The sequence below is a fragment of the Ranitomeya imitator genome, chromosome 4 (genome assembly GCF_032444005.1).
Source record: "Ranitomeya imitator isolate aRanImi1 chromosome 4, aRanImi1.pri, whole genome shotgun sequence".
NCBI lineage: Eukaryota > Metazoa > Chordata > Amphibia > Anura > Dendrobatidae > Ranitomeya > Ranitomeya imitator.
The window spans coordinates 478,508,222-478,652,400 of record NC_091285.1 but is presented as its reverse complement, the minus strand read 5'-3'; the positions used below and the strand labels follow the sequence as shown (position 1 = coordinate 478,652,400).

Below are 144,179 nucleotides of genomic sequence, written 5' to 3'. Positions count from 1 at the left end.
CGATGGTTAGCTGAATTTGGTACTTACATTTTTCTGTGCCTCTCGGTGGTTAGTTGAGCTTGGTACTTATATTTGCTTGTTACTCTGCGTCCCATTCCCTCTGCGTGGTTTTAACGCACTGTATTCGTTAGTTTTTTATCTGTCATTATTTACACTAGCAGCAGTTTTACTTCTCTGCACGGTGGACCCCGGGTTGCGATTGCACTTAATATTAACTCTAACAGTTGATTTCTGTATTTCCGTGGTCCATTGTCAAGTTTATGGTGGAATGAAAGGTAGCGAATCTTACTTGGAATTCTATAAGTTCTTCTTCAGACTCAGTCCAGATTATTACGATCAATCAATGTAATGGAAATAAGCCAAAGGTTTAATATAGTAGAATGATAAAAAGTCATTTTCCAGGTTAGTCATGAAAAGGCTGGCATACTTGGGTGTTATTTTGCTGTCCATAGCAGTTCCGGTGCTTTGTAGTTATAGCTGCTCACTAGTGATGAGCGAGTGTGCCTGGCATTGCTTGATATTCGATTAAGCATCAGAGTGCCTGGGCATGCTCGGTACTTGATCGAGTATCCTAGGTGCTTGAGCACAATTCTAGAGTCCCCACCCCACATGTTTCGCATCTGTATTTCAGACAAAATACGTGCAGGGATTGCCTGCCAATTACAGTAATGCTGTAATCAGGTTGGCTACTAACATTACCATGATTGGTTGGCCGCATCACATCATTGGATCTATATAAAATCCAGTGACGCGATGCTCGCCACACTGTACCCCAGAAACAGAGTACGGATAGCTGATGAAGAAGGGAAAGCTTGCATTACAGAACTATAGTCAGTGTTTATATTGCCTTAAGGCCCCTTCACATTAAGCGACGCTGCAGCGATACCGACAACGATCCGGATCGCTGCAGCGTCGCTGTTTGGTCGCTGGAGAGCTGTCACACAGACCGCTCTCCAGCGACCAACGATGCCGGTAACCAGGGTAAACATCGGGTAACTAAGCGCAGGGCCGCGCTTAGTAACCCGATGTTTACTCTGGTTACCATCCTAAAAGTAAAAAAAACAAACACTACATACTTACCTAACGCTGTCTGTCCCCGGCGCTCTGCTTCTCTGCACTCCTCCTGTACTGGCTGTGAGCACAGCGGCCGGAAAGCAGAGCGGTGACGTCACCGCTCTGCTTTCCGGCTGACCGACGCTCACAGCCAGTACAGGAGGAGAGCAGAGCACAGCGCTGGAGGACAGACGGCTGTAGGTAAGTATGTAGTGTTTGTTTTTTTTACTTTTAGGATGGTAACAGGGTAAACATCGGGTTACTAAGCGCGGCCCTGCGCTTAGTTACCCGAAGTTTACCTTGGTTACCAGTGAAGACATCGCTGAATCGGTGTCACACACGCCGATTCAGCGATGTCTGCGGGGAGTCCAGCGACGAAATAAAGTTCTGGACTTTCTTCCCCGACCAGCGATCTCCCAGCAGGGGCCTGATCGCTGCTGCCTGTCACACTGGACGATATCGCTAGCGAGGACGCTGCAACGTCACGGATCGCTAGCGATATCGTCTAGTGTGACGGTACCTTTACAGTCCTTCCTGCTTAAACCTATATCCAAATAGTCCATTTCAGGGCTCCATATATTCTATTCAATATAAATACAGCTGTTAGCTGTAGTGTAGGGATTGATGCTGGAGAAGGGAAAGTGTGCACTGCTGGCCTATAGTCATTGGTTATATCGCCTTACAGTCATTCCTGCTGAAACCTATAATGAAATAGTTTTCTTCAGGGCTCCATGTATTCTATTCAATATAAATACTACTGTTAGCTGTAGTGTATGGATAGCTGCTGGAGATATTGAAAGTTTGCATTACAGGCCTATAGTCAGGGTTTACATTGCCTTATAGGCCTTTCTTCTGAAACCTACAACCAAAAGTCCTTATCAGGGCTACATCTATTCTATTCACTATAAGTACTTCTATTAGATGTATTTACTGTAGGAATAGCTGCTGGAGAAGGGAAAGTTTGCATTGCAAGCCTATAGTCAGGGTTATATTGTCTTGCAGTCCTTCCTCCTAAAACCTGTAACCAAATAGTCCTTTTCAGAGTTCTATCTATTCTATACTGTATTAATATCGCTGTTAGCTGTATTTAGTGTAGGTATAGCTGCTAGAGAACAGTGCCTTACAGGCCTATTGTCAGGGTTTATAGGCTTACTGTCCTTGTTGCTGAAACCTTAAACCAAAACTCCTTATCAGGGCTATAACTGTTCTATTCTAGTCCCTATTAATACAATTATGAGCTGCAAACCTAATTTAATATGCTCAATGCGTGAGGTAAGTGACGAGGAAGTGGATGTGCTGCTGATGATGTACGCAAAGACCAAGGCCATGGGCCAGGTAATACTATGCCTGCTGCAGGAGCATAACAAACATGCTTATCCACAAGACTTAGCTTCCTCTCCCACTTTGCAGGGGAACACGGGACACCACTCTTGAAGCCAGAGCAGTGCAAACTGGTGGTCGGTTGGAAGGAAGATAATGCTTCCAGTATGTTTCCCAGCACCACCCTGTCTTCCACACAGTCCAGACTCACTAGCCAAGAGTCTAGACGACATAATCCTCACCCTGATCTTCCTTCCTCTCACCATGCCATCTCCCAGGAGACAAGTGATCCCTCTTTTGGACACTCCGAGAAGCTCTTTACGTGTCCATTTATTGATTTTGGCCTCTCATCATGCACATTTCAAGAGGGACATGAGGATCTTGTGTGTAGTGATGCCTAAATATTTGAGCACCCACAGTCAATAGAAGACATCTATGGAGAACGGCAATCAGTGTCTCATGATGTAGATGATGATGAGACACAGTTGCAAACAAGTGATGTTGTTAAGTCAACAAGTCAGGTGGATCAGAGTGTGGAAGTGGAAGATGAGGTGGTGGACAATGAAGCCACTGACCTGATCTAGGAAAGGGCTATGCAGAAAAAAAACAGCTGCTCAGAGTGAGAGGGATCCACAGCACCTGGCAGGAAGAGGCAGTGGGGTGGCCAGAGGGAGAAGGGGGAAACTGTTCCCCAGAGCACTCACAAGCGTGAAGTTCTCAATCCAAGGGTTAGGTGTTCCCCAGGCTGGTGCTTTTTTAAAGAAAGTGCAGTGACAAACTAATGGTCATTTACAACCTGTGCTGTACTAAAATCAGAGGGGCCTGATTACTACCAGCCTGACCACCATCAGAATGCTCAAGCATGTCATTCAAGCACCCTATTAGGTGGGCTGAACAACTGGGTCCACAATCTGGGGGTGACACCACTGCCTCTTCTCCTCTGCTATGTACTTGTCAATCCGTTATAAAGGATGCAGGGACATATGCCTCTCACTCTGCATCTGTTGTTGCACAATTGCAACCACCATCAGCTACAACATCCTCTGCATTGTCCCAATGAAGTGTTCAGCTGTCTCTATCCCAGGCCTTGGAACGCAAGTACAAAATATGAAGCCACCAACCCAAAGGCAAAAACACTAAATGGACACAGTTCCAGACTGTTTGCCCTGGAAATGATGCCTTTTAGGCTTGTGGACACTGAGGCTGTCCACATCCTCATAGTGGTGGCCGTCCCTCGGTACTCGGTCCCCAGCCTTCACTCTTTCTCTCTGTGTGCCGTCTCTGCTTTACACAAGCACATGTCCCATAACATCATCCGTGCCATGGTAAGTTATGTAGATACTGGTAAGGTCCACTTAACCACCGACATGTCAGTAAGTGCTTATGGCCAGGGATGTTTCATTTCCCTGATGGCACACTGGGTAAACCTTGTGGAGGCCAAGACCAAGTCAGACCCTGGGATGGCACATATACTACCAACACCTAGAATTGTGGGCCCTAGTTTCATCAGGGTTCCACCATCTACTACCCCAGTTCCTACATCCCCACAACACCAGATTCTCATCTACTCGGCGTGGATGGCCTGAAGATGAGGAGCAGGAGGTGGTGAGGAGGTGGAGGAGATGGAGAATGGTCCTACTGGTGAGGACAGGGAATGTTATGGCGGGCAATCAGGCAACACAGCGTGCAGTAATCAGCGCACATACAGAGATCTGGCAAAAACCAAAAACAATAGGACGAGCTCTGAGACGTGGAATCTCTGTAGACTGCAGTACCTGATCTATCCTCACACAACTATAAGCAGCAGTGGATTGCGCCTATCACTACCTATGCAACTCGGCACTGCCTGAGGAGCTGACTAGCCTGAAGATAGAAATACAAGCCTGACTTACCTCAGAGAAATACCCCAAAGGAATAGGCAGCCCCCCACATATAATGACTGTTAGCAAGATGAAAAGACAAACGTAGGAATGAAATAGATTCAGCAAAGTGAGGCCCGATATTCTAGACAGAGTGAGGATAGCAAAGAGAACTATGCAGTCTACAAAAAACCCTAAAACGAAAACCACGCAAAGGGGCAAAAAGACCCACCGTGCCGAACTAACAGCACGGCGGTGCACTCCTTTGCTTCTCAGAGCTTCCAGCAAAAGTTAATAGCAAGCTGGACAGAAAAAACAGAAAACAAACTAGAAGCACTTATCTAGCAGAGCAGCAGGCCCAAGGAAAGATGCAGTAGCTCAGATCCAACACTGGAACATTGACAAGGAGCAAGGAAGACAGACTCAGGTGGAGCTAAATAGCAAGGCAGCCAACGAGCTCACCAAAACACCTGAGGGAGGAAGCCCAGAGACTGCAATACCACTTGTGACCACAGAAGTGAATTCAGCCACAGAATTCACAACAGTACCCCCCCCTTGAGGAGGGGTCACCGAACCCTCACCAGAACCCCCAGGCCGACCAGGATGAGCCACATGAAAGGCACGAACAAGATCTGGGGCATGGACATCAGAGGCAAAAACCCAGGAATTATCTTCCTGAGCATAACCCTTCCATTTGACCAGATACTGGAGTTTCCGTCTAGAGACACGAGAATCCAAAATCTTCTCCACAATATACTCCAATTCCCCCTCCACCAAAACAGGGGCAGGAGGCTCCACAGATGGAACCATAGGTGCCACGTATCTCCTCAACAACGACCTATGGAATACATTATGTATGGAAAAGGAGTCTGGGAGGATCAGACGAAAAGACACCGGATTGAGAATCTCAGAAATCCTATACGGACCAATAAAACGAGGTTTAAATTTAGGAGAGGAAACCTTCATAGGAATATGATGAGAAGATAACCAAACCAGATCCCCAACACGAAGTCGGGGTCCCACACGGCGTCTGCGATTAGCGAAAAGCTGAGCCTTCTCCTGGGACAAGGTCAAATTGTCCACTACCTGAGTCCAGATCTGCTGCAACCTGTCCACCACAGAATCCACACCAGGACAGTCCGAAGACTCAACCTGTCCTGAAGAGAAACGAGGATGGAACCCAGAATTGCAGAAAAATGGAGAGACCAAGGTAGCCGAGCTGGCCCGATTATTAAGGGCGAACTCAGCCAACGGCAAAAATGACACCCAATCATCCTGGTCAGCGGAAACAAAACATCTCAGATATGTTTCCAAGGTCTGATTGGTTCGTTCGGTCTGGCCATTAGTCTGAGGATGGAAGGCCGAGGAGAAAGATAGGTCAATGCCCATCCTACCACAAAAGGCTCGCCAGAACCTCGAGACAAACTGGGAACCTCTGTCAGAAACAATATTCTCAGGAATGCCATGTAAACGAACCACATGCTGGAAGAACAAAGGCACCAAATCAGAGGAGGAAGGCAATTTAACCAAGGGCACCAGATGGACCATTTTAGAAAAGCGATCACAGACCACCCAAATGACCGACATTTTTTGAGAAACGGGAAGGTCAGAAATGAAATCCATCGAAATATGTGTCCAAGGCCTCTTCGGGACAGGCAAGGGCAAAAGCAACCCACTGGCACGTGAACAGCAGGGCTTAGCCCTAGCACAAATTCCACAGGACTGCACAAAAGCACGCACATCCCGCGACAGAGATGGCCACCAGAAGGATCTAGCAACCAACTCCCTGGTACCAAAGATTCCTGGATGACCGGCCAGCACCGAACAATGAAGTTCAGAGATAACTTTACTAGTCCACCTATCAGGGACGAACAGTTTCTCGGCCGGACAACGATCAGGTTTATTAGCCTGAAATTTCTGCAACACTCTCCGCAAATCAGGGGAGATGGCAGACACAATGACTCCTTCCTTGAGGATACTCGCCGGCTCAGATAACCCCGGAGAGTCGGGCACAAAACTCCTAGACAGAGCATCCGCCTTCACATTTTTAGAGCCCGGAAGGTATGAAATCACAAAATCAAAATGAGCAAAAAATAACGACCAACGGGCCTGTCTAGGATTCAAGCGCTTGGCAGACTCAAGATAAGTAAGGTTCTTATGATCAGTCAAAACCACCACGCGATGCTTAGCACCCTCAAGCCAATGACGCCACTCCTCGAATGCCCACTTCATGGCCAGCAACTCTCGGTTGCCCACATCATAATTACGCTCAGCAGCAGAAAATTTCCTGGAAAAGAAAGCACATGGTTTGAACACTGAGCAACCAGAACCTCTCTGTGACAAAACCGCCCCTGCACCAATCTCAGAAGCATCAACCTCGACCTGGAACGGAAGAGAAACATCAGGTTGACACAACACAGGGGCACAGCAAAAACGACGCCTCAACTCCTGAAAAGCTTCCACGGCAGCAGAAGACCAAAATGTCATCCAAGTAAACAATCAAGAATTTATCCAGATACTCACGGAAAATGTCATGCATAAAAGACTGAAAAACAGATGGAGCATTGGCAAGTCCGAACGGCATCACCAGATACTCAAAATGACCCTCGGGCGTATTAAATGCCGTTTTCCATTCATCTCCCTGCCTGATTCTCACCAGATTATACGCACCACGAAGATCAATCTTAGTAAACCAACTAGCCCCCTTAATCCGAGCAAACAAGTCAGAAATCAATGGCAAGGGATACTGAAACTTAACAGTGATCTTATTAAGAAGGCGGTAATCAATACACGGTCTTAGCGAACCATCCTTCTTGGCTACAAAAAAGAACCCTGCTCCCAATGGTGACGACGATGGGTGAATATGTCCCTTCTCCAGGGACTCCTTCACATAACTGCGCATAGCGGTGTGTTCAGGTACGGACAAATTAAATAAACGACCCTTAGGGAATTTACTACCAGGAATCAAATCGATAGCACAATCACAATTCCTATGCGGAGGTAGGGCATCAGACTTGGACTCTTCAAATACATCCTGAAAGTCCGACAAGAACTCTGGGATGTCAGAAGGAATGGATGACGAAATAGACAAAAATGGAACATCACCATGTACTCCCTGACAACCCCAGCTGGTTACCGACATAGAGTTCCAATCCAATACTGGATTATGGGTTTGTTGCCATGGCAACCCCAACACGACCACATCATGCAAATTATGCAGTACCAGAAAGCGAATAACTTCCTGATGTGCAGGAGCAATGCACATGGTCAGCTGGGCCCAGTACTGAGGCTTATTCTTGGCCAAAGGTGTAGCATCAATTCCTCTCAACGGAATAGGACACCGCAAAGGCTCCAAGAAAAATCCACAACGTTTAGCATAATCCAAATCCATCAGATTCAGGGCAGCGCCTGAATCCACAAACGCCATGACAGAATACGATGACAAAGAGCACATTAAGGTAATGGACAAAAGGAATTTGGACTGTACAGTACCAATAACGGCAGAGCTATCGAACCGCCTAGTGCGTTTAGGACAATTAGAAATAGCATGAGTAGAATCACCACAATAGAAACACAGTCTGTTCAGACGTCTGTGTTCTTGCCGTTCTACTTTAGTCATAGTCCTGTCGCACTGCATAGGCTCAGGTTTACTCTCAGACAATACCGCCAGATGGTGCACAGATTTACGCTCGCGCAAGCGACGACCGATCTGAATGGCCAAGGACATAGACTCATTCAAACCAGCAGGCATAGGAAATCCCACCATTACATCCTTAAGAGCTTCAGAGAGACCCTTTCTGAACAAAGCCGCTAGTGCAGATTCATTCCACAGAGTGAGTACTGACCACTTCCTAAATTTCTGACAATATACTTCTACATCATCCTGACCCTGGCATAAAGCCAGCAGATTTTTCTCAGCCTGATCCACTGAATTAGGCTCATCGTAAAGCAATCCCAGCGCCTGGAAAAATGCATCAACATTACTCAATGCAGAATCTCCTGGTGCAAGAGAAAACGCCCAGTCCTGTGGGTCGCCGCGCAAAAAAGAAATAATAATCAAAACCTGTTGAATAGGATTACCAGAAGAATGAGGTTTCAAGGCCAAAAATAGCTTACAATTATTTCTGAAGCTCAGGAACTTAGTTCTGTCACCAAAAAACAAATCAGGAATCGGAATTCTTGGTTCTAGCATCGATTTCTGATCAATTGTATCTTGAATCTTTTGTACATTTACAACGAGATTATCCATTGAGGAGCACAGAGCCTGAATATCCATGTCCACAGCTGTGTCCTGAAGCACTCTAATGTCTAGGGGAAAAAAAAGACTGAAGACAGAGCTAAGAAAAAAAAATGCTGTCAGGATTTCTTTTTTCCCTCTATTGGGAATCATTGGTGTGGCTCCTTGTACTGTTATGGCTGGCAATCAGGCAACACAGCGTGCAGTAATCAGCGCACATACAGAGATCTGGCAAAAACCAAAAACAATAGGACGAGCTCTGAGACGTGGAATCTCTGTAGACTGCAGTACCTGATCTATCCTCACACAACTATAAGCAGCAGTGGATTGCGCCTATCACTACCTATGCAACTCGGCACTGCCTGAGGAGCTGACTAGCCTGAAGATAGAAATACAAGCCTGACTTACCTCAGAGAAATACCCCAAAGGAATAGGCAGCCCCCCACATATAATGACTGTTAGCAAGATGAAAAGACAAACGTAGGAATGAAATAGATTCAGCAAAGTGAGGCCCGATATTCTAGACAGAGCGAGGATAGCAAAGAGAACTATGCAGTCTACAAAAAACCCTAAAACGAAAACCACGCAAAGGGGCAAAAAGACCCACCGTGCCGAACTAACAGCACGGCGGTGCACTCCTTTGCTTCTCAGAGCTTCCAGCAAAAGTTAATAGCAAGCTGGACAGAAAAAACAGAAAACAAACTAGAAGCACTTATCTAGCAGAGCAGCAGGCCCAAGGAAAGATGCAGTAGCTCAGATCCAACACTGGAACATTGACAAGGAGCAAGGAAGACAGACTCAGGTGGAGCTAAATAGCAAGGCAGCCAACGAGCTCACCAAAACACCTGAGGGAGGAAGCCCAGAGACTGCAATACCACTTGTGACCACAGAAGTGAATTCAGCCACAGAATTCACAACAAGGGAAGTCTTGCTTGTTGGGAGTCTGGAAAACATTTTTTCACTTTAGGTACTGCTTTATTGTTAGGCTTTATTAGTGTAGGGCTGGCTGCTGGATAAGGGATAGTTTAGCATTAGAGGCATATACGTAGAGTTCATTGCCTTACAGTCCTTGCTACTGTAAGCTAAAACCAAAAGTCATTTTTCGGGCTACATCTATACTGCTGTTACCTGCATTGATTGTAGGGAGAGTTGCTTGAGGAAGGATAGAATAGTATTAGAGTCATATAGGTAGTCTGATTTTTTAAAATTGTTAAAAAAATTCTAAGGCCCTCTTTCTACATTTTTTCAAGGGTGTATTGCAATCCCGCCATTAAATGTTTGTTAGGCATTGCATTATGTCCATAGGCTTAAGCAGTGTAGGAGTCCCACTCATCTTAAAATTCTCTCTCAGGACATAAGGCTCTGAGAACATGGCCATGGACAGTGACTCGCCACACACTTCCTCCTCATCAGGGACCAGTCCGGTGACACGCTGCCAGTCACTCTCTTCAACTGAACTGCTCTGACCCTGTGCTCTTCACTAGTTAGAGTGAATGCGACCTTCTCCATCCCATCGTTATTTTGGTGTGTTTCTTCAATTTTTAATATGGAATGTGACACTGAGTCATTTCTCACAGCCAAGCTGTGAGATGGGAGAGTCAAGGAGTCCAAGACCAGAAGCCAGGAGCATACATCATAAACAGAAGGAAGAGACAAAGGCTTCATCAGGTAACATTCCGAGGTCAGAATACCAGGAGGATAGCGGATCAAAGCAGAAGAAGTTAAACAGACCAATGGTTAGAACAAGGTCCAAGGTCAGGCAATGAAATATCTAGAAACAGAACACATGACTCAGAGAGACAAACCATATAGTAGCTGAATGCATTTCTGGCAGATGTCTGGGAGAAACACCCCAATTAAGTAGCCTGGAAATCGCCTTGGAAATTGAAAAGATGGAGACAGCCTCCCAGTCTCAGATTGGACTGCCAAACTGTCAGTCAACACACTGAGAGTTCAGCACGCCACGCATCCAGGCTGAACGACTGAGCTGTAAATCAAAGTACTGACAGCTTCAGCACACCCCCTGTACTAGATAGTACTGCTGAGCTGTCAGTAACTGCATCCCAGACACACTGAGGGGTGGAACCGTGACACAGCACTGGTGGTAGGATCTTCATTTTCCACATAGTCTTCACTCAGCATGTCGACAGCTCTAGATTTATTCAAGTCATAGTCCAAAACATGATAGCTTCTTTCCATGAATTCATTGAAAATTTCTCTTTGTACAATCTTTTCAAAATTCTAACAAAATTTATTCTGAGGCTATACTCTATGTGTCTTCCAGAGTGTTTTGCAATCCCTCCATTAAATTTTTGCTAGGCCTTGCACTTAGTGCATAGGCTTTACCAGTCTTGCAGTCCCACTCCTTTATAATAGGAAAAAAAGTTTTTGAGACCCTCCTCTACGTGTTTTACAGGGTGTATTGGAGTCCCTCCTTCAAATATTTGGCAGCCTCGCACTTAGTTCATAGGTTTTATGAGTCTAGGAGTCCCACTACCTAATAATTTTAACAGTATATTGGAGTCCCTCTTCCTCTAATTTTGTTAGTTCTTGCGTTGTCTGCATAGGCTATGTGAGTTACAGAGTCCCTCCTTCATAAATTAAACAGGATGTGACTGACCATATCACACACGCTGCATGCCAAGAAAAGGTACTAAAAAGCTAAAATTACATTTACTGGTGAATGGTTTCTTAACCATTGAAAGCAATGAGAAAGTACAAAAACAATACGTGTAAGCATAGCCTAGGGGGTTGATGAGGCTTTTCTTTTTTCTCTTTTTAATTTTGCCTTATATACTAGTCATTACACAGGAAAGAATGTTTCCTAACATTTTTTTCTTGTAAAATCCATTTTATCTTTGGTTTTGGATGTTTTTATATCACACCATAAAAGTGACGTAATACTGTGACAACCTTGTTACCAGCAGCGACCTGGGAGTCAGAGATGTCTTCCCCATGCTGTTCCTATTCCATTTGAGTGCCATTTCCATCCATTTCAGAGATTTTCCTGCTCGCCCCCAGACCTTCTGAGAGGGTCTGCCGGAAAAATGCTTGAGTTTCCCATTAACTTCAACTATATTTGTTACTTAAGTCGAGAAAGGCCAAGAGTCTGACCTGCTTGTCTTTTTGAGTATAGAACACTTGAGCATTTTAGTGCTCGTTCTACACTACTCCTCACCGAAACAGAAAAAAATTAGGCGTGAGGATAAATCTTGTGAGTTTTAATACAGATTCAGAAGGAATCTTAATAGCTTTCACAAACATTTAGCAGTTGGTTAGTCCATCTTCATGTGGGATGTTAAAATACAGGGATTCCGCATCCATGGTGGCTATGATGGCACCCTTAAGGGAGGGACGTATTGTAGATTCCTTTTTCAAAAGGTCTGTGGGGTCATGTAAGTAGCTGGCTGTTTTTATTACCAGTGGTTTAAGAACATTTTTTATCCATCGAGAGATGTTTTCAGTGAGTGTTCTCAGTCCTAAGATGATTGGCCTCCTTGGGTTTCCTTGGGTTTCCTGGCTTATGAATCTTGGGAAGCATATAGAAAATTCTTATCCTAGGATTCTCAGGTACAAAGTCCAAAAGGTTTTCTTCAACTCTCTCATATATTTTGGAGTTGGGTCATCAACCAGTTTGGTGTAGTACTCTCTGTCTGTCTGTCCATTTATTATGTCATGTCTCTACTCTTTTTGTGTATATGTTTGTTTCTTCAGATACTTTGTCAAACCATGCAACCATGAAGAGAGTAGTCTCAAAAGCTTGCTTTGTAAAAAAAAAAAATATTTTTAAAAGGTATCATAACTACAAAATTATTATTTTATTTCTCTCACTGAGAACAATCAATCTTTTTTCAACTGGCTAACAGAGTACCGAACTTTTTTTTCTTTTATTTTTCCACATTAATATACCTGAAAATTATTTTAGTATTATTTAATGTCTACATCTAATTACTCTTCTTGGCATCTTTCTTGTTTAATTATAGAAAGTAGAATTTTATTTCATAAACTTTAAGTATTCATTTCCTACTTTCAGTTATGTAAACCGTAGTGCAGAATTCATACTTGTTTTACTTAGTGAATTATCTTTAATTTAGGGTCAGAACTAGCAATAATGTTGAACATTAGATTGCTTTTCTGTGGTTGACATTCACATAATAATGGTATAAATCCCCCCTTCCACCTGCAAGCATTTAGAAATGTAAACATAGTTTTCTGGCACTTTGCAGTAAGAGCTACATAAAATCCTATAGTAGACTTTGCCAAATTGGTCTAACCAAACAGCTGACTGTCAAGTGTTCCCCCTTTTACTCTTTTAGTGACTGTGGGAATTTAAGATGTTTCCATTTACAACTAACGCTTTTTGTTGGATGCTGCAATATTCTCATTACAAATTTAAGTCAAGTTATGTAATAAATTAATCTTAATCAGTGAATAGTAATAACACTGATATGACAATATAAAGCACAAAATGGTGTAGTCTATAAAGCTAGCAAAGCTCAAGCCACAAAAATCTCCATTTTCCTTTACCAATACAACTCATTTAATTTAAAGGGTGTTCCAGTTTTTCCACTCTTATTAAGTGTCCTCTCCAATAATGTGTAGCTAGCACTGTCTGCTACATGTTCTTCTCTCTTATTATGTAAAGCGCCATTTCTAATTAAATAGTGTCTTTCCATATTATTTATAGCACTTTACCTATTTTCATATTGTTCTTTCTTTTTTTTATTTTTATTTATAGTGCTGTAACTTATTATATATATTATATAGTGTCCTCTCTTATCTATATCATCTTCTAGTGTATAGTATCCTCTTTTAATATGAATAGCTCCTATTATTGCATAGTATTCTCCATTAACCCCTTCGCGCCATGCGCCGTACTAGTACTGCGCTGCCGGCACTGCATTAGTGCCAGCAGCAGTACTAGTACGGCGCATCGATCACCGCGGTCTCGCGCTGAGCGCCGCGGTGATCGGGTGCGGGTGTCAGCTGTATATGACAGCTGACACCCCGCAGCAATGCCCACGATCGGCGCTATCGCCGATCGCGGGCATTTAACCCCTCTGATGCCGCTGTCAGTAGTGACAGCGGCATAGAGGGGGATCGCGCAGGGACGGGGGCTCCCTGCGCTCTCCCACCGAAGCAACGCAATGAGATCGCGTTGCTCCGGTGACCCGGAAGGAATCCCCGGATCCAAGATGGCCGCCGGACTCCTTCCGGGTCATGAAGTGACCTGGCTAGCCGGCGCCTGCTGAGAGCAGGCGCTGGAAGCCAGCTAAGCTGCCTGTCAGATCGTTGATCTGACAGTGTGCTATGCACAGTGTCAGATCAACGATCTGATCTAATACAGAGATGTCCCACCCTGGGACAATGTTAGAAAGTAAAAAAAAAAAAAAATAGAATGTGTAAAAAAAAATAAAAAAAAATCCCCAAATAAAAAAAAAAAAACATTTCCCAATAAATCCATTTATTTATGTAAAAAAAAAAAAACCAATAAATGTACACATATTTGGTATCGCCGCGTCCGTAACGACCCGCTCTATAAAACTATCCCACTAGTTAACCCCTTCAGTGAACACCGCAAAAAAAAAAAAAAAAAACAAGGCAAAAAACAACGCTTTATTATCATACAGGCGAACAAAAAGTGGAATAACACGCGATCAAAACGACGGATATAAATAACCATGGTACCGCTGAAAACGTCATCTTGTCCCGCAAAAAAAAAGCCGCCATACAGCATCATCAGCAGAAAAATAAAAAAGTTATAGCTCTCAGAATAATGCGATGCAAAAAACAATTATTTTTTTATATAAAATAGTTTTTATTGTGTAAAAGCGCCAAAACATAAAAAAAATTACATAAATGAGGTATCGCTGTAATCGTACTGACCCGAAGAATAAAACTGCTTTATCCATTTTACCACACGTGGAACGGTATAAACGCCCCCCCTAAAAGAAATTCAGGAATTGCTGGTTTTTGTTCATTCCGCCTCCCAAAAATCGGAATAAAAAGCGATCAAAAAATGTCATCTGCCTGAAAATGTTACCAATAAAAACGTCAACTCATCCCGCAAAAAACAAGATCTCACATGACTCTGTGGGCCAAAATATGGATAAATTATAGCTCTCAAAATGTGGTGATGCAAAAACTATTTTTTGCAATAAAAAGCGTCTTTTAGTGTGTGACGGCTGCCAATCATAAAAATCCGCCAAAAAAACGCTATAAAAGTAAATCAAACCCCCCTTCATCACCCCCTTAGTTAGGGAAAAATAATAAAATGTAAAAAAATGTATTTATTTCCATTTTCCCATTAGTGCTAGGGTTAGTGCTAGGGTTAGTGCTAGGGTTAGGGCTAGGGTTAGGGTTAGGGCTAGGGTTAGGGCTAGGGTTAGGGCTAGGGCTAGGGTTAGGGTTAGGGTTGGGGTTAGGGTTTCAGTTATAATTGGGGGTTTCCACTGTTTAGGCACATCAGGGGCTCTCCAAACGCGACATGGCGTCCGATCTCAATTCCAGCCAATTCTGCTTTGAAAAAGTAAAACAGGGCTCCTTCCCTTCCGAGTTCTCCTGTGTGCCCAAACAGTGGTTCCCCCCAACATATGGGGTATCAGCGTTCTCAGGACAAGTTGGACAACAACTTTTGGGGTCCAATTTGTCCTGTTACCCTTGGGAAAATAAAAACATAGGGGATAAAATATCATTTTCGTGGAAAAAAAAATATTTTTTATTTTCACGGCTCTGCGTTATAAACTGTAGTGAAACACTTGTTGGTTCGAAGCTCTCACAACACATCTAGATAAGTTCCTTTGGGGGTCTAGTTTCCAATATGGGGTCACTTGTGGGGGGTTTCTACTGTTTAGGTACATCAGGGGCTCTGCAAATGCAACATGACGCCTGCAGACCAATCCATCTAAGTCTGCATTTCAAATGGCGCTCCTTCCCTTTCGAGCTCTGCCGTGCACCCAAACAGTGGTTCCCCCCAACATATGGGGTATCAGCGTTCTCAGGACAAGTTGGACAACAACTTTTGGGGTCCAATTTGTCCTGTTACCCTTGGGAAAATAAAAACATAGGGGATAAAATATCATTTTCGTGGAAAAAAAAATATTTTTTATTTTCACGGCTCTGCGTTATAAACTGTAGTGAAGCACTTGTTGGTTCAAAGCTCTCACAACACATCTAGATAAGTTCCTTGGGGGGTCTAGTTTCCAATATGGGGTTACTTGTGGTGGGTTTCTACTGTTTAGGTACATCAGGGGCTCTGCAAATGCAACATGACAACTGCAGTCCATTCCATCTAAGTCTGCATTTCAAACGGTGCTCCTTCCCTTCCGAGCTCTGCCATGCACTCAAACGGTGGTTCCCCCCCACATGTGGGGTATCATCGTACTCAGGACAAATTGGACAATAACATTTGTGGTCCAATTTCTCCTGTTACCCTTGGGAAAAAAAAAATTGCGGGCTAAAACATCATTTTGTGGAAAGAAAAAATGATTTTTTAATTTTCACAATGCTACATTCTAAACTTTAGTGAAACAATTGGGGGTTAAAAGTGCTCACCACACATCTAGATACGTTCATTAGGGGGTCTTCTTTCCAAAATGGGGTCACTTGTGGGGGGTTTCCACTGTTAAGGCACGTCAGGGGCTCTCCAAATGCGACATGGCGTCCGATCTCAATTCCAGCCAATTTTGCATTGAAAAGTCAAATGGCACTCCTTCCCTTCCGAGCTCTGCCATGCGCTCAAACAGTGGTTTATCCCCATATATGAAGTATCGACGTACTCAGGACAAATTGCACAACAACTTTTGGGGTACAATTTATCCTTTTACCCTTGGGAAAATAAAAAATTTGGGGCAAAAAGATCATTTTTTGTGAAAATTACAAAAAAATTTTTTTTTACGGCTCTACATTATAAACTTCTGTGAAGCACTTGGAGGTTCAAAGTGCTCACCACACATCTAGATTAGTTCCTTAGGGGGTCTACTTTCCAAAATGGTGTCACCTGTGGGGGTTTCCACTGTTTAGGCACATCAGGGGCTCTCCAATCGTGACATGGGCTCCGATCTCAATTCCAGCAAATCTTGCATTGAAAAGTCAAATAGCGCTCCTTCCCTTCCGAGCTCTGCCATGTACCCAAACAGTGGTTTACCCCCACATATGGGGTATAGGCGTACTCAGGACAAATTGTACAACGACTTTTGTGGTCCAATTTCTCCTGTTACCCTTGGTAAAATGAAACAAATTGGACCTGAAGTAAAAATTTTGTGAAAAAAAAGTTAAATGTTCAATTTTTTTAAACATTCAAAAAATTCCTGTGAAGCACCTGAAGGGTTAATAAACTTTTTGAATGTGGTTTTGAGTACCTTGAGGGGTGCAGTTTTTAGAATGGTGTCACTTTTGGGCATTTTCTGTCATATAGACCCCTCAAAGTCACTTCAAGTGTGAGGTGGTCCGTAAAAAAATGGTTTTGCAAATTTTGTTGCAAAAATGAGAAATCGCTGGTCAACTTTTAACCCTTATAACGTCCTAACAAAAAAAAATTATGTTTCCAAAATTGTGCTGATGTAAAGCAGACATGTGGGAAATGTTGTTTATTAACTATATTATGTGATATAACTCTCTAATTTAAGGGCATAAAAACTAAGAGTTTGAAAATTGCTAAATTTTCATAATTTCCGACAAATTTTTGTTTTTTTCACAAATAAATGCAAGTCATATCGAAGAAGTTTTACCACTATCATGAAGTACAATATGTCACGAGAAAACAATGTCAGAATCACCAGGATCCGTTGAAGCGTTTCAGAGTTATAACCTCATAAAGTGACAGTGGTCAGAATTGTAAAAATTGGCCCTGTCACTTAGGTGAAAACAGGCTTTGGGGTGAAGGGGTTAAAGTATTAATATCATGTTCTATTAAAAATTTAATTATGCTCCTTATATCATTGTTTATTAAATGTGCTCTAGAGAGTCTGTATGTTTATCACATGCATAAGCGGAGCCCAACAAAAAATTAAGCGACATTTTGGTACTTAAGTCACATTATTGCAAATAAATTCAATCATAATGTCACAAATACTGGACAAATGTAGAGGCCAATCATCTATTTCACATGGAATATATAGCTAAAGGACAAAGGATGATCAACAGGCCAATGTAGATAAAGAATACAAAAACCTTTATTGGAATACAGTACATGCAACTAAACAGGTGGACAGGTGGATATAACCACAGTGCATACAAACAATTTAACCAAAACAGGACATGGGGAACCTGGCTAGTAGAATCATGGGGGTATTGGAATAAATGGATGGTAAAATCATAGATGGAAAATCATACTGATGGCCCCAAGATAGAAGAATGGGAACACTGGCCAAGGGCTAAATGCACAATATCACATGAAGTAATCATTTAACAAAATATAGCATACCCAAAATACGGATCCAGTGAATCACCAAAATTGATCAGAGGGGGCACACCAGGAAGCCAGGGATGTGGTGATCACTAGCCAGGTTCCCTATGTCCCATTTTGGTTAAATTGTTTGTATGCACTGTGGTTATATCCACCTGTCTACCTGTTTAGTTGCATGTACTGAATTCCAATAAAGGTTTTTGTATTTTTATATCTACACTAGATGGTGGCCCGATTCTAACGCATCAGGTATTCTAAAATATGCATGTCCACGTAGTATATTGCCCAGTCACGTAGTATTTTGCCCAGTCACGTATTATAATGCTCCATGCAGTTATGGCCCCATAGAGGCCGGCTGGCCTCAACCAATCAGCAAGGCGCGATTTCCGAGACAGACAGACAATTAGACCCTTAGACAACACAACAGCGGCACTTGACAGCAGTGGAGGACAATGATGATTCCAGAATTCGCGTCAGACTGTGCCCGTCGCTGATTGGTAAATTTCAATGAATAAATCTTTGAAAACTAGTAACTTTTGTAATTTAAGTCATGGTAAGATTCCATACCATTTATTCTGTACTGCAACTTAGGGTTCTATTTATATACCCACTTACTATGATGATTCGTTTGAGATAATGAGGTAATCAAATAAATTGTCTTCTGCTGACTGAAACTGCTATCACTCCTCTTTCCGACTTTAAACAAAGCGTCGGGGGGGTTGGAACATCCACGACACTCCCCTGCTTCATTGTCGCCCAGAAATGAAGTGTCATCGGTGACCCTCATTTCAAGGGCTAGTCCCTGCTCCCTTGTGCAGTGTCTCCCTTGTGCGCAGTCTCCCCTTGTGCCCTGTGCGATGAGTGCAGCATCCGGTCTGCTGTCTGCTTAGATGAATAGTAATGAGCCGGCAGCAGAACGCTGTCAATATGCCCGATAGAGACCAATGTCGTCACCTGCGGTGCGGCACTAGTACTCCTGCAAACCTGCTGCAGGCTTATTACTGTTGATCTAAGCAAACTGGATGCTGCACTCATTGCACAGGGCACTGGGGGACACTGCTCAGGCGGAGACCCTGCACAAGGGACAGACAGGGACCAGATCCTGAAACGAGTGTCATTGATGACGCTCATTTCAGGATGGCAAATAAAGCAAGGGGAGTGTCGAGATGTCACAACCCATCCCCCCAATGACATTCCATTTAAGGGAGGAAAAGGCTGATCTGATCAGCTGACATGTGCCTGGAACAGCGGTGGGTTGAATCACGATTCACCCGCAGCTGTTAACATGTTAAATGCCACTGTCAAATGCTGACAGTGACATTTAACATGCACGCGCAGGAAGCGCGTCATTACCTCCTCCCACCCGTGTCACATGACCATGGGTCGCCAATGGCTTGGCATGACAACCCGGGGTCAGCAGGAGACCTCTGTGGTTGTTATTGCTGGTTTGCTATTAGCGCAGCCTGGTGGTCAGCGCTCATAGCAAGTGAGCATATCTGCTACATAGAGCAAGGCTGCAGCCCTGCTCTATGTAGCAGAGACAGTCGGACAACTGCAGTTTCTAGCCTCTCATGGAGACTATTGAAGCAAGTAGAAAGTAAAAAAAAAGTTCAAATCACCCCCCTTTCACCCCATTCAAAATAAAACAATAAAAAAATCAAATATACACATATTTGGTATCGCTGCATTCAGAATCGCCCGATCTATCAATATATAAAAAGAATTAATCTAAATGGTAAATGGCGTAGCGAGAAAAAAAATCAAAATGCCAGAATTACGTTTTTTTGGTGGCTGCAACTTTGCAGATAAAAAAAAACCTAGACATGTTTTATATGAACTCGTAATGACCTGGAGAATCATAGTGGCAGGTTATTTATAGCATTCAGTGAACCTAGTAAAAAAGCCAAACAAAAATATGTGTGGGATTGCACTTTTTTTTGCAATTTCACCGCACTTGAAATTTTTTTCCCAATTTCTATTACACGACATTGGAAAGCATAACTTGTCCCGCAAAGAACAAGCCCTCACATGGCCATTTTGACCAAAAAAATAAAAAAGTTATGGCTTTGGGAAGAAAGAGAGCAAAAAATGAAAATGCAAAACCGAAAAATACCCCTGGTCGTTAAGGGGTTAATTACCCACAGGCAATTCATTGTATATATAATAATGTTTCAGCCAGTAATTTGGCCTTCATCCGAACAGATTACAGCCCATTGTGACAAGTGATGGAAAAAAATTCAAATGTTGCAGTGCTGACCTTATCTTATCTGTTAAAGGGAACCTGTCACCTGAATTTGGCGGGACTGGTTTTGGGTCATATGGGCGGAGTTTTTGGGTGTTTGATTCACCCTTTCCTTACCCGCTGGCTGCATGCTGGCTGCAATATTGGATTGAAGTTCATTCTCTGTCCTCCATAGTACACGCCTGCACAAGGCAAGATTGCTTTGTGCAGGCGTGTACTATGGAGGACAGAGAATGAACTTCAATCCAATATTGCAGCCAGCATGCAGCCAGCGGGTAAGGAAAGGGTGAATCAAACACCTGAAAACTCCGCCCATATGACCCAAAACCAGTCCCGCCAAATTCAGGTGACAGAGTCCCTTTAAGTGCTGCAAGCATTTGAATCTTCCTTTTATCACTTGTCACACTGTGTGGCAATCTGTTCTGATGAAGGCCAAATAACTGGCTGAAAAGTCATTGTATATACAATGAATTACCTGTGTTTAATTAAATAAACTTTCTTTGTATTTCCACATCATCCCCTGGAGTGCTAAATCTATAACTTTCACTAATTAACTTCATAGGTGCAGAAAATCTGCAACATCACATACTCATCATGGGAAGATAGCATTAGAATGGTAAAATTGACTACATGCACAGTTTTTTGTGGAAGTTTTACAAAGATGCAGCATTCTCCAGTTATGGCATTATTATGTATTTTTCTTCACATACTTCTTCAAAAAACCTAAAACTTACTTTCAAAAGAAGTGCAAAATGAAACAAAACTTGACTAATGAAAAATAACTTATGAAGAAGTCTTAAAGGGATTTTCCACTTTTAGAAAAGTGGACTTCAATGTTTATTGTCATAAACCAAACCAAATAATTCTCACCTACCCTGGGTCCAAACCCCATTTCAACCACTGCTATGGCCTAAAGGTACTGTCACACTAGACGATATCGCTAGCGATCCGTGACGTTGCAGCGTCCTCGCTAGCGATATCGTCCAGTGTGACAGGCAGCAGCGATCAGGCCCCTGCTGTGCTGTCACTGGTCGGGGATGAAAGTCCAGAACTTTATTTCGTCGCTGGACTCCCCGTAGACATCGCTGAATCGGCGTGTGTGACACCGATTCAGCGATGTCTTCACTGGTAACCAGGGTAAACATCGGGTAACTAAGCGCAGGGCCGCGCTTAGTAACCCGATGTTTACCCTGGTTACCATCCTAAAAGTAAAAAAAAACAAACACTACATACTTACCTACAGCCGTCTGTCCTCCAGCGCTGTGCTCTGCACTCCTCCTGTACTGGCTGTGAGCGTCGGTCAGCCGGAAAGCAGAGCGGTGACGTCACCGCTCTGCTTTCCGGCCGCTGTGCTCACACAGACAGTACAGGAGGAGTGCAGAGCACAGCGCTGGAGGACAGACGGCTGTAGGTAAGTATGTAGTGTTTGTTTTTTTTTACTTTTAGGATGGTAACCAGGGTAAACATCGGGTTACTAAGCGCGGCCCTGCGCTTAGTTACCCGATGTTTACCCTGGTTACCGGCATTGTTGGTCGCTGGAGAGCGGTCTGTGTGACAGCTCTCCAGCGACCAAACAGCGACGCTGCAGCGATCCAGATCGTTGTCGGTATCGCTGCAGCGTCGCTAAGTGTGACGGTACCTTTAGTGTTTTGGCTGTGTCAGTGTCCAATCAACAGCTCTCATTATTGTACCACCGAATCACTGAGCACAGCAGCTTAGTAGACATGAGCTATTGATGTGATGTCAGGTATGTGTGTCTAATCATTCTTACATATTGTTTATTTATACAATAAGAACCATGTGTACTGTTACATTTCTGCATTTTTGACTGTCGTTTTAATTTTTACGTCATAAATTAATAGTGCACATAGAAATAAACAGCTTTGAAATATATCTTATCAAAGAAATCTGCTTGTTTCTTGGTCAGGACTGATCACTTATTTTCAGAATTCACATTCCCTGTAAAATCTAAAGACATACGCTCTCATTACTGAGATATGAAATGACAGTTGCTACTGATTAAAATCTATGTAGAGGGAGTGGTGGTGGAAAAGGGAGGAGCAACAGGTAGAACTACTCCCTCCTCTTCACAGTCATCTATACACAGAAACTTATCTGTCATAACTGTCATCGCCTTTCTCATTAATGTAAAAATCTGTCTTCATTAAATACCGAATTTTACCTATAAATTGAGAATTTTGAACATGATTGATAGTCCTACAAAGAAAGAAGAACATTTCTCTGATAAGATATATTACAAAGATGCTTATTTTGATGTGCTTTATTGGTTTATTGAATAAAAATTACAATGATTACTCTTTAACCCCTTAATCCCATTTGACATACTGTCCCGTCAAGGTGACCTGGGACTTAATTCCCAGGGACAGGATAGTACGTCATAGCAATCGGCCGCGCTCACGGGGGGAGCGCGGCCGATCACGACCGGGTGTCAGCTGACTATCGCAGCTGACATTCCGGCACTATGTGCCAGGAGCGGTCACGGACCGCCCCCGGCACATTAACCCCCGGCACACTGCGATCAAACATGATCGCAGTGTTCTGGCGGTATAGGGAAGCATCGCGCAGGGAGGGGGCTCCCTGCGTGCTTCCCTGAGACCCTCGGAGCAACGCGATGTGATCGCATTGTTCTGAGGATCTACTACCTTCTTCTCCCTGCAGGCCCCGGATCCAAAATGGCCACGGGGCTGCATCCGGGTCCTGCAGGGAGGTGTCTTACTAAGCGCCTGCTCAGAGCAGGCGCTGGTAAGCCAGGAGCAGTGCACGTCAGATCGCTGATCTGACACAGTGCTCTGCAAAGTGTCAGATCAGCGATCTGACCTTATAACATGATGCCCCCCGGGGCAATGTTATAAAGTAAAAAAAAAATATTTGTGTAAAAAAAGAAAAAAAAATTCCTAAATAAAGAAAAAAAATATTATTCCCATAAATACATTTCTTTATCTAAATAAAAAAACAATAAAAGTACACAAATTTAGTATCGCCGGGTCCGTAAAGACCCAAACTATAAAACTGTCCCACTAGTTAACCCCTCAGTGAACACCGTAAAAAAAAAACGAGGCAAAAAACAAGCTTTATTACGTGGTATATCTCGATTTTTCCAAAGCGTTTGATACCGTGCCGCACAAGAGGTTGGTACACAAAATGAGAATGCTTGGTCTGGGGGAACATGTGTGTAAATGGGTTAGTAACTGGCTTAGTGATAGAAAGCAGAGGGTGGTTATAAATGGTATAGTCTCTAACTGGGTCGCTGTGACCAGTGGGGTACCGCAGGGGTCAGTATTGGGACCTGTTCTCTTCAACATATTCATTAATGATCTGGTAAAAGGTTTACACAGTAAAATATCGATATTTGCAGATGATACAAAACTATGTAAAGCAGTTAATACAAGAGAAGATAGTATTCTGCTACAGATGGATCTGGATAAGTTGGAAACTTGGGCTGAAAGGTGGCAGATGAGGTTTAACAATGATAAATGTAAGGTTATACACATGGGAAGAGGGAATCAATATCACCATTACACACTGAACGGGAAACCACTGGGTAAATCTGACAGGGAGAAGGACTTGGGGATCCTAGTTAATGATAAACTTACCTGGAGCAGCCAGTGCCAGGCAGCAGCTGCCAAGGCAAACAGGATCATGGGGTGCATTAAAAGAGGTCTGGATACACATGATGAGAGCATTATACTGCCTCTGTACAAATCCCTAGTTAGACCGCACATGGAGTACTGTGTCCAGTTTTGGGCACCGGTGCTCAGGAAGGATATAATGGAACTTGAGAGAGTACAAAGGAGGGCAACAAAATTAATAAAGGGGATGGGAGAACTACAATACCCAGATAGATTAGCGAAATTAGGATTATTTAGTCTAGAAAAAAGACGACTGAGGGGCGATCTAATAACCATGTATAAGTATATAAGGGGACAATACAAATATCTCGCTGAGGATCTGTTTATACCAAGGAAGGTGACGGGCACAAGGGGGCATTCTTTGCGTCTGGAGGAGAGAAGGTTTTTCCACCAACATAGAAGAGGATTCTTTACTGTTAGGGCAGTGAGAATCTGGAATTGCTTGCCTGAGGAGGTGGTGATGGCGAACTCAGTCGAGGGGTTCAAGAGAGGCCTGGATGTCTTCCTGGAGCAGAACAATATTGTATCATACAATTATTAGGTTCTGTAGAAGGACGTAGATCTGGGTATTTATTATGATGGAATATAGGCTGAACTGGATGGACAAATGTCTTTTTTCGGCCTTACTAACTATGTTACTATGTTACTATGTTACTATTATCATACAACTGAACAAAAAGTGTAATAGCACACGATCAAAAAGACAGATATAAATAACCATGGTACCACTGAAAACGTCATCTTGTCCCACAAAAAACAAGCCACAACACAGCATCATCGGCGAAAAAATAAAAAAGTTATAGTCCTCAGAATAAAGCAATGCAAAAATAATTATTTTTTCTATAAAAGTTTTTATTGCATAAAAGCGCCAATGCATAAAAAAAGATATAAATGAGGTATCACTGTAATCGTACTGACCTGAAGAATAAAACTGCTTTATCCATTTTACCAAATGCGAAACGGTATAAACGCTCTCCCAAAAAGAAATTCATGAATAGCTGGTTTTTGGTTATACTGCCTCACAAAAATTGGAATAAAAAGCGATAAAAAAAGTCACGTGCCCGAGAATGTTACCAATAAAAATGTCAACTTGTCCCGCAAAAAGCAAGACCTCACATGACTCTGTGGACCAAAATATGGAAAACTGAAAGCTCTCAAAATATTTTTTGCAATAAAAAGCGTCTTTTAGTGTGTGAGTGCTGCCAGTCATAAAATCCGCTAAAAAACCCGCTATAAAAGTAAATCAAACCCCCCTTCATCACCCCCTTAGTTAGAGAAAGATAAAAAAATTAAAAAAAAGTATTTATTTCCATTTTCCCATTAGGGTTAGGGCTAGGGCTAGGGTTAGGGCTAGGGCTAGGGTTAGGGTTAGGGCTAGGGTTAGGGCTAGGGCTAAGGTTAGAGATAGGGTTAGGGCTAAGGTTAGAGTTAGGGCTAGGGCTAGAGCTAGGGTTAGGGTTTGGATTACATTTATGGTTGGGATTAGGCTTAGGGGTGTATCAGGGTTAGGGGTGTCGTTAAGGTTATGGTTGGGATTAGGGTTAGGGGTGTGCTGGAGTTGGCATTAGGGGTGTGGTTGGGATTAAGGTTAGGGGTGTGTTTGGGTTAGGGTTTCAGTTAGAATTGGGGGTTTCCACTGTTTAGGCACATCAGGGCTCTCCAAACGCGACATGGCGTCTGATCTCAATTCCAGCCAATTCTGCGTTGAAAAAGTAAAACAGTGCTCCTTCCCTTCCGAGCTCTCCCGTGCGCCCAAACAGGGGTTTACCCCAATGTATGGGGTACCAGCGAACTCAGGACAAACTGGAAAACAACTTCTCGGGTCCAATCTCTCTTGCAGTTACCCTTGGGAAAATAAAAATTTTGGGGCTAAAAAACCATTTTTGTAGGAAAAAAATGATTTTTTATTTTCATGGCTCTGCGTTATATACTGTAGTGAAATACGTGGGGGTTCAAAGTTCTTATAACACATCTAGATAAGTTCCTTGGGGGGTCTAGTTTCCAACATGGGGTCACTTGCGGGGGGTTTCTACTGTTTAGGTACATCAGGGGCTCTACAAATGCAACGTGACGCCTGCAGACCAATCCATCTAAGTCTGCATTCCAAATGGCGCTCCTTCTCTCAGCTCTGCCATGTGCCCAAACGGTGGTTCCCCTCGCATATGGGGTATCAGCATACTCAGGACAAATTGCACAACAACTTCTAGGGTCCAATTTCTCTAGTTACCCTTGGGAAAATAAAAATTTTGGGGGCTAAAAAAACATTTTTCTAGGAAAAAAATATTTTTTTATTTTCACGGCTCTGCATTATAAAGTGTAGTGAAATACTTGGGGGTTCAAAGTTCTCACAACATATTTAGATAAGTTCATTGGGGGGTCTAGGTTCCAATATGGGGTCACTTGTGGGAGGTTTCTACTGTTTAGGCACATCGGGGGCTCTGCAAATGCAACGTGACGCCTGCAGACCAATCCATCTAAGTCTGCATTCCAAATGGCGCTCCTTCCCTTCTGAGCTCTGCCATGCACCCAAACAGTGGTTCCCCCCACATATGAGGTATTGGAATACTCAGGACAAATTGGACAACAACTTTTGAGGACCAATTTCTCCTGTTACCCTTGGAAAAATACAAAACTGAGTGTTAAAGGTAATTTTTGTGGAAAAAAATGATTTCTTATTTTCACAACTCTGTGTTATTAACTGTAGTGAAACACTTGGGGGTTCAAAGTTCTCACAACACATCTAGATAATTTCTTTGGGGGGGTCTAGTTTCCAATATGGGGTCACTTGTGGGGGGTTTCTATTGTTTAGGTACATTAGAGGCCCTGCAAACACAATGTGGCGCCTGCAGACCATTCCATCTAAGTCTGCATTCCAAATGGTGCTCCTTCCCTTCCGAGCTCTGCCATGTGCCCAAACAGTGGTTACCCCCCACAAATGGGGTATCAGCGTACTCAGGACAAATTGCACAACAACTGTTGGGGTCGGATTTCTCCTGTTACCCTTGGGAAAATACAAAACTGGGTGCTAAAATATAATTTTTGCAGAAATTTTTTTTTTTTTTTTTTCATGGCTCTGCGTCATAAATTGTAGTGAAACACTTGGGGGTTCAAAGCACTCACAAAACATCTAGATAAGATCCTCTTAGGGGGTCTACTTTTCAAAATGGTGTCACTTGTGGGGGGTTTCAATGTTTAGGCACATCAGGGGCTCTCCAAATTCAACATGGCATCCCATCTTAAAGGGAAGGTGCCATAAAAAAAAAAAAATTAAGAAATTGTAAAAATGTAAAGAATTAATGATTACATTTTCTTAAAAAATATTATCATTTGTTTATAATTTAGTAAAATATGAAAAATAATTTGAAAAGATTTGAAATTTCCACTTTTAAACACTAGGTGGAGCAGCTGCTGAAATTTCAGAAAAACCTAGTGTACAAATAGCTCACATTACAGCACTGCAGTAATTATGGGCGGAGTCTGCTGACGTGTGTGATGTCTCCTCTCCTCCCCTTCTGGGTGTTTGCTAAGGGATTAGAGAGGATGATATTCAGGAACCCAGTGAGCAGCCATTTTGTTGGTGACTGCAGAGTATGGCTGCCGTCACACTATCAGTATTTGGTCAGTATTTTACATCAGTATTTGTAAGACAAAACCAGGAGTGGAACAATTAGAGGAAAAGTATAATAGAAACATATGCACCACTTCTGTATATATCACTCGCTCCTGGTTTTGGCTTACAAATACTGAGGTAAAATACTGACCAAATACTGATAGTGTGAAGGCAGCCTTATACTGACAAGTAGACAGTCACAGAGGATGGCAGGCAGCAAGGATTCTGGGAGATATGTGGTGGAGGGAGCAGGGTGACAGCAGCACAGAGTATTTCAGGAGAGCAGTGTGCTGGTCTATGGGGGCCCCCTGTTCGGTGTGCGGAGCAGCCAGGGATTGTACATAGAGCGCTGTCTTTTATACACATGGATGGACCATCTGCTTGTCTGCTCCACAGAAATCCAGGAAACATTTCTGCGGATTGATGGCCTGGTCTGATCCAGACTTTGCATACAGAACCCATTCCCCTCCTCAGCTCCTGTCCTGGCAATGTGTGATAGCGAGGCGACAGGCGCAGTCTGGGGTGACGCTGGGAAGGAAATGTAGCCATATAGTAACGATAAAAATGAGACCCCTCTCTTCAGCTACCTCACCAGCCTTCCCCTGACTACACCTAACTGGAGGTCATGCTGCCGCCTTTATTACCCCAGACCCGCGTGCAGGTGCTCAGCCAGAACCACCATAGAATGGGTCCGCTTTCTGAAGATAATACTGCCATAGTGTTCTCACATAATACCGCCATATAGATCACACACAATACTATCAAATAGATCACACAATACTGTCATACAGTTCTCACATAATACCACCATATAGATCACACATAATACCGCCAGTGTTCTCACATACCGCCATATAGCCATATACCGTCGGATCCTTCAGACGGAACCTGAAAACTCATCTCTTCAGCCTACAGCCTGCACTGACACCGCTGCCGCCTCATCACTATCGAAGCTACCGCCTCACCAACACCGGAGCACCTGCAACCCCCAACCTACTGTCTCCTTCCCCATAATCCTTGTTATGACCTGGTGGTTAGGACAATAATGGACCAGGTGGTAAAGAGCACACGGAAAGACCTGATAGTTAATAATAATACAGGACAAGCTCTAGGACGTGGAAACTCTGCTGACCGCAATCCCTAATCCTATCACACACACTAGAAATAGCCATGGATTGCTCCTAAGGCTCCCTATGCAACTCGTCACAGCCTAAGGAACTAGCTAGCCCTAAAGATAGAAAAATAAACCTTCCTTGCCTCAGAGAAATTCCCCAAAGGAAAAGGCAGCCCCCCACATATAATGACTGTGAGTTAAGATGAAAATCACAAACACAGAGATGAAATAGATTTAGCAAAGAGAGGCCCGACTTACTGAACAGACAGAGGATAGGAAAGGTGACTTTGCGGTCAGCACAAAAACTACAAAAAAACCACGCAGAGGGCGCAAAAGACCCTCCGCACCGACTCACGGTGCGGAGGCGCTCCCTCTGCGTCCCAGAGCTTCCAGCAAGCAAGACAAAAATCAAAATAGCAAGCTGGACAGAAAATAGCAAGCAAGAGAAAAACAAGCAGGAACTTAGCTTCTGCTGGAGAAGACAGGTCACAAGAACGATCCAGGAGCGAACAGACCAATACTGGAACATTGACAGGTGGCATGGAGCAATGATCTAAGTGGAGTTAAATAGAGCAGCCAGCTAACGAATTAACCTCGTCACCTGTGGAAGGAAACTCAGAAGCCGCAGCCCCACTCACAACCACCAGAGGAAGCCCATGGACAGAACCAGCCGAAGTACCATTCATGACCACAGGAGGGAGCTTGACAACAGAATTCACAACAGTACCCCCCCCCTTGAGGAGGGGTCACCGAACCCTCACCAGAGCCCCCAGGCCGACCAGGATGAGCCAAATGAAAGGCACGAACCAGATCGGCAGCATGAACATCAGAGGCAAAAACCCAGGAATTATCTTCCTGACCATAACCCTTCCACTTGACCAGGTACTGAAGTTTCCGTCTCGAAACACGAGAATCCAAAATCTTCTCCACCACATACTCCAATTCCCCCTCAACCAACACCGGGGCAGGAGGATCAACGGATGGAACCACAGGCGCCACGTATCTCCGCAATAACGACCTATGGAACACATTATGGATGGCAAAAGAAGCAGGAAGGGCCAAACGAAATGACACAGGATTGATAACCTCAGAAATCTTATAAGGACCAATGAAACGAGGCTTAAACTTAGGAGAGGAAACCTTCATAGGAACATAACGAGACGACAACCAAACCAAATCCCCAACACGAAGTCAGGGACCCACACAGCGCCGGCGGTTAGCGAAACGTTGAGCCTTCTCCTGGGACAATGTCAAATTGTCCACCACATGAGTCCAAATCTGCTGCAACCTATCCACCACAGTATCTACACCAGGACAGTCTGAAGACTCAACCTGCCCTGAAGAGAAACGAGGATGGAAACCAGAATTGCAGAAAAACGGCGAAACCAAAGTAGCCGAGCTGGCCCGATTATTAAGGGCGAACTCAGCCAACGGCAAAAAGGACACCCAATCATCCGAAATGACCAAAATATCATCCAAATACACAATCAGGAATTTATCCAGATACTCTCGGAAGATGTCATGCATAAAGGACTGAAATACTGATGGAGCATTGGAAAGCCCGAATGGCATAACCAGGTACTCAAAATGGCCCTCGGGCGTATTAAATCCTGTTTTCCTTTCATCGCCTTGTTTAATACGCACAAGATTATACGCCCATCGAAGATCTATCTTGGTGAACCAACTGTTAGGAGTCGAGTTTCCTCTGCTGCACAGGAGGAATCTTGATGCGTGTCTGCTGCGGTCTCCCATTCTGCATCGGCCGCAGTGGGGTCTGCTCAGCGGAGGCGTCGCTCCCAGCGTCTTGCTGGGACTGATTCTGTGCAGAGGGTTACTACTGCCTTTTCTGGCTCTCCTGTTGTACCCTGCACTGATCTGCGGCGAGCAGGCTTCTCTGAGACTAAGTCCTTATTTTCACACACTGAGCATGCCCAGGGCAAGATCTCCCGTTGGAGATTGAGGGTCACATGCTCAGGTACTGCAGCACATTCCATTGGTCCTCCAGGAAGGTCCTGAAAGGGCAAAACTTCGGTAGCAGCTTCCTGTGCTGCAACTATATAAACTGCGCATGACCGCACGGCCATGCGCTAGTATTGTCTTGCAAATATGTGTGTGTGTTGTGAGTGAAAGTCGCTCTTTAAATAACCCTCCCTATTGGATGACTGTTCGTGGAAGGTGTATGTTTGCTATCTAGCGCCCGACTTATCCAACAGCACGTAACACACATTACAGCTACCAGTTGCTGTGTCCTCCAGTACGGCGCCGTGCGCTTGCTCTGCGCTTTCCTGACCCGAGCCTGGGTGGTTAGTGGCGTCCGTCAGTGCGGCACCGCACGCACTCTTGTGCCTTTATATTATTATTTATGTTCCTCTGACACCCCAGTTGCGGTGTCGAGTGCATGGGGTCTTCTGAACTCAAATCCTCTGTCTCGGGTTTGAGATTAGTGACTCCTTGCTTGCGCTCTATGTGCGGTACTGCGGTCCTGTGACGCAACAGGGTCGCTTCCTTCACACAGGGTGAAGTTAACCCATGTGTGTATTCTTATAGTACCACCATATAGTCCGTCTTTACTAGCAGCAGGGTTTTTACCTGCACGGTGGACCTCGGACTGCGAACGCACCTAGTTCCATTTCATCTTGTGCTTGGTGCGTTCCGCCAGTCCTTAACATAATACTAGCGCCAAGGTCTGGCTAATAAATGGCGGACATTCAGCAATCTTTGCGGTGTATCCAGCAGCTGGAGGGTAGGTTGGCGGCTCTCGAGAGCTCAACTTCAGCTGTGGATGCTACCGCAGTTGCTGTACAGGCTGCTAGCGTGGCTGCAGCAACCTTGTCCACTGTCACCCCTGTTCCGACATTATCTCGCCTCCCGTTGCCAGAAAAATTTTCTGGAGATTGCAAAACTTGTAGGGGATTCGTGAGTCAGTGCTCTATCCATCTCGAGCTCCTGGCTGCACGTTTTCCTACAGAGCGGGCTAAGGTGGGATTTGTTGTCTCTCTCTTGTCGGACAGGGCGTTGGAGTGGGCTACGCCGCTGTGGGAGCGAGGTGATCATGTGGTGCAGAGTGCTCCGTTGTTCCTGAGCACTCTGAAAAAGGTCTTTTTAGGACCTCAAGTCACCCATGACACAGCGCTCCAACTACTGGCATTAACTCAGGGTGAGTCCTTGGTCAGCCATTTTTCCGTCCGCTTCCGTACATTAGCTTCCGAGCTGGAGTGGTCGGATAAAGCCCTTATCCCCATATTTTGGAGGGGCCTGGCTGCAGAGGCGTAGCTAGAGCTTTTGCCGCCCGGGGCTGGTCCCGAGCTTGGCGCCCCACCCCCCCAGCAGGAATAAGACCTCAGATGTAGAACTTTAAGTGTTTCGCCGGTGAATGTTACCATCACATGATCGGGACTGCAAAAAAAAAACAAGTTCTGCTTACCTGACCGCGCTCCTGCTCTCTCCACGCAGCTGAAACGTGCACTCGCCGGCGACTGACAATGATGTCAGACGCCGGCGACATGCACACTGGGACTGACGTCAGCTGCCAGCCTCAGATTGGCTGGCGGCTGTTAACTATTGACGTGCGGGCGCGGGCCCACACGTCAATAGCGTTAAACAGCTGCAGCGCCGGCTGCGGCCCGGTGACCCACCCCCAGGGCCGGCTCCAGGTTTTTGAGGGCCTCGGGCAAAAGAGTCTCAGTGGGTCCCCCCTTTAACACATACCACAATTCATGATGCCCAGATACGGCAGAGAAATCTAGGTATAGTACAATGCCAGATTTCACTTCTTACATGAGTGATAGCTATTGCAAATTCTACAGTATATATATACAGGATAGGAGAGGTACTGTACAGTGTATATATACAGGAGGAGTGGTACTGTGCGGTGTATATATACAGGGCAGTGGTACAGTGCAGTGTATATATACAGGGCAGTGGTACTGAGCAGTGTATATATACAGGGCAGTGGTACTGTGCAGTGTATATATACAGGGCAGTGGTACAGTGCAGTGTATATATACAGGGCAGTGGTACTGTGCAGTGTATATATACAGGAGGAGTGGTACTGTGGAGTATATATATACAGGAGGAGTGGTACTGTGCAGTGTATATATACAGGGCAGTGGTACTGTGCAGTGTATATATACAGGGCAGTGGTACGGTGCAGTGTATATATACAGGGCAGTGGTACTGTGCAGTGTATATATACAGGGCAGTGGTACGGTGCAGTGTATATATACAGGGCAGTGTTACTGTGCAGTGTATATATACAGGGCAGTGGTACTGTGCAGTGTATATATATACAGGGCAGTGGTACTGTGCAGTGTATATATACAGGGCAGTGGTACTGTGCAGTGTATATATACAGGGCAGTGGTACTGTGCAGTGTATATATACAGGGCAGTGTTACTGTGCAGTGTATATATACAGGGCAGTGGTACTGTGCAGTGTATATATATACAGGGCAGTGGTACTGTGAAGTGTATATATACAGGGCAGTGGTACTGTGCAGTGTATATATACAGGGCAGTGGTACTGTGCAGTGTATATATTTCAGCAGTCGCCCAGGCCCCCAGCACTTGTCCTGTATATATATTATATATACTGTCATGCAGGCTGTATAGATACAGTATATACATATACAGGACAGGTGCTGGGGACCTGGGTGGCTGCTGAAGTATATAATATACAGTATATCAGCTGTGGCCGCCCCAGGTCACCCAGACTGTCAGAATACCTCAGGGCGGCAAGGAGCTCCTCCGGAATCTGCCTGTCCTGATGTAAGTTCAGCAGTCAGCGAGGGGCGGGCGGGAGAGCAGAGCAGGAGAACTCTCCGCCCACAAACAATGTCACGCTGGCTGCCTTGTTAACCCCGATGTGCCTGCACTGCCCTTCCCTGCACTGACTGAAAAGATGCTTGTGCCAGCAGGGCTAGATGCCCGCCCCCCGCATTGTGCCGCCCGGGGCGGAACACCCCCACCCCCGCACCCCCCTTCCTACGCCACTGCCTGGCTGATCACGTTAAGGACGCTCTGGCCACTAGGGAGATTCCTGCCACACTGGAGGAATTAATAACTGTCTCTACTCGTATTGATCTCCGTTTTAACGAGCGGAGGTTAGAGCGAGCCCAGTGTAGGCAGAGGTTTCGGCTGGCTCCCACCTTCGCCAAACCTTTGGAATCTCCAGTCCAGGCATTCGAGTCACATGAGGCCTTAGAGGTGACACGAGCGGGATCCAAATCTCAGTCCGCCCGTGCACATAAGGTCCGCCATGTTTGCCAGCAGTCAGGACATCTTGCCTCCAAGGGTCCTCAGCGGTCGGGGAAACGTCAGCGTCTAGTGGCAGGTGGAGGAGGTACACTAGACACGGCGACGTTTGCCTCAAAATTGTCCTTCAAGGGGACAATTACCATAGGCCCATCCACTCTTATGGTCGAACTATGCGTGGAGTCTGGGGCAGAGGGTAACTTTATGTCTTCCGCTTTTGCCCAGCGTCACGCAATACCCTTGGTGATGCTCACCAAGCCAGTAACCGTTCGAGTGGTAAATGGGTCAACACTACCCTCACAGATTACCCACCAAACCATTCCTTTCACGCTTTCTGTGTCTCCATCACATCAGGAGATAATCTCCCTATTAGTCATTCCTGAGGGAATTGATGAGGTTCTGTTGGGGATACCATGGCTTCGCTACCATTCTCCTCATATTGAGTGGTCCTCAGGGAGAATTTTGGGATGGAGTAAATCCTGCGAGGGTAGATGTCAGAGGGAGTGCGTTCAGGTTGCTACAACACAGGTACCCGCAGATCTTTCCTCTCTCCCCAAGCACTATTGGCCCTATGCTGACATGTTCTTCAAAAGAGCTGCGGAGACCCTTCCGCCTCACCGCCACTATGACTGTCCTATTGACCTCTTGCCTGGTGCTGAGCCTCCCCGGGGTCGAGTCTATCCGTTTTCTTTCCCGGAGACAGAGGCAATGTCTCAGTACATCCAAGAAAATCTGGCAAGAGGATTCATTAGGAAGTCAGTGTCACCGGCAGGGGCTGGGTTCTTCTTCGCACAGAAGACGACTGGAGACTTACGTCCATGCATAGACTACAGGGGTCTTAACGCCATCACCGTTAAGAACAAGTACCCTTTACCCCTGATATCTGAGCTGTTTGATAGGCTACGGGGAGCGAGGGTATTTACAAAGTTAGATCTGCGGGGTGCTTACAACCTGATTCGCATCCGTGAGGGGGATGAATGGAAGACGGCTTTTAACACCAGGAATGGGCACTATGAATATCTGGTGATGCCCTTCGGGCTCTGTAATGCCCCAGCCGCTTTCCAAGACTTTGTGAACGACATCTTCCGGGATATGCTCACCACCTCGGTCGTAGTCTATCTGGATGATATTCTCATCTTTTCTCCAGATATTGACTCCCATCGGAGAGATGTTCGCAAAGTCTTCGACCTCTTACGGGCAAACTCCCTCTACGCCAAGTTGGAGAAGTGTGTGTTTGAGCAGGAGTCCTTGCCCTTCCTTGGTTATATCATCTCTGCCCAGGGATTGGCTATGGATCCTGCCAAGCTACAGGCTGTAATGGACTGGCAGGAACCCCATTCTCTTAAAGCGGTGCAGCGCTTTATGGGGTTCATTAATTACTATCGCCAGTTCATTCCACACTTCTCAACTTTGGTAGCTCCCTTGGTTGCCCTCACCAAAAAGGGAGCAAATCCCAAGTTGTGGTCAGAGGAGGTCTCCAAAGCCTTTCTCTCGATCAAGTCTCATTTCGCTACATCGCCCCGTTGTTGATAAACCATTTATCTTGGAGGTGGATGCCTCATCTGTTGGTGCTGGAGTAGTCCTTTTCCAAAAGGATGCTCAAGGTCGGAAGCATCCTTGCTTCTTCTTCTCCAAGACCTTCACACCAGCGGAGAGGAATTATTCCATCAGGGACAGGGAGTTGCTAGCCATGAAGTTGGCTTTTTCAGAGTGGAGACATCTCTTGGAGGGAGCTCGCTTTCCCTTCCAAGTCTTCACTGACCACAAGAACTTGGTATATCTACAAACGGCCCAGCGGCTGAATTCTTGCCAGGCTAGATGGTCCCTGTTCTTCTCCCGGTTCCATTTTACTCTCCATTTTCTCTCCAGGAAGAAGAACGTTCGTGCCGACGCTCTCTCCCGCTCCATAGTGTCATCTGAGGAGGAGGAGGAGCCTCGGCTTATTGTCCCTTCTGAGAGCCTGAGAACTGTAGCTCCGGTTTCGCTAGAGTCTGTGCCCCGGGCAAGACTTTCGTGCCAGCTAACTTGCGACCGGAGGTTCTCTCTTGGGCTCACTCCTCCAGAGTGGGTGGGCATTTTGGGACCAAGAGGACATCTGAGCTTTTGGCGAGAACATACTGGTTGGTGGCCGCATATGGCCCGAGATGTCAGGGACTATATTCAGGCGTGTGTTTCTTGCGCCCAGAATCGGTCTCCTCGGCAACGGCCTGCTGGGTTGCTTTACCCTCTACCGGTGGCAGACAGGCCCTGGGAGATGGTCGGGATGGACTTTGTGGTGGGCTTACCCAAGTCGCGTGGCTGCTCCATTATTTGGGTTGTCACCGACCATTTCTCTAAGATGGTGCATTTGGTGCCGCTTCCTCGGTTACCTTCAGCACGGGCCTTGGCGATGTTGTTCATTAAGCATGTTTTCCGATTGCATGGTATGCCTGATAAGATTGTCAGCGATCGGGGTCCCCAGTTCGCGTCTTGGTTTTGGAGAGAGCTCTGCCGTTTACTCAGCATAGAGTTAAACCTCTCCTCTGCATACCATCCCGAGACGAATGGGTTGGTGGAGAGAACCAACCAGACTCTGGTGACATATTTGCGTCATTTCGTCTCTGCTAGGCAGGACGACTGGGCATCTTTGCTACCTTGGGCGGAATTTGCCTTGAACAACGCCGTAGCCGATTCCACTGGTCAGACTCCTTTTCTCCTTAATTACGGCCAGCATCCGCGTGTCCCTGTGCCCATGCCCGTTTCATCCACCGATTCTAGGGTGGCAGACTGGGCGGTGGAGGCACGTGACATCTGGGACCGCACACAGGATGCCATCCGGGCCTCCAAGGAGAGAATGAGGGTTTCGGCTGATACACACCGGCGCCCCGCTCCGGTCTTTGCTCCTGGCGACTTAGTGTGGCTCTCCACCCGTAACATCAGGCTGCGACTTGAGTCCACTAAGTTTGCTCCTCGCTACATTGGCCCATTTAAGGTTCTGGAACAGGTCAACCCTGTGGTCTACCGTTTGGCTATTCCTCCACGCCTTGGTATCACCGATACTTTTCACTTTTCCCTCTTAAAGCCCGTTCGTTTGTCCCGGTTTGCTGAGTCATCTGCTGGGACATCGGGTTCATCCACGGATGAGTTTGAGGTGAATGCTATTGTGGGGTGCAAGGTGGTACGTGGCAAGAAATTTTATCTGGTGGACTGGAAGGGTCACGGCCCAGAGAATAGAACCTGGGAGCCTGTGGAGCACATTCGGGCTCCGCTGCTTATTGCAGCTTTTGAGCGTAGTGAGGCTCAAGGAGGGGGGGCCTTAGGAGGGGGGGTAATGTTAGGAGTCGAGTTTCCTCTGCTGCACAGGAGGAATCTCGATCCGTGTCTGCTTCGGTCTCCCATTCTGCATCGGCCACAGTGGGGTCTGCTCAGCGGAGGCGTCGCTCCCAGCGTCTTGCTGGGACTGATTCTGTGCAGAGGGTTACTACTGCCTTTTCTGGCTCTCCTGTTGTACCCTGCACTGATCTGCAGCGAGCAGGCTTCTCTGGGACTAGGTCCTTATTTTCACACACTGAGCATGCCAAGGGCAAGATCTCCCATTGGAGATCGAGGGTCACATGCTCAGGTACTGCAGCACATTCCATTGGTCCTCCAGGAAGGTCCTGAAAGGGCAAAACTTCGGTAGCAGCTTCCTGTGCTGCAACTATATAAACTGCGCATGACCGCACGGCCATGCGCTAGTATTGTCTTGTAAATATGTGTGTGTGCTGTGAGTGAAAGTCGCTCTTTAAATAACCCTCCCTATTGGATGACTGTTCACGGAAGGTGTATGTTTGCTATCTAGCGCCCGAATTATCCAACAGCACGTAACACACATTACAGCTACCAGTTGATGTGTCCGCCAGTACGGCGCCGTGCGCTTGCTCTGCGCTTTCCTGACCCAAGCCTGGGTGGTTAGTGGCATCCGTCAGTGCGGCACCGCACGCACTCTTGTGCCTTTATATTATTATTTATTTTCCTCTGACACCCCAGTTGCGGTGTTGAGCGCATGGGGTCTTCTGAACTCAAATCCTCAGTCTCGGGTTTGAGATTAGTGACTCCTTGCTTGCGCTCTATGTGCAGTATCGCGGTCCTGTGACGCAACAGGGTCGCTTCCTTCACACAGGGTGAAGTTAACCCATGTGTGTATTCTTATAGTACCGCCATATAGTCCGTCTTTACTAGCAGCAGGGTTTTTACCTGCACAGTGGACCTCGGACTGCGAACGCACCTAGTTCCATTTCATCTTGTACTTGGTGCGTTCCGCCAGTCCTTAACACCAACTAGCCCCTTTAATACAAGCAAACAAATCAGACAGCAATGGCAAAGGATACTGAAATTTGACTGTAATTTTATTAAGAAGGCGGTAATCAATACAAGGTCTCAAAGAACCATCCTTCTTGGCCACAAAAAAGAACCCTGCTCCTAACGGTGATGACGACGGGCAAATATGGCCTTTCTCCAAGGATTCCTTTATATAACTCAGCATAGCGGCGTGTTCTGGCACAGATAAATTGAACAATTGGCCCTTAGGAAACTTACTACCAGGAATCAAATTAATTGCACAATCGCAATCCCTATGAGGAGGTAGGGCACTGGCTTTGGGCTCATCAAATACATCCCGATAATCCGACAAAAACTCAGGAACTTCAGAAGGAGTAGAAGACGAAATAGACAAAAATGGAACATCACCATGTACCCCCTGGCAACCCCAGCTGGACACAGACATAGATTTCCAGTCCAATACTGGATTATGAACCTGTAGCCATGGCAACCCGAAAACAACCACATCATGCAGATTATGCAACACCAGAAAGCGAATATCCTCCCATGCACATGGTCAATTGGGTCCAGTACTGAGGCTTATTCTTGGCCAAAGGCGTAGCATCAATTCCTCTCAATGGAATAGGATACTGCAAGGGCTCCAAGAAAAAACGACAGCGCCTAGCATACTCCAAGTCCATCAAATTCAGGGCAGCGCCTGAATCCACAAATGCCATAACATAATAGGATGACAAAAAGCAAATCAGAGTAACAGACAATAGAAATTTAGACTGTACCGTACCAATGGTGGCAGACCTAGCGAACCGCTTAGTGCGCTTAGGACAATCGGAGATAGCATGAGTGGAATCACCACAGTAAAAACACAGCCCATTCCGACGTCTGTGTTCTTGCTGTTCAGCTCTGGTCAAAGTCCTATCACATTGCATAGGCTCAGGCCCATGCTCAGATAGTACCGCCAAATGGTGCACAGCTTTACGCTCACGCAAGCGTCGATCGATCTGAATGGCCAAGGACGTAGACTCATTCAGACCAGCAGGCATGGGAAACCTCACCATGACATCCTTAAGGGCTTCAGAGAGACCCTTTCTGAAGATTGCTGCCAGGGCACATTCATTCCACTGAGTGAGCACAGACCACTTTCTAAACTTCTGACAATATATCTCCGCTTCATCCTGACCCTGACACAGAGCCAGCAAGATTTTCTCTGCCTGATCCACTGAATTAGGTTCGTCATAAAGCAATCCAAGCGCCAGGAAAAATGCATCAACATCACGCAATGCCGGATCTCCTGGCGCAAGAGAAAATGCCCAGTCTTGAGGGTCCCCACGTAACAAAGAAATAATGATCTTTACTTGTTGAACAGGGTCACCTGAGGAGCGAGGTTTCAAGGCAAGAAACAATCTACAATTATTTTTGAAATTCAAGAACTTAGATCTATCACCAAAAAACAAATCAGGAATAGGAATCCTAGGCTCTGACATCAGATTCTGAACCACAAAATCTTGAATGTTTTGTATCCTTGTAGTGAGATTATCCATCCAAGAGGACAGACCTTGAATGTCCATGTTTACACCAGTGTCCTGAACCACCCAGAGGTAAAGGGGAAAATTGAGACAAAACACACTGGAAAGAAAAAAAAATGGTCTCAGAACTTCTCTTATCCCTCTATTGAGATGCATTAGTACTTTGGGCCACCTGTACTGTTATGACCTGGTGGTCAGGACAATAATGGACCTGGTGGTTAAGAGCACACGGAATGACCTGATAGTTACTGATAATAAAGGACGAGCTCTGGGACGTGGGAACTCTGCTGACCGCAATCCCTAAACCTATCAACCACACTAAAAATAGCCGTGGATTGCGCCTAACGCTCCCTATGCAACTCGGCACAGCCTAACAAACTAGCTAGCCCTGAAGATAGAAAAATAAAGCCTACCTTGCCTCAGAGAAATTCCCCAAAGGAAAAGGCAGCCCCCCACATATAATGACTGTGAGTAAAGATGAAAATACAAACACAGAGATGAAATAGATTAAGCAAAGTGAGGTCCGACTTACTGAACAGACCGAGGATAGGAAAGGTTACTTTGTGGTCAGCACAAAAACCTACAAAAAGACCACGCAGAGGGCGCAAAAAGACCCTCCGCACCGACTCACGGTGCGGAGGCGCTCCCTCTGCGTCCCAGAGCTTCCAGCAAGCAAGAAAACAAAATAAATAGCAAGCTGGACAGAAAAATAGCAAACCAAAGAAATACAAGCTGGAACGTAGCTTCTGATGGGAAGACAGGTCACAAGAACGATCCAGGAGTGAACTAGACCAATACTGGAACATTGACAGGTGGCCTGGAGCAAAGATCTAAGTGGAGTTAAATAGAGCAGCAGCTAACGAATTAACCTCGTCACCTGTGAAAGGAAACTCAGAAACACCCACCAGAGGAAGTCCATGGCAGAACCAGCCGAAGTACCATTCATGACCACAGGAGGGAGCCCGACAACAGAATTCACAACATAGTAACATAGTAACATAGTAACATAGTTAGTAAGGCCGAAAAAAGACATTTGTCCATCCAGTTCAGCCTATATTCCATCATAATAAATCCCCCCATAGTACATTTACTTTTGTATTAAAAATAATTGATTATATAATCAATAATTATTAATACAAAAACTAAAATCACGGCACCCTCTCTTTAATTCCAGCCAATTTTGCATTGAAAAGTCAAACGGCCCTCCTTCCCTTCCGAGCTCTTCCATGCACCCAAACAGTGGTTTACCCCCACATATGGGGTATCAGCGTACTCAGGACAAATTGGACAACAACTTTTGCGGTACAATTTCTTCTGGTACCCTTGGAAAAATAATAAATTGGGGGAGAAAATTTCATTTTTGTGAAAAAATATTATATTTTATTTTTACGGCTCTACATTATAAACTTCTGTGAAGCATTGGTGGGTCAAAGTGCTCACCACACATCTAGATAAGTTCCTTAGGGGGTCTACTTTCCAAAATGGTGTCACTTGTGGGGGGTTTCAATGTTTAGGCACATCAGGGGCTCTCCAAACACAACATGGCGTGTTTGCATTGAAAAGTCAAATGGCGCTACTTCCCTTCTGAGCTCTGCCATGCGCCTAATCGGTGGTTTACCCCTACATATGGGGTATCGTGGTACTCAGGACAAACTGTACAACAACTTTTGGGTTCCATTTTCTCCTGTTACTCTTGGAAAAATAAAACAAATTGGAGCTGAAGTCAATTTTTTGTGAAAAAAAATTAAATGTTCATTTTTGTTTTAAACATTCCAAAAATTCATGTGAAGCACCAGGAGGGTTAATAAACTTCTTTAATGTGGTTTTGAGCACCTTGAGGGGTGCAGTTTTTAGAATGGTGTCACACTTGGTAATTTTCTATCATGTAGAGCCCTCAAAATTACTTCAAATGTGATGTGGTCCCTAAAAAAAATGGTGTTGTAAAAAAGAGAAATTGCTGGTCAACTTTTAATCCTTATAACTCCCTAACAAAAAAAAATTTGTTTCCAAAATTGTGCTGATGTAAAGTAGACATGTTGAAAATGTTACTTTTTAAGTATTTTGTGTGACATAACTCTGTGATTTAAGGGCATAAAATTCAAAGTTGGAAAATTGCAAAATTTTCAAAATTTTCACCAAATTTCCATATTTTTGACAAATATATGCAGGTAATATCAAAGAAATTTTACCACTATCATGAAGTACAAAATGTCTCGAGAAAACATTGTTAGAATCACCGGGATCCGTTGAATCATTCCAGAGTTATAACCTCATAAAAAGACAGTGGTCAGAATTGTAAATATTGGCCCGGTCATTAACGTGCAAACCACCCTCGGGGCTTAAGGGGTTAAAGGAACACGAAAACGGACAAAGACGGCATCACTACAGTATATACAGGGCATCTCTACCATAAGCCAAGGAGGTATTTATGTTGGTATTTATTTTAATTTAGTTTGTGTTTTATATTTTGTACATTGTATAACAATTTTTTTGTCTTCCCAAGAAATTTTACAACTTTGTCTGAATTCCCATGACCGCACGTGACCATTTGTTAGAGACCGTTTCTTATCCGTTTCAATACCAAGACACTGTCATGCTTTACACTATTTCTCCAGGTCATCAGCTGCTAATTACTTTGAAGTATTATTATTTTCTTTGTGTTTTTTATGTTTTCTTTTGTGTATCGTGTTATATAATTAATATGGTTTAATTGTTTGTTTTCAACATGCTCTTTGCAGACTCTTGGCCACAGGAAAGAATTATGCACCACTAGACATGCAGTAAAATCAGTTTTCAAACGATGCACAGTCCGACCCCGGAGATTTGTTTGCAGATGGCAGCAGGCATTTGAATCTGTGGCCAATTTCTCCAACTGTATAGGTCCTGTAAATACTAAGTACCTACATGTGCATTAGCCATTGTAATCAGGATCACATTTCTTTAATTACAAATTGAAATTGCAAATGCTGTTTACAAGTTTGTAGCAATCAAAGTCAGTGCCTATAATAGTACTGGAGTCTCCAGTGCACTACTAACATCATAAGTTGGTCACAATGTACTGTTAGGCATGTGTCCTGTCCCTTATGTCATGGTAGGAGATGAAGCTTTCCCATTTTTGCCTAACCTTATGCACCCATACCCACAAATAGATGCTCGAAAAAGAGCAATTAACCAATGCCTCAGTTGGACACGTATCTTTGTGGAAGCAATAGTAGACTTAGTCATCAAAGCTGCTTTTGTTCTCCACAATTATGTTTGTGGTTATGAGAACCCTCCCCTGGAAATGTAGAAACAAGGTGGCTTTGATGATCACCATTTCTATTGGGGCACAGTCTACCCATCCATGTTTGCTGTACAAGTGGGAGATGCCTTCACTGACTTCATCATGAGTCCTGAAAGTGCTTTGCCAGACCACTGTGAAGAGAAATTATTCAGAGCAGTCACCCATTTCACTGACTCATGCAAATGGTAAACTGGAGGGACAAAAAATGGTTGCTGCAGGACCACCAATGAAATAAGATGCAATAAATGAGGAGTACAGTAGTTCAGAGCCCGCACTGCCCAAGGTTCAAAGGTATGATCACACACAAAGGTGAAGCATGAATATGGTTTATGTCAATGCGTTTCAAGGTTTTCAAGCTTCCTCATCAGGACCAAACCACAATGGACATCATACTCCTCATTTATTGCACCATTCACATTCTGCACATCAGTATGATTGCAGCAATACCAAACATTTACAGTTTTTTTTTTTATTATTTTAGTGATGAAAAAAATCAGAAGTTTTCAAAAACAATTTTGGGGTTATGTCACCATTTTTGGATACCTGTAACATTTTTATTTTTCGGTCGATGGATCTGTGTGAGTCACCCACATCAGGAAAGGGGCTGGCACGCTGGAAGACTGCTGCCATGGATATAACATTTGAAATGAAAATGTCTTGCAATCATTGTGTTGGCATCAGTTGGCAGGGTTATGCCAAGAGTGATCCAAAACGGTCATAGTAGTCATCTTCCCTCCAGAAAGAGAACAGGGCTTCATCTTGAAGCTTTTGGGTATCCATTTCTAGGAGGTTACTGCAATAGTGCCGACAACAGTAAAGCTTGGTTGCGCTAGGTGCAATGTGTCAGTGTGTATGGGTGGCCAGTGTAGAAGCAGTCCCAGATGGAGGTTATTGATGGTGAACCTGAAACTGATACCAAAGTGGATGGTGGCACTGGCCTGGCCATCCACAAAACTACTACATGCTCTTCATGTGCTGACCCCTCAGCTTCAAGAGTAAGACTACTTAGTGGAGTGGCATTACTTTCCCTCGGCTGTAGTTTACCCAGCTTGAAAGGGGAGACTCTAAAATTATCAGATAATCTGGAAAGAAGTTCCATGTTTAATTAACTTTGACATATGGAAAAGTTACCAACACATTCCTCTAGACTCTAGCCTTTTATACTTTTCGCAGATATTCCAAAAATACTGTACAACACGTTGTTTAAAGTCACTCTCTAGAGTCTAGAGAGTGACTTTAAACAACGTGTTGTACAGTATTTTTGGAATATCTGCGAAAAGTATAAAAGGCTAACATGTCAATTAAGCTATGCATGACTGTAAACAGAAAGTTAATTACTTATGCACTCTGGCCACAGCTGGGCAGAACAAACTTCATCTGTTCAAAATTTTTGATGCGCCAAGGAGGGAGAGGCATCACTTCAATGGTAATTCTGCATCTGCTTCTTGAAGCAGTCCTGCACTGACTCCCTACGTATTCTGATGTCCAAGTCCATATAAAATGTAAAGAAATACCCAAGAATTATTCAAGCATACACACAAGTCTTGGCAAAACACCGTTTTTATCAAAATAAACAATTGGATGGCCAAACAAATGAAATCATTCTACAGATCCAGATAATTTGTTGATAGTAGATCAAACAAAATATGTCCATCTTTCCTAATATGGTGTTTGCTTGATTTGTATGGAAAAGCAAAGGCTGTAAAATTAGAAAGGTCTTTTGTCTCCAAATTAAAAACAAACAATAAAACAATGGGACAAACAAGTTAATAATAACATATCAATAACCCATTGCTGATGTTTGGTACCCACACCACACGAGCTACAGTACCTGACACACTGCTGTCCACCCTTCATCACTTCGGGTCTGGTCACTGTACCAGGTTTGGGTCGGCATGGACCTGAAGTGTCAAGAACAAAATAAAATGAAGCTTGGATTTTCTTGAACATGTAGTTTACAACATACATATGTTACACTTGGGACATAGTATTTTATGGCCTCAAACAAGACACTCTATTTTATCAAAAAAGAAAACAGTTCAGTTTTTGTTGAAGGCAATAAAAAAATGGACAATATCATGCTGAATAATATAAAGGGATCAAATAATAAATGTAAAATAGTCTTTTGCTTTGCAAAAGAAAAAGGCATGAGGCTACAGTGCATTAAAAAAGTGTACAGATAATCTGGTAGCTTTGGCCAAGATAGATATTTCACCTAAATAGCAGCAGCCAAAATAGATACTATTCAGACAGCACATTTCTCTTTCAAATTTGCAAAATGCACAGTATCAAGCAAACTAATATATTTCATATAATAATGAAATTCTAAATGTACGTCTTAAAAACTTGAACATCTTTCTGAAGCGGAGATTGAACAGAAACTTTCCAAATTCTCTTAAAAGTTGTAGAACTCCTCAAAAACTTGGCATTCTCCACTCCAGAAACAAAGCAAAACAGTTGTGTGTACATATCCCTAGGGAATGTGTGGCATCATTTAAATGCCTGTGCAGCTGCCAAGTTTTCTATGGTGAACATCGGAGGTCTTTTTCCTGAGGTGGCTTCGCGACCACCGACTTTCACTCTACACTGCTAAACACTACAGATAAAAGAAGTGAGATAAGACGGACAGTGATCTGTCACTCTTAAAGTATACTTAATCATATGTAGTGTGAGCATGATAAAATGAAAAGTTGCACACAAGCACCAGAAATTAAATGAAAGGAAGAAAAAAAAAACAATTCAGTTGCATGCAAGGAAATAGATTTTAAAGCTTAGAGGAATAAAACAGATGAAGAGAAGCAAAACATTCCATTTGGACCCGAAATATAAGTTGCCATGGTAGTCTGATAAAAACATAAAATGTTACTTGAGTTAAGAATGTAATGTATCAGCTGCTAACAGAACAAGTCTGCGGAAACCAGAGAAAAACATAGGGAGTAACAGAAGAAAGATTAAAGTGATGCAATGTAATACTCTTTGGCATTGACGTGGTTATGTGATTGTTTGCTCTATGGGGATAAGAGCCATAGGATGATTTGCCATCTCTTTAGCTCTTTGTGATTTAACCTCTGCTTGATCTAGCTGAAATACTAAAACTTCACCAAGAAACACTAAACAACTCACGTAAAATGATCCAAGCGCTGAAAAGAATATTTGTTAAAGAACGTCCCTGCTGGAACTCTATATCCCATTTTATTAGATTAAAGTTCCTCAATTGAGTATTAAAACAATTGTTGTTGAGTGTAATTAATGCTAAGCGCTGATTTTTTACACAATAATATTATAGGGTGGAAATTACTATGCCTTGGAAAGCTCTCCAGATCTGGTTCTTTTTATTTTTCTAGTATAAGATTAATAAAAACAGTAAAATACAGCTCAAATTCTCAGTCTGTTTTTAGTGTTTTGCTTGCACTTAATTTCCGTTGCCGGTGGCTTTTACATGTCAGTATAAGCCTATAAGTAGCCAAGTTTTCGTGATGTACAGTATGCAGATGCATAACTGACACATAACATATCTCGATGGTTTCCTATGAAAAAGGAACTTGCCATGTCTCATGTTATCGCTTATTCATCACACTGAGTTGTTTATGTATTCAAAACAGTTATCCAGTCCACTTTAGGAAAATAGACTTGATCAGCAGAATAAATGAAATATATGATCTGTTCCATTCATTTATGAAAATCTACACTGGCTCATCTCATCATATCTACACTCTTCATTAATGAAATTGCAACACCATGAATGAAAAGTCACGGAATAATGAAAAGTCACGGAATTATGAAAATCACAAGATCAATATAGACATGTTAAAGATATGCAAATGATGAACAAATGGAAACAATATTTTCAAAACATCTCGAATTGTTAAGCATTGTTCCCAGAAACACATGTTAAATGTCTTGGCAATGCTATTAGTGAGGTTATCAATGGTTGTCAGAGGAATGTTCTGCTGTGCTGAATGCAGTTCGGAGTGCAAATCATCAAGGTCCACTCCTGGCAGCTACCTTTGCAATTGCCGACCAATGTGCTCAATGGGATATAATTACAGAGATGATGCACGCCATGACAGCACATTAATGCCACACCAGATGTTCAATAGCATGAGCAATATGCATTCAGTTGTTATGCTGAAAAACATTTATGTTCTCTTGTACATGCCCCTTCATGGCTTTGTCCACATAATTTCTTGACTGATTTCATGCTACAATTTTGTCCTAAACAAAATTGGGACATGACCTCCAAAATGGGAAAGACCTCCATGCAGCCTCCTTTGGCATTTTTCTCTGCAAAATGATAACCTTTGTGAGCTATGATGTATGTTCAATGCAACAAATGTTTCTAGACATCTGACTCATTGCCTAATGTTGTGTAAACACCTTCTATTGGTTTGTATAGACCCTGTTTGATGCTTCTCACCTAGTGTGTGACATCTAATTTCACTTACAGTACAAAATGGATCAGTACATGACATTCTTCAATCTGACAAGACCAATGCCATATCTCCTCTGCTGTATACAGTGGGGAAAGAAGTATTTAGTCAGCCACCAATTGTGCAAGCTGTCCCACTTCAAAAGATGAGAGAAGCCTGTAATTGACATCATTGGTAGACCACAACTATGAGAGTCAAAATGAGAAAACAAATACAGAAAATCACCCTGTCTGATTTGGCAAGATTTATTTTGCAAATTATGGTGGAAAATAAGTATTTGGACACCTACAAACATCCAAAATTTCTGGATCACACAGACCTGTAACTTCTTTTTTAAGAGGCTCCTCTGTCCTCCACTCATTACCTGTGGTAATGGCACCTGTTTGAACTTGTTATCAGTATAAAATACACCTGTCTACAACCTCAAACAGTCACACTCCAAACTCCACTATGGTGAAGACCAAAGAGCTGTCAAAGGACACCAGAAACAAAATTGTAACCCAGCACCAGGCTGGGAAGATGAAATCAACTGTGGGAGCAATAATAAGAAAATAGAAGACATACAAGACCACTGATAATCTCTCTCGATCTGGGGCTCAATGCAGGATCTCACCCTGTGCGGTCAAAATGATCACAAGAACAGTGAGCAAAAATCCCAGAACCACATGGGGGACCTAGTGAATGGACTGCATAGAGCTGGGACCACCGTAACAAAGGCTACCATCAGTAACACACTACGCCACCAGGGACTCAGATCCTACAGTGCCAGTTATGTCCCCCTGCTTAAGCTGGTATATGTCCGGGCCCATGTGAAGTTTGCTAGAGAGCATTTGGATTATCCAGAAGGGTATTAGGAGAATGTCATATGGTCTGATGAAACCAAAGTAGAACTGTTTGGTAGAAACAAAACTCGTCGTGTTTTAGAATTGCATCCAAAGAGCACAATACCTACTGTGAAGCATGGGGGTGGCAACATCATGCTTTGGGGCTGTTTCTCTGCAAAGGGACCAGGATGACTGATCCATGTACATGAATCAATGAGTGGGGCCATGCATGGTGAGATTTTGAGAGAAAACCTCCTTCAATCAGCAAGGGCATTGGAGATGAAACATGGATGGGTCTTTCATCATGATAATGGTCCCAAGCACACCACCAGGGCAATGAAGGAGTGGCTTCATTAGAAGCATATGAAGGTCCTGGAGTGGCGTAGCCAGTCTCCAGATCTCAACCCCATAGAAAACGTTTGAAGGGAGTTGAAAGTCCGGGTTGCCCAGTGACAGGTCCAAAACATCACTGCTCTACAGGAGATCTGCATGAAGGAATGGGCCAACATACCACCAACAGTGTGTGCCAACCTTGTGAAGACTTACAGAAAACGTTTGCCCACTGTCATTGCCAACAAAGGATATATAACAAAATATTGAGATTAACTTTTGTTAATGACCAAATACTTATTTTCTACCATATACCGCTTTGAAAACCCATCTCTTCAAACAAGCCTACCACATCAACTACTCAGTAAACTAATTTTGCCCTGTTCCCTCCTTCCAAATATTACTCTGAATCTGCACCCTACTCTGTCTCCACACCCTCCTTACACATGATATCTGAACTTGATACTTGACTATTGCACTTAAACACACGGGCTGATGACCGGATCATGCAGCTTTGTATGAAAATCCCTATTTATTATAATTGCCAGACCTGAAATAACAATCACTTTTCACCCATTGTGTCCCCCCATTTCAATGTAGATTGTAAGCTTGCAAGCAGGGACCTCACTCCTAATGTCACTGTTTAAATTGTCTTAACTCGTACTGAATTTATTGTTTGTACGTGTCCGCGCTTAATTGTAAAGTGCTGCAGAATATGTTGGCGCTATATAAATACAAATTATTATTATTATTATTATTAATATTACCATAATTTGCAAAATAAATGTGATTTTCTGGATTTGTTTCCTCATTTTGACTCTCATAGTTGTGGTCTACCTACAATGTCAATTACAAGCCTCGCTCATCTTTTTAAGTGGGAGAACTTGCACAACTGGTGGCTGACTAAATACTTTTTTTTCCCATTGTAAATCAATGGGCTTGATAGAAGTGACTGGTATGTTAAGAGTTAACCCTCCTCCTGGAATGTAACTACTGTGCACTCTTGGCTAGAGGCTGGGCTGTACACAATAACAGAGAAAATCTCTCATGACAGTAGAATAACAGTAGATAGAAAAAGCCAGTCTATTGCTAATTTATTTATTTTCATGCTCTCTAGCTAATTAAAACAATTTAACAACTTGAGAGCACCCCTATAATAATCGAATTGATAGCATTCCCAGGCAGGTAAGTTTATATCTCAGTGCATGGAGCTTATGCTCAATACTGAATAAATAGATTTTTAGGATTGTGTCCATTTATTTTTTTTAGCAGTTGCATAACTCCATGACTTTTCTGTCTTGTTGTTGCAATTTCAATGTTGAGGAGTGAAAATATTATTCATACTTATGTAACTAATGGGAGAAATGTCTGCTTTAATGGTTGTTCACTTAAAATACCTGCAGCTAAAGATAATTTTCATTGTTATTGCAGCATATGCATGAAATTCTGTGAATCTAACTTAAATTAAAATGATCCGAACAGTCTTCGATGTGCCGAAATTTTAACCCCTTCCCGACCTGTGATGCCATGTAGGCATCATGAAAGTCAGTGCCAATCCGACCTGTGACGCCTATGTGGCGTCATGGAGAGATTGTGTCCCTGCAGATCGGGTGAAAGGGTTAACTCTAATTTCACCTGATCTGCAGGGACAGGGGGAGTGGTACTTTAGCCCAGGAGGGTGGCATTGCCCCCACGTGGCTACGATCGCTCTGAATGGCCGTTGAAAGTGCAACAGCCAATCAGAGCAATTTGTAATATTTCACCTATGAAATTTGGTGAAATATTACAATCCAGCCATGGCAGATGCTGCAATATCAACGGCCATGGCTGGAGACCGTGATCTGACCCCCCCCCACCAACTGACAGTGGCGATCTGCCGCCGCTGTCAGTCTTTCCTCCCCTCCGTTTTGTGCTCCGCTGCCCTCCGCTGCTTTCCTCTCCCCTCCAGTGCCCCCCGCTGTCCGATCCCACCCCCCGTACTGCTGGAGTCCCGGGGACCCTCCCGGTATCCATCCGGCATCTTCGATGGGCGCCGCCATCTTCCAAAATGGCGGGCGCATGCGCAGTGCGCCCACCAAATCTGCCGGCCGGCAGATTGGTTACAGGTACATTTTGATCACTCTGATGGGTTATAACAAAGTGATCAAAATAAAAAAAATAGTAAATGAAGCACTCCCTTATCACCCCCATGGGTAGGGAAAATAATGAAATAAATAAAATATATTTATTTTTATTTACCACTAGGGTTAGAGTTAGAACTAGGGTTAGGGCTAGTGTTTAGGCTAAGGTTACGGTTAGGGTTACGGCTAAGGTTGCAATTAGGGTTAGAATTAGGCTATGCGCACACGGTGCGGATTTGGCTGCGGATCCGCAGCGGATTGGCCGCTGAGGAATAGTGGCAGTTTTCCATCACGTTTACAGTACCATGTAAACCTATAGAAAACCAAATCTGCTGTGCCCATGGTGCGGAAAATACTGCATGGAAACGCTGCGTTGTACTTTCTGCAACATGTCAATTCTTTGTGCGGATTCTGCAACGTTTTACACCTGTTCCTCAGTAGGAATCCGCAGGTGAAATCCGCACAAAAAACACTGGAAATCCGCAGTAAATCCACAAGTAAAATGCAGTGTTTTACCTGTGGATTTTTCAAAAACGGTGCGGAAAAATCCGCACACGAATCTGCAACGTGGGCACGTAGCCTTAGGGTTAGGGCTGGAACTAGAGTTAGGGTTGGAATTAGGGTTAGGGTTGGAATTAGGGTTAAGATTAAGGTTAGGGGTCTGTTGAGGTTAGAGTTAGGCTTGTGGTTAGGATTATGGTTAGGGTTGGGATTAGGGTTGGTTGTGTGTTGGGGTTAGGGTTGGGATTAGGGTTGGGATTAGGGTTAGGGGTGTGTTGGGGTTAGGGTTGTGGTTAGAGGTGTGTTAGGGTTAGGGTTGTGATTACGGTTATGGTTAGAGTTGGGATTAGAGTTAGGGGTGTGTTGGGGTTAGTTTTGGAGTCAGAATTGAGGGGTTTCCATTGTTTAGGCACATCAGGGGGTCTCCAATCACGACATGGCGCCACCATTGATTCCAGCCAATCTTGCCTTCAAAAAGTCAAATGGTGCTCCCTTCCGAGCCCCGACGTGTGTCCAAACAGTGGTTTACCCAAACATATGGGGCAGAAGCATACTCTGGAAAAATTGTACAACAATTTTGGGGGTCTAATTTCTCCTGTTACCCTTGGAAAAAATATGGGGGCTAAATAATCATTTTTGAGGAAAAAAAATGATTTCTTATTTTCATGGCTCTGCGTTATAAACTTTTGTGAAGCACTTGGGGGTTCAAAGTGCTCACCACACATCTATATGAGTTCCTTGGGGGGTCTCATTTCCAAAATGGGGTCACTTGTGGGGGGTTTCTACTGTTTAGGTACATCAGGGGCTCTGCAAATGCAACATGACGCCCGCAGACCATTCCATCAAGATCTGCATTTCAAAACATCACTACTTCCTTTCCGAGCCCCGACGTGTGCCCAAACAGTGGTTTACCCCCACATATTGGGCATTAGTGTACTCAGGACAAACTGGGCAACAACTATTGGGGTTCAGTTTCTCATGCTGCCCTTGTGAAAATAAAAAATTGTGGGCTAAAAAAATCATTTTTGAGTTAAAAAATTATTTTTTATTTTCACTGCTCTGCGTTGTAAACTTTTGTGAAGCACTTGGGGGTTCTAAGTGCTCACCATACATCTAGATAAGTTCTTTGGGGCGGTCTAGTTTCCAAAATGTGGTCACTTGTGGGGGGTTTCTACTGTTTAGGCACATCAGGGGCTCTGCAAACATAACATGACACCCACAGACCATTCCATCAAAGTCTGCATTTCAAAAAGTCACTACTTCCCTTCCGAGCTCTGCCATGCACTCAAGCAGTGGTTTACCCCTACATATGGGGTATGAGCGTACTCAAGACAAACTGGACAACAACTTTTGGGGTCCAATTTCTTCTGTTACGCTTGTGAAAATAAAAAATTGTGGGCTAAAAAAATAATTTTTGAGGAAAGAAAAAGGATTTTTTTATTTTCATGGCTCTGCGTTATAAACTTCTGTGAAGCACTTGGGGGTTCAAAGTGCTCATCACACATCTAGATGAGTTCCTTGGGGGGTCTAGTTTCCAAAATGGTGTCACTTGTGGGGGAGTTCAAATGTTTAGGCACACAGGGGCTCTCCAAACGTGACATGGTGACAGCTAATGATTGGAGCTAATTTTTCATTCAAAAAGTCAAATGGCGCTCCTTCCCTTCTGAGCTTTGTCGTGTGTCCAAACAGTGGTTTACCCCCACATGTAGGTATCGGTGTACTCAGGAGAAATTGCTCAACACATTTTAAGATCCATTTTATCCTGTAGCCCATGATAAAATGAAAAAAATTGAAGCTAAAGCTAAAGTACTTTTTCATTTTTATGGATCAATTTGTGAAGCACTTGGGGGATGAAAGTGCTCACTATGCATCTAGATAAGTTCCTTGGGGGGTCTAGTTTTCAAAATGGGGTCACTTGTGGGGGAGCTCTAATCTTTAGGCACACAGGGGCTCTCAAAACGTGACATGGTGTCTGCTAAAGATTTGAGCCAATTTTTAATTCAAAAAGTAAAATGGCGCTCCTTCCCTTCCGAGCCCAAACAGTGATTCCCCCCACATATGGGGTATCAGCATACTCAGAACAAATTGTACAACAACTTTCAGGGTCTAGTTTATCCTTTTACCCTTGAGAAAATAAAAAAATTGTTGCTAAATATTCATTTTTGTGACTAAAAAGTTAAATGTTAATTGTTTCCTTCCATGTTGCTTCTGCTGCTGTGAAGCACCTGAAGGGTTAATAAACTTCTTGAATGTGGTTTTGAGCACCTTGAGGGGTGCAGTTTTTAGAATGGTATCACTTTTGGGTATTTTCAGCCATATAGACCCCTCAATGTGACTTCAAATGTGAGGTGGTCCCTAAAAAAATGGTTTTGTAAATTTTGTTGTAAAAATGAGAAATTGCTGGTCAAATTTTAACCCTTATAACTTCCTAGCAAAAAAAAAAAATTGTTTCCAATATTATGCTGATGTAAAGCAGACATGTGCAAAATGTTATTTATTAACTATTTGTGTCACATAACTCTCTGGTTTAACAGAATAAAAATTCAAAATTTGAAAATTGCAAAATTTTCACAATTTTCGCCAAATTTAAATTTTTTTCACAAATAAACGCAAAAATTATCGACCTAAATTTATCACTATCATAAAGCTCTATATGTCACGAAAAAACAATCTCAGAGTCGCTAGGATCCGATGAAGCGTCCTTGAGTTATTACCTCATAAAGGGACACTGGTCAGAATTGCAAAAAATGGCCAGGTCATTAAGGTCAAAGTAGGCTGGGTCATGAAGGGGTAAACACAATTGAAAACTACCCAGCATTTACAGCAAACTTGGTGAGTTGTAAAGGGATAGGGAACCTGTCATACAAAAAAAATGCTGTTAACCTGTAGATATTGGGTTAATCTGCAGGTTAATAGTGTTCTGAAGATGCTAGCCGCTGCACTGAAAGCCCTTCTTTTGGGAGGAAATTAACTGTATTAATGCCGGCAGCCTCTGGCTTTCAGTCATAGGGGTAGACTTCACTCACTGCTCAGTACATAGTGACTGACAGCCAGTCGGCTGTCCCCCTCATCTTTACCTGGTTGGGTTCATACGACCAGTGCCTGATGTTGTCCATGGATTGGGCAGCATGCATCAGGTGTCAGGTTCCCTTTAACTTTCACATTTTGCAAGTATTAGGCCAGGATCACACATACGCGAGATACGGCCGAGTCTCGCGGGTGAAAACCCAGCTCTGGCCCCCGCACTCCGGAGCAGAGTGTGCGGCTCCATGTATTGCTGTGCAGCTGCACGCTCCGCTCCGGAGTGCTGGTGCCAAAAGGTTGGCTTTAACATGCAAGACTTGGCCATATCTCGCGTATGTGTGATCCCGGCCTTATTGATTTTAGAATACAACATATTTTTTGAAAGACCAAAAATTCAGTTGATTTCACATGCAAGTATGTATGGACCATAACAGATGCTGAAATCACAAGATCTTTTACCCAAAGCATGGTTCTAATAAATTAAACCATGTCTGTAATGACAATATATTCAATAATAACAATCTTTATTTTTATATAGCGCTAACATTTTCCTCAGCGCTTTGAATTTTGCACATATCATCACTGTCCCTGATGGGGCTCACAATCTAAATTCCCTATCAGTATGTCTTTGGAATGTGGGAGGAAACCGGAGTGCCCGGAGGAAACCCACGCAAACACGGAGAGAACATACAAACTCTTTGCAGATGTTGTCCTTTGTGGGGTGATACATTATAGACCAAATACAATATTAGTTTGCAAGACCCTCTACAAAGATTCATTAATTTGTTATAAAATGCAAATTTTTTTTTTTTTTTTTGGGGGGGGGGGGCAAAATAATAGATATGTTTCCCCAATAAGCCATAGAGGCCAAAGTAAAGTAAAAAGTCTCACAACAACAAGAGACTCAAATACTTCAAAACACATTCAAAATAGGAAAAGGTCACATCTAGACGTAACATGGAAAGAAAATCTGCCATTAAAGTGGTTTTCTTTTAAGGTTAAACAAACATTTTAACAATGTGCTGAATATACTTTATGCCACCACTAATTTCCTGGAAACAGTTCATAACTAAAATATTTATTATGAAATGCTCAATATCTAAAGATGAAAAATGCTTTTAGTGGCACAGGAAATATTTTTTTTCTGTAGAAGAAACCCATCTAATGGTGCAACTAGTGCCAGCACTAAGCATACTTAACTTCATAACGTACTTTGTTAATGGTTCCAATTGCCGAACGAGTTTTGGTGCAAAATTAATAATCATATTGTACTTCCTCTATTTGCATAGCTAGGCCACCCATTAACTTTGTCTTATTGTGTTCGAGCTATTCAAACAGCGTAGTGCATCATGGCATACAACAAATGTTTGTTTAGTACAGGCTATGTGATTCTTTCCTTTTTAATATGTGCAACTATATGATCATCACTCAAACGGTATTTGAAGAAAGTTGACTTAATTAAGCAAATAAAAAGAAACACTCTTGAACTCTTAAGGTACCTTCACACATAACGATATTGTTAACGATATCGTTGCTTTTTGTGACATAGCAACGATATCGTTAATGAAATCGTTATGTGTGACAGCGACCAACGATCAGGCCCCTGCTGGGAGATCGTTGGTCGCTGAATAAAGTCCAGAACTTTATTTCGTCGCTGGACTCCTGCTGACATCGCTGGATCGGCGTGTGACACCGATCCAGCGATGTCTTCACTGGTAACCAGGGTAAACATCGGGTAACTAAGCGCAGGGCCGCGCTTAGTAACCCGATGTTTACCCTGGTTACCATCCTAAAAGTAAAAAAAAACAAACAGTACATACTTACCTAACGCTGTCTGTCCCCGGCGCTGTGCTCTGCACTCCTCCTGTACTGGCTGTGAGCATCGGTCAGCCGGAAAGCAGAGCGGGACGTCACCGCTCTGCTTTCCGGCCGCTGTGCTCACAGCCAGTACAGGAGGAGTGCAGAGCACAGCGCTGGAGGACAGACAGCGTTAGGTAAGTATGTACTGTTTGTTTTTTTTTACTTTTAGGATGGTAACCAGGGTAAACATCAGGTTACTAAGCGCGGCCCTGCGCTTAGTTACCCGATGTTTACCCTGGTTACCGGCATCGTTGGTCGCTGGAGAGCTGTCTGTATGACAGCTCTCCAGCGACCAAACAGCGACGCTGCAGCGATCCGGATCGTTGTCGGTATCGCTGCAGCGTCGCTTAATGTGAAGGTACCTTTAGAGTGAGGCCACAGAGTTGGGCTAAAACTTTGCTCACCCATCTGAATGATCATAAAAAAAAAAAATTCAGCCATCGACGCCCTTTAAAATACAATCAGGAGCACCAGTGTGGAGAAACCTAATTATAAGGGGTATCTATTGAAACAAAATGACTGCCCAAACCAAGCACAGGCACATTTGGCATGGCCAAAGAGTTCAGTACACTTTCCCACTTACTTGTCTCTCATCCGTCTCTACCCTAATCTTTCTCCTGGGAATATGCACTGAATTGTTTGCTCACGCCAAGGGTGCGCTAAACCACTGCTTGGTTTGAAAGTTTTTTTGTGCTGGCAACGAGAATCACCTTATCATGGCTGCCAGGTACACATTAATTGGCCAATTTATGCTCTAAGGACTCAATTTTTCATATTTCTAGTGCAGTAATGCAATTCAATTTTCATATTTCATTTTTACAGCTATAGCGCTACAGAGTGCTGCTTTGTTTGATTGTACCATCGCAACTGGCCGTTCCCAGGACACCAGACGTAGAGCTGCACCTACAGGGGATCGTCAGTAAGGTAAGTATGAAAAATGTTTTTTTTTTTTTTACTTTATAAGATTTATTAAATGGGTTAGGGGGACTGCAAATGATGAAATGAAGGCAGAGGGAACTGCAAATGATGAAGTGAGGGGAACTGCATATTATGAATTAAGGCTAGTTTCACACTAGCGTTCAGCAGGGCTGCGGACTTCCTCCATGAAGCCCCACCCACTGCCATGCCTCTTCATTTAGCTCTGCCTATGGCTGCATGCGTACCCTATCTTTAACATTGGGTCGTTTTGACGGTGCGATGACCGCACAAAATTGCAACTTGTTGCATTTGGCACAATGAACGCCAGTATGAATCTAGCCTAAGGTGGAAATAGGACTGGAAATGAAGTGAGGGGGCGGACTGCAAATGATGAAGTGGGGAAGCTGAAAATTATGAAGTGAGCGGAAGGGGACTGCAGATTATGATGTGAGGGGGAGGGGAACTGCAAATGAAGAAAGGGGGATGAAGCACTGCAAATGATGAATTGAGGGTGGAGGACAGCTACAGTAATTGAATTGACGGTGGGGAGAGCAAATGATGAATTGAAGGTGGGGTGGAGAAAGCAAATGATGAATTGAAGTTGGGGAGAGCAAATGACTTGTGGGGGGTTAGGAGAGAGTAAATGAAGAATTTTGAGGGTAGGGGAGTAAATGATGTATTGAGACTGGGGATGAGGGACAGTAAATGATGGTGAATTGAGGGTGTGGTACAGTAAATGATTTATTAAACGTGGGAAAGTGCAGTTAATTTATTGAGGGTCGGGTTGGGAGAGAGAAGACATGACAATTAGGGTTGAGCGACTTTTACTTTTATAGGATCGGGTCGGGTTTCACGAAACCCAACTTTCTCAAAAGTCGGGTTGAGTGAAATCGGCCGATCCTATAGAAAAGTTGGGGTCGGGGTAGGCCGAAACACGAAACCCAATGTAGTGCAATGGGATACTATGGTTCCCAGGGTCTGTAGAAGAGGAAACTCTCCTTCAGGCCCTGGGATCCATATTTAAGTGTAAAATAAAGAATTAAAATAAAAAATATTGCTATACTTACCCTCTGACGTGCCCTGGTACTAACCGGCAGCCTTCCTTCCTTAGAATCAGCGCGTGAAGGACCTTAGATGACGTTGCAGATATTCCTATTAGGTATATACTCACCCTCGGACGCGCCCTGCTTCTTTCCGGCAGCCTTCCTTCCTAAGAATCAGCGCTTTAATGACCTTCAGTGACGTCGCGGCTTGTGATTGGTCGCGTGAGCGGTCACATGGGCGGTCGCGCGACCAATCACAAGCCGCGACGTCATCTAAGGACCTTTACGCGCTGATTCTAAGGAAGGAAGGCTGCCGGTTAGTACCAGGGCGCGTCAGAGGGTAAGAATAGCAATATTTTTTATTTTAATTCTTTATTTTACACCTAAATATGGATTCCGATACCGATTTCCGATATTGCAAACATATTGGAATTCGGTATCTGAATTCTGATACCAGATTCAGAAGATCACCGACCTCATGGCCGACCCCACACAGGGGTCGGGTCGGGTTTCATGAAACCCGACTTTGCCAAAAGTCGGCGACTTCTGAAAATGGCCAACCTGTTTCGCTCAACCCTAATGACAATGAATTAAGGTGGAAGGGGCATGTGAATCGGGGGATTGGGAGGTACATAGTGGGGGATGTTGAGTAAGCAGAAGTGCAACTGGTATTGAATTGGGGGAAGTACGGGTGCTAATTTATACATTTATTAGATGGGGAAAGCTGCTATTTATAGTTGGTGGAGACAGTGGTGGGTTACAATTTAGGTTTGGAATGGTGGGTTGCATTATAACTAATTATATATTAATGGTGGTGCACATCTGTATTCAGCTGTGTAGTGTAGAAGAAATTAAAAAATGATGGAATGTGCTCTGGAAGTGGAGCTCCAGATAGCTATATGTCATTGTACGCAGAGACGAGTCCTGGCTGAATGTGATGGCGGTCTGCGCTGGATGAAAAAGAAAAGCCAAGATGAAAGCCTTCAACTACAGAAGTCACTGGTGAGTCAGTGTGTTACCTGGAGACTTATACTATACTCTGTATACTGTGTATAGAGCTCCTGTGTATGATATCACTGGTGATCACTATTACTTGTACACTGAAAATATATACAGAGCCCCTGTGTATAATGGCACTTTATATTGTGGGTTTTTTTAAATTAATGATCAGTATTGAAGTGTTTGGACACTATGTGGTGCAAATATGTGGTCTGGTCTTGGTGTGGTGGTATTTGTTCCTTGTATGTGGTGTTATTCAGTTGCTATCTGGTGGTAATATGTGGTTTGGTCATGGTGTGGCAGTATTCGTTCCTTTGCATATGGTTTTGTTTGGTTATTATGTGATGGAAATATGTGGTCCGGTCATGTTGTAGTATTTGTTCCTTGTATGTGGTATTATTCAGCCACTATGTAGTGGGAGTATATGGTCCAGCCATGGTGTGACTGTATTTGTCCCTTGTATGTGGCATCAGTGGTCATTTAAAAAAAATCTGCACATTCCCTTAAATAAAAATAAGTCAAAGAATATTGGATATTAAGAAAATTTTAATAGAGTAGAGTAGAACTCTGCCAAAAGAGTCTACCTTTTCGTGGTGGCAGTTTAAAAAAAAAAAAATATTTTGGCCAAAACAAAAGCTGATGACCATGTATGTGGTATGATGTTTAACTGGAACTGTTAATGTGTGATTGGGGACAACATGGTGCAGAAGTGGAGTTTTTCCAAGAGTAGTTGGTGGGACTGTGGAATGTTTGAGAGGAGGTGGAGCTGGGGTGGAGCCTGGGAGGAGTCTCAAAGGGGGGCCCAAAAAATTTGCCAATATCGGGCCCTGAAATTCCTGATAGCAGCCCAGGTCATATGGACCAAAGTATGTAGATATCCCTTCTTATGGAGTCTCAGTTTTGCAGCCATATCCATTATAAAATAGGTTCATAAAGAAAATTGCTAGTAGTAGGAGGCTCAATGCCACTTTTGCTACAAGTCCATTAAGAAGAAAAATGTACCTTTCTTGAATTTGCCTTTTCTAAGAATAACTTCGGGGATGGGGATCTTAGAAAGACCATAGTGCAGCATCAGCTTACTCCGTGAGCATAAACAATAAATCTTTATGAACAGAGGTGGGACATTGCCATCCGGAAGTGGAAAACCAGTATGCATGTATTATAGATATGTGTACCACAGCACCATCTCAAAATTTTGATTTTAAAAGTAGAGGTTCTCAAAAATAGTTTTTTTTTTATTAAGGCTGAGATTACACTGCATTTGTGAAGGGGAAAAGAAAGAGAAAGACAACAGAGTACAGTGGCTCAGTGCTTCTGCGAACAGCTCCTTAATGGTTTGGTTTTAAGGGTGAAACTACCATTCCCTGCAAAACTGTGGCTGATCGAACAGAAGCTTCCTGCAAAATTAAATAACGGTTTAAGAAGCAGTTAAATACTGCAGTGGGCCAACGCAGTTGTAATTTCTGTCTGCTTTGAGGATGTAGCCTAAACACACATTTGGATCCATTCCCATCTGTGTCTCCTTGGTCTATGTATTAAAGTGGAAATACTTTCTGAAACTTAGTGGGGGTCTTTTTTTCTTCCTCACCATTACATGCATTACCCATCTTATTGAATAAATTCAACAATTTCCTTTCTCAAAGTTAAAAAAACAAAACAAAAAAAAAAACATGATCATTAATCTCAAAGTAAGAAATTTCTGACCCAGTGGATTGTTTGATAGTGCTTTTATTGTATAGTGAAAGCGCTTAACAGCTCTAACATGATGTTTGGCAAAACGCAAAGTCATGGTTCGAGGCTCCCTATTTGTATGAAGGCCATAATAGGAGAAATAGGAGATGAGAAATGTTGCACCCAGTGTTATAGAATTGAAGCTTGAACACAATATGTCACTTTACTCCAGTTTGAATAAAACCAGCACAGGCATTTTCCATCTAGAATGAATCATTGGAAGTATAATATGCAAATTGCCTCTTCAGAGAAAAAGAGGACTTGAACTCTATAGCGCCACCTGTTGGAAGTAGTGATCCTACAAGTCACAATCAACCCTTTAACGAGTCTTGCAATAGGACTTAGGATAAGAGTCAAATCAGTATCTCAATTCGCAGACACGGTGTTTCGGCCTGTTGGCCCTCGTCTGTGTGAAGCATGAAAACTGATGAGAGGCTCTGGACTGAGGTCTAAGAGGTATAGTTTCTCCTTATGGAGAGTGACATACCAGCTCTGGCTTGTCAAGGTAAGGAAGCTTATTCGCCGTGAAATGCTCCTCTGGGAAATTTAATATGTACATTGCCTCTTCAGAGAAAAAGAGGACTTGAACTCTATAGCTCATTTGAAGTATGAATTTAGGAGGGACTTTGCTTTTGAATTTTTTTTGTTAGCTGAACAAGACTTTTTTTTTTAAAGTATTTATACAAAAAAATGGAAATTTGGTGATTTCACAATTTTCAAACTTATATTTCTGATTTAAGGGCAGAAGAATTAAATGTCACAAATAGTTCATAAATGACATTTCCCACATGTCTCCTTTACATCAGTACAATTTTGGGCACACAACAGTGCTCGAAAGGAAAGGAGCGTCATTTGACTTTTTGAATGTAAAATTTGCTTTAATAATTAGCTGATGCCATGTCGTGTTTGGAGAGCCCATGATGTGCCTAAGTTGGAGAAACTCACCACAAGTGACCCCATTTTGGAAACCACACCCCACAACAATTTTATCCAGGGGTATATAGTGAGCATTTTGAACCCATAGGTACGAAAAAATTTGCTAACATTAGGTTGTCATATTGAATATCTCGTCATTAGTGTTGAGCGCAAGTGCTTGCTACTCCAGTTTGCCAAATATCGCGGGTGCTCGAGTGACATGCTCCGTGCATACCCACGCCCCCTTTGCAAACTTCAGTAGGGAGCACTTGTGCTCAACACTAGCTGTCATATTGTGTTTTTTTTTTTTTTTATTACTACTCCTGATTTCGTTCCGACCCAAACCCTAACTGCAACTGCAAAGAATGAACAGCACCAGAAAAAATACCTTAACACTAGAAGTCCCAGAAATTTCGAGCTCCAAAGGTTTCAAAGATAGAAATGTTAAATGACCCCTCTCTGGGACTTCTAGTGTTAAAGCCTGCACGCTTCCCTGACCAGCATTCCAAAAGAAACAGCACAAAATGATGTTTAAAAAAAAAAGAAAAAAAAAAAGAAAGACTTTAATGACCTGTGGCGTGGCAACGTTTTGAATAAAACAAATCCTCTCTCAAACATTGCCATGACACAGGGCATTAAAGTCCTATTTTTTTTTTTACATCTTTTTGTGCAATTTCTATATATATATATATATATATATATATATATATATATATATATATATATATATATACACACACACACACACATCTGGGGGTGACAAAGCAGGGATTTATGTACAATTTTTTTTATTTTGATCAGGAAGAGGACAGATCAGGAGGGATGGGGGGGGTTGGCGAAAGTACCAGGGGGCATTATTTCTCTCTGACATGTAAATCATTTCAAAAGACCGTGCGAAATCATTGAAACAGCCGGCCAACCTTTTTTCCTTTTTTATGATCACCATATCCACTAAATAACGGCGATCATGTGATCGGACGCTGGAGAATCCAGCTGCCCTGATCACGTTCTCCGGTTTCCCAGCTACCCCCAGTAGCTGATACCCTGGATATTTTCCGAATCTGGGGGGCGCTACCGCCTTATTCTACAGCAATGAGGGAATAAGTACCCTTACCGGTCGCCAATTTTAATGCGTATTGATGGTCATTAAGAGGTCAACAAACCCTTTTGGAGGTGTATATCTGGGTTCTTCCAGTAACATATTTCAAGAAGATTCTTAACAATGGCAATGGTTTCTAGTAGGGTTGAGCGACTTTTTTCAGGATCGGGTCGGGTTTCACGAAACCCGACTTTCTCAAAAGTCGGGTCGAGTGAAATCGGCTGATCCTATAGAAAATTTGGGGTTGGGGTCGGCTGAAACACGAAACCCAATGCAGTGCAATGGGATACTAATGGTTCCCAAGGTCTGAAGGAGAGGAAACTCTCCTTCAGGCCTTGGGATCCATATTAATGTGTAAAATAAAGAATAAAAAATAGGGATATACTCACCCTCAGACGCGCCCTGGTTCTAACCGGCAGCCTTCCTTCCTAAGAATGAGCGCGTGAAGGACCTTAGATGACGTCGCGGCTTGTGATTGGTCGCTTGACCACCCATGTGACCGCTCACGCGACCAATCACAAGCCGCGACGTCAAAGGTCCTTCACTTGCTCATTTTTAGGAACGCAGGCTGCCGTTTAGAACCAGGGCGAGTCCGAGGGTGAGTATATCAATATTTTTTATTCTTTATTTTACACTTAAATATGGATTTTGATTCCCGATATCGCAAACATATCGGAACTCGGTATCGGAATTCCGATACCAGATCAGAAGATTGCCGACCTCATGGCCGACCCCACACAGGGGTCGGGTCGGGTTTCATGAAACCCGACTTTGCCAAAAGTCGGCGACTTCTGAAAATGGCAGACCCATTTCGTTCAACCCTAGTTTCTAGTATCCATATTTTCCTGCATATTTGTAAATTGCATCATCTTTTTTGGACACCAATTATACAATGTCCATGTTTTCCGCCTATGTCGCCAGTAGATTTTCCACAATGATGCAGTAAAAATTCCAGGTTATGAGAGTTTAATTTGGAAAGAAGAAATATAAGCCAGCTCACCCATGATGCATAAACCAAACTTCAGGAGCACGGACCCGCTGTGTCCAGGCGTATAAAGTCCAAAACAAGAAGAGAATGTCCAGCTTCACTGAATCCGTAAAAAAGAGTTTTCTTTATTCACAAACTTTAAACAGAGGATACAGACTTCAGCACGAACCATATGGGTAAGAATCTCAACGCGTTTCTGGAGACTAAGCTCCCTTAATCATGACATTAATCATTTTACGGATTCAGTGAAGCTGGACATTCTCTTCTTGTATGAGAGTTTAATCCCACACCCAAGTAGTGAACTTCTATTATCGGATATTAAATAGGATATTTTAACCACTTGGAAAAAGACTCAAACAAATGTTTTCGTTAAAATTTTAATGAAAACAAACAAAATAAAATACAAAATATTCAATTCCTTTACAGTTGAAACAGTTGTATATACATGAGTCCTAAAACATGCAATTGATATTTTGAATCACACACCGGTGCTGTGTGGCACTTATTTTATTAAGATTCATTTAAATCATTAAGCCATGTTGTGGCCTCCATGTACACATTAAAACAATGTATGGTGGACAAACATGAACTAATCTTCTAAAAAGCTCAGGCTCTGTGGCACTGGTCAATAGAATAGCAATTTCCATTACAGCAGAAAGGAAAGAAAAATCCTCCATCTCTGGTTACAATTGTGGGGGCTATTAGAGTTACTATAATAATGTGGTATGGCTGGTCAGAGAAAAAGACCAGTTTTAATCGGCCAGCCATTTGCGTCAAAGAAAGGCACAAAGAAACAGGACAGAAGCCAACTAATGGCAGAAAGCTGTCAATCTATCATGTTGGAATTTGTTCAGTTATGTGCTGTAGTTGAATACTCAGTCATGTCAAACTGAACATCTGCATGCCAACAATGCAAGACAAGACTAGCTATAGCTGACAATATTTTGTTGTCAATTTAAGTTAAGTTATGGCATGGTTACCAAAGAAGATAACCTTCCAAAACGAACGACGAACAGGTCATTCAAATACTGCCATCTTAAATCCCAAATGTTTGGACAGCTTTGCTTTGTGGAATTATTAAAAGAGATGAATATCTTTTTTTACCAGGGAATGGCAAAAGGCCATGAAGGATTTAAAGGGAATCCGTTATTAGGATCAACCCTCCTAAGCAGTCTATATGGGCATATAGGTCATAGAAAGTTGAATAAGCTGAAACCTTGGTATCTGCAATCTCATGTCCTTTTCCAGAGAAAGTTTTTCTTAATATGTAAAATAGCTGTACAGATCTATGGGCCAGACATGGATATTAATATGCCTCTTGAGGTTGTTTTAAATAAAACGGGGGTGCAACCATTGTGAGACATGTAGTGACCGACAGTCTGCTCTCCTGAGTTACATGTCTCACACTGGTAAGGACATTTAATTTAAAATAAAGCTGTAGAGGCAGATTCTCAGGGAGATCAGTGTCCTGCACATAGATCTTAAACAGCTCATTTACATATTAATAAAAGCGTGGATTTCTTTGTTATAAGACATCGGAACTCTGATACCAAGGTATAATTTTATTCAATTTTGTATGATTTCTATGACCGTTGAGGAGGGTTGATCCCACTGAAAAATTCCTTTAACATATTTTCAGCCAAGAAAATAACAGATCTGTCCAATCTGGTCTACAAAAATCTAGAATACATAGAGTGAAAAATACTAGAGGACATAGCAACCACAGCGCATGCTTTTACATTGCTGGATACAGACAATGCATGCTATTCCACAGATAGACAGAGGCATCTGTTCACAGTAATAAGAAGCAGATTAAAGTATGAGCAAGTATATAGATATACAGTATATTTATATACACAGATGTAGAATGTAAGCAGACAGTTACCATGTAATCAGCAATGACAAAAAGTTTAAGCTTACTTTTATTACTAACTATATACAAGCCAAATCTTTAGCCCACCAACCTATCAAAAAAACAGTGTCAATTAGAAGAGGTGTTACAATACAGTATCACTGCATACGAAAATGTTTTCTAGCTGCATGAACTCCTACATAGCTATAAAACGGACGTTCTTAAAAGGCAGAACTCTTTCAGATTTTACTAGCCACTTCATGTAAATATTTAAAAATGTCCAAAAGAAAAACCATCTGCTTGATTTATCTAGTGTCCATTTTATTAAGCAATAAAGCCAGTAATGGAAGCTTTAATATATATCATTTAGAACGGTGAGGTTGAACTACATTCATATTAATCAAGACCAGGGAATACTGGAAGGCAAAAAAAAAAAAAACACCCTTTTTCCTCCCACCATTTATCATAAGGGCCTTCATCAGTAAAAAAAAAAAACTAAACAATTAAAATCCAATTTAAAAACATTGGCTCGATTAGAACAAGACTTTATTGTAAATAGTAGACGTTATCTGGCTCAAAGTACACCTTTTTTTTAATGAAATCTGGAATGTTTGGATTTTGTTTTAGAAAATGAGCCATATATCCCCAAACTTACAAGCAGCTGGCTTTTATGCATGAAAGTCTGTAGAGGCGGAAACATTTCCGTGCACAATGAAGACCACGGATCGGATCTAGCTCACCGTCAAACATGGGCAAACCTCAGCATAGTCTGACCCAAATAAAAAAAAGATACAAATTCAGTTGTAAAAGTGTTGTTTAGAGGAATTATTTCTTCCAGGTTATTGTGTTAAGTACAAAATGTTTTTTTAAACAGGTTATGGATTAATGCATTCTTTTCCTGAGTAGTGATCTGGATACATTTTACAGAAGTGGCAGCAGACCAGTCATCTAACAAAAGAGCACAGTCCAAATGTGGTTTAATTTACTGGTATTGACCAAAATGGAGGTTGAGAACGGTCAATACTTAAATGCTTTCAAGCAACATTATTCTGCAGATTTCTATGTTAAACATTCTACTGGACTCTTAGGAATTCTTCTGCGAGATCTTTATGGTCACAGTTTTTGCTTCTGTGTATTCCCTTAATCCATACTCTCCCCTGCAAGAAAACAAACAGGTACATTTCTTTAAAAAAAAAAGTTATGATTAATGACAGCATGGAAAAAGAAAAAATGAAGACTGTTTTTCAGGCTTATGCCATCTCATCCACCTACTCTCAATTATTTAGAATAGACATTTCCTTCTACACATGTTCCAATTTTATTGTTGCTGTGGATGGATATTTAGATTCCCATTAGCTAGCACCTTTATTGACACCATCTCTCACCCATTTTAAAATCAATCATTGTGAAAGTGTACAGAATCAAAAGTTTTTTGTTTTTTTTATTTATTTGTCCTTACATTGTAGTGCCCATCACAGAGTGAAGGTCTATTGCTGTGACTGACAGTTCTCTTACTGTACAGGCAAAGTAATAATTCATATTCGTGCCTACAGAAACAAGATCCTCCCAAAAAGGAGAATTACAAAAATTGCACTCCTTCACTCTTTGGCACCCTAAACTGCTGCCTGCCCAAACCGACTTGACTAAATCAACATATGGAGTCCCTTTTTAATGTTGAACCTAGCAAGTGGACAGAATGAGACAATACTTACATTTCTCTCCCATTTCCAGACATTTTGTATCCTCCAAAGGGACTTTGGGCATTTAAGGCATTGTAGCAGTTGATCCTGTAGAAATAGTAGCCAAACACAAATTATTAGATATTGTGAGGATTGCCATTAGTTCCATAGCCTCCTTGCATATACACGTATATCTTCTATAGAAAAAAAATGTGAAAGATTTTAGATATTAATAATCCAGAAAAGTTGGATACCCCCAGCAATGTATAGTTTGCCAAGTGCTTTGGCAAGTCCAGTTATCAGGTCTGGATTTTTTATGGAATGACCAAAATTGGTAGCAGGGGAAATCGGTCATTCCCTCAACTGACTCATTGCTGGAATTTCCAAAGAAACCTCACAACATGACCAATAGCTTCTAATAAAACACACAAAACCTATAAAGAAACAATTTAAAAATAAAGTGAAAAATTATATATATATATATATATTTGCCTAAGGGTTTTTCCGTCTGTCTGTCTGTCTGTCTGTCTTTCTGTCTGTCCTGGAAATCCCGGCTCTCTGATTGGTCGAGGCCGCCAGGCCTCGACCAATCAGAGACCGGCACAGCATCGACGTAGAAATCCCGCGTCTCTGATTGGTCGAGGCCGCCAGGCCTCGACCAATCAGCGACGAGCACAGCGACGATGTCATAAAGAACGTAGATATCTCGCGTCTGATTGGTCGAGGCCGTCAGGCCTCGACCAATCAGCAACGGGCACAACGACGATGATGTCATAATGGTTGCCATGGCGACGATGATGTCATAAAGGTCGCCTCGACCAGTCAGCGACGGGCACAATCTGCCGCGAATTCTGGAATCATCATTGTCCATATACTACTGGGACATGCATATTCTAGAATACCCGATGCGTTAGAATCGGGCCACAATCTAGTATATATATATATATATATATATATATATATATATATATATATATATATATATATATATATATATATATATATATATATATATATATATGTGTGTATGTATGTATGTATGTATGTATGTATGTATGTATGTATGTATGTATGTATGTATATATATATATATATATATATATATATATATATATATATGTATGTATGTATGTATATATATATATATATATATATATATATATATATATACACACACACGTGTGTGTGTGTTTTAAAGTAAACCATAATTTCAGTTTAAGTTATGATTTAAGAAGGAAGCAAGAACTTTGAAAAGTAAGAGACTTAGGTACACCCTGTATTATACATAAAGGGGGGCCTCGTACATATTCTGTTAAAATTGTCATGTATTGGTACTCCTAGACTCAAAGACTATGCAATTTTGAGGGTTACATAGCTAAGAACTGTACTCCAGACCATGGAATAGTCTATGGCTGAGTAATAATACACATAAGGGTATGTGCACACGGAAAGTTTCTGCATCTTTTGGCAGAAAAAAAACGCAGCTTCAAAAGCCTGCATTTTTTATCGGAATGAAGTAAACTGAAAAATGCAGGGCGAAAACACACAGAAAATTGACATGCTGCAGTTGAAAATACTCAACGTGTGCCTAACACGTCCAGTTTCTCATTCACATTGATGGCATCAGGTTTTGCTACATATCCACCCAGAAAAAAGCACAACAAAAACACAGCAAATCTGCAACATGTGCATATATTAAGGGTTATATGCCAATGAAATGTACTCAAGACCAAGGAATAGTCTATGGGTGAGTATCAGAATACTGATATATGTTTGAACAAGTTTTTTTTTTAGACTTCTATAGCAAGGAAATGTACCCAAGAACATGTAATACTGTATGGCTGAGAAATGTAGCCCAGCAACATTTTTAAACATTTTTTGAGTCTTATATATCACAAAAAATTACCCCAGAACACGTACTGTGGGTAAAAAATGTGAACAAACAAGCAACATTTTCAGACACTTTTGTAGTTATATACCACCAAAATGTAATAGAATGCACGTAATATGGTATAGATAAGTAATCTAATCCTGAACTTTTTTTTTTTTTTTTTACACTTAGTGAAAGTTTTACATACCACCGTAATGAAACAATAAAAATTTTAAAACCGTATGGATGAGTCATTGAATCAATAACAAAATTTTGCCTTCTCCCTCTGGTCACCCCACATCATATTCCTGTGTTTCGGTGCTGCCTATCTCTCCTCCGCAGCGCTGCTGGCTTTGCTCTGCATGCCTGCTTCCCATGTTGGATCAGTGACTTAGTCATCCACCACCTAATCTTCTACCACTGCACCCTGGTCCTCTCGACTTTGTGACTTAACAACAACAAGACTTAACGGCAACTGTGTCTCATCATCATCTTCCTCCTTATCCCAAATTTGCTGTATACCACCATAATGTTCTGGTGGCGGTGGCTGCTGTAAGTTTTGGACATCACTAAACAGCATGTCCTTTTGTCCCTCTTGCAGCATGCAATTAAGAAATGTTGTGGTAAAGAGCTCCTTGGAGTATCCTAGCATGGGATAACTAGTCTACTGTGAGGCTCAGGTTGAAGATTAAGTGATCCAGACTTTGGGCAGGTAAGACTGGACCATGTGGAATATTGTGGTACTACCAAGCCTACTGGAAGCATTATCTGTTGTCCAACCAACCACCTGTTCGCACTGCTCTGGCTTCAGAAGTGGTGTATCGTGCCTCCCTGCAAAGTGAGAGGAACCCATGTGTTGTGGATGGGTATTCCTTGTACCAAAGCAACAAGCATAGTCGCACTTGCCCCATGTCCTCAGCATCTGCACTTCCACTTCCCTTAACGCACACCTTACGCATATTGTAATTGCTAGGTCTTTTGAAACCAAGTTTATTTTTAATTGAATAAAAAAAAATGGTCACCTGCAGGAATCAAAACGTTTTTTTTTCTGTAAACAGAAAGAGTGCAAAAGTATATGGATGACAAATTTTATCCAGAAAAATGTTTCAATGCTTTTTCCAGTTATAGAGATCACAGAACAGTTCACAATCCATGCAATACTGTAAGGCTTCAATTTCTTAGCCAATAAAATTTTTTAAACGCTTTTTCTCAGTATTCTAGATCACAGAAATGTACTGCACACTACAGATTAGTGTTTGACTGAGAAATGTAGCCCAGGAAAAGGTTGAAATGATTTTTGGGCGTGTTATGTAACACAAAAAAGGACATCAAAGCAGGTAATCAAAATATATTCAATTTTTATTTAGACCCTACAAAAAGCTGCAGCTATACATTTGCCGACGGACTGCACAGGCCTAATCCATGTCTACAGACTGGATTCGGTCACTCTCCCTCCCTCGGCTAAATGCAGATTGTATGTGATGCAAACAGCAAATCAAACGATTAGTCCTTAGAAGAGCTGTTGGCATGATGGCTCAACTTCAGCATCAGTATGAACACTACAGGCTTCTGATTTGTTATAATGTGCCCACACACACTTAGACAAGCACTTTCTCCCTCCAACAAGTGTCACAGAGCTATGGAATGAAGTCCGATGGCCAGCCAATCACAGTAATGCCACAACCATAATGGCTACGGCATTACAGTGACTTACAGGCAATCCCCACTTGCTTATTGGCTGCGCAACTGGCGCCAAAGATGCGGGGATGGGATTCGAGTTTTAAGTTGAGCATTTCCCATTGCTTGACGAGTAACGAGCACATCCAAGCACTGTGATACTTGAGTACGTTCGCTCTTCTCCAATTATAAAACAATATTTGGAGGAGGATAAAAAGAAGAATATCACAAAACATGCATCAACTATGTTCTAAAACCACATGGGCAAAGATAACCCTTAAACAAATTGGATTCATAAATAAGCGCCAAAAACATATCATATGATGCAATTATTATTATTAATAGCAGCACTCCCAAAGTAGAAAATGTACAAAATTAATAGTCCATAGTGACAGCCCTACACCACTGCCCCCTCGTTTTCTGGTACTGCCATGATATAGATAGATAGACTTACTGTACACACACACACTTGGTGGGTACGGAAAGTATTCAGATCCCTTTAAAATTTTCACTCTGTTTCATTGCAGAGTTCATTTTTTTCCTCATTAATGTACACTCTGCACCCCATCTCAAATCAAAAAAACCTCAGAAATGTAGTAATTTTTGCAAATTTATTGAAAAAAAAAAACTGAAATATCACATGGCCATAAGTATTCAGACCCTTTGCTCAGTATTGAGTAGAAGCACCTTTTGAGCTGGTACAGCCATGAGTCTTCTTGGGAATGATGAAACAAGTTTTTCACACCTGGATTTGGGGATCCTCTGCCATTTTTCTTGCAGACTCTCTCCAGTTCCATCAAGTTGGATGGTGAACATTGGTGGACAGCCATTTTCAGGTCTCTCCAGAGATGCTCAATTGGGTTTAGGTCAGGGCTCTGGCTGGGACAGTCAAGAATGGTCACAGAGTTGTTCTGAAGCCACTCTTTTGTTAATTTAGCTGTGTGCTTAGGGTCATTGTCTTGTTGGAAGGTGTACCTTTGGCCAAGTCTGAGGTCCAGAGCACTCTGGAAGAGGTTTTCATCCAGGATATCTCTGTACTTGGCCACATTCATGTTTTTCCTTCAATGACAAACCAGTTGTCCAGTCCCAGCAACTGAAAAACACCCCATAGCATGATGCTGCCACCACCATGTTTCACTGTTGGGAACTTATTGGGCAGGTGATAAGCAGTGCCTAGTTTTTCCACACAAACAGCTTAGAATTATAACCAAAAAGCTCTCTCTTCATCTCATCAGACCAGAGAATCTTATTTCTCATAGTCGGAGAGTCATTCATGTGTTTTTTAGCAAGCTCTATGCAGGTTCTCATATGTCTTGCACTGAGGAGTGGCTTCCGTTGGCCACTCTGCCATAAAGGCCCGACTAGTGGAGGATTGCAGAGATAGTTGACTTTGTGGAACTTTCTCCCATCTCCCTACTGCATCTCTGGAGCTTAGCAACAGTGATCTTGGGGTTCTTCTTTACCTTTCTCACCAAGATTGTCCCACGATTGTTCAGTTTGGCTGGATGGCTAGGTCTAGGATTATTTCTGGTGATCCCAAACTTCTTCCATTTGAGGATTATGGAGGCCACTGTGCTCTTAGGAACCTTGGGTACTGCAGAAATTCTGTTGTAACCTTGGCTAGATCTGTGCCTTGCCACAATTCTGTCTCTGAGCTCCTTGGACAATTCCTTTGAGCTCATGATTCTCATTTGGTCTGACATGCACTGTGAGCTGTGAGGTCTTATATAGACAGATATGTGCCTTTCCAAATCAAGTCCTATCCGTTTAATTAAACACAGCTGGCCTCCAATGAAGGATTAGAACCATCTCAAGGAGGATCACAAGGAAATGGATAGCATGTGACTTAAGTATTCAGACACTTTGCTTAGACATTCATATTTATGACCATGTGGTATTTCAGTTTTTCTTTTTTAATACATTTTCAAAAAATGTCTACATTTCTGTTTCAGACAAGATGGGGTGCAGAGTGTACAATGATGAGAAAAAAATGAACTTTTTTGAATTTACCAAATGGCTACGATGAAACAAAGAGTGAAAAATTTTAAAGGGGTATGAATACTTTCCATACCCACTGTATACATATGGACTATATGATTGTACTCTTGGCTCTTCCCTCCCCCGCTGTTATGGTATTGTTTACAAGGAGTCCATATTGAGTCCTATTCATGTGTCAGAAGTGGTTAATTATGTATTTAAAGGGAACCTGTCACCCCCCTGGTTTTTGTAACTAAAAGAGCCACCTTGTGCTGCACTAATGCTGCATTCTGAAAAGGTGGCTCTTTTAGTTCTGGTCCCTGGCACTGCTACGATAATCGCTTTTGAAATTTGTCCCTCATACCTGTGAAATCGTCTGGGGGCAGGTCTTTCACCCTAAATCCAGACGCCTCACATCTGTCACTCATGGCCTCTGCGCGCCGGGCACCGCCTCCTCTTCCTTTAGCAGCGTCCCTGGTATCTGCGCGGTTATTTTTTTTAATTTTTTTTTTTTTTCAGGCATGCGCAGTTGCGCTGCCCTTCAAACTTACAGCGCAGGCGCCGGGGATGCTACTGAAGGAAGAGGCGGCACCCGGTGCACAGAGGCCATGAGTGACGGATGTGAGGCGTCTGGATTGGGGGGAAAGACCTGCCCCCTGGACAATTTCACAGGTATGATGGACAAATTTCAAAAGCGATTATCGCAGCAGTGCCAGGGACCCGAACTAAAAGAGCCAGCTTGTCAGAATGCAGCATTAGTGCTGCACAATTTGGCTCTTTTAGTTACAAACGCCAGGGGGGTGACAGGTTCCCTTTAATATTTATACACAATCAGCTCTACTGTACTAGCCTGCACTTTCCCTGACATATCAATGTCTGCCATTCACCTGTACTGAATGGACAGATCGCATCTGCCAAAGAGACTGATACGGAGTGCTGCTGGTCTCCAGTTGTTACAACAGTATAAGGTGTGGTTTTTTATTTGTTTGTTTTTTTAGTACTTGGTTGTAAGCTTGTATGTTCTCCCCGTGTTTGCGTGGGTTTCCTCCGGGCACTCCGGTTTCCTCTCACATTCCAAAGACATACTGATAGGGAATTTAGATTGTGAGCCCCAACGGGTACAGTAATGATAATTTGTGTGCAAACTGTAAAGCGCTGCGGAATATGTTAGCGCTATATAAAAATAAAGATTATTTATTATTTATTTATATTTAAGCCACCTGTGTAGCCAGGGAAGCTAGTTAGTATTCGGCTAAGCAGATCACATTTATGTTTTCTACCTAGAAGTATAGACTTTTCTTGGCGCACAAAATGCTCAAGAGAAGCACTATATTTGACAGAACTACTGTGGCACTGACTGCATTGGTCCCATTTTTGCATACCACTAAACATCTAATCTTTGACAATATGAAAAAACCCACTAGTTTACTGATGTACATGAAAAATAGGTTAAAATATATGAACCCATTACTGATCACCAAGGCAGGAAGCAAGCATTAAATATATATTTTGTACACAGAATTAGAATGACCTCCTGTTACCTTGTAATTCGGGATCTGGAGCTGTAAGGGATTTGGAATTTATACTGACTTTCAGGAGCCTCGGTTCTCAGCTTAGTATTGTGGTGAAACCCCATTGCACCAATTTACTTTGTAAATTAATTGTAAAATTCAAGCTATAGTTCTCCTTTAAAAAGCTCTTTGGGCTAGAAACTGCATATATTGCGTTGCTTCTAATAACCTTAAAGTGATGTCATATATCCTTTAATTAGAATTCATAGCCAATAAATATTTTCATGAACTTGGAAAGGCCCATTTTAACATTTACATTTTCAAGAAATGCCTAAAGGCAACTCAAAAGAAAAAAAAAATATATAAAGATCTACTAGCATTGCCTACTTTGCAAATAATTAACTGGAAACTGAAACAAGTGTAAAAAAAAATAAATGGTTAAACGTGTAAGATTTTACAAAACACTTGAGCAGTACCCAAAGTATATATCATAGTTTGCAAACCCCTTATAAAAAAAGGGGTTCTTGAATTCAGCAAAGGGTTACTGGGTTAAGTGGGGTCAATAGACTGTACACTATTCTACAGGGGTGCAACGGTAAAATTCTGAAGTACATGCACACAGATGTCATACATTTGGCATGCATTGTTGGTTGCTGGGGAGTTTAGAAAGTTTTCAGGTATGTTATTACCATACAGTTCCAGCTTGCATCGCTGATGACACCGTAAGGGCCTTGTTGATATCATTTGTAAATACAGCTGCAACTAGCCCATAGTCAGAATTGTTGGCTCGCTCTATAACTTCTTCCATGGTTTTAAACCTTAGTATTTGTTGTACCGGTCCAAATATCTGCAAATGATTTGTGCAACACGTCAGAATTTAAAACACAAGCCAAGCAACAACTTATCATTGTCTACAAGCAGTTTGTACAATATTATGCATTTCTCTGCCCAATAATAACAACAAAGGAGTGCTCACAGTGGTAGTAGAGAGATAGTCGTGAAATAAATAAATAAATCTGAAGTTAATTACTATATATTATCTACTACGAATAAGCCGGACCAGTGTAAAGAAAAATGGACAGTCGGAGAATTACCAACCAAGGACTGAAAAAAGCACCACAAAACCGAACACAAGTCCAATCCAAAATAATTGTATTAATATAAAGTTCTGATCCATGATTATCAAATCATGTGGACAAAGAAATCTAAGTGAGTATAACAGTTGTTGCCTTGGTGCCCTGGTGTGACCAGTGAATATAAAACATCAACAAAATGATAAAGCCATCAGCAAAGATATATATATAGAGTGTAAAACAAGCATAGCACCAAAGAAAAAAAGAAAAGGCAACCATTATCCTTTTAGAAATAACAAGTGAAATACACAATCACAGGGTAACATCAAATAATAGGCGTTATAGTGCAATTGATCACAGTGGAATAGGCAGGGTTTGATGGCAGTATAGATAATCACTCACAGTAAGTATGTAGATCCCTGGCTCCTGGATGGCGTCCTCCCCAGTGCCCCATTTTTTCTTTGGCACTATGCTTGTTTTACACACTATATATCTTTGCTGATAGCTTTGTTATCATTTTCTTATGTTTTATATTTACTGGTTACACCAGGGCACCAAGGCAACAACTGTTATACTCACTTAGATTTCTTTGTCCACATGATTTGATAATCATGGATCTGTGACCCCCTTTTGTCCTTCCACACACTTCTGTGTTTCACCCAGCTACATTTACAGCATATTTTCTCCTGGGTATGCTTCCTTGTTCTTTTTATACAATTTTCCTATACTAGTTAGATTGAGACACTGTGGCCCATAATTTATATCTGTATTAGTTTTCCCTTCTTTTGTACTCTTTTTTTAATCAGAAATTTATATTAATAAAATTATATTAGATTGGACTTCTGGTCGGTTTTGTGGTGCTTTTTCTGTCCTTGATTTCTCTGCCCAGTTGATACTAAATATAAGAGACACCCACTATACATAACTGTTAATGTCTCCATTTTCTTTATATATTTGGAATGTGCCGAGCTACGAAAATCAGATAGGTTTGAGATATCATCATTAGGATTTGTGTTATATGTAAATATCACAAATACTTTGTTATATGGAAATTGCATTCTAAACTGAGTCAATATAACTTTAAAAAAAACCACAACATTTAAAAATGGGTTGTTGCCCTTCAGTAAATCAACGTTTTCAGCTGCAGGTTATCATCAAAAGAAACAGCAGTATACTCTTTCCCCGGTTCCACCAACCAGTCTCAGCTGATGTTCCCGGTGTCTGGCATTGGCAGTGGCATCACTTTACCAGTCAATCAGTGCACTCAGCAGCTCTGAAAGGGACAATAGGCACAAATAGGATGCCGTGCTGTTGACAGGATGTCAGACCCACAAGCCAATGACAGACTGAGTATCGGTGGAGACTTTTCAGTAGGCACAAATAAGACAAGTACAACTCAGTTTGTTTCTTCATAATAATCTGCATAATTTATTGAAAGGGAATATTTACTTTTCCAGCCTAGGGCCCATAAAGTATATTACTTGGACTTAGACTTACAGAGTAGCATGGCTAGATTTAACATTACATATCAAGTGGGCAAGGTCATGATTAATTTTCAGTTTACAATATCAAGTGCAATGATGCCAAATGCTGCCGTGTGTAGACATTTGTACGTCAGAAACTTGAGAATTACTAATTTCTAATTCTAGTAGTAGATACAGAATAGTTTTGTGTCAGAGTAAAGAAAAAAAAATGAAGCGATCTTACCTCCTCTTTTGCAATCCTCATGTCATCCGATACATTTGAAAAAACCGTTGGTTCTATGAAGAATCCTTTCCGTCCTAGAGGTTTGCCTCCACATTCCAGTTTAGCACCTTCAGCAACACCACTCTGAATCATATCCAAAATTTTATTATATTGCCTCTTGTCTGTCTAGAAAAAACAAGAGAAACAGAATCAAGCGAAACCAACGTGTATTTGGACATTGTGAGCAAGTCCTCAGACTAAGTGTAAGGCTCCCATTCATGTTCGATTAAGGTCACCAGATCAAACAATTTTCTTTAGGACTGGTCAATTATGATCTACAAAGGGAGCCATCTGATTCTCTAAATAGATTAATGATCATTCCCTCACTATCTATTGGGGAAAACAAATATTGGGCAGTTGAAATTTAAACTGTTTGCAGGGGACATGAGCCACCAGAAATTTCTGTCAGTGGTTTCTACTCACTAGATAGAGTGGACACTTAATGGAGCTGTGCTGTTTGGCTTGATTCACATCTAACAGCTATTGTAGCTGAAAAAACAGCTGATTTTGGGTGTGGTGGGTGTCAGATCCTTATAATTATTGTGAGGACCTTGGAAACCCCCTTTAAATTATTTTAAGGTTATCCAATGTGTCGAACTTCTAATACCTGTGGACCTTGTTCTGTAGTTGGATCAAAGGGACTTCCAACTATTCTTCTCTTTGCCCGTTCAACACTTCTCTGAACAAATTCATCATAAATGGAGTCTTCGACAAATGTTCGTGAGCCTGCCGTGCAGCACTGTCCTTGGTTGAAAAAGACACCTTGGTGTGCCTGCTCCACTGCATAATCCACTAGAAAAGATAATAAAGTTGATTAAGACGTAATTGACCATATAAATATGAAAGTATTGGTTTAGAACACACTTACAATCAGCATCTGCAAATATAATGTTGGGACTTTTCCCGCCCAATTCAAGAGTGACTCTTTTAAGGTTGCTTTTCCCGGCACCTTCTTGAATTAACTTTCCAACCTTAAAAAAATATATATATATATAAATAAAATTGTATTATCAAACATGGGAAAGCTATCAAATGTAGAGCCATTACATAAAATATATACACGCTTCACGTCTTTTCTTTCTAACTTTCCCCTCCAAACCCAGAGAGGTATATTAAAGCAGGATCAATCTAAATCTATAGTAAAAATGCCCAGTACATGCTTTTCTATGCAACTTTATCAGAAATAAAATGTATATTATTAACTATGTGCTCCTAACCTCCATTTTAATCTGTCGCTTAGAAGGTATGCATTTAAAAAAAGGCAAGAGGAAAAGGCTACAGAGGAAATGAACTATGAATTGCAATATTATGCGGTATCAGCCATTTAAACTGTTCCGGATACTTTAAGTCAAGTAGTTTAAACTTGTAGAGTTAGACCTAGTCTATTGATATATACATTTTAATCCACAGCATATATCATTGGAAGCCATTTTTCCCCACTGAGTTTTTCTGTTTTACATCAAACTACAGAAGTGAATGAGCAGTATATGAATTTTCATCGAACATAGAAAGCTTTACTTCCACCCCATGCTAAGATTAATGTGTAATTGTACAAAGAACTGCATTGAAGTCTGGGTTCCAAGCTTAATAATAAGACAAATTAAGAAATTCTAGGGTATCCTAGATTTTATTTTCATCTTTCCTTTTACCTATCTTAAGAAAAAGATTAGATTTATTGCAACCCCAGAAACTTTATTGCATTATTGCAAGTTATTACCAAACAATATAAGCCAAGGTATACTACAGAAGTATATTAGTATATAATGAAGTTTGGATGGTAAATCAGATCAATATAAAAACAAAATAAAAAAAGAAAGCTTTATGAAGCGTAAAGTTAAGCTTAGGCAATCTGCAGCTCTTCAATTTCTGATCCCACAAAAACGGATGGACAAACCTTGTTTATGTCTGGCTTAAGAAATACAAGTCAGGCCTGATTTAATGGCTTTTCTGCTGCATGAGTTTTATAAAAGCAAGAAAGATTACAATTTGCAACAGTAAATACATTGAAGTAGCAAAAATGTTTAGACTGAAAGCTGCAGCTAATGTCCTAGCCCCCCAAAAACCATTCTCTACTTTTGGCTCATTTGTTATTAGAAAACATTGCACAATCAAGTTAACTCATTAATTAAGCGGAGGTTGGATACTCTGTGTATACCATACAGTACATGACATTAATCTCACTTAAGAAATGAAAAGAGAATCCTGCTGAGTAAATTAGAATCAGTGTAGCAAACAGCTGTATTACCAAACATTTGTTTGGCATTAAGCACTTGTAATACTCCTGTAGTGCGCTTTGATGGCTTCACTTGTATCTTTTGAGCAAAGATGAGATCATAGTTTGTATAAAGAAAATGTATTGCCAAGCATAACAGAACATAAAAGTTGGTTTAATAGTGTCCAAAAATAATATAAAAATCTAAATATGTTTCATGAATAATCTGCAATTCCCCCCCCACACAAAAAAAAGCCACAAACAAAGAACAGGTCTCCTCTTGGAATCCATTTTAATTGACTCCCGATATGCATCGTTTGGTATACATACATACATAATACATTGGATCGCTAAAGTAATTACCTTAATGCCATTGCACGTTATCAATAGGGATAGCTTCGGATAACTCCTTATCCGAATAGCTATAGCGCTTACCGAATAGCTGCATGTGGAACCCGGATACCTGGAGCGCTCTGCTGTTCGGCACCGCACCTGCATGTGTCGAGGCTGTGTGACAGGCACAACACATGCATGGAGAGCCCAACAAGCAGTGTCTCCATGCATGTGTTGTGACTGTCATACAGCCACGACGGCGTCGAACAGCTGATTATCGGGAGCACCCTAGGTATCCGATGCAACTATTCGGTAAATGCTATAGCTATTCGGAAAATGAATTATCAGAAGCTATTCGCTCATCCCTAGTTATTATTCATAGAAAACGATAAAGCGACAAATAATTGAGGTCACTGTGCTGGCTTATGTAACCTTCCTTGAATCTATCTAGGGTGTTATAGGGATTGCAGACCAAATTTGGGCTTGAAGCCTACTGGGAGCTGAAAGGTTCCTCTAACCCATATTAGAAAAATCAGTCCTATTAGAGATGCGTGATAGCTGGGGGCCCCGTTTCAGATTAAGCCTGTGTGCCCATGAGCTTCAAGTTACATTGGTTTTATGGGGGTTTTAAAAAATGGAAGAATTAGGTCATCATCTTCCATTTTAAATACGTCTACCATTACCGGAGGAATTGAGAGATGTGCCTGGAATCACAATCTGACTGCACAAATGCAAGCCGGCATGCATTCTCTGAAAAGCTCCATTGTTTACAATAGAAAATACAGTTGGAGATCATAGTCAAATCTTTGATAGTGGTGAGCAAGCACTAAAATGCTCATTTGCTCTTTACGCGAGTCGAGCAAATCGTAATGCTCGAGTGCTCCCATCGAGTATAATGGAAATTAGTGGGAAACTCGAGCATTTTTCCAGTAGTCCTGCCCCAGAGGTCTGTAGGAGTGTAAAAATTGCTTAAATTGATGGAAACTGCACTGAAATGGCATGGAAACGGAATGGTTAAGACCACTGGAAACATCTCTAAAACCCAGGTCGCTGCTGGGAACAATGCTATCAAAGTATTATGCCACTTTTAGGGACTGACAAGAATATACAATACCGAAGATAAAATGGAATTTACTGGAAGAAATATTAAGAAAGATTATTTCCACGATAAGGACTTATATAATATTATATACTATATAAAAGCAAAATAAAAATAAAATAAAATGCTCCTCCACACCTTGGGCTATGTTCAGAGTTTTCGCATATTTGCATTGCTTTGAATGGTGACAAAAAATAAATATTCACCAGGAAATGTAATTTTAACATGTTACTACCTTATCTGGCCATGTGGTGTGTGAGACATGATCAGACACATTCGGTTTAAATTTATGAAGGAGGGACTCTGAAAGTTACAAACTTTTTTTTTCCAGGGCCATCAGGTGGCACTCACTAATTTTAGAAGGCCAGCAGCCAGTCCTCACTAAGCATTTTTTGGAGGGCCAGTAGCCGGCTATGCTTTGTATAGTGGTATATTACTACTGCAATATAAATTTATCCATCAGATGGGAAAATTTTCTTTTTCGTATTAATACGGTGAAGTTTGAAACTTTGATTGACAGCAGGGGGCACTCACTATTATTAGAGGGCCAGCAGGTGTCTTGTGAACAGATGAGAATGAGGCATACAAATAAAAGAACAGTAGTTAGTCAAATATTTTGGAGGTTCAAATATATTTTGGGGTGGTTTAGCTACCTCTGGCACTGGGTGCCTTGACTGTGTGCAAGGCATGTTGAAATGTGAAGATTCCCAAAGGATTTTGGGTTGCAATGTAGTGCCCACTATCAGAAAGCTGGGTTTGCATCCTAGGTCATGGGTCATCCAGCAGGACAATGACCCCAAACAAACTTCAAAAAGCACACAGAAATAAATGGAAACAAAGCACTGGAGAGTTCAGAAGTGGTCATTTTAGCTCCAGTAGCGCAAAGTCTCCTGCCACTACCTCTTACATACAGATACTTCAGAGAAACTGTGAATGGACACATCAAATCAACCATTTGTGCCTGCTTTGGTAAATTTATGAGTACAGATCACCGTAGAAACACAAATCTCTCAATGAGTATGGAAAGTAGCAATCAAGTTATGGACTGCATAAGATTTATTTGACCAGAGTAAAACACTCATTTCCAGCAGATGATACCCAACACCTATACCAAATGCAGCCAACAAGGGAATTCATAAGGAATAAAATAGATATTACCTAGATTTTTTTTTCAAGGTTGCAGCAGCAAGGATTATAGTTTATTGGGCAATAATTCATGACTAGATGTCTGTAATACGCTATCCCTACTGAAACAAATGGAAAGTTTGAGGACCGTATCCATGTAGCCAGATAATGAAGAAACATCAAATGCTGGAGATAATATATAAAAAAAATCTTCCTGAAGAAGTGGGTTACACTTTGAAACACGTAGGGAAAAAAAAACAAAAAAAAAAAAACACAAACACTTTTTTTATATTATCTCCGGCATTTGATGTTTCTTCATCACCTGGCAGTGACTATACAGACCACAAACTTTCCATTTGTTACATATTTCTCTGGTGAAATCACCCATGGATCTGCAGCATCCATACAACCTGGGATATGGTCAGCATCTATTGATACCATTTTTAGTACCGTAAGTACTATCTGATAAGACCCTATTTTGCACTATTTTTTTTTCTCCTTACCAGTAGTAGCTATCCCTATTGCAACAGCTCGCCCTACACGAATTGCAGATAAAAGCGGTATTATTAGAGAATAGAATCTATTTGAACTATCACTGAAAAAAAAAAAACTTAGTTTAACGTAGCAGCGTCAATGAATATTACTTCAATCAACCCTGCTGGGGAATATAGTGGAGTGTTTTGCATGTACTCAGCTTCATGTGGTGGAGACCAGGGTCTTCTGTACTTACTATACAAATTCTCTTATCCCGGCTAACAAATCTTGTATGCAGTGTGAGAACTCCCTATATGACCACCTGACAGTTCACAACAAGACACTGGATCATATACTAATAGAACCCACCGGCTTTTTTGGTTTTCAAAAAAAAAAAAAATGATGCCTTAACTAGATGGTGGAGCATCAGAAAAGCATTTTTCTCCATTACTAAGGAGTGGGTCTCTTAGAAGAAGGAGACTCTTTAATACCACTTTGAAGAGATGTAGTGGATGTCCTCAAAATATTTTTTTCCAATTTTTTTTTTAAGCTTGGGGCAAAAGAAGGTGATTTGAAATATATATATTTCAAATCACCGCCTTTTGCCCCAAGCTTAAAAAAAAAAAAAAAAAAAAAAAGTATATATATATATATATATATATATATATATATATATATATATATATATATATATATACACACACATACATATATACATTTATGAAATACACACATATTTGGTATTGCCGAGTTTTGAAACCCCCGATTTAATCAAAATATAGGAAGAATTAATACAAATCAGTAAACTGTGTAATGTGTTACATAATTCTGAATTTTTTTTCTCAACATTGCAATAAAAGGCAATAAAGATTGCATCCACCCCAAAATTGTATTGATAATGTCAGCTCAACGCACAAATAATAAGCCCTCACCAACCCCAGAAAAAGTGAGATCATTGGTCTCTGAAATTGGTGCCATTTTTTCTTTACCACTTAAATAAAAAAACCTATACATGTTTGGTATCCGCAGACTTGTTATGACCAGGATAATATCAGCAAGTCAGTTTTACTATTTAGTGGACAAGATTTTAAAAAGTTGTGGAAATGCTATTTTTTGCAATTTCAAAATACTTGGAATTTTTTTTTTCTTTTTTTCCCTCAAAAGTACAACTCGTACTGCAAAAAGCAAGCCCTCACACGGCCATATTGACAGAAAAAAAAAAAAAAAAAAAAAAAAGATGGTTCTGGAAAGAAGATCAAAAAATAAAAACACAAAAATGGACCAGGTGTGAAGGGTTTAACCCCTTAGATACAAAGCTAATTTGATACTTAATGACCAAGCCAATTTTTACAATTTTGACCAGTCAGTTTATGAGGTTATAGCTCTGGAACGCTTCAACTTATCCCACTGATTCTGAGATTGTTTTTTCGTGACATATTGTACTTCATGTTAGTGGTAAAGTTTCTTCGATATAAACTTGCGTTTATTCATGAAAAAAATGGAAATTTGGCAAAAATTTTGAAACTTAATTTTTGTACCCTAAAATCAGAGTGTGGTGTCACACAAAATAGTTAATAAATAACATTTCCCACATGCCAACTTTACATCAGCACAATTTTGGAAACAATTTTTTGTTAGGATGTTATAAGGGTTAAAAGTTGACCAGCAATTTCATTTTTCCAGCAAAATATACAGAACTATTTTTATTAGGGACCACCTCACATTTGAAGCGAGTTTGGGGGCTCAACATAACAGAACATACCTCAAAGTGACACCATTCTTAAAACTGCACCCCTCAAGGTGCGGAAAACCACATTCAAGAGGTTTATTAACCCTTCAGGTGCTGTGGAAGGAAAAAATGAATTTTACTTTTTTTTTCCCCACAAAAAAATTTTACTTTGGAACCATTTTTTTTTTATGCTCACAACGGTATCAGGAGAAAATAGTCCGCAAAATTTGTTGGGCAATTTCTCCTGAGTATGCCGATACCCCATGTGAGAGACAAGGGAGACTCCATTGTGGATATATTAATTCAGGCCCAATATATTGTCCAGAGATCTTCCTCCAGTCCTGAAGTGGCCCCCACCCTTGGGAGAAGTACACAAATGCCCAAAACAACTGAACTGCTGCCATTTGGACAGAGAATTATCGAGGTCACATGTTAATGAAAGCAAGGAGGAGCAGCGCTGGGACCCCCTGCTGTCTTTTGTGTAAGGCAGCCCACATCAAAGGGAAAGTGTAGAAGCTTAGGCACCAACACCTAGAGATGAATTATGAGAGTACCATGCATCTCAGGGTTAAGTCCAATATACCCCCAGAACCCTGTGAGCCCTCCATTCACATCCCTGTGTTTCATATTTCTCTAGCTGTCTCAGAAATCGAGCTATCGACACTGGCTCTCAGAACCACTTAGCCAACCTAAGTTTGGTCTCTCCGTATCGGTCTAACCCCAACGAACCCGTTGAGACGTCAGTCGTCCCGTTTGTACCCCCATTAGGAAGTTATGACCAATCCTAGATATTGGGAATTAAATCAGCTAGGAGGTCAAGGGAGGAGAATTCAGTCCAACCCAGTGGGGCTGTAGCAAATATGGGAGGGGTGGTGACCTAGGGGTTAAAAGCTAGCTACACACCTTCAGCCTTTGGCATTGTCCTGCCATGAAAGCCACGTCACATCGTGTGTGGAGATAGATCAGAAACTAAGAAGGTGCCTGTGGATACGAGAGCTTCTCTCCATCCACACGATAAGAAATGCTTAAGTGACCCATACAGCTTACTGCTACCCCCAAACTGTACCCTATTTTTATCTGTAATCTCTGTATATTACACTTGAAAAAGGTCCACTTTTTTGGACAGAAACATCGCCAGATGGGCTGTTAAACTCCACGTGAATTGATTCTAAAGTGGTGTGCTGTTTCCACTTTTGTCGATATATTTACTAGGATTAGTACGTACCTGGGAAGATGCACCCTATGTTTGTTTTCTGTTCTGCTTTTTCACTTTTTTCTTTTTGTATATTACTCTGTATATATTTGTAGTATCTAGTGCACCTTTCGGCAATTAAAATATCAATTAATTTTGGGCTGCTCTTTAATCTCAAAACCCGATTTCACATGTCCGTCAGTTCAGCTAGTACTTATACGCTACCTGGGGTTGATTTCTGACATGATATAAGCTTGTTAACAGATCGGGCTTATATCAAACGAGGAACTGGTGGCAGCATACTGTTCTGGTGTTATTGGGGGATCTGGCAGTGATGGATAGGAGAGCGCGACACAGACCAAAAGTTTGGACACACCTCATCTAAAGATTTTTTGTATTTTCATGACTATGAAAATTGTACATTCACACTGAAGGCATCAAAACTATGAATTAACATATGTGGAATTATATACTTAACAAAAAAGTGTGAAACAACTGAAATGATGTCTTATATTCTAGGTTCTTCAAAGTAGCCACCTTTTGCTTTGATGACCGCTTTACACACTCTTGGCATTCTCTTGATGAGCTTCAAGAGGTAGTCATCGGGAATGGTTCTCATTTCACAGGTGTGCCCTGTCAGGTTTAATAAGTGGGATTTCTTGCCTTATAAATGGGGTTGGGACCATCAGTTGTGTTGTGCAGAAGTCTGGTGGATACACAGCTGATAGTCCTACTGAATAGACTGTTAGAATTTGTATTATGGCAAGAAAAAAGCAGCCAAGTAAAGAAAAACGAGTGGCCATCATTACTTTAAGAAATGAACGTCAGTCAGTCACAAATCAACCACAGTATCATAGGTTTCACTGCACTGTTATAACTAGAGAAGAGCAAATATTTCAATGTCATAACTAGAGATGAGTGAATATTTCAATGTTCAATTCGGATTAAGTTTGCCAAATTTGCAATATTCGCAGATTAATTCATCTAATATACCGAACACCATTCACGTCAATGGGAGGCAAAAACAAACGCAAGCACAACACCTTAGAACAGCCCCAAATGCTGCCAAAACACATCAAATAAGGGGCAGAAACCAGGAAAGTGGTCTCAATTCACCCACAGTAATAATTGTAGCATGGCACTGCAGCAATCAGCCAGGCATGAGGTATTGGGGTCTGGGACAGCATTTAAAGCTTTCCAATGAACGTCACAGTAAGACGAGGTGGGTGAGGGATCAGTGTAGGACCCCTTTTTGTTGGGAGCTCTGACACCGCATACAACACCTCTACCTGTTTTCATGCGGAACCACACTCAGGTGGCACAAATATCAGTTTTCTAGACTACCATTGTCTGAAAAATTTACGGATAGTACACGGGCAGTTGAGTACAAGGAAGTGGAGGCCTGATGGTCTTGGAGGCCTACTGCTACATGCAACACGCATGAAGGAGACCTAACCAGGAGTGTTCGCATTTCCCAAAATTATTGACAGACACCAACAAAGTGGCATCAATTTCACCACAGTAGAAATAGTAGAATAGGGACCGACACGTCTTTCAATTCACCCAATCCAGCAGATAGACACCCAACTTGGAGTGCTAACATTTAAAAAAAAAAAAAATGAGCGCCTGACAACACAGAAGTGTAATAACGGTCATGAGAATAGAAATAGTATAATAATTGGGACCAACAAATTTGTGGTAGCAGCAGCAGCCACAGAAGCGACAGGTGAGCCCTGGCTGCGCAGTACAGAGGTGGTGGTGGTTCGCTATGCACTGTTGGAACGCGTGTCTCGTGAAGGCTGAGGTTGTAACTAGGGTTGAGCGAAACGGGTCGGCCATTTTCAGAAGTCGCCGACTTTTGGCAAGGTCGGGTTTCATGAAACCCGACCCGACCCTGTGTGGGGTCGGCCATGAGGTCGGCGATCTTCTGAATCTGGTATCGGAATTCCGATACCGAGTTCTGATATGTTTGCAATATTGGAAATCGGTATCGGAATCCATATTTAAGTGTAAAAGAAAGAATTAAAATAAAAAATATTGCTATACTCACCCTCTGACGCGCCCTGGTACTAACCGGCAGTCTTCCTTCCTTAAAATCAGCGCTTGAAAGACCTTTGGTGACGTCGCGGCTTGTGATTGGTCGCGCGACGGCCCATGTGACCGCTCACGCGACCAATCACAAGCCACGACGTCACCAAAGGTCCTTCAAGCGCTGATTCTTCGGAAGGAAGGCTGCCGGAAAGAAGCAGGGCGCGTCCGAGGGTGAGTATATACCTAATAAGGTCCTTCAAGCGCTGATTCTAAGGAAGGAAGACTGCCGGTTAGTACCAGGGCGCGTCAGAGGGTGAGTATAGCAATATTTTTTATTTTAATTCTTTTTACACTTAAATATGGATCCCAGGGCCTGAAGGAGAGTTTCCTCTCCTTCAGACCCTGGGAATCATAGTAACCCATTGCAATGCATTGGGTTTTGGGTTTCGGCCGACCCCGACTTTTTTATAGGATCGGCCATTTCACTCGACCTGACTTGAGAAAGTCGGGTTTTGTGAAACCCGACCCGATCCTATAAAAGTAAAGGTCGCTCAACCCTAGTTGTAACTTGTGGGTGCAGGTGGAGGCACTAGAGGGGACAGTGGAGGCAGAAGCAGTGGAGAAGTGTTAAATGTAGAGGTTTAGCCTGCAAGTCTTGGAGATTCCACACAGCCACCAGAGACACCCAGTGCCCAGTCAGTGAGATGTAATGCCCTTGGCCATGCTTACTCATCCAAGTGTCTGTGGTGAAATGCACCCTGGCAAACAGAGATTTTGTCAAGGAACGGGTGATGTCTGCTACATGCTGGTGTAGCGCAGGCTCAGTTTTCTTAGAAAAGTAATGGCGACTGGGTAATTGGTACTGGGGGACTGCAACAGCCATCAACTTTCGGAAATTGTCGGTATCCACCAGGTGGAAAGGCAGCCTTTCCATTGCCAACAAATTACAGATGGAAGAGTTCAACCTCTTCGATTTGTCATGCGTAGGAGGAAAATCTTTTCAGTGACCACAACTGAAGCTGTGGGCTGGCTACAGTGCTGTGAGAGGGCTGAGTACGTGAACCAGAGAAACTGTTGAATCGTGAGAGGTGCAGGCGGAGATGCTACTGTGGATTGAAAAACTTGTGGTGTGATCGCTCTCTAATGTCGGTCAAAAACAGCAGACATTTCCACTTCCATTAAAGCTGAAGGTGGCCTCAGAGTGACTCAATCGGGTAAAGAACCCGAGGCTCTGCAGTCAAAGACCTGCATCTCAATAGTTGGAATGGTAACAGAGGAGGAGGACGAAGCAGCAGAAATGATTGATGGGGCAAATGATGGTGGTTGTTGTCCGGTGGTCTGCATTTTTGTGCAGTAGGATTCCCATACTAAAGCATGTTGATTGCGCACGTGAAGGTTCATACATGTAGTAATCAAATTATTGCAGTTTTTACTTCGACTCAGTTTATTTTGCAAAGATGGCAGATTACGTGAGTTGGCTCATCTTTTGCCATGTCAAAAAAGGTCCAGGCTAGGCAACCCTTGCCACCATTGCGAACTGCAGACTGGCAGACGCTGCTGGTCAGAGGCACAGTTGTGGCTGCATCACTACATGTCTGTGACAGACGGTGCAACGTAATCTCCTCGCCTTCCTTCTCAGATGACCTACATAGCTGTGTGCCTCTATGTTCACACCAACTGGGATCTAACACATCATCATCCTCTGTGTTATCACATTCCTCGCCAATGGAGTTAACCTCTTCCTCTTATTTTCCTTGACAGCACAGTACAGTCCACGTGAGCCTCAGATATCCGAGTCACATCAGGATCACCTCCCCCCAGGGGTTAACGTCTGATGACAAGTGTCAGGTTGCTGTTCGGACCGTACTTCTTCCTGCCTCAGATACAAGCTTAAAAATATTTGGAGCATCAGTGCACATTTCCTCCTCTTGACTCCGGGAAGCTTTTGAGTACACTTCTGATGAACATGGCAGAGAATGTGTGAAAATCTCTTCAGGCTCACCCTTCTGTGGTTCTGTACAGTCAGTTGAACGTTTGGATAGTTGGGACATGGGGGAAGCAAGGGGAATTTGGGTGCACATCTGTGGACTGTACTGGGTGTGATGTTGAGGTGGAGGAAGAGGAAGAGAGGCCACTTAAAGCTGCACTTGCCATCCACTTGATTACATGCTCTCTGAGCATCATCGATAAGGCGCACTGCTGTGCATCTGCCAAAAAAAAAAAGGTAGTATTGCAGCCTGTCCAGTAACATAAGTTGTCAGTTGTCTTTGCATAGGACGTGGTGTTGGTTCACTAGTACTTTCACAAACATTACCACCTACCCCACTGATACATTGAACACCAAGAATAATTCCCTTTCAACTACAGCCTCGCTTTTTCCCAGTCATGTTGCTCAGTGCGGTAGAAGCACAGTATTAGCAACCAAAAATTTGATTTTAAACTAACTCTGCACTACTTCTGCAAACAGCTTTATTTCAGCGACAGTAAATTCAAAGTTGAAATATGGGTGTGCTGTATCGTGTTAGTCAAAGAAATTTTTTTAAAGTTAGAATGCTATACTCATGCATGGGTCACAATAGAAGCAGTGCACAACATGTACCCTGCTGGATTTGTTTGTGAACCTCAGTATGGCAAAAAAAAAAAAAAAAAGAAAAGTGCTGGAAGGCAAGTTTAACAGCCACACTGGACACTAGCTACCTACAGTATCTGACTGATATACAACCACCTATCTAACTAGCTAAAATGTGAGATCCGGCAGGCTTTTTCACATTTACCTACTGAAATAATAATATTTACAATGCTATACTCGTGCATGGAGCACTATAGAAGCAGTGCACAACACAATTGTAGGACATGTGCCCTGCCGACTTTGTATGAGAACCTCAGTAATGGCGATCATTTTCCGATCAAATTCACTCATCTCTAATCCTAAATCAAACCAGAGATGTCATTATTAAGATCTTTCAGAAATGTAATAAAATTAGTAACAAAAAGGAGTAATAAGTTCGACCCTTGAATTTCTGTTGTACACAAACCCTGGAGCCTCACTAGTAGACAGACAATTTTCAAAATAAAATGTGAGCTTGGAGGCCAAATTACCGGACTTCTGGAAAACATCACAGACATGATACATTAATAGGAATGCACCATCAAAAACTAACCTATTCTATACAATAAGGTCTTTATTTTAAATGTATATTAAAACAAAAATGTCTTAATTTTTCTCCTCCTCAATATTCAAAAATCAACATTTAAAAAAAAAAAAAAAAAAAAAAAAATCTAAAAATAAAAAAATAAATAAATGTCAAAAAAACAAAAGTCTTCCAATCGTTGCATTGGCCTGTAAGCCATATGTTGGACTCGCTGCTCTGTACAGAAGACTTTATAGCAATCTTGTCATCAGAGGCAGAATTCCAATGACCATAGCAGAGTATACAATACACAGGATCCACTGTAAGTTGTGGTCACAGCTCTCTTGCATTGATTCACTTTACTTATGCCAAAATGGGCAATAGGGTAACCCGTACCTTAACAGGAAGGAGCCTTAATTTTCATAACTATTTTTTTTTAAAAAAAGCCAATATCTAAACAATAAGTAATGACGCATTCCTTTAATGATTCTATATAGACAATATACAACTTTTATACAGGATCATCTGAAAGTAGTTTTGTTTTTTCTCGGATGCAGAGACTGTGCATTGGCTTGTAATTTATGCGCAGTCTATTCAGGAAAACGATCCTCAATTAAGAGAAAACATACATACCTCTGTAGAGCCAGTGAATGCAACTTTATCTATGCCAGGGTGAGAAGTTATTGCTGCGCCTGCAGTTGGACCATATCCTGGCAAAATATTAACAACTCCTGGTGGAAACCCAGCCTAATAAAATAAATGTGAAGGGGAAAAAAAATGGTGTGTGAAGATTGTCTGCATAAAGTTAATTTTAAGTTGTTAAATTTAAGTATCTGCAAAAAGCGTAATGTTACTAGTGCCTTATTTTACCTCCTTGATGAGGGCTCCCATGTAGAGTGCAGTGAGCGGCGTCTGTTCTGCAGGTTTAATTACCACCGTGTTCCCGCAGCACAGAGCTGGTGCAACCTTCCATGCAAACATCAAAAGAGGAAAGTTCCACTGCAGAAGACAACAGGTGGCAAAAATGAGCGTTTGTGGGTAAATTCATCAATCAAATACTATATTCACATATTAAAACTACTTATCTACTTCTGCTATATTTCCTTGTTGCTCACATTAAAATGTAAAAACAGAGCCAAATTCAATCTTGTGGAAAGCTTTTAAAAATGTTTAATTACTTGAACCGGACACCAAAATTGCCTAAATGCATAGATAGGCTAAATATTTAAAATTAATGCGCTGCTAAATGCTTGTCCTAAAAAAAAAAAAAAAAAAGAAAAATGCCAACTTTTCACCACTTTAAGTTTCTCATTGTTCATAAAGATATTAAAAACAATACAAAAAAAAATAATATTTAAATTGGATGTTGCCCATATTTTCTGGTAAAGGGCTGATGAGTGCCAATAAATAAATAAATGAAACATTAGGTACAGACCGAGAACTTTGTCAAACACTTCCGATTTAAATTTTCCACATTCTTTAACCTCTTCCCAACATAACAAATTTCCATTTTAGCTTTCCTGCTCTAACTCCCCCCTTCTTCCAAGAGCCATAAAAGCTATTTAAAAGCTTATTTTTTTGCGGAGCAAGTTGTATTTCTGATAGACCCCATTCATTTAAAAATCACAATGCACTGGAAAATGTGGGGGAAAAAAAATAAAAAATGATGCTCCTCAACAGTATGATTACAGGGATATCTAAATTTATATACTGTTGAGAAGAATCATCATGCACTAGGTAATTTTTACCACACAAAATTACACTCAAAAAACCCAATTTTCCCCTCTAAGAATATAAGAGGAATATTGGAACCAGAGAAAGCTGGCACGACAGCAGAGGTGGCAGGAGCCTGTGGTCTGAATCTTTCCCAGAACTACCAAGTCCCAAACTCAGGCTGCAGCCTTCACCGCTAGGGTTCTTGCAGAATGCTGATGGGGGAGCCAGGATACAGGAACTGGTGAGCAGACTTTGGAGCCCAGGCTGGTCAGAAGAGACACAGAGATGAGCCAGGACCAGGGCTGGAGAAGTGCTATTGGGCCCAGTAGCTGCAAGGTATCAGCAGTTGGCATCCTGGGGGTGCGTGAGGGGTTGGTCGTTATTTACAACCGGCAGCGGGCTAGGGGGTCCATTAAAGGAGTTTGGGACCAGTCATCACATTTCATTCAACTAGTGGGTAGTAGAAAGGCAACACTTGCCTTGATGGCTGCAAGAGCTGTCTGCTGGAACCAGGGTCATGTTTCTGAAAATGGAGGATCAACATCACTGATATGCGGTGGATTTGTTTCCAGAAGGAAGAGAGCAGGATGAACCCTTTTTGGAGGAATGAATAGGCCTAGGAGAGGCTCCTTGAGAGATGGGGCTACTACCAGCCCAAAGAGATCGTACTGCCCTTAGGGTTCCCCACCTCCTATGCAGGAGCAGGCGTTGGTGCAGGTGACACAGGGGGCTGTTGCCGATTTCTATATGTCAGGGGCTCCAGGAACTACCAGAGCCGGGTTATTTACAGCCTAGGCACCTGGGAATTGAGCTCCAGAAAGCAGTAGGAGGCAGCCTTCCCCCCCCCCCCCCAGCCTCCCAAGAAAGGAGAAGAAGCGGGCAACTGAAGTGGAATACTGTATTACCCTTGTTATAATTTCTTTACACTATCTGCAATGCGTTTAGCAGTGTAGGAGTACATGAAGTACACTTTCAAAATATTTTTTTATAAAATTTGTTCTGGATTCAATAAGTCAACCATACAGTTTAATACTTTGTGTAAAATTACAGTGTATTTACATTTTTAAAAACTGAAAGAGGTCGTGCTTAAAGCATGGTAAGGCCAAGAAACCATTCACAGCAGAGAATGTAAATAAAGATTTATTTATTGCATGGTATACATCAATTTATAAAAAAAAAATTAATATTAAAAACCACAAAAAATATAATTTTATATACATGTATGTAACAATCATATTAGTGCCCATACCTATTTGGCTGCCATAGTATATATTATATATGTATGTTCATGCCCGTAAGGACTTACTATGGTAAAAAATAATAGTGTAAAAAACAAGAGAATTTTGCAATAGTGTATATAGAACCTCTTTTTATAATAAAGTGCAACAATGTGCATGCCAAGAAAAGAGTAAATTAAGGTGCAATCAGTGAAGAAAGTGCAACTGCATAAGGTGCAAAACACTATATGGGTAAAGTGCTATAGGTTAGATTAGCATACAGTGCCTACAAGTAGTATTCAACCCCCTGCAGATTTAGCAGGTTTAATAAGATGCAAATAAGTTAGAGCCTTCAAACTTCAAACAAGAGAAGGATTTATTATCAGATGCATAAATCTTACAAACCAAAAAGTTTTGTTGCTCAGTTAAATTTTTATAAATTTTAAACATAAAAGTGTGGGTCAATTATTATTCAACCCCTAGGTTTAATATTTTGTGGAATAACCTTTGTTTGCAATTACAGCTAATAATCGTCTTTTATAAGACCTGATCAGGCCAGCACAGGTCTCTGGAGTTATCTTGGCCCACTCCTCCATGCAGATCTTCTCCAAGTTATCTAGGTTCTTTGGGGGTCTCACGTGGACTTTAATCTTGAGCTCCTTCCACAAGTTTTCAATTGGGTTAAGGTCAGGAGACGGACTAGACCACTGCAACACCTTGATTTTTTGCCTCTTGAACCAGGCCTTGATTTTCTTGGCTGTGTGCTTTGGGTCGTTGTCTTGTTGGAAGATGAAATGACGACCCATCTTAAGATCCTTGATGGAGGAGCGGAGGTTCTTGGCCAAAATCTCCAGGTAGGCCGTGCTATCCATCTTCCCATGGATGCGGACCAGATGGCCAGGAAGATCCTTGATGGAGGAGCGGAGGTTCTTGGCCAAAATCTCCAGGTAGGCCGTGCTATCCATCTTCCCATGGATGCGGACCAGATGGCCAGGCCCCTTGGCTGAGAAACAGCCCCACAGCATGATGCTGCCACCACCATGCTTGACTGTAGGGATGGTATTCTTGGGGTCGTATGCAGTGCCATCCAGTCTCCAAACGTCACGTGTGTGGTTAGCACCAAAGATCTCGATCTTGGTCTCATCAGACCAGAGAACCTTGAACCAGTCAGTCTCAGATTCCTCCAAGTGATCATGAGCAAACTGTAGACGAGCCTTGACATGACGCTTTGAAAGTAAAGGTACCTTACGGGCTCATCTGGAACGGAGACCATTGCGGTGGAGTACGTTGCTTATGGTATTGACTGAAACCAATGTCCCCACTGCCATGAGATCTTCCCGGAGCTCCTTCCTTGTTGTCCTTGGGTTAGCCTTGACTCTTCGGACAAGCCTGGCCTCGGCATGGAAGGAAACTTTCAAAGGCTGTCCAGGCCGTGGAAGGCCAACAGTAGTTCTATAAGCCTTCCACTTCCGGATGATGCTCCCAACAGTGGAGACAGGTAGGCCCAACTCATTGGAAAGGGTTTTGTACCCCTTGCCAGCCTTGTGACCCTCCACGATCTGGTCTCTGATGGCCTTGGAATGCTCCTTTGTCTTTCCCATGTTGACCATGTATGAGTGGTGTTCACAAGTTTGGGGAGGGTCTTAAATAGTCAGAAAAGGCTGGAAAAAGAGATAATTAATCCAAACATGTGAAGCTCATTGTTCTTTGTGCCTGAACTACATCTTAATACTTTAGGGGAACCGTTATGGACCTGGTGGTTAGGAGCACCCGGAACGACCTGATGGTTAAACTCACACAGGACAAGCTCTGGGAGGTGGGAGCTCTGCTGACCGCAACACCTAATCCTATCACACAACTAGAAATAGCCGTGGAGCGTACCTAACACGACCTAGACGCCTCTTCACAGCCTAAGAGCTAACTAGCCCTAAAGATAGAAAATAAAGCCTACCTTGCCTCAGAGAAATTCCCCAAAGGAAAAGGCAGCCCCCCACATATATTGACTGTGAGATAAGATGAAAGTCACAAACACAGAAATGAAACAGGTTTTAGCAAAGGGAGGCCAGACTTACTAAACAGACTGAGGATAGGAAAGGTATCTTTGCGGTCAGCACAAAACCCTACAAAAAGACCACGCAGAGTGTGCAAAAAGACCTCCGCACCGACTCACGGTGCGGAGGTGCCACTCTGCATCCCAGAGCTTCCAGCTAGCAGGGCAAGATCATGATAGCCAGCTGGACAAGGAAACAATGAACAAATAAATAACTAGCAGGGACTTAGCTTCTGCTGGAGTAGACAGGTCACCAGAAAGATCCAAGAGCGAACTGAACCAGTACAAGAACATTGACAGCTGGCATGGAGTAACGATCTGAGTGGAGTTAAATAGAACAGCCAGCCAAAGAATAAACTACGTCACCTGTGGAAGGAACCTCAGAAGCAGCAGCTCCACTCACAGCCACCAGAAGGAGTCCATGGACAGAACTCGCCGAAGTACCATTCATGACCACAGGAGGGAGTTCAATAACAGAATTCACAACAGGGAACCAAACAGAATTCTGGTGGGTTGAGGGGTTGAATAATAAATGACCCTCTGAAAAGACTTCACAATTAAAAAAAAAAAAAAAAAAAAATGAAACAACATTCTTTTTAGCTGCAGTGCATTTCACACTTCCAGGCTGATCTACAGTCCAAAGGTCACAATGCCAAGTTAATTCCAAATGTGTAAACCTGCTAAATCTGCAGGGGGTTGAATACTACTTGTAGGCACTGTATAAGGTCACTTACTTTAGGGTATATGGAATAAGTAGACAGATTGCCAAATAGTGTATGGGGCACCCCGACGCGTGTTTCAGACGCACAGCTCCTTCGTCCCCTGACGAAGTCATCTGGGTAATTTCGCAATGCATCTCTGGGAACGGAAGCTGGCGGCACCCTCGCATCTGTGGACGGCGGAGGGTGAGAATAGCACCATTTTTAATTTTTTTTATTATTATTTTTAACATTATATCTTTTTACTATTGATGCTACATAGGCAACATCAATAGTAAAAAGTTCATCACACAGTGTTAGTAGCAGCATTAACAGACTGCGTTACACCGCGTTATGCTGCAGTGTAATGCAGTCGGTTTAACGGACTGCTAAACGCTATGTGGGCGGCGGGCGCTGACTCGGAGGCAACTTGGGATTTCCGTGACAGACAGACGGAAGTGCCCCTTAGACGTGTGTATATACATACATATACATACACTAGATAGTTGCCCGATTCTAACGCATCGGGTATTCTAGAATATGCATATCCACGTAGTATATTGCACAGCCCACGTAGTATATTGCCCTGTCACGTAGTATATTGCCCAGCCATGTAGTATATTGCCCAGTCATGTAGTGTACTGCACAGCCGCGTAGTATACTGCCCAGTCACGTAGTATATTGCCCAGCCACGTATGTAACAGGTTAAAAAAGACTTAAAATAAGAAATAAACATATACTCACCTTCTAAAGGCCTCTTGTAGTCCTGGCGCTTTTGTGCGGTGCACGCGGCAGCTTCCGGTCCCAGGGTTGGTATGAACGCAGGACCTGTGATGATGTCGCGGTCACATGACCATGACATCATGGCAGGTCCTTCTCGCATAGCATCCTTAGCACCAGAACCTGTTGCTTGCACTGCCGAGGACAGCGCCACGTCGGAGGGTGAGAATAAGGTTTTTTTAATTATTATTATTATTTGTAACATTGGATCTTTTTACTATTGATGCTGCGTGCGCAGCATCAATAGTAAAAAGTTGGTCACACAGGGTTAATAGCTGCGTTAATGGAGTGCGTTACAGCTGTATGAGGGCTGACTGGAGGGGAGTAAGGAGCGGCCATTTTGCCGGCAGACTGCGCCCGTCGCTGATTGGTCGTGGCAATAGTCGTGGGCGTTTTGCCACGACCAATCAGCGACTTGGATTTCCATGACAGAGGCTGCGACCCATGAATATCCACAACAGAAAGAATGACAGACGGAAGTGACCCTTAGACAATTATATAGTAGATTAGCAATGGGGTGCATTAAGCTGCATGGAGGACTAAGTGGGGGCTGTTATATTTGAAGGCTTAGGCCGGCGTCACACTTGCGAGTTTTACGGACGTAAGAGCGCAGAAACTACGTCCGTAAAACCCGCCAAAAATACGGCACAATTATTCTCTATGCCCCTGCTCCTATCTGCCGTATTTTACTGATCAGTATTATATGGCTTTCTACGGCCGTACAAAATCGCAGCATGCTGCGTTTGTCACCGTACTGCGCAAGAAATACGCCAATGAAAGTCTATGGAAGCGTGAAAAATACGGATTACACACGGACAAGCAGTGTGACTTGCGAGAAATACGCAGCGCTGTTAGAGAGAAAAGCCGGCAATTCAGTGCGGTGTACAGTAAAATCACACTGACAGCTTACAGTCCAATAGGTAGAATAAATGTGTACACATAGAATAGGTGTATGTATATATATATATATATATATATATATATATATATATATCAGTGAGACACATATGTATATATATTAATATTTATTCCAGCGCTAGACAGCTTGAAAGCCGGTAATTCAATTACCGGCTTTTTCTTTCTCCTTCCTAAACCCGACATGATTTGAGACATGGTTTACATACAGTAAACCATGTCTTCTCTCCATTTTTTTTGCAGATTCCACACTACTAATGTCAGTAGTGTGTTTCTGCAAAATTCTATCTGCTAAATTAAAGGGTTAAATGGCGGAAAAAATTGGCGTGGGCTCCCGCACAATTTTCTCTGCCAGAGTAGTAAAGCCAGTGACTGAGGGCAGATATTAATAGCATGGAGAGGGTCCATGGTTATTGGCCCCCCCCTGGCTAAAAACATCTGCCCCCAGCCACCCCAGAAAAGGCACATCTGGAAGATGCGCCTATTCTGGCACTTGGCCACTCTCTTCCCATTCCCGTGTAGCGGTGGGATATGGGGTAATGAAGGGTTAATGCCACCTTGCTATTGTAAGGTGACATTAAGCCTAATTAATAATGGAGAGGCGTCAATTATGACACCTATCCATTATTAATCCAAATGAATGAAATGGTTAAAAAAAAAAAAAAAAAAACACACACACACACACACATATTATTAAAAATTATTTTAATGAAATAAGACCAAAGGTTGTTGTAATATTTTATTTAACGCCCAATCCAATCACTGAAGACCCTCGTTCTGTGAAAGAAAAAACATAATAAACCAACAATATACTTACCTTCCGCAGATCTGTAAAGTCCAACGATGTAAATCCTTCTGAAGGGGTTAAAACATTTTGCAGCAAGGAGTTCTGCTAATGCAGGCTGCTCCTTGCTGCAAAACCCCGGGGAATGAAGCTAAAAATAGGTCACTGATCTATATTTAGCTTCATTTGCGGTGAGGCGCCCTCTGCTGGCTGTTCATAGATCGTGGGAACTTACCTAGAAAGCTCCCAGGCTTCACAGAACGAGGGTCTTCAGTGATTGGATTGGGCGTTAAATAAAATATTACAACAACCTTTGGTTTTATTTCATTAAAATTATTAAAAATTATGTGTGTGTTTTTTTTTAACCATTTCATTCATTTGGATTAATAATGGATAGGTGTCATAATTGACGCCTCTCCATTATTAATTAGGCTTAATGTCACCTTACAATAGCAAGGTAGCATTAACCCTTCATTACCCCATATCCCACCGCTACACGGGAATGGGAAGAGAGTGGCCAAGTGTCAGAATAGGCGCATCTTCCAGATGTGCCTTTTCTGGGGTGGCTGGGGGCAGATGTTTTTAGCCAGGGGGGGGGCCAATAACCACGGACCCTCTCCAGGCTATTAGTATCTGCCCTCAGTCACTGGCTTTACTACTCTGGCGGAGAAAATTGCGCGGGAGCCCACGCCAATTTTTTCCGCCATTTAACCCTTTATTTTAAGAGCTAGAACGGCCAAATTTTGCAGAAACACACTACTGACATTAGTAGTGTGGAATCTGCAAAAAAAATGGAGAGAAGACATGGTTTACTGTATGTAAACCAGGTCTCAAATCATGTCGGGTTTTAGGAAGGAGAAAGCAAAAGCCGGTAATTGAATTACCGGCTTTTTGCTATATCGCGGCTGTATGAAGTAATAATATATATATATATATATGTGTTTTTATTTTTTTTTTTAAACACATGGATCCCTTGTATAGGCGCATGTCGGTTTGGCAAGCCCGCGATAAAAACACGCAGTACGGCTGCCATACGGATTACATACGGAGGATGCCATGCGCAAAAAACGGTGACACACCCTGCCTACGGAGGAGCTACGGACCACTATTTTCGGGACTTTTCAGCGTATTATGGCCGTAATATACGGACCGTATTTGCATACGCTGTGTGTGACGCCGGCCTCATGTGGAAGTCTTTAAACTGTATGCAAGCAATTCTATATAGTGTGAAGGTTTGTGTGGGGATCATACTGTGTTGGGATCACCACACTTTCCCAAGCAGTTGAAGGGTAAGGTACAGTAGGGTCATCATGTGGTGAGTGTGGAGGAATTCACTGTAGCGGTTGATTTGTGTTTGTGGAGCACTTCTATTGACATCATATTTTACAAGTAAAATGGAAAGGGAATCTAGGACTCTAGCAGTAGAAAAATTAGAGGGCCCACAGATGCAGCAATAGGGACACATATTGCAGTAGCGGCTCAGTATTTTGGTATCAGTAGGATGGGAAGGTTGTGCAGGTTGGGGATGGCTGGAGACTGTGCCTCAAATGTGAGAAGTCATGTGTGTCTTTGTTGTAATCTCCGCAGCAGAACACTTGCTGGAAGAAGTTGCCATTTCAGTCTGGGCTAGAGGAAAAAAAGTGAATGACTCCAACAGAAAGAACGTCACCATCAATAAATTGTACCGTAATCATTTATATGTTCTGCAGGACTGGTATTTACCACTATATGGTCACCATACGGCAGTAATCTGAGTGTCGATCTTTGTATAGGGATTTATTTGTATTAACAGCTCTGTCATCTGCTGAGGTTCTCCTACATCTACTATTGGGGTGCACCACACGATTTGCAATCAGAGTTAAATGGTTAAGGGCCCACTCAGAGGTTTCCCTCCCCTGAAACAAACAGTTATCTACGCCTCTGGATCTCAATATTCAATCTTCACATGAAAAAAAAAAAAAAAAAAAAAAAAAAAAAAACCCTTGTTCTACTGCCAAGCAGTGACAACAAGACAATGTTTTGTTGCAACCATCACTATCAAAAGGACTGTGGGGGACTATATATTGCTTAGGATCTTCAAATATCTAGTATAAGCTGGTACTTCTTGCTTTAGCCACATGCCCTTTGTAACACACAGGATCATTTTTATAGTGAACAATTACATAATGTAGCATGATGCACCAGCTGTAGAAATGAATGTGAGTGTTCCTAAAAAGCTATGCAAGATGCAAAAATAAGAACACTGAATGATCTACTGAAGTTAAGGAATTTATTTGACTACTGTTCTGTATCAAAATGCTATTAGTTACAGATGGATGAGAACTGAAGAAGGAAACTTGCAGAATGAAGTTTAGAAATGTTGATTCTGACCACCTCTGCAGATAAATAAGGAGTGCTCTCTCAACTCTATATACTGTGACATCAAAACAAAATTTGATGCATGGAAGATAGCATTTTACAGGAAATCACCACATTAAAGAAAGTTTCCCATAAAAGCCAGTGTGCAAATTCCCTTTGATATTACAGTCATACAGTATGCCTGCCACAAGAATTTTCCATGGGTGTGTTAAATGGGAGACTGTATTGGATTTAAATGTTCCACTAGTTATGTGCTATAGTAATTCACATACACTAGAACATGAAAGGTTCCTGATTACATTTGTTAAGATAATTACTTTGTCCAATCTCCAATCCTAAAAAGCAATGTAGTTATGTTGGTGATAAACACCCCTTTCCCCATCTGGAGCTCAGATATATACGGCTCTTACAACCAAAAAAAGAGAAAAGAAAAAAAAGAAAAAAAATATGTATGATATATAACACTAAAATACAACATCCTAGTGATCACTGAATTAAATATTCCGGTTGCAAATCTTTATTTCTTACATAGTGGAATGCATTGAGAACAACAAAACAAAAATGATCAATGTAAATCAAAATTAATATCCCATGGAGATCTGGATTTGAAATGATACTCAAAATCAAAGTGTAAAATCAAATTACAGGCTGGTCCAACTTACCGTATATACTCGAGTATAAGCCAAGATTTTCAGCCCAAATTTTTGGGCTGAAAGTGCCCCTCTCGGCTTATACTCGAGTCATGGTCGTCGGTGGGTGAGGGGGAGAGAGGACTATCGCATACTCACCTGCTCCTGCCGCTGTCCCTGCCTGTCCCATGGTCTTCGGGCGCCGCAACTCTTCCTCTGTTCAGCGGTCACGTGGTACCACTCATTAAAGTAATGACTATGGACTCCTCTCCCATAGGGGTGGAGCCACATATTCATTCCTGTAATGAGCGGTACCAGTGACCGCTGACAGAGGAAGAAGCTGCAGTGCCCCGAGACATCTGTCTGGGAGAAGGAGCCAGGGACCGCACCGGGAGCAGGCGAGTATTTCATATTTACCAGTCCACGTTCCACCCGCCGGGAGCCGCTCCGTCTTCCCGTCCTCTTGCTGTGACTGTTCAGGTCAGAGGGCGTGATGATGTATTAGTGTGTGCGCCGCCCTCTGCCTGAGCAGTCAGTGCGGAGAGACGGGGCGCTGAGGAGCAGGGATGAGAGGTGAGTATGTCATTTTTTTTTTATTGCAGCAGCAGCATTATATGTGGCACAGCTTTATATGGAGCATCTATGGGGCAATAATGAACTGTATGGAGCATTATACGGGGCCATAAAGAACTGCATGGAGCATTATATGGGGCATCTTATGGGGCCATAAAGAACTGTACGGAGCATTATATGGGGCATATTTTAATATGGAGCATCTTATGGGGCCATAACGAACTGCATGGAGCATTATATAGGGTCATAAAGAACTGCATAGAGCATTATATGGGGCATATTTTAATATGGCGCATCTTATGGGGCCATAATGAACTGTATGGAGCATTATATGGGGCTCCTGATTCAATATGGATATTCAAAAACACCTGACCTACTGATGTCTTAATTTTACTCTTATTGGTATCCATTTTTATTTTTGGCATTTACCGGTAGCTGCTGCATTTACCACCCTAGGCTTATACTTAAGTCAATAAGTTTTCCCAGTTTTTTGTTGCACAATTAAGGGGGTCGGCTTATACGGTAAGTGGAAATGCCTCAAGACAAGGAAATTATGCTCAGTAGTGTGTTCAGCCTTCACGTGCATGCATGACGTATATACAATGCCTGATCCTGATGAGGCAGCGGATGTTCTCCTCAGAGATCTTCTCCCAGATCTGGATTAAAGCATCAGTCAACTCCTGGACAGTCTGTGGTGCAATGTGGCATTGGTGGATGGAATGAGACATGATGTCCCAGATATGCTTAATTGGTTTCAGGCTGAAAATGGGCAGGCCAGTCCATAGCTTCAATGCCTTCATCATGCAGGAACTGCTGAAACACTTCAGCCCCATGAGGCCTAGTATTGTCATGCATCAGAAGGAACCCAGTGCACCTGCATATGGTCTCACAATGGGTCTGAGGATCTCATCCCGATACCTAATTGCAGTCAGGGAACCTCTGGCTAGCACATGAGCCGCCCTCCAAAGAAATGCCTCCCCACACCATTACTTTCCCACTCCCAAACCAGTCATGTGGGAGGATGTTGCAGGCAGCAGAAGTTCTCCAGACTGACACATGTGCTCAGTGTGAACCCTCATCTGTTAAGAACACAGGACACCAATGTTGAATCTGTCAATCATTGTGTTCTCTGGCAAATGCCAATCGCTCAGCACTGTGTTGGGCTGTAAGCTCAACGCCCACTTGTGGAACTCGGGCTCTCATACCACCCTCATGGAGTCAGTTTCTGACAGTTTGAGCAGACATAGATGTTAGTGGCCTGCTGGAGGTCATTTTGCAGGGCTCTGGCACTGCTCCTCCTTACACAAAGAAGTACATAGCGGTCCTGCTGCTAAGTTGTTGCCCTCCTACAGCCCCCTCGTCTCCTGGTATCTGATTCATGCTATGGACACAGCTACCTTTTCTTGCCACAGCTCATATTGCTGTGCCATCCTGGAAAAGCCACACTACCCAAGCAACTTCTGTGAGTTGTAGACACCGCCTCATGCTACTGTACAGTACCTCTAGGGGTGAGCAATCACAAAAATACAAAAGTGACCAAAAAGTATGAGAACAGAGAAATGGTCTGTGGTCACCTCCTGCAGAACCACTCCTTTATAAGGGTTGTCTTGCTAATTGCCCATCATTTCTACCTGTTGTCTCTTTCATTTGCACAACAGCAGGAGAAATGGATTCAGAATCGGTGCCGCTTTATAATTAGACAAGTTGATTACACAAAAGTGTGATTGACTTGGAGTTGGACAACACAATGTAGGTGTTTAATTTATTTTTTTGAGCAGGATATATACAATTTATTTTTTTAACATATATACTAAATAACTCTCACAGCCATTTATGCAGGGGTGCACAACTCCAATCCTCAAGGGCCACCAACCGTGCATGTTTTCAGGATTTCTTAATTTAATCACTTATCACTAAGGAAATCCTAAATACCTACACTGCTGTGGCCCTTGAGGACTGGAGTTGTTCATCTCTGCATTAATGTTTAAGTCAGTGGCAAGAAAAGGGAGTACATCCCTAAGTGAAAATGGCCAAAGTGTCAATATTTTGCATGTCCACCATTATTTTCAAGCACTTCTTTAACTCTCTTGGACATAGAGTTCACTAGAGCTCCACAGGTTGCCACTAGAATCATCTTCCACTCCTACATGATGACATCATTGAGCTGGTGGAGGTTAGAGACCTAGTACTCCTCCACCTTCTTTTTGAGGATACCAACAAAAGCACAAAAGGGTTTAGGTCTGGAGATATACTTGGCCAGTCTAGCAGCTTTACCCTCAGTTTCTTTTGCAAGGCAGTGGTTGTCTGGGGAGGTGTGTTTTGGGTAGTTGTTGGGATACTGCCCTCGAGCATAGTCTCCCAAGGGAGAGAGATTATGCTCCGTTTCTGTATGTGATAGTACACATTGGCATTCATGGTCCCCTCAATGAACTTCCCACATCTGGCATCACTTCACTCATGCAGCCCCACCACCATGCTTGACTGTAGTCAATTAACACACTTGTCTTTGTACTCCTCACCTGGTTGCAGCCACACACACCCAACACCATGCATACCAAATAAGTTAATCTTGGTCTCATCAGACCACAGGACATGGGTCCAGCAATCCAGGCATTTAGTCCACTTGTCTTTAGCATGATCTTTAGAAGAGGCTTCCTTCTGGGACGACAGCCCCAGCAGACCATCTTGATGCAGTGTAAGGCATATGTTCTCAGCACTGACAGGTGAACTCCCCCCACCCCTTTAACCTCTGCAGCAGTGCTGACAGCACTCATACGTCTATTTTGAAAAGTCAGATATCACGCTGAGCACTTAACTTCTTTGGTCGACCATGGGGAGGCCAGTTCCGAGTGGAACCTGTCTTGTCCGTTGTATGGTCTTGCCCACCATGTTGCAGTTCAGTTTCAGGGAGTTAGCAATCTTCTTATAGCCTAGGCCATCTTTATGTAGAGCAACAATTTTTTTTCGGTTTCAGATCCTCAGAGTGCTTTGCCATTAGGTGCAATACTGAGCTTCCAGTGATTAGTATGAGGTAGCGTGAAAGCCATAACAATAAATTTAACTCACCAAATGTGAATGGTGTGCTCAAATTTGTGATGTACTAAATTATAATAAAAAAAAAAAAATCTATAACAGTATACATCATGATATTCTACCCCAAATTCACATGCTCATACGCACACGTCACTAAAGTTACCAATTTATCCTGAGAAATTAAATATTTTATTTGCCATTTCATTGCTATAGCAAATATTCTAGAAACCGTAGTGAAATTTCTATTCATCAAAAAAAACAACCCAAAAAAATAAAGCGGTGAGCGCTGGTGCCTAGTAGTGACGTCATCGCGCCCCCCCGTCAGTGTCGGTGTTGTCAGACGCTGTCAGGGGGAATGATAGGAGATGGAGCACGATGCTCCTTTTCTCATCAATGCAGTCAACTGTATTGGCATTCAGCTGATACAGTTACTTGCGATGACATGCGGGGGCCACTGCTGGCATCGGGCCCCCCTGCATGCTCAGGGACTCCATAGCGGCCGGGTGGCACAGCATGCCAATACAGTTACAATAGCCTAGCTCCAGGTGGGCAACCTCAGAGCCCGGGGCAACAGCCCCCCCCCCCCCTGCACCTATGCTACTGGCTGTGACTCATGTGGAGTATGACTTTACAGAGATTATTTCACTAAGTTTTTGACACCCCATCGGAGAGTAGCAGGAATTAAGGCAGTCACCCAGATTCCAGGGATGGGTCACTTACTGGGCTGCTTTAGTTCTACCTGCTGTCTGAATGTTAAGCTCTACATAACCTTGCCCACACCACAGATGATCAGCTTTCTGCCCATGCACAATATACACAGAAACATGACAGTAATTGGGGTGGGGTTATACCGAGCAGATTTACTAGTCCTCTAGTTAGAATCTCTTGCTGATAATATATCGATTTTATAAAAACGTCACTAAGCAGACCAGTAAATGACATCCCTGGAATCAGAGTCTCTTGTCTATACATTAAGATGCGCTCAGGTTAGGTGGCAAAAAACCTGGTGACAAATCATTTTAAAATTAAGCCACCTATTTCAATAAAACTTATCAATACTCACCGGGATGATCTGTCCACATACTCCAATTGGTTCATGTCTTGTAAATGTGAAGTAATCCCCATCTATAATACAGAGAAAAAAAAAATAAAAAATCTAAACCTAGTGCTAGGGTCCAAAAAACATTAGTAACCATCCTAAATGTAATCCTTTCAAGATATCTGCAGTACCAAGTCATTACTACTGTATTCAAATTTACTGCATGTCTACATGTACAATATAAACCAAGACCAGTAAGATTATGCAGAACCTACCTGCAGGTATGGTCATGCCATGTATTTTATCTGCCCAGCCAGCATAGTACCGGAATGTTTTAATCACACCTTGGAGATCCACATAAAAGGACTGTAGAAAGGGTTTGCCGCTATTTAGGGACTCCAATGTCTGAGAAGTGAATGGGAAGGTCAACACTTTAGTTTTTACTTTTATAATAAAAAGTAAAGCCAGCAATTATAAAGCTGAAATATATTGCCTTAACGCAGAAGTATAAAGTGAGTTAGAAAAACACTTACTGGAAACCGTTCTATAATAAAGGAGGTACGAAAATTAACGAGAAAATGTTTGGAGTCAAATGTTAAGAACCAACACCTTGTTTTTTATGAAGTTATTCCACAAGTGATGTTAGTTTGTGGTTACTTACCCCTCCAAAATTAATTTTGTTTGCAATAGAGTGTTACAGTAGCAAGTAGTGAAGCTGGAGAACACTACTTGGCACAAGTATATATGGTAAATGCCTCTTGCTGTAAAAATATAAAATGTTATCCTTGAGGTATTCTGGCAACACTTACATTACCAAGCAGCATAAGTGACAGGGTGTGCCTACCCAGTTGGTGTTCGAGACATCCCCTATGCCAGCTCTCATTTTTTTCCATTGTGTTGGCACCCTTAAAATTGTTCAAGAAAATTATTGCAACTACACATTTTTTTCATACATGTTTATTTCCTGCATATGTTGGAACACCACAAAAACAGAAAAAACAAAACAAAAATAAAAGCAAAAAAATTGACTCAATTTCACGTAAACCCCCCCTCCCCCCCCAAAAAAAAAATAATAGGACGGACAAAATTGTTGGCTACCTCCACTTAATATTTCGTTGCACACCCTTAGGAATAAATAATTGCAATTAATTGCTTCCTACATCAACAAGCCTCTTGCACCACTCTTGAAACCTGCTCCAGGTTTCTCATATTTGAAGGGTGCTTTCACCCACCAACAATTTTCAATGTTCAATGCGATTTAGATCCATACTCATTGCTGGCTACTTCAGAACTCTCTGGCACTTTGTTTCCATCCATTTATGGGTGCTTCTTGAAGTATGTTTGGAAGACCTACGATGCAAACCTAGCTTTCTGGAACGGACAACTACATTGCAACCTAAAATCCTTTGGTAATATTCCAATTTCATGAAATCTTGCACACAGTCAAGGCACCCAGTGCCAGAGACAACCTCAAAACATCTTTCAACATGTCTGACTGTAGGCACTGTGTTCTTTTGATATTCCATTATCAGTCAACAGTAGAATGATGTGCTTTAACAAAAAGCTTGATCTTTGTCTCATCTGTCCACAAGATGCTTTCCCAGAAGGATTTTGTCTTACTCATGTACATTTTGGCAAATTGCAGTCTAGCTTTTTTAGCTCTCTGTCAGCAGTGGATCATCCTGGTTCTCCTGCCATACTGTTTAATTTCATTTAAAATATTGACAGTTCACACTGAAACTGATGCACCCTGAGCCTGAAAGTCAGCTTGAATTTCTTTGGAACTTGATTGGGGATGCTTATTCAGCATCTGGACCATGCTGTGTTGCAACTGTTCACTTTTTCTCTGCAGTCTCTGTCCAGGGAGATTAGCTGCAGTGCCATGGGTTCCAATCTTCATGATTATGTTGCGCACCATGGACAAAGGAACATCAAAATCTGTGGAGATGGACTTGTAATCTTGAGATTGTTGATATTGTTCAACAATTTTGGTTCTCAAGACCTCAGACAGTTTTCTTCTCATCTTTCTGTTCTTCATGCCAAGTGTGACACACAAAGCAATGATTGAGATAAAAAGAGATGTTATCTCGTCTCATCTGTTTTCATATTGCCCATACCCATTACTTGCCACAGATGAGTTTGAATGAGCATCACAAGCTTGAAATAAAGTTGTTTCTCCATAATTTTGTAAAGGGGCCAACAGTTTGTCCCAATACATTTTGGGGTTTTGTGTAAAATTATGTTCAATTTGTCTTTTTTCGGCCATGACTAATCTATAGATGTTATTTTATCGGCTTTTTATTAGTTCTTAGTGATTACAAACACAACACACAGCAGTGGTGGGATGGGCAGGAGGAGAAGTAGATTCCCCCTGGGCCAGTCACCCAGTAACTATTGAGGATGACACAACCTCGGCCGCATTGTACCTTAAATAAAATCACTTACAGTCTCATCACAATCTGTAAGGTCCTACTGTGCTGCAACCGCATGTGATGTAATGCAAAGTACAGCGATGCTGAAGCACCAGTGGCCCCGAGCAGGCCCCAGTGATGCCGAGCAGGATGGGCTCATGCAGGAGAGCACTGAGGACACCCCCTCCTACCTGACAGAGGAGCATGAGATCAAGAGATGCAAAAAACTGCATGTGAAGGCTAAGCAGCATGTACTGAAGACTCCTACGAATACTATGGTATTCGAGTAATTAGGTAGTTACCTCGGTATATTCGAGTGACCAGCAAGTTTAACGCTTTATTTGCAGCCAATAAATATGCTGAGCTGGCTTGTCAATAACAATTAATGCTGGCGCCATCTTTGGTGTGGCATTACTGTGATTGGCTGGTCTTTTAGCGTCATAGGGAATATATAAAGGCTGCTGGCGGCATCTTGCTCACATTGCAGCCAGAAACAGAATAGAGAGAGCGCAGTTACAGCATATGGACATTGAAAGGAACGTAGGGAAAGTGATAGGAGGTTACAGTAAGCATTGTTTTATTCCAAAAAAGCTATTTTAAGAGCTGAAGATTGTCAAGTTTAGTTGTTTGTTAGATAGGGATTTAGTAGGGAGAGATTTAATAGAAGGGAGGGTGGGTGGGTGAAAGGCAGGCACCCGAGTTTTATCATTGCAAGTACATGCTGCAGCTCTCTGATATTTTCCACTTAAAATACCTAATAGTTCTCTAGCAGTTGTGAGACTGGCGCAATCTGGGTAGAGATAATCATATGTGACAATTTAGCAGGGGCAATAATCTTCATTACTCTGCATTTGGAGTGTCAGCAAGACTATCTCCCCCCCAAAAAAAAAAAATAGCCACCTATTGCTAGATACAGTAAATTTGTACATAAGACCGTTGTTAGGCTTCTTTTACACTTACTGTGTTTTTTATGGAATAGAAAACTAAAGCCAAAATGCCCAGTGTGAACGTATGCTAAAGGAGAAGTACAATTTTATGTTATTTTTTTTATTTTGCGTTATATACATATAATTATGAAGGCAGTAATGTTTCTTAGCCTTTCACTTTTAAAATTTTGGGGGGGGTTTGGTAAGTCTTTTTAAAAATACGTAAAACCGGTGCAATAGTCTGACAACATTATTCACAAATACCATATGTGAGTCAGAAAGGCATGAAGGCACCTTCTCCATGCTGTTCCCATTTAGCTTTAGCGCCTTCCAATCCATTTCAGCATTTTTCTCTTGCCCCCAGACCTGTTAGTTGGGTCCAGCAGAAAAATATTCTGCTTTCCCATTGACTTGCATTGGATTCGTTATTCGGTACAGATACACAGAAGCTATTCATGCCGATTTTCCCGAATCGGAATATTTCACTATGCGATCATCACTATATACTACACACAGGAGGCTATGTACAGTGGCAGAGGTGCCATGTCCTGCATATACTGTATTTAGCCTCCATAGGAGCTGTGGGGTAATGTGCTGCATATGGAGGCTGCATATAGGAGTCGTGGAGCAATGTACAGACTGACAGTAGATTAACATTTGGGCCGGTTGTCAGTCAGTGCCGGGGGCACGGTTATAGCAGACACTACACAAAGCGGTGACCAAACAAGTATTGGAGCTGCCACCATGACTGAAACCTGAACATCTAAATACCGGCGCGGGGCAGGCTTACAATGCCATTAACCAGCAGATTACCCAACTCACCCACTTTGCTGTGGTCCTCAAGAGGTCAACATCTGCTTTAATGTTGCTTAAAGTATGATGTAGCTTATCAAGTGGAGAATTAAAGTCTTGCATAAAACTCAAATGCATACCATTTAAAAATATAGAATGGGTGCAAACCCCCCCCCCCCCCCCACATAATTAAGTGTGCATGGTGTGTGTTTTTTTAATTATTAGATCTATTGAATAGCAGTCTACCATAGTGAACCAATGAAAAAATGCCCAATATATAGCATATAGAAATGTACTTTACTTACGGCAAGGATGGCCCTCTCCCTTTCAACCAAATCAGCAAGTTTATCCAAGAGTCTCCCCCTTTCTGATGCATCCATTCTTCTCCATACAGAACCCAAGGAAAATGCCAAGCGAGCAGCTCTCACTGCTTTATCTACATCAGTCTTTGAGGAGAAGAAAAGAACATTAACAGAAAAGAACACCATCCACCAAGACTACAATTACCAAATGCCCATTTCACCATAACAATCAAAATTTTTAGTTTCAGGTGTGTTGTGTTTTTTTTTTTTTTTTTTAATATAAGACACTTTTCTCAAAAGTGAGAAACTGGCCTTTTAAAGTGATTACCTTCTCGGCTTCTTGAACTTCACATATCTGCTCTCCAGTGGCTGGGTTGTAGACCGGAAACAACTTTCCACTCTCTGAACTTTGCCACTCATTATTGATAAAAATCTAAAAAAAAAAAAAAACAGTTTTAATGACAAGATTTAGAACATTTTATTAAAAAAAAAAAAAAAAGTGTGAAGATAGTTAGAGTGCCATCTTTCAAGGGCAAAATTCACATGAGTGAAAAAAAAATAAAAACCTAATACTTAAGTTATTTTATTTGGGACTGGCATCACCAATCCATAAGGTTATGAAAACCCTTAGGTCCCATGGGGCAGATTTTACTTCCGTTTAATTTCTTACCCTTATCTTTTATCAAGTCTTAAATCTCAGGTCCTGATGTATGGTAGGTCAAAAAACACGAAATAACCCATATACTACTACTGTGGGAGGATTTTGTTTGCCCAAGGCTATGGTCACAATATCATTATTTGGGCAGTATTTCACATCAGTATTTCAAAACTAAAATCAGGAGTGAGTTAAAAAAAAAAAAAATTATGCAGAAGTGGTGACGTGTTTCTATTATACTTTCTCTGTTCCACTCCTGGTTCTGGCTTACAACTACTGATAGTGTGCAACCTTAGCCTAAAGGCTGCGCAGCCGCATATTTTCTCATGCAAGAGAATTGGGCCTATTATGCTAATGATACTCGACTCAAACTTTCTGACTTTGAGCCAAGTGTCCTCTTACTGTGATCAGATTCTCTTGCATGAAATATCACAAGTGCGGAGACTATGGAGAACTTCATTTCTCCAACTTGTACATTGCCTGTGTCGCCATAAAACATAACATCTGAGTGCAGTCCGATTGTCATATGCACCCACAGACTTGTATGGGTGCATGTGGTCCAATTATCAGATGCATTCACAGAATGCTGTGATTTTTTACTCATGCTGAATCAGCATGGGCGTGAGTGGTGGAGGTGGGAGCGCTAGACGGCACTGCCCAATAGTATAACATTGTACAGAGTGCTATCCAATAAAACATCAGATAGTGTGTGCTTGTGTACGCAAGCACTTACATTCCTCTTGGCATGTATAATGTACTGATATACTGCATCTCTCTAGGTCATTAAATAAAAATTAATTATTTATATAGCGCCAACAAATTCTGCAGTACTTTACAATTAAGCGGGGACATGTACAGACAAATTCAATACCAGTTAAGACAATTTAAACAGTGACATTAGAAGTGAGGTCCCTGCTCGCAAGCTTAGAAACTACAAGGAAATGGGGGGACACAATAGGTGAAAAGTGATTGTCATTTCAGGTCTGGCAATTACAATAAATAGGGATTTTCATATAAAGCTGCATGATCCGGTCATCAGCCCGTGTGTTTAAGTGCAATAGTCAAGTATCAAGTGCAGTTATCGTGTGCATGGAGGGTGTGGACACAGATGAATAGTAGGGGGCAAATTCAGAGTAATATTTGGAAGGAGGGAACAGGGCAAAGTTAGTTTACTGAGTAGTTGATGTGGTAGGCTTGTTTGAAGAGATGGGTTTTTAAAGCGTGCTTGAATAGGTCGGGGTTAGGCATCAGTCTGATCGTCTGGGGAAGTGCATTCCAGAGAGCTGGCGCCACATGAGAGAAGTCTTGGAGACGGAGATGGAGGTTCGGATTACGGGGGATGTTAGTCTGAGGGTATGTGCACACGTCAGGATTTCTTGCAGAAATTTTCCTGACAAAAAACCGGACACTTCTGCCAGAAATCCACATGCGTTTTTACCGCGATTTTGACGCGTTTATGATGCGTTTTTTCCCAAATGCATAGAATTGCGGGAAAAACGCAGAAAATCCGCAAAAATAATGAACATGCTCATTTTTTTACTGAGATGTGGTTTTTTTTCGAGGAAAATAACGCATCCATGTGCACAAAACTAAATGATAGAATGCATAATGTATGCGTTTTTAATGAGTTTTTATAGCGTTTTTAGCGCAAAAAAACCTGAACGTGTGCACATGGCCTTAGGTCATTTGTAGAATGGAGAGCACGTGTAGGGCGATAGGCAGAGATGAGAGAGGAGATATAAGGCGGTGCAGAACTGTGGAGAGCTTTGTGGGTGAGAGAGATGAGTTTATACTGGACCCTGTAGGGAATGGGTAACCAGTGTAATGACTGGCACAAGATGGAGGCATCGGTGAAGCGGCTGGACAGAAATATGACCCTGGCTGCTGCATTCAAGATTGATTGGAGAGGAGAAAGTTTGGTAAGAGAGAAACCGATCAGAAGAGAGTTGCAGTAGTCCAGACAAGATTGAATAAGAGCGACAGGAAGAGTCTTGGCAGTTTCAAAGGTGAGAAAAGGTCAGATTTTGGAGATGTTTTTAAGATGCAGGTGACAAGAGCGAGTGAGTGATCAGATATAGGGGGTAAATGAAAGTTCAGTGTCAAATATATGACTCCAAGACAGTGGGCATGCTTCTTGGGAGTTATGGTTGAACCCTCCAGGGTAATTTCGATGTTAGGTAGAGTGAGGTTTGTAGAGGGGAGAAACACAAGAAGTTCAGTTTTGGAGAGATTTAGTTTCAGATAGAGGGAGGACATGATGTTAGAGACAGCAGACAGACAATCCTTGGTATTTTGAATTAGGGTAGGGGTGATGTCAGGGGAAGAAGTGTATAATTGGGTGTCGTCAGCATAGAGATGATACTAGAACCAAAATCTGCTGATTGTTTGTCCAATAGGGGCAGTGTATAAGAGAAGAGGAAGGGGCCTAGGACTGAGCCCTGCGGAACCCCGATGGTAAGGGGATGAGGAGAGGAAGAGGAGCCAGCAAAAGATACAGTGAAGGAGCGGTCAGAGAGGTAGGCGGAGAACCAGGAGAAGGCTGTGTCCTTGAGGCCTATAGAGCGGAGCATAGTGAGGAGAAACTGGTGATCCACAGTGTCAAATGCGGCAGAGAGATCCAGGAGAATCAGCAGGGAACAATGACCTTTGGATTTAGCTCTTATTAGATCATTAGAGATTTTAGTGAGAGCAGTTTCAGTGGAGTGTAAAGAGCGGAAACCAGATTGTAAGGGGGTCGAGAAGAGGGTTGTCCGAGAGATAGCGGATTAGACGGGAGTGGACCAAGCGTTCCAGGAGCTTAGAAATGAAGGAAAGGTTAAAGACAGGTCTGTAGTTAGCAGTGCAGTTCTGGTCCAGGGATGGCTTTTTAAGTAAAGGGTTTATGATGGCATGTTTAAATGAGGAGGGAAAGATACCTGAAGAAAATACGGTAGTTACTTACCGATAACGGTATTTCTCAGAGCCCATGACAGCACTACCAGAGAGAGGGAATCCGCCCTTCAGGACAGGAAACCTACAGGATAAAAAGGGCGGTACCTCTCTCCTGCGTCAGTTTGGTTTACATAGCATCAGAGGTCCTCCAGGTTAGTGACAACAGGAAAATATACAATTTTAGCAAAATACTTATCAAGATTACACCGTGTCTAAATTAAAACCACACATTTCATATAATAAGGTGCTCACCGCACACGTGATAGGGTGGGAATAAGCAGGTGCTGTCATGGGCTCTGAGAAATACCGTTATCGGTAAGTAACTTCCGTATTCTCAGTCGCCCATGACAGCACTACCAGAGAGAATTACAGAGATCATTGCTTTAGGGAGGGACCACAGCCTGCAAGACCCTTCTTCCGAAGGCCAAGTCAGATGAAGAGGCCAGGTCTAAGCGGTAGTGCCTAAAGAAGGTTGAAGGTGATGACCAGGTGCCCGCCTTGCAGATTTTGTCTATTGGTACCTCCGACCTTTCGGCCCAGGAGGTCGCCATGGCTCTTGTAGAATGCGCCTTGAGCCCTTCAGGAACTGCGTTTCCCGTGGACGAGTATGCCAAGGCTATCGCATCAGTTACCCAGCGAGCTATAGTGCTTTTGGAGGCTTTGAATCCTTTCCTAGGTCCCTGAAAACAGATAAAGAGAGACCCTCCCTTCCTATACTGTCGGGAGGATTCTAAGTAGTGTATTAAACATCTTCTCACATCTAAAGTGTGGAACTTTTCCTCTTTTTTATTTTTAGGGTTTGGACAAAAGGAGGGAAGGATTATTTCTTGGGACCTGTGGAAATTGGAAGCAACTTTGGGTAGATAAGCGGGATCTGTTTTTAGTATTACCCTATCATCCATGATTTGTGTGAATGGAGGGTTCGCAGATAGAGCCTGGAGGTCACTAATTCTACGGGCAGATGTCAAAGCTGTGAGAAGGGCCGTTTTGAAAGATAAGATTTTAAGTGGTAATGAATCTATGGGTTCGAATGGGGGTTCTGTCAGAGCTGTTAAATTTAGTCCTAAGTCCCAGGATGGAAGGCTTCTGATTTTTAAAGGTTTAGATCGTATCGCAGCTTTAAACAACCTTGTTACCCATGGGTTAGAGGCAATACTCTCACTATATAATGCACCTAAGGCCGCTATTTGCACTTTTAAGGTGCTCACCGAGAGGCCCATCTCTAAGCCTTTTTGCAGAAATTCTAATATTTTGACCACTTGGACCCCGTCTTGTAATTTCACCCCAGAGGTGGATAAAAACTTTTTCCAGATCTTACCGTAGATCTTAGTTGTTACTAATTTTCTACTTTTTAACAGTGTAGACACTAAATTATCTGAAAAGCCCCTTGCCCTTAGTAGTGACCTTTCAAGTTCCACGCTGTCAAGTGGAGGTTTGCTGACTGAGGGTGGAACACCGGTCCCTGGTATAAGAGATCCGGAAGATCCGGGAGAACCCAGGGATCGGAGACCGATAGAATTCTCAGCCATGAAAACCAGGCCCTTTTGGGCCAGAAGGGGGCTATTAGGATGATTCTCGCCCTGTCCTGCCTGATTTTCCGCAGAACAGCCGGAATAAGAATGTGAGGAGGAAATGCGTATGTTAGACCCTGAGTCCAAGGAATCGTAAATGCATCCAGAGCCCGAGGGCCCCCTTTGGGGTTCAGAGAACAAAAATCCCTTACTTTCCTGTTTTCTGCACTGGCAAAGAGATCTATTACAGGAACCCCCCAGATTTTGGTAATGCAATCGAAGATGCTTTGGTTTAGTGCCCATTCCCCCTGTTTTAACCGGGTACGGCTTAAGAAGTCTGCTTTTTGGTTCTCTACCCCCTTTATATGCAGCGCAGAGAGGGATAGGAAGTTGTCTTCTGCTAAGATGAAGATCTGGAAGGTAGCCTTCATTAGGGCTTGGGATCTGGTTCCCCCCTGATGGTTCAGGTAGGCTACCACTACCTGATTGTCCGAAAAAACCCGGACATGATGCCCCTGTAGGTTGGGAAGAAAATATGATAGAGCGTGACTCACTGCCCAAAGTTCTTTTTGATTCAAAGATACCTCGTATTCTTGATCTGTCCAGACCCACTGAGTGATACTGTCGTCCAGGTGAGCTCCCCACCCCGTGGGACTGGCATCCGTGGTAACTATCCGAGATGTGTCTATCACCCATGGAACCCCCTTTGATAGGTTTTTGGGATCTAACCACCAGGCTAGGGAACGAATAGTGTTTGAATTTAGAGACATTTTTCCTTCTAGGTGTCCCCCCAGTGTAACCTGATTCCTCAGAATATCCCACTGGAGATCCCTCGTGTGAATTTGTCCCCACTGTATTGCCGGGAGACAAGCAGAAAGGGACCCCAGCAGTGACATCGCCCCTCTCAGGGTCATATGAGGGTTTGAACGAGCTCTGGACACAAGATTTAATATTTTCTGTTTTTTCTGGTCTGGAAGACAACATTCCTGTGTTATCGAGTCCAAAGTGAGGCCCAAAAACTCTTGAACCCTGGTCGGTTCTAGTTTTGACTTTTGGAGATTTAGGAGCCAACCTAACTCTGTTAGGATTTTTATCACTCTGTCGCATTGTTGGCGACAATGTTGGGCTGAGTTGCTGACAATCAGGAAGTCGTCCAGATACGGTATTATTATAATGTCTTTTTCTCTTATGTGGGCCATCATTTCCGCTACCAATTTGGTAAATATACGAGGCGCTACCGAGATGCCAAATGGAAGGGCCTTGTACTGGTATTGTTTTATTTCTCCTCCCATAACTACCGCTAGTCTGAGGTATTTCTGGGCATTTTTGTGGATGGGGACATGATAGTGTTGGATCTCAGCGACGCGTACTATCATGAAGCAATTCGGAAACAGGTTTTTTATTGTTGATTTTATTGATTCCATTTTGAAGGATTGATTTTTTACATAACTGTTTAGTTTCCGTAAATTGATTATTGTGCGGAAAGAGCCATCCGGTTTTGGGACCAAAAATAGTGGGGAAAAGAACCCTTTGCCTCTCTCCAGTAGGGGAACTTCTTGGATCACATCTTTCATTATGAGCTTTGAAATTTCTTGTTCCAAGGCCTGTTGTTGCTGAGGTGAGGGTTTTAGTGGGGTGACCACATAGTTTTGTGGAGGAAGGGAGGTAAAGTTTATTTGAAGCCCCATCTTTATCAGATCTAAAATCCAAGTATTGGTTGAAATTTTTTCCCAGGCCGGAAGGTATTGAGACAATCTCCCTCCCACCCTGGGGGAGGTGTCACTTAGGGGTTTTTTTTATCTCTTGGGGAATTACCAAAGATGAAGCCCCTATCCTTCCTTCTCCCATCATCCCATCTGTTCCGTTCCCTTGGGGGACGTCTCCGAAAAAACTTCCTACTCCGAAAGGGCCGTCTAACAAATGGTGCGGCTAGGTTAGGGAACCCCTTCTTCTTATCCCCTGCTTTTTGTAAGATGTCATCTAGGGTTTCCCCAAATAAGAATTTCCCCTCACATGGAATTGAACAGAGTTTTTGTTTGGTCTGTAGGTCGCCCGGCCAGCTTTTTAACCACAGCGTCCTACGAGCTGCATTGGACAAGGCTGCCGATTTTGAAGCAAGTTTGATTGAATCGGCTGATGAATCTGCCAAAAAGGCTGCCGCCCCTCTAATCATGGGAATTGATTCAATCATTTTATGTCTAGATATGCCGTCTTTTAGTTGCTTTTCCAAGTTATCTATCCAAATCATTAAAGATCTGGAAGTACATGCGGCTGCTATTGCAGGCCTTAGACACCCCCCTGCCGATTCCCATGCCCCTTTAAGGAAAGTATCAGCTCTTTTAATCGAGGGGATCCTTCAGGGTTCCCATGTCCTCAAAGGGCAATGCGAATTTTTTTGACACTTTGGCTACTGCTACGTCGAGTTTTGGAGCCTTGTCCCATGACGTAGAAGCCTCTTCCTCGAAGGGATATTTTCTTTTAAGGGAGGGCACGGATGAATTTTTCCTTTCCGGTTTCTCCCACTCTTTCTTAATTAATGCTTGAATATTCTCATTAAGTGGAAAGACTCTGCGCCTTTTTTGCCCTAGGCGTCTAATGGGAAGCAGTGGCGGCCTCCGCTCTCAGAATCCGAGGAGGAGGAGGAACCCTGTCTGTCTGAAGCGTCCCCCTCAGAACTAGAAGAATCGGAGTGAGAATAGGGCACAGGTGTTTTTTCCTTGACCCCTTCCCCTTTAAGAGATTTAAATGCTGTTTCCACTTCTGATCTTATTACAGATCGCAATTCAGAGGCGAAACTAGGGGTTTCTTCACACAGGACTTGTCCTATACAGGAGCCACATAATTTCTTATCCCAGTTTTCACCCATCTTGCGCAGCCACAGGTACCGGTTCTGGAGGAGGTATAGGATCCTGTATCAGATCCGAAGTCTGTGGTGTCGACTGGTTAAGCATATTGGCTTTACTCCGCGGCGTGGAATGGCTACTGGAGCGAGTGCTGCAGGTGCCTGCAGAGGACCTTTTCTTTTGGTCATCTGGCTTGCGCTGGTGGTGACGCTGACGTTGCTGCTGCTGCTGTGGTGGCTGCTGCTGCTGCTGTAAGGCCTGCACCTGCTGGAGCTGCTGGTCGCTGACCTCCATTATTAGGACCGCATGCAGCAAAGAGTGATTCCACAGCGGTGCTTAAATACTATACGCCGATTCACCCCCTCCTCCAGGGCTGCGTCCCAGGAAAGCGCTGATTCCCCTTGGATTACTGAGCATGCGCGCTCTGTCCGGGACCCGGAAGTAGTGTTCTTTATATCCGATGCAGCGGCCATCTTGGTGCTCCTTCACACACCAGGCCACCGCTCCGAATCAGGAAGTGCCTCTGCCCGAGGCACACCAGGTCCCCAAAGCCCCTACCCCAATCCGGGGAGGCGGCCGCGCTTCCCTCCGCGCACTCTGCAGCCCCATCGGACCCAGCAGTGGCGGCGTCGGACACCGCGCCAGCCATGACAGGGGCCTCCCCGCCGTCATAGGTCGACTGGTCGGCTCCGGATCTCAGGTACCATCCTAGAGGGTTCCCTGTCAGGACAGGAAACAAAACTGACGCAGGAGAGAGGTACCGCCCTTTTTATCCTGTAGGTTTCCTGTCCTGAAGGGCGGATTCCCTCTCTCTGGTAGTGCTGTCATGGGCGACTGAGAAAGAGAGGTTAAATATTTTAGTCAGGTGAGTGATGACCACTGGTGAGAGAGACTGCAGGAGATGTGAAGGAATGGGGTCACTGTTGCAGGTTGTAGGCCGAGCAGAAGAGAGGAGTTTGAGCCCGTTTCAGAAGAAGAAGAAGTTTCCAAAGATGTCTAGTTAGCTTGAGGTGCGGCAGGGAAGGGGATCCAGGCACTGAGAAGATTGAACCGAGATATCCTGATGGATGTGGTGGATTTTTTCTAGGAAATAAGTGGCCAGACCCTCACCGCTGAGGCTGGTGATGGTGGCCTGTACTTTAGGTTTCAGGAGGGAGTTTAAGGTTTCAAAAAGTCATTTTGGGTTGTTGGATAGTGAGGTGATGAGGGTGGTAAAGTAGGATTGTTTGGCCAGATGAAGGGCAGAGTTATAAGTTTTGAACATGAACTTATAGTGGATGAAGTCTTCTGCTAAGAGTAATTTTCTGCTAATCAGTGTTCCTATTGCAGAATAGGTAAAGTTGCTAACATTAATAAAACAATAAATACTTTTTTTCTGATTAGTAAGGTTAAGTTCACAAATAAGATTTTGATAAGTATTTGATGCTGCATATATTTGCTTGGGATAAATCAATGCAGCATCTTGCAGTTCCAACAGAGTCAATTTGATTTATAAAAATATGTAACCCGTCGATCATTAGGTCTTCGAAGGAAATCAGAGTATACAGGGGAAGAACATACAAGCTCCTTGCAGATATTGTCCCTTGTGGGATTTGAACCTAGAACCCCCAACGCTGCAAAGCAACAGTGCTGACCACTGAGCCAACATGCCATGAAATAAAAGGGGCGGGAGACCAGTACTGATTTTATTGTAATAGCGCCTAGATAGATTAAAAATAAAAAAAATAAAAAATTAAAGTAGAACTGGTGCAGACTAATGATTATGGGTTTCGCTCTTCTGCATTTTTTAAAAAGTTAGGTCCAACCAGGCAAGACAGTTCAGACTTTACCGAGCGTGCATCAAACTTGGGTTTCAAATACATAAACCTGCCATCAAGCCAATTTGCAAAAAATATTTCACCACAAAGATAATAAAAAAATAAATAAATATTGCACCATGATATTACATTCAGGCAGTGTGTCACAAATCATGATGCAACTTCTTTTCTCTCAAATACGGCAAATTACATTATTTTATTATTACCAAAGGTTGATTACATTTAAATTGGCTGTAAAACTCCTACCATTTACTCCAGTGTGTGTAAAGTACCTTCAGCTAACATTCTGGAACAGATTCAAGTCTTGAAAAGCACCAGCTGTTGGATTTACAAGCACAAACCTTACACTTAAGACTTTGAAAAGTGAGTTATTTAAGTGTTCTGTGTCAGGTAGTACCAGCCTGTACATATCCATACCACCAAGCCCACATTCTTCCGCAATAAATTTGCATTCACTTGGGGCTTTTATACGCATATATAGAACTCTTCCAGCTATACAAAGTCTGATGCTTATCGATAAAATGTATATACCCTGTGCATTTAATCTGACTTTCATTATGGGCACTTCATAAAAATGCCATGCAGTGGACAAGTGATGACACATTGCAAGAAAACACAAGGAATCCCTGCAAAGCTTAAATTAGTTTCCCCACCACCACACTTTCTTATTTATAGAGTGTGGTCCAAGGGCAGTGTGTAAATCAGATAAACTATGACATGAAATCATCCTATCTGGAGACTATATATAGTCATCGCGGAGGACTGCGTGACAAAGAAATGAAAACCCTTAGTGAAGCAAGACTTGTTTCCATGTAAATCACTGTGCAGAACCCCGAGAGGCCATTGTTCAAATTCAATAGCAAAAGCCATCCACTATTGCCATTCCCCTGGATCCAGCGTTAATTAAGGACGACTTTTTACCATAAATCAGCCCTGGTGTTTTTACAGCTTAATTCAGCATTAAGTACACATATTTAAAGAAAAATAAAAGTAATTGATTAACTACGGCAGGCTTTCCGAGAGGTGTAGAGGGCATTTTCATCCATAGATAGCTTAGAAATAGCAAACTGGAAGAAAAGTTAAAAACAACCCATTAAAACTCCCCCATGCATCAGTAATAATTTAAATCAGTGAACACCTCACATAAAACTTTCAGTGTAGGCCACATACACCATTCATTTAAAACACATATCAACAGGTGGTGGCAATGTAAGATCCAATTTCCTTTTTTAAAAGCAGTTGTAAAATGATGTGCCATAGGAACAATGATGATTTGCAGTCTTCATTTGATATAGTTTCTATGATGCGATTATTTATAGCCAACCTCCCCCGGTGCACGTTACTGCCAATTTTCAGATTTTAAACTAAACTTTCAGCGATTTTCTAATTTCCTTAAACACATCTAAATTTTATTAAATTACATTTTGAGAATGGGCAACAGCGATGGCAGAAGGAGGGCTTCAATGAGTAATCGGTCTCCAGAACTAGCCTGGAACCTGTGGTTTTCCAGCGGTAGCAAAACTACAACACTGTAGGTATGTACACAGATTTTTTTTATCTTAAAAGGCGTACAAAAATAAATAAAAAAAAAGCCATGGAGCTTTTCAAAACAGAAAACACTTCAGGAACTCCTTTGGGAGTTTTTTTTTACCTGAAGTTTTTTTTTTTTGCAGCTTTTTGATTTGGAGTGGATATCATCAGAATACACAAGAAAGCAGTGACATGCACTCCACCTTAAAAAAAAGAGAAAAAAAAAACCCAAAACACCCTTATATGAACAGTAAAGTGGATTTCTCAGAAAAGAATTAGAAGCAGATTTGCCAACCGAACAAGAATTCTTGGACAGTAGGTATATGAAAACTTGGCACTCAAAAGGATGAAATGAAGCTAATATTTATTCATGCAATCCAATTTATCCAGAAAGCTTGACATTTGGGCCCCAAATCCAGACCTTTATCAAAAAGGTGTGGATTCCTGGGGTGGCTGTGAAAGAAAAAAAAAGTGAGAAGTGCTTTGGCGGGTGCATTTGAAACCCCACACAAGCACAAACTCATCAATACGGAGTGCTGTAAATCATCACCTACTAGAAATTCCTAGAGATTATATATACTGTATACTAGATGGAGGCCCGACGCGATGGCGGTAATGTCATGATGGGGGCAGGCTTTGCAGTGTGGAGAATCTCCCCCCCCCATGTGCTCACCCACCTATCCACTCTCTCTTTCCCCATGTGCTGACTTCTCTCTTCTGTGCCCTCTTCTTTGACCTGTCTACCCCATGTGTTATATTATCAACCAATGTATCAAAAAAGTAAGAGGCACTTCTACACACAATATCACAAAATTCCCATCTTGCATAATATTCATGGAAATATGAAGAGATCCCAAATGCAATAAGTATAAGAAAAATAACTTATTTAGTAATACATAAAACTAATTAAAAAGCAAAATTACTGTCAAGGGACACCGAACAGATTAAAACACCAAATAGTAAACTGAAGTTAATGATATGAGGGATATTCTACATTAACAATCATAATGCAGACAAAATAACACTGCTGTGCCTATGAGATGCAATTTATGAGGCACCACAGATATCTTAAGCAATTAGAACGGTGTTAACTGCCATCTGATTAACATATATACTCCCTATGGAGCGCCCCGCCTAGGCCGTGGGGTACTCGGCACCGGTCGCTCATAAGGGGGATGTCACGGTGGCTGCGACCCGGTCCGTGGCTTCCAATTAAAGGGGAATGGTCTTTTAAGGGGAATTGTGGTAAAGTCTGTCGTGACACCACCTGTGGCGTTCGATCAATAGGGGGACCGATGCTGCTTTAAAGGTTAAAGGGGTACTCTGGGGGAGGGATGTTGTCACAGAAATGATGGTAACGCTTCCCACAGGTGAAGCGGGGTCCCAGGTGTGTGGTGATGGTGTATGTCGACAAATAAGTGGAGGACACAAGTTGTAAAGTCTTTACCTGGTTTACTTGGAGGCAATTGGGGAATCCCTCTCCCAGTGAGGTCCGTAAGCCTTTCCAACTAGCGCTGTCCTATGGAGGTCTCTGCTGCTTGAAGCTGTTTAGCAAAGTCCTCTTTTCCCCCTGTCCCAAGACAGGTACCTGCACGATTGGCAGCTTGAGCCGTCTTACAGGGACTTTATCATGCCCCAGGCTCTTCAGGTGCTGCTGCGTCTCAGGTTTGGTGTGGGCCAGTCACAAAGTTCTTAGTCCTCCCAATCCTCAATGAAGATATTACCTGTAACAGGTGCTGTGTGTCCCTTCGGCGTCCCCTCATCTTGAGGCTCGTTTCGCCAACAGCTTCTTCCAGAGGCCCATGTGCTATATGCATTGTTTTTGTCCCAGCAATGCCATTTCTCTTCAAGAGTCTCATTTGCCTATTGTTGTGTTCGACGTTGTGCCTTTGCTGCTTTCTTTTCATTGTCATAATTTTTAGGATGAGCCATGTTGGCTTTGATATTTGCTTTTTAAAAGGGGTTTTCCCACGAACGAAAGATCATTTTAAAACCTGTCTGTGTCTGACCGTGTATAGAACATATCACAGCTCCTGGGCGGGGGGGGGGGGGGGGGGGGGAAGCAAGAGACAATACTGACATTACAGCAGGAGATCAGAGGATGCATTTTGTGAGGTAAAATATTGTTTAAAAACAGTCAGTGAAATATTTTACCTGACAAAATGAATCCTCTGTGATCCTCTGCTATAATGTCCGTAATATCTTTTGCTTCCTCCCTTGCCATGGAGATGTGGTATGCTCCATACACGGTCAGACACAGACAATTTTTAAAATGAACTTTCGTTCTTGGGAAAACCTCTTTAATGTGACCGGCTTCCTCTGCTTGTAGACACGTCGCGCATCTGCCGCCAGGATCAGCCGAATGAATCACTGTGCCTGTGTGAAATTCACGCAGGTGCAGCAAATCAGACCGCTGCCATCTTTGGGCAGACAGATACCGGTGGTCACATTAAAACTGCGCATGCGCTTCTCCTGTACAAAGATGGCAGCGGTCAGTGAATCATTCGGCGGATCCCGGCAGCGGCGTGTTCGCGACGGTGTTCCGCTGGTGGTACCGCGCAAGAGGCTGCTTATGGCAGAGAGTGTGAGTGTGTTATGCTGGTGGCACCATGCAAGAGCCTGGTATCACCAGCAGTTTCCATATAAAGACACCCATCACTTGGGTGTCCCAATATGGCGGTCGGTGAACTTCCGCCGCTTGGAATTCTGGGATCCGGACAGAACAGGACGTGAAGAAATTACAAGGTGAATATATATCAACTCTATTGATGAACTGCTGGTGCACGGTGTCAGTTGTTAGCATGTGGCGCCTTGAAGGCTATAAAAAGCTTCTTACAGTCTGATCAGAATGGTAAACCAAGAACCTCATGTTTAGTTTTGTAAATTTTTACCTAGTGGTATTAGGTCAACATATGATTTTTCAATGCGTAGTCCTTTTCTTTTTTTCTACAGCTCAGCAAGTCTAGATGAGTTTTCAACAAGAATACTTACCAAAAATTAAACACACACACACACACCTCTCCTCAAATAACACTGTCTGTCTGAATATAGCCTAGCATGCAGGGTCCGCCAATTTACTGTCCGCAATATAATGAGGGCATTTTGCTAAGGAATTTAACTACCGTATGTAGTTCATCCATTGGACCACCATAGACTATAAATGACCGGGTGATCTACCTTCTACTCTGCAGTGATGTTCTAAAAGTCACTGCATAGTAGAGCAGCTGCAGAACATCGGGCAAGAAACGGCTGTCCGACATAGCCAGAATCCCAATAGAGAAGGCGGAGAAATCCTTAACATTTTTGCCTTTACTATCCCTGTATACACAGTGCTGAACAAGCATGGTGTATACAAAATAGGAAGCACTGTTAGCATATCCACCACCGGATACAGTGATCACATGATTGCTGGATGTAGGGAACCCTGACAGCAACAACAAGGCAGAATGCTTTATTTCTGCAGCCGTGGCAGGCAAGCTGCTTATAAACAAAGACTGGGGGTACCATCAGAAGGTCTGTGCTGGACCGTTGAGGAAAAGAAGAATTTAGTATAAATTTGGCATTTTACAGCATTCGTTGCAGTTTTTTAAGGTTTTATTTGGTGTGAATGGGGGGGGGGGGGTCAAGCAGCTTTTAGGTTAATGGATTAATTTAAAAAAAAAAAAAAAAACAATCAATTCACGTTTAAAAGAACAAATGCAATACCTGGAGCTTGCAGACATGCATGTTCTTATGACCATCCAACCCCACTCAAATAGAACAGATTTGTGAATACACCACAACACCTTCGTTCTATGGAGCGCTCTTCAATCCTGTAGACCGCAGCACAATCTCGGGTGGATGGGAGAGATTTCCAGGACAAGTTCATCTTGAAAGCCTTTAATATCTAGTGTGCAACACGCAAAACCTGCACATCTACTTTTTTGTTTTAGTTTTTAAAAGACAGGAAAAAAAAAGTTATGATTTTGCCCATTTGCTATCTGGTAGGCCTTCCATGTGTATCCCACAAAACAAACCGCAAGTTTGTTTTTGGAGTACAGTCAGTTTAGAAATAAAGAACATCTGTTTGCCCTTTAGCAACATCAGATTTTGTTTTATGAAAGAAACTATATACAGTTTAAGAGGCATACAAAATCCATTGCTCTGCACCAAGATAGTAGGCACCTGTAATAAGTGTACCATGAGAGGAAGCATACGAACCTTTCTTTCAGAACACGCATGCTTCCTGTTAGTTAATATTCTAGGAATCCTAGGAAAATCATTACATTGTTCAGGAATGCAGATATAATTATCTATAGAGAGAAAAATCAGTAAAAGGAGCTTGTGGCTGGTATGGGGGAGGGGGATCAGGCTACATTTAAGATCTCTGTAATAAGGGGTTGTCTAATTCTTTGATTAAAAAAATAAAATTATGTTACATATACAGCATTGGGTATTGGATCAGCAGACAAAATAATAAATTTAAAAAAATAAATGGAAATCACAGACAAAAATAAGTCACCTTAACAGGCCGGGGTCACAATTGCGAGTGCAATGTGAGTCTCACGCATCAATACCTGGCACCAGAGCATTCAGCTGCATAAAAATACATGCAGCTGTACACGCCGGTTCCAAATGCCGGCGGCAGTGTTGGGTATTGATGCGAGTCTCTCGCATTGCACTCGGAAGTGTGACCCTGGCCATAAGGTGCAACCCATCCTTTAAATAATGATGCTACCAATAATATCTATAAATCTGCAATCCAAATGTTGTTGTCAAACAAATGCACTACTAAAAAAAACAAAAAAAAAAAAAAAAACAGTAATTATTCAGTAATGCTCAAGTTAAAATGCTGGCGAGTCGCGACATAAAAACAAAACATTCCATTCAAAATGATCAAGGGGGATCTCAGTCTAACTAGGATAAAAGTCCTCAGAAAAAAGCAGGAATATCTTGATAGATTAATCCAAGAATTCAGATGATGATTGAAAAGATTGATTTTATTCAAATAATAACCAGTCATACAAGATGCCAACGTTTCGGCCTAAAGGCCTTTTTCAAGGCTCATTATCTGTCGAGGTCGATTCAAACAGCGGCTGTATCCGTATTCCTTTACTTCTCACCGACCAGTTCCTTTGCTGCCATCATACAGATAATGAGCCTTGAAAAAGGCCTTTAGGCCAAAACGTTGGCATCTGGCATCTTGTATGACTGGTTATTATTTGAATAAAATCAATTTTTTGAATCATCTGAGTTCTCGGATTAATCTATCAAGATAAAAACAAAACAAGCATACAAAGTGAAAAGAAAGTATATGTGTAATCAGACAGACAACGGAACATCAACTAGTAAATGATGGCAGTAATTGTAGAGTGTGGGAGAAGGACAGTGTGGCATTTTCTCTCTATGCAGGTAGATATTGATGACCTATCCATCACTCAACTGAATAGCAGGGGGGAAAAAAAAAAAATAAAAAAATAAAGTGAGATCCACTAAGCAGGGTGCAGAGCAGCGCTGTTTCTCTGCTGAATGTAAACAGCTGATCTGTGGGGTGCTCGGTGTTGGAGCCTCAATCTGATATTGATGACCTATCCTCTGGAAAGCCAAATATCAAAAGTAGTGGAGAACACCATGAGGGTATGTTCACACGTATTCTGGAGGACTGCGGATTTTTCCGCAGCGGATTTGGAAAAACTGCAGTGCAAAACCACTGCGGTTTTTCCTGCGGATTTATCGCGGTTTCTACTGCGGATTCCGCTGCGGCTTTACACCTGCAGTTTTCTATTGGAGCAGGTGTAAAACCGCAGTGGAATCCGCACAAAGAATTGACATGCTGCGGAATGTAAACTGCTGCGTTTGTGCGCGTTTTTTCCCCGCAGCATTTGCACTGCGGATTTCATTTCCCATAGGTTAACATGGTACTGTAAACTCATGGGAAACCGCTGCGGATCCGCCAGAGCTTCGCTGGATCCCAGGGGTGAGTATATAACTATTTTTTACTTTAATTTTTTTAACAGGGATATGGTGCCCACACTGCTGTATACTATGTGGGCTGTGTTAGATACCACGTGGCTGCTGTATACTACATAGGCAGGGTTATATACTGCATGGGCTGTGCTATATATTACATGGCCAGTGTTATATACTGTGTGGCCTGTGTGACATACTGCGTGGCTGCGATATACTGCGTGGGCTGTTATATAGTACGTGGCTGTGTTATTTACTGCGTGGCCACTGTTATATATTGCGGGGCCTGTATTAACGCATTGGGTATTCTACAATATGTATGTATATAGCAGCCACATAGCATATAGCACAGGCCACAGAGTATTTGTCTGCTATATACTACATGGCTCCTATATACTACGTGGCCTGTGCTATATACTATGTGGCTGCTATATACATACATAAATGCATATTCTAGAATACCCGATGCGTTAGAATCGGGCCACCATCTAGTATGGTCTCTAAGAGACTTGTGCCTAAAGCTCAGCAATTATGCCACAAAGTAAAGTTTCAGCTACAAAGTTACAATAAAATACATCACATTTTGCATTGCAGATCCTGCTAGTCATATCAAATATGTTAGCCCTGATTATTTGCATGAATGGAGCAGACATGGTTCTCAAAAAAACAATTTGAAGACATTTGGTGCAATTTGTAGACACCATAACACAAGAAAGGGGGAGGTCAGTGCTGTTTGTTTTCTTAGCTACAGGGGGCAAACATTTGAATAACATGTATAACATACAAGTGTTTTAGCATGCTTGGCTTAGAATTTGATTGATTGTTTAATTAAACTTTTTACACAACTTTCATAGAAGAATGAAGTATAAGCAAAGGTTGCTGCTTGGCTCTGACTTGCAAACTCAGCGGTAGGACAAACTTTTGTGCAGTGGATTTGTGAATAGATGGATTTGCTCTATAAAATCCCAAAAATATAGTTATATTGTAATTTTGAGAATACTACTTTATTAATATACCACGTAGAAAAAGTTTATTTACACCAGTTATGTGGTAGGGAGTTAGATCAAGCATCTCTTAGGCAAAAAAGAACAGTGCTCTAATTACTGCTGGCCACATTTATTAGGCCTCATAAATATTGCATATCCAGGAATAATCTGATCTTTAAGGGAGCAGAGAACAAGAGTTGGCCATGTAGAATTCAGGGCTGTGGAGTCAGTGGCCATTTTGGTGGAGTCGGTATTAAATGGACAAACTCCTAAAATATATAATAAATTGGGTTCAGTAGTACAATGCAGGATGTGCTGTAAATGTCTTTATAAGATGCTGGGACAGTTATGAAATGCCCTATAAAAGTCTGTTCTGTTCCTGATCTAAGCTTTTAGCTGAGATGAATCTGTGCTGCACTTTATGCACATGCTCAGGAGTGACCAGTGCTGTCGGGTCGGAGTCAGGAAAATTGATGAGTCGGAGGTTTGGCTTACTGACTCCACAGCCCGGGTAGGATTCTAACATTCGTGAATTCATGTTTTCAAGAACATAACACGTGAAAGAAGGAGCAAGTAAGAGAGTGAAGATCAATCATGTATGCTTGGCCTTCTAAAGGTATTAACAGTGTAATTTATATAATGTGTGATACTATCAGTCAAGAAATCTGCACCAAAGTCCACACATGAATTAGGCTAGATTCACATTGCGTTAGTGCAGTCCGTTCAACGCATACGTTAAATGGACTGTGTTAACGCAAGTGCCGAAAAAGATCGCGTTTATGCGATCGCGCAAGCGCAGATGCTCTATCTGTGCTAGCGGTGACGGACCCGAAAACGCTGCAGACTGCGTCCAAGGTTCAGTCACAGAATGACGGCACATCGCTAATGCATGCCGATTATGACATGCGTTAGCGATGCGCTACATAATGGCAGTTAATGGGTGCACTAACGCATCCGTTACATAGCGTTAGTGCCGCTATGTAACGGATGCAGTCAGCGCATTGCCATTAACGCAATGTAAAGCCAGCCTTAGGCTATGTGCACACATTGCGGATTTTCTGTGGCTCCGCAGCGTTTTTTGCAGTGCAGAAACGCTCCAGATCCGCAATTGATTTATAGTACAATGTAAATCAATGAGAAAAAAAAAAAAAATGCTGTGCACACTTTGCGGAAAATCCGCTGTGGAAACGCTACGGTTTAAAAGAAGTAGCATGTCACTTATTTTTTTTGTGAATCTGCAGCGTTTTTGTACCCATTCCGTTATAGAAAACCGCAGGGGTAAAAAAACGCAGCAAATCCGCAAGAAAACCGCAGCAAAAACACAGAAAAAATGCTGCGGAACCGCACAAAAAAAATGCGACATATCCGCAGGTGCGTTTTCTGCCAGGAGAGGCAGAATCCGCAACGTGTGCACATAGCCTAAAGCTGCTTATTTACCCTGCTGCAATTAGTGCAACTCCAAAAAGGTATATGCAATGTACCTATGGCTTGTTGAGATTTATTTTCTCAACTTTAGTGGGGGGGTTAAAACAGATTGAAGTTAAAAAAAACAGGTTTAGGGTTTGTTGACACGTTGCCTTCTTGCATCATTTTTATGCAAGTTAAAAGCTGCTTTTTACCATACCAACAAAAGCTATGAGAGTTCATAAATTTCATACAAGATTGTTGTTTTTTTCCCCCCAGACTCCAGTGGAAAGCAATTCAGCTTTTTTTGTTTTACCTTTTTAACCATACAAAGCAATCAGCGTGCAAAAACTCAACCATGCGTTTTTAGTGAAGAAAAATAACTTAAACATGTAAAAATAGACAAATGACAATCTACACCAAATATGTCAGAAGGTTTTTTTTTTTCTTTTTTTTTTTTTTTTTAAACACATTGCCAAGTGAACAGGTTTTGGCTGTCGAAAATGAAAAAAAAAAATGCAACGTGTGAACATGGCCTCACTGTAAGCTTTAAGCCCGAAGACAAGTTGAGTGCTTAATTCCGGGGAGAGATTGGGTAGCTAGCCAAAGTAAAACAAAATGTGACCGTTTGTTCAGTAGCCAAAATGACTACTTTTAAAGAAAATTTGTGCACCTTCCCAGTGTTGTGGAGAGAATTTGCAGATCTGCTAGATAGCAAATGGGTAGAAGATCAACCTTCCACCAAAAGTGTGTATTGTCTTGTAGACACAGTGGTATATTGAGCCTTCAGACATGTTGTTGAAAGCCCTCCATCCACCCATTTGTGTACTGTGATATGGTCGGGGACCAGACAGCAGCATTTTTGCCAAACCCAATATTAAAATGGAGAAGATCTTCCTGCATTGCAATAGTGAATTCCACAGCGTACATATGCATATGAAATCCACATTGACAGTCAACTTATGCTGCAAATTTTCTCAAGTGTGTGGATAACATTTTGTACAATCTCTTGCTTGTAGTGTAATCCGCAGCTGGTTTTCTGTTCTGAATATTTGCAACCTGAAAGAACATACCCCAGGGATATATTCACACTCAGAGCAGATTTGCTGGGGGAAAAAAAAAAAAACCACCAAGATTGCACAATCAGTTCTATTTATCTGAATAGGGTTCTCAACATGCACAAGGATTCCTAAAAGCCCCATTTTAACAAATGGAGCAGTTGCAAAATGTCTGCAGCAAGTTTGCTGAAAATGAAAATACCCTTTTACAATAGGTAACATTACTTCTTGAAATACACAAATCATATAGGCTAGATTCACACATACAATTTTGATATGTGGGAAAAAAAAAAACTAATACATTCTAGGAGTGGACATTATCAGTCTGTTCTTCAGACTTTCTTCCCTTTGCATTCACTCCTGGTTTTAGCTTCAAAAACTTGATATGAATGCAGCCTTAGGGCTTGTTTTCACTTGCGAGGAATACGTCCGTGTCTCGCATGTGGAAACGAAGCTCTGGTGCCGGCACTCCGGAGCGGAGCGTGCAGCTCCATGTGTTGCTATGCGGCCGCACGCTCCGCTCTGGAGTGTCGGCACCAGAGCTTCGTTTCCACATGTTAGACACGGACGTGTTTCTCGCATGTGGAAACAAGCCCTAAGGCTGCGTGTCCACGTTCAGGATGGCCGGCGGTATCGTCGGAGCGGCTTAGCCGCTCTGCGGTAAGCCCCGCCCCCTTTCTGGGACGCGATGATGCCGGATGTGTTCACAGCACACATCCGGCATCATCGCTCCCCACCATAGGGCCCTGTGCTATATCTTGCGGCGACGGAGCGTCGCCGCAAGATATACGGACATGCTGCGATCTGAAAAGACGCGCAGCATGTCCGGAGTCGCAGGGCCGCCGCGTGCGTGTTACCACGCATAGTGGAGACGGGATTTCATTAAATCCCCTCCACTATGCTGTAACATCTGGACGCTGCGTGTTAGACGCTGCGGCTCTATGCAGCGTCAAACACGCAGCGTTTACTGCACGTGGACACATACTCTTAGGCTGCCGTCACACTATCAGTATTTGGTCAGTATTTTACCTCAGTATTTGTAGCCAAAACCAGGAGTGGGTGATAAATGCAGAAGTGGTGCATATGTTTCTATTATACATTTCCTCCATTTGTTCCACTCCTGGTTTTGGCTACAAATACTGATGTAAAATACTGACCAAATACTGCTAGTGTGACGGCAGCCTAAGGCTGTGTGCCGATGATGAGTTTTAGGTGCTCTATATTCTCCTTGCTACACAGGGAAGAGAAAGAGAAAGAAAAAAAACAGCATATTACAGTTCCAGCAAAATGGATGGGACTTCTAGAAATCTCATGCTTACTGTGTGTTATTTTTTACTCAGTGTAAGCTGACCTGCAGTGCATGCTTCAAATCCGCAACATGTAAAAAATTATTTCAAGTATGCCAAGTTTTATGTATGGCTTGCAGTAGCTGCAGAAAATCGGCATGTAAATATATATGTTTTCATTGTGGTTATGCTGCAAAAACACACACACAGAAAAAAAAAAAAAAAAAAAAAACAACAACATGTAATCCGCTCTCGATTCCATCAGTAAAGTTTTTTCAAAGGCAAGTATCAAAAACATAGCAGCTTTATTTAAAAAAAATGACATGGCAAGTAGAGACAAAAAATATGTGCAGAAACGAGCAAAGTAAAAAACAAAAAAGTTTAAAGTTCATCAAGGGAACTAAGCCCCAAACCTTCACTACCGGAATTCTGTTAAGGGCTCTTTGACAGACGTGATAATTGGTCCATCAGAGTCAAGACAGAAAAAAGTCAAAACCGCACCCTTTTTTTTCTTAAAGGGAACCTGTCACCTGAATTTGGCGGGACTGGTTTTGGGTCATATGGGCGGAGTTTTCGGGTGTTTGATTCACCCTTTCCTTACCCGCTGGCTGCAATATTGGATTGAAGTTCATTCTCTGTCCTCTATAGTACACGCCTGCACAAGGCAAGATTGCTTTGCGCAGGCGTGCACTATGGAGGACAGAGAATGAACTTCAATCCAATATTGCAGCCAGCATGCAGCCAGCGGGTAAGGAAAGGGTGAATCAAACACCCGAAAACTCCGCCCATATGACCCAAAACCAGTCCCGCCAAATTCAGGTGACAGAGTCCCTTTAAGGTCTCAGCGGACACAAGGGCGCATGTCCAGAGCCAGGGAGCCCATCCCGGACAACGTATCAAGACTTCAGAGAAAAGAAAAAAAAAAAAAAAAACGACAGCGCCACAATGGATGGTGAAAAAATAGAGACTCACATTTATGCTGCCTTCTGTAGCAACATTTCGGTCAACAGACCGAAACGTCGCTACAGAAGGCAGAATAAATGTGATAATTGGTCCAATCTTATATCGCAATGCAAGGACTGGACGCGCATCTCCCGAGTGCGACAGCTCCATATATTTCAAGGAGGCGGTTATACTCAGATCGGGATATGTGTGGCTATTCAATGCATCACGATTCAAAATAAGAACGTAGATCATGGATGTCTGAAAAAACCTTAACTGAGGTGTTGCGGTATGGCTGGGTTCACATCGGAATTAAGAATTCCCCTATTCTGCACTGTATTCAAAACAGGAAAAATGAATTACTTACGTCAGGAAAGGATCAGTGCACAAGACTGACACCAGTAGTGCCAGATGCATCCTGACTAACTTAAAATGGGGTTAGATTTCTGTAATGGAGGTTTTTTAATTTGTAAGAGAGGTGCTACATGCCTCTCCACTTGTTCCGGTAAGAATAATGGAATCTGCGACAGACCGTGCCAACACAGATGTGAACCTAGTCTAAAGCATATCAAGCGGCACTTTTATACCCTACTAAAAATGTAGCTGTACACAATTTTGGGCCATGGTCTAGTGAGGACTCAAGGTTCTTTTTGTTGGCTCGAGTTCCAGGACATCTACAGCATGTGCAGAAGACTTCGACAACTTTCTTGCACGTAAACCATTGTCAGGTCATATAGCAATACAAATAGAGGTGGGGCAACAATCTCGCTAACGCTTAATCATATAAAATATTGTTTTATAGGCTTGTTGTTCTTAGTAGAAGTATCTAAATTAAGCACAGATTAATTTACATTAAACTAAGCTGCAAAAACAACCAGCATAATTGAAAACATTCCTAGGCTCTGGCGTCCCACCAAGTTTACACGAGCTGACAAATGGAGGAGAATCTTTTTTTCGTCCAAATTAGACAATTATTTTCAGCACTTTATTGACAGTTCTATTCTCTATATCCATCTTAAAACGGACTCCTATAGGGCAAGTTTACATATGGCAGATTTGCTACGGAAAATTCTGCGATGGATCCAGTCACTGGAAAGTTCTAGTCACATGCTGCAGCAACTGTTCTCCAATATGGAACAGTCTTCAGCTATAGAAACTTCTGCAACAAAATGGCCATACTTTGTGAATTTAAGACTGCACACTGGCAATATATTATTATTATTATTATTATTATTATGGTCGTGAGATTATGACCAAGAAAAAAAAGAGAATTGAAGGATATAGCCAGGGCAAGTTTTGTAGGATGCGAGGAATTACAGATAGAACCCCCATATAAGATCCATGCAGGTCCTCCTGCTGTTTATGTGACAGAATTATGTTCAGTGTTGAAAACACGAAAACGCATAATTACTGAAGAGTTAAAACCACCATTGTAGTATTAATCAGGGACATTTTTCACCCAGATGGTAGAAATGCCTATCAGCATGTAAGGGGCATGAATGGTCGGATTAATTACAGCTACCCCTTGCAGCCTCACATTCTTTTTAAAGTGCACCAATAAATATCCATTTGAGGTTAATTTAATGCAATCCTGGGCAGTTATCATGTACTACATGTGTCGCCAATTCTAGTCATTATTCAAAGTGTAAATTCACACAGAAAAAAAAAAAAAAAAAAAGTCTGCAAAAGTCAAATGTCGCTATTCAGAATTCTTAGCCTCTCAGTCCCCAAAGGCTATTCCATGTTGTGGCAAGCAGGTTGGACTAATAATTTTTTTTTATTTTTTTGCTTGGAGCAAATGGCATTCAAACCAACTCCTTTAAAGTTCAAATAATATCAAGTGACATTAGAAAATTAGCATGAAAAAAAAAACCCTCATAACTATGGTAGTTGCTAGATTTTTGCCTTTTTCCACAACAGGGGAAAAAAAAAAAAAAAAAAAAATTGTGAAGAATTTAATTGGGCTCCAAATTACACCTTGAAAATGCTCAGTCAGTGCACGACAAGCCTTTCAGTAGAAACATTTTCAAAATGTGCCATATTTTAGACCATCATTTGATGACAGCTAAAAGTTAGATTTTGGCCTTCTATAATAGTCAGAATTGTACGCGCATTACAGGTCCTATTTTCTAATGGGTTGTTGGAGGAAGAAAAATATATATAAAAAATTAAAACTATATTAACAGCCATTTCCCCTTTTGAATAAATTAAATTGTGTCGGTATGATTTGGGGTACTTTCACATATTAGAATGCGGACACATACTTAGCCAAAACTAGCAATGGAAGTAACATGGGTTACATATGGGTTACATATAACACTTGCACCCCTTGTATAATTTGGACTCCTAATTTTGGCTTAAAAACAAAGAAATGTTAAAAATAACCTTAGTGCAATATCTCATGATAAAGACCCTTATCGTTTTCTTACTGTCAGATCAGTTATTGGGTTTTTTTTTTTTGTTGGTTTTGTTTTTAGTGCCAAGGTGCATAATACATAAACCATGGAAAATACAACAAAATTTGGTCATTTGAGCTAAAAAAAAGGGGAGTAAAAATAGATTGTAGCAGTGTAAAGCACAACATAATATAACGGTGCTTTATAATAATCAGGACACTTTATTAAGACGCATTCATCTATTGTAGAATGATTGGTTTTTCTCTGTACATTGTGAAAGCTCAGGAAACACATTAGGCAACGAGCGGGGTAAACATGGCATGCCACCTTACAAGGCAAGCGTTTAATACAAGTTATATCTGTAATAAGCACCTTAGGGTATTTAGAATAGAGTGGATTTTATTATAATAAAAATACCAATATATTGCTATTAACATAAAAAAAAAAAAAGTTCTTACAAAGATTAGTAATGTGGGAGGAGAAGGGGGTGGCCGCATTTTTTGTGTTTTTTGTCCCAGAGTTCATTATTTGCACCATTATCAATACACTGAACAATGTGATGTGATTGGTGCTTTCTTACTCCTATAAATAATTAAAATAAAATATAAAGGCCTAATTTTATTTTAACGGCTTTCTAGCTGCCTAGTATAGAGAAATGGATGAGGTTCAAGAACTTGAAGACTATTTTGATGAAAACCTATCTGTAAGTTAAAATTATATCCTATTGTCTGCATAGCTCAAATAAATATGATCTAACATATAATTTATAGTCCAGATAATCAGATTTTAAATAGACCTCTAATTTTGTTCTGCATTCAGTAATGGATTGACAATCGGGGTCAGGAGGGAAGGATCAGATTTTTGGGGCTTACGGTGATACATGCCCCATCTCCTTTATCATCTCCCATCCTGCGGTTGAACTGGATGGACATGTGTCTTTTTTCAACCAAGTATATAACAGTAACTGAAAAGTCTACCAATATAAAATAAAGCAGATGTGCTTCCATACTCTGGCCTCCTTAGTACAAGTTTGCATTTGATATAAAATGTTTACATTATTTTCTAATGAATCTCTAAAATTCCTAATGGCTGCATGTGATATCATAGCAATATTTGACTTTTAGCGGTTATGAAACTACAAGTTCCAGAATGCAGACAGTGTAAGGAGTCATTCTGGTACTTGTGGCTCTGCAGATTTAAAAAAAATAAATAAATAATAAAAAAAAAAAATTATTAAGTACCATAAATGATTGAGAATATATGAATTCCTACAGCATGCTGGGATTTGTAGTTTCACAACAGACATTACAAAAAAAGAAAAAACAAACTGTAAATGAAGATGAAAATACATAATGTTATTTTTTTTTTTAATCACTGAAGCTACATCCTACTTACACAAGATTCCTTCCTTCATGAGTGACATCTTCATACAATAGAGTAAAGCGGATAAGTAATATTACATAATAGCATCCCCCCCCCCCAGACTTTCCCCACTGCCTAACCCCAAAAACAATTTACTGCCCACTATTGGGATATCCGCACTTTGAAAATAAAAAACAAAAAAACACCCACTATAGATTTACATAAAAAATTGGTAATAAAAAATAATATAGAATGACCATACAAATACACATTTTATTCAGGATTTGGGAGCGTCTGTATTTATTTATTTTTTTTAAATCTGCAGATCTGTTGGCTTAGCACAACAAAAAGAAAACTAGTTTAAGAAACTGGACATATAGGACTGAATATATAAATGCATGTCCCTCTTTGCCTATGCATAACTGTAAATAAGAGATATATATATATATATATATATATATCTCTACAGCAAAAGTCACTGCAACAAAGTCCTATTAAACAGGTTGCTACACAATGATAAAACTATAGACAAAATGTAAGCAGAGCATGACAAACAATTAATGTGTGTGCCCTAAAATATAGATTGAGTGGCAGAAAATTCTGCAGCTTTCTGAAAAGTAGAGAATACCTTCAGAGTGCACACATAGCTGAAGAGCAGGGATCTCTGGAGGGACACATTACATAACATGATAAAAGTTGTTACTACACATATTGAAGGTCCCAGTGTTATTAGAAATAAATGCAGCTGAACCTCAGGTTCCTTTCTAGGATTGCCCAGTGAAGTTGTGGTGACCCAGCTGCAGTGAGTGAGGAGGGATGGCTGGTTCAGAGCCTATCTATAGTAATCGCAGCTGTGCTGGTGTGTAATGGAGGAGATCCAGACCCTTCTCACAAGTGTCCCAGCAGAAGGGCTCCTTACCTTGGTGTGCTTGACCTCCAGGTTTGTGGTGGGTGAAGGCAGAAGATGTAAAGAGGCCATCAGAGCTGCAGGGTCTGTCTTCACTTCTCCAGGCATCTCTATTTTACTGGAAGTCATAGCTGGATACTGGTAAATGAGGCTTTTGGTTAACCCCCCTCTTCCTCTCTGGATCTTTTCAACTGACCTAATATTTGTTTGTGGTGGAGGGAAGATGAGTGTTCTGGCTATTTTGCTCCTTTCCTCTGTATATAGGCAGGTGTCAAGCTGGGTCCTCTCTTATTGGACATAGGGGAAGGAGCAGGGGGGGCTGGTCCATCCTATGATGATATAATTACACACGTCTATTTACATAAGCCACTCAACACAAGCCTATTGAGTCACATCAGCAGTCAATGGGACTTCCCTTCTGTTAACACATTGAATGCTACACCTCCACACTCACTGGTGTCCAGGCATTGACTTACTCCATCAAGCAGTGGAAGTTTGGAGAATCCTTTTGCAGGGAGATTACCTTGCAGTAATTAAAAAATAATTAGCACCTCTGTGTTGTGTTCAATTCATCCATAAAAAACCCCAAAAGGGTTTAGACAAAGTGTCGCAGCCCATGAGCTCATTACCCAGACTAGCATCTCAGAATCTAATTAGATACAAACTGCTAAACAAGACCAAGGATGAAATGAGGCTCACTGACCAGCAGCCAGGACTGCAAGGTTCAGAGGATGTCAGCCCAGCAGGGATACAGAGCACTGAAGAGTTTGGACAAGGCTACTGCCTATCATGGGTGTCAACATGATTTCTAGGATCACTTTACTACCACCCCAGCAAATGCAAGCTCATATTATGTGAATTACATGTCAGAGAACTACACATCCCAGCATACAATTTCAACAAATCTGATGCTAACTAAACAAGGACATATAAGGTCCAGAAAAATGCAGAGTTGGACACTATAAAAAAAATTGAAGCAATAGCTTTATAGCAGGGGTCATCCTAATTAGTACTGCTTGTGACTAATGAATGAATTCCAAAACCAAATGATTAAAGGTCTCTAGTTATACAAGAGACAGATCTAACTCCATAACCCATAATAATTCTAAGTAATTCATGGTAATAAAGTCACATTAAATAGAAATACTTAAGGGTGGCGATTCGGCAGCAGGGTCCGTATGAGCAGACATGGCACAATTCTCAGGTAGAGATGCCTCCAGCTGGCTTCTTGGAAGCTGGGAGCTTCTGATTTCAGGTGTATTAAGTGTTATGTCATTGAATTACTCTTCTGTTCACACGTTCAGTATTTGGTCAGTATTTTACCTCAGTATTTATAAGCCAAAACCAGGAGTGGGTGATAGAAACATATGCACCACTTCTGCATTTATTATACATCTCCTCTGATCGTTCCACTCCTGGTTTTGGCTTATAAATACTGATGTAGAACACTGACCAAATACTGAATGTGTGAACATGACCTCGGGGGCTGTGTTCCAGTGATGAGATTTTTTTTTAGTGAGTTTCTGATATTGCAGATTTTCTGCATCTGTTAAGACACATTCAGTATTTTACAGCTATGTGCACACGTAGATGGAACCTCTGCAGATTTTTCCGCACCTGAATTCCACTGGTAAAAAGCACTACGTTTTACCTGCGGATTTATGCGGATTCCACCTGCGGTTTTACACCTGCGGATTCCTATTATGGAGCAGGTGTAAACCGCTGCGGAATCCGCACAAAGAATTGACATGCTGCGGAATAAACAATGCTACGTTTCCGCGCTTTTTTTTCCGCAGCATGTGCACTGCGGATTTTGTTTTCCATAGGTTTACATGGAACTGTAAACTCAAGGAAAACAGCTGCAGATCCGCAGCAAGATCCGCAACATGTGCACAAACCCTACGGGTATGTGCACACGTCAGGATTTTTAGCGTTTTTTTTGCGGAATTTCGCTATAAAAAGGCTATAATTCCGCATTAAAAACGCTAAAATTATGCATCCTATCATTTAGAATGCATTCCGGATTTTTTGTGCAGATGTAAGCATTTTTTTCCGCAAAAAAACCACTTACCGCTAAAAATCCGGACATGCTCTATCTTTTTCCGGATTTTTGGCGGATTTCTAAGCCAAAATGACATTCCGGAAAAAAAAAAAAATCCGCAAAAAACGCGCAATTTCCGCGAGAAATCCGCGCAAAAAAAACGCGGATTTCTGGCAGAAATCTCAGGATTTTGTCAGGAAAAAATCCTGACGTGTGCACATACCCTACCTCAGTATTTATAAGGCAAAACCAGGAGTGGGAGAATCAGAGGAAAAGTATAATAGAAACACGTCACCACTTCAACATTTTTTGCCCACTCATGATTTTGGCTTAGGCTACTTTCACACTAACGTCGGATTCGGCCCGTCGCATTGCGTTGGGCCGAGATTCCGACGCTAGCGTTTGATGCGCCGCACAACGGGTGCAGCGGATGCATTTCTCCGGCGCATCCGCTGCCCAATTGTGAGGTGCGGGGAGGTGGGGACGGAGTTCCGGCTGCACATGCGCGGTCGGAAAAAGCAGTCCGTCGGCAGCAAAAAACGTTACATTTAACGTTTTTTGCTCCCGGCGGTCCGCCACAACACGGCGCAATTGTCGCACGACGGTTGCGACGTGTGACAATACGTCGCAATGCGTCGGTAATGTTACTCTATGGGGCAAAAACGCATCCTGCAAACAACTTTGCAATATGCATTTTTTCCCCTAAACGACGCATTGCGACGTATTAAAAAAAACGCTAGTGTGAAAGTAGCCTTAGAGATACCGAGGGGGAAAAAAACATACGAAACACTGGACGTGTGAACGTGGCCTCAGATAAATTAGGTAACGTGTTTTTTTTTTTTTTTCCTTCTGCTTTCAAAGCATTTTTGAAGCTGTGGTTTTTGTCTCTTTTTGGTATTTCATGTTTTAAATAAACTGGATAAATGCGAAAACGCACACACTGGCGCTCACCACACTCGAGGACAAGAAATAGGTGACAGGGAGAATAGAAAGTGAAGTTGTACACCCCTAGCTGCTTGGGATCACAAAACAGGATCTGTGCCTATCCTGAAAACAATAAAAATATATCACAAGAAAAACAAAGAGATGCCGCGCTCAGGGGTGGATGCAGCGTGGTATGGCCACTAAAAAGGGGGGGGGGGTACTGGTGGGTGCCTGATAGTAGCCACAGATATACCCTCGTTGGGGAGCGGATGTGACCTATGCACGAACTGAAAACAAGTGCACTTATGTGTACACACCTGAATATTATGTAATGCAAAGGTGCTTACCCGATGTATAGATGCGCTTGTGGGTGCATAGATGGTCCCGCTATGGCTGTACTTGTGGAGGCGTGCGTACTCCCACTGCAGGAATCCGGAGGGTGTCCGGTCCGGCCGCCGCTGAAAGCTGGTGCGGCGAGTGGGGAAGATAAGGGAGTGGGGGGATGAATAGCAGCTACGCGATACCTGGGAGCCTCGGAGGAAGGCGTCCCTGGTAACCGCGAGGGGAAAAGATGGCTGCTAGCGCCGGCTCGCGCGTGCCTGTGCTGTGACGTCACTGAAGGTACGGAGCTGCTATTCATCCCCCCGCTCCCTTATCTTCCCCACTCGCCGCACCAGCTTTCAGCGGTGGCCGGACCGGACACCCTCCGGATTCTTGCAGTGGGAGTACGCACGCCTCCACAAGTACAGCCATAGCGGGACCATCTATGCACCCACAAGCGCATCTATACATCGGGTAAGCACCTTTGCATTACATAATATTCAGGTGTGTACACATAAGCGCATTTGTTTTCAGTTAGTGCATAGGTCACATCCGCTCCCCAACGAGGGTATATCTGTGGCTACTATCAGGCACCCAACAGTACCCCCCCTTTTTAGTGGCCATACCACGCTGCATCCACCCCTGAGCGCGGCATCACTTTGTTTTTCTTGTGATATATGTTTTAAATAAAACTGCTTTGTTTTTAATACTTCATGGTAGTTTGGTTTGACAAAACTTTATTGTCATAGTAATGTGCGGATTTCACGTGTTTTTGATGCACTTACGCTGAAAAAAACTGCACTAAAAACGTGCGCTTTTTACCTGTGGATTTTCCACATCTAATCCAAGTCTATGGAAAAATCAGCACATAAAAATTAGTATCCACAACAAAAATTGACATGCTGCAGTTTTGAAACACACCGTAGGTAAGTTTATGCTGAATAAAATAAAAGCACAGTGGGCATGAGATCTCTATAAATCCCACCCACTCTGCTGAAACTGTTAGGCTATGTGCACACTTTGCAGATTCCACTGCGGATTTTTCCGCAGTGGAATTGCAAAATCCGCAGTGAAAACCCATCGCGGTTTTTACTGCGGATTTATCGCGGTTTTTACTGCGGTTTCTTCTGCGGATTTTCAACTGCAGTTTCCTATTGGAGCAGGTGAAAATCCGCAGAAAAGAAGTGACATGCTGCGGAATGTAATCCGCAGCGTTTCCGCGCGGATTTTTCTGCAGCATGTGCACAGCGTTTTTTGTTTCCCATTGGTTTACATTGTAATGTAAACTCATGGGAAACTGCTGCGGATCCGCAGCGGTCAAATCCGCTGCGGATCCGCAGCAAAATCCGCAAAGTGTGAATATAGCCTTAGGGTATGTGTCCACGTTCAGGATTGCATCAGCATTTGGTAAGGATTTTACGCAGGTAAAATCTGCACCAAATCTGTACCTGAGGTCACTGGCAGGTCACCTGCGTTGTTCATGCGTTGTTTAAGCATTGTAAGGACATGCTGCATTCTGAAAAGACGTGCCACATGTCCGTTTACGCGGGTCTGCCACATGCGTCTTTTAATGCATAGTGGAGATGTTACAGCATAGTGGCGGGGATTTCATGAAATCCCGTCTCCACTATGCATTAAAAGACGCATGTGTCATACCCGCAAAAACGCACATGCGGCGCGTCTTTTAGGAACGCAGCATGTCCTTACATTGCAGAAACAACGCAAGGACAACGCAGATGACCTGCTAGTGACCTCAGATGCAGATTTGGTCAGGATTTTACCTGTATAAAATCCTGATCAAATCCTGATGCAATCGTGAACGTGGACACATACCCTAAGGGTATATGTCCACGTTCAGGAAACGCTGCGTTTTTGACGCTGCGTTGAGCCGCAGCGTCAAAAACGCAGCGTCCAGATGTTACAGCATAGTGGAGGGGATTTCATGAAATCCCGTCTCCACTATGCATTAAAAGACGCATGCGGCATACCTGCGAAAACGCACATGCGGCGCGTCTTTTAAGAACGCAGCATGTCCTTACATTGCAGAAAAAACGCAAGGACAGCGCAGGTGACCTGCCAGTGACCTCAGGTGCAGATTTGGTCAGGACTTTACCTGCATAAAATCCTGACCAAATCCTGAAGCAATCCTGAACGTGGACACATACCCTTAGGAATCAATCAGATGTCAGGGATTTTTCATTTTTGCAAGAAAAGAGTTTTATCAGTGTTTGGTCCATTTGTCACTGTTTACCATCAGTATGTTATTATCAGTGATTTTCACATATGAGGCCACGTTCACACGTTCAGTATTTGGTCAGTATTTTACTTCAGTATTTGTAAGCCAAAACCAGGAGTGGAACAATTAGAGGAAAAGTATAATAGAAACATATGCACCACTTCTGCATTTATCACCCATTTCTGGTTTTGACTTAGATACCAATGTAAAATACTGACCAAATTCTGAACATAGAAAATACAACGTTGGATTTCAGGTTCTATCACTTAAGGTACCTTCACACATAACGATATCGTTAACGATATCGTTGCTTTTAGTGACGTAGCAACGATATCGTTAAGGAAATCGTTCTGTGTGACAGCGACCAACGATCAGGCCCCTGCTGGGAGATCGTTGGTCGCTGAACAAAGTCCAGAACTTTATTTCGTCGCTGGATCTCCCGTGGACATCGCTGGATCGGCGTGTGTGACACCGATCCAGCGATGTCTTCACTGGTAACCAGGGTAAACATCGGGTTAC

At 42.2% G+C, this 144,179-nt stretch overlaps 1 protein-coding gene across 1 annotated transcript; it reads right to left on the bottom strand.

The window, feature by feature from the left end:
* Positions 1-63,993: 63,993 nt before the first annotated feature.
* Positions 63,994-138,367, bottom strand: ALDH1A2 (aldehyde dehydrogenase 1 family member A2). Its single transcript, XM_069765918.1, has 13 exons — positions 138,151-138,367; positions 110,893-110,997; positions 110,568-110,708; positions 106,409-106,538; positions 106,158-106,219; positions 91,212-91,340; positions 90,975-91,088; positions 77,884-77,986; positions 77,623-77,807; positions 76,977-77,141; positions 74,886-75,043; positions 67,195-67,269; positions 63,994-66,639 (listed from the first exon to the last, which is right to left on the bottom strand). Exons 1-13 carry the CDS (start codon positions 138,265-138,267, stop codon positions 66,567-66,569), a joined length of 1,557 nt encoding a protein of 518 aa, XP_069622019.1. The 5' UTR covers positions 138,268-138,367; the 3' UTR covers positions 63,994-66,566.
* Between the last annotated feature and the right edge of the window lie 5,812 nt (positions 138,368-144,179).

Coding starts and splice junctions, on each gene's coding strand:
- ALDH1A2 (XM_069765918.1), bottom strand. CDS start 138,267: ATGACTTCCAGTAAAATAGAGATGCCTGGAGAAGTGAAGACAGACCCT. Junction 91,341..106,157: donor TATGTGGACAGATCATCCCG/GTGAGTATTGAT, acceptor TGTCTTCTGCAG/TGGAACTTTCCTCTTTTGAT. Junction 75,044..76,976: donor TGAGGATTGCAAAAGAGGAG/GTAAGATCGCTT, acceptor AATCATTTGCAG/ATATTTGGACCGGTACAACA.